The sequence below is a fragment of the Xyrauchen texanus genome, chromosome 40 (genome assembly GCF_025860055.1).
Source record: "Xyrauchen texanus isolate HMW12.3.18 chromosome 40, RBS_HiC_50CHRs, whole genome shotgun sequence".
Taxonomy (NCBI): Eukaryota; Metazoa; Chordata; class Actinopteri; order Cypriniformes; family Catostomidae; genus Xyrauchen; species Xyrauchen texanus.
In genome coordinates this window covers 14,255,815-14,399,549 of record NC_068315.1, presented here as the reverse complement: position 1 = coordinate 14,399,549, position 143,735 = coordinate 14,255,815, and the positions used below count along the sequence as shown (strand labels likewise).

Sequence of the window (143,735 nt, the reverse complement as noted above, 5' to 3'; positions counted from 1 at the left end):
TCAGTGTATTGCTGCATAATTCAGTTGCATTTGAACTCACGGAATGATGACTGGACGTTCTCCTTTAGGATTTTCTGGTAGAGAGCAGAAATCTTGTTTCCCTCAATTATTGAAAATCACCCTGGCCCTGAAGCAGCAAAGCATCCCCACACCATCACACTACCACCACCATGCTTGACCGTAGGTATGATGTTCTTTTGTGGAATACTGTGTTTGATTTACACCCAATGTTAAGGGACAACTATTTTCCAAACAGTTCCACTTTCGATTAATCAATACACAGAATATTCTCCCAAAAGGTTTGAGGATCATCAAGGTGTGTTTTGGCAAAATTCAAACAAGCCTTAATGTTCTTCTGGGTTAGCAGTGGTTTTCGCATCGCCACTCTTCCATATATGGCATTTTTGGCCAGTGTCTTTCTGATAGTGGAGTCATGAATGGTGATTAATGCGAAAGAGAAACCTGCAGTTCCTTGGTTGTTGTGCTTGGCTTTTTTGTGAATTCCTGAATGAGATGTTGCTTTGCTCTTGGAGAAATTTGAAGGTTGGCAACTTCTGGGAATGTTCAATACTGTGCCAAGTTTTCTCCATTTGGAGATAATGGCTTTCACTGTGGTTCTTTGGTGTCCCAGAGCCTTTGAAATAACCCTTCCCAGACTGATGTATTTCAATCACCATTTTACTCATAATTTCTGGAATTTCTTTTGACCTTGGCATAATGTGTTAATGGGTGAGACCTTTTACCCAACTTCATGCTGCTGAAAAAGTTATATTTAGGTGTTGATTTGATTGAACAGGGCTGGCAGTAATCCGGTCTGTGTAGGTCTAGTCCAGCTGAACCCTATTATGAATGCAGTTTCTTAGATTTGAGGATTTAGTAACTAAGGGGACAAACACTTTTTAAACACAGATGCAGTTGGTATTGGATAACATTTGTCCTTCAATAATTATCATTTAAAAACTTTATTTTGTGTTTACTCGGATTGCCTTTTGTTTTGTAGATTTTGTTTTTTTTTTAAACAATTTAGGATGAGAAAAACACAAAAACAGAAGAAATCAGGATGGGGGCAAATCTTTTTTTTTTTTCACAGCACTGTACTTCACATAGGAACGTGGCCCAGATGTGATGTCATAACTGAAAATGATTTAGGCCTACTCTGGTTTTGTTAAAGTACAACGTAATGTAACTTTATTGGTGTATACAGTCTATAGCTCTTGTAGTTTAAAAAAATATATTTATTTTTCTCTGTTTTGTCTGCGTAACTATCCAAAAACACTTTAAACTGCAGCACAGACCATTGAAGAGACTGTAGGCCTATATCCCTAACAGCGTCGTTGTTATTCCCATCAAAAAGATCAAATGTAATTAATTCACCTTTAAAGGAATAATCCAGGTTCAATGCAAATTCAGTTCAATTGACAGCATTTGTGGCATAATGCTGATTACCACAAAAATACATTTCATTTCCTTGAACATTTGTATGTAGTGCCTCACTGTATTCCAATACAGTGAGGCACTACATTGGAAGTGAATGGGGCCAATTTTTGCAAATGTTTGGAGGGTTTAAAGGCAGAAATGAGAATCTTTTAAAACCACTCAAATCATTTGAACTGACAAGTAAAAATCATAATTGGCCTTTCACTAAGCCCCGCTTAAAAGCGCTTCTGACGAATCCTGTCTTAGCAACGGTTGCCCTGCTGCCTTTACTCTGACACCGGTTTGCTAATTAGGCCTAGCTATGACAGCCTATGGAAGTAATGTTAAAGTAATTTTAAGTAGGATTTTATTCAAAATAATTCAAAAAAATGTAAAAGACATTGTTGCTGGGTCATTGGTAATAGTGACAGTAGTTCCCCAGAAATACACCTATTGTTTTTATTTTATTATTATCTTAAAATTAATCTGGAGAAGAGCATGTTATGGATTAAACTATCAGCTCTCATTATCAAATGTACATATACGATACCTACATAAGGTAAATTAAAGCTAACTGAACGTAAATTAATTCATATATTGATTAAAGTCATTGTAAAAACGATAGTAGGCTAAATAAATAAACTGTTCACAGCATCAAAATGAGAATGCTCCATACACCTCCATTAAGTTCATTACTGTAGGCCAGATATTTGCTTTATTTGTTTTTTAAGAAATAGAGACAAGTCTAAATTATTTTTTGTGGTAATCAATATTATGCCTCAAATGAGTTTAACTTGTATTGAACTCGGAATATTCCTTTAACAGTTAATCAGTTGCAAACCACGAATCGCACGCAGAACTGATTATACAAATAAAAACACTCCAGAGCCGGACCGAGAACCAATCAGAGATCACCAATGCGAGCGTGAATTGAGATTGGACAGGTTCCCTTGACCTCGTGCTCTCATCTCTGTGTTTCGAGAACACTTGGCAACATTGAGGCACGAGAAATCCGCTGACGTTTCCTTTTAAACAGCCATGAAAATCCGTGAACCTGCCCCCCGCTGACACCCGGCAGCCTTTGATAAATACAGCAACAGGTGCGTAACTTATTCCACTGGATTTAAGAGTGAGCTTAAATCAGTCTATTAACTGTAATTATTATTATTATTATTTGTAGGAATGTTAGCCGGTTAGCCAGCTTGCCAGTTTTTGAAAAGCGTCCCGTTGCCATGGCATTTGTAAAGAGAAAGTCGTGCGCTGACTTACAATGCAAGGAAATCAAGAACGCCATTATTTAAGTTCAGTAGGTCTTGTAAAATACTAGAGGTAGTTTAAAATATTTATTAAGGAATAATCTGTTAGTATGAATGTTGTCTAGGTAAAAAAAAAAAAAACTAAAAACAAAGTTGCATTAATACCTTCTGCTTTTAAAGTGGTTTAAATACTAATAAAAGTTACATTATTATTACAAATGGAGACTGCAAGTTATAGCCTACTATATTACTATAATCCAGGGTGTATTGGGGGAAAAAGGTAAAAAAAAAAAGTACATTACATTGTAAAAGTGTGTAATCAGAATAAAGGTGCTTTGTATGGATTATAATATAATTATGGATTACATTTTCATCAGTCATGACTTTAAAAGTGGCAAGGAGCATATTGCTATTTGCTTGTTTTTTTGAAGGGATTTTCTCTCCAATTTGGAATGCCCAATTCCCAATGCGCCCTAAATCCTCATGATGGTGTAGTGACTCGCTTCAATCCGGGTGGCAGAGGATGAATCTCAGTTGCCTCCATGTCTGAGACCGTCAATCCACGCGATTTATCTTGTGGCCTCGGAGACCTAGCGTACGGGGAGGCTTCACGCTATTCTCTGCAGTATCCATACACTCACTCCACATTAGAGAACCACATTATAGCGACCATGAGGTGGTTAACCCATGTGTCTCTATCCTTCCTAGCAACCGGGCCAATTTGGTTGCTTAGGAAGCCTGTCTGGATTCACTCAGCATGTCCTGGATTCAAACTCACGACTCCAGGTGTGGTAGTCAGCACCTTTATTTGCTGAGCTTGGGTAGAATGTAATGTACTTTTGAATGTTTTTCCCAATACACCCTGGATTATAGTAATATAGTAGGCTATAACTTGCATTCTCCATTTGTAATCATAGTGTAACTTTTATTAGTATTTAAACCACTTTAAAAGCAGAAGGTATTAATGCGCTTTATTTAATTTGTTTTACCTCGACAGCATTCAAACTAACAGATTATTCCTTAATAAATATTTTAAACTACCTCTAGCATGATTTCATGTTTAATCACATTTCATCATTAGTGCGAATTGGTACTTACATCTACAGGAATTGTTCACCCCAAAATTAAAATTCTCTCATCATTTACTCACCCTCATGCCATCACAGATGTGTATGACTTTATCTCTTCTGCTGAACAAAAAGTTTTTCAGGAGAATATTTCAGATACTGTATTAGATCCTCACAATGCAAGTGAATGGGTACCTACATTTTGAATCTCCAAAAGCAAATTAAGGCAGCATGAAATTAATCCATATGATTTCAGTGGCTAAATCTACATATTCAGAAGCGAAAAGATGGATGTGGGTGAGAAACAGATTAATATTTAAGCACTTTTTTACTATAAATTCTCCTCCCAATAGGTGGTGATATCCTTGAAGAATGTGAATTGCCAAAAACAAAAGAAGAAAGTGAAAGTGGAGATTGATAGTTAAAAAGGACTTAAATATTGATCTGTTTCTCAGCCACACTTATCATATCACTTCTGAAGACACAGATTTAACCACTGGAGTTTTATGGATTAATTTATGCTGACTTCATGTAATTTTTTGAGTTTCAAAGTTCTGGCCACCATTCACTTGGATTGTATGAACCTACAGAGCTTAATTTGTGTTCTGCAGAAGAAAGAAAGTCATACTTATCTGGCATGAGGGCAAGTAAATGATGAGAGCATTTTAAATTTGGAGGGAACTATCCTTTTAAAGAGAAAGTATTTATTTTTAGGATGTGTTCTACAAATCAATGTAAATGCTTGTAAATAGTATAAATTATACATTTAAACAAAAACAAAACTATATGTTCAAATATATATATTTGTTGATGGAATATATGAATTTTTACATTTTTTTTAATGTTACCATAATTATGAAAAACAATAATAATATACCTAGCAATATGTATTTTATAATTTGATTTTTAGAATACAATTTTCATAAAACAAATCAATAAATTATCTTAAAGTGATCTGATTAGATTTACTAAATATGTAATCTAAAGATTGTTATTTCTTTAAATTTTAGTTATGTGATTTGTAATCAGTACCAGATTACATTTCAGAAGTAATCTATACTGCTTATTTGTTTCAGCAGCCAGTCACTTTTCTAATCACTTTTGACAAGCATAGAGGATTATCTTTCTCCTCTGATTCGTACTCACCTCACGGCCTTCATTTTCATGTTCATGTATCAGGTTTAGGTCTCCTGTGTTTCTAATAGGTCACTTGATCTTAAGGTTTCAGTGTGTCAGTATGTAAGTATATCCAACTTGGGCCACACTGCACAGAAGAGGTGAATTTGTTCCTTTTTGTCAGGTATTACGTGGCAGTTCCCAGACAGACAGCTCGCATTGGGGAGGATGACAGCCTTCTGCTGGACAGACATTCTGAAGTGGTGTGGACAGAAGAATTTTCCATCTTAGAGGGTGGCGAGCAGCACTGCTGCCCTCTGTCTGCAGAGTATCAGGTTAGTGTGAAGTGCTCAATCAGTGAATAGAAAATGTAGATTTTATTGGATAAATGGATAGTTGGTTACATTTGTCCAATAGTGTCCTAAGGCCATTTATGTAATTCTTCTAACTAATTTCTTGCTATTCTTTGATGGATGATGTTGAAATTGCTCTCATTTAACATTTATTTATTATTTTATTCTTCTTCAAAATATATGGATCATTGATGAGGAAACCGATTAAAATCCAAATGACCATTTATGACCATTTTTGTAATATTCACAGTAGACTAAACTAAGCTTTTTTTTGTAATATTACCCACCAATAAGGTCTCAAGGTGGTTTCAATTGAGCTCAGGGCCAAGGGTTCATGGTCAGGATTATCCAGATCACTGGATCAGAATACAGTTACCCAGAGTCTGTTGGGATATCCCACTCCACCCTCTTTCTCTCTTCTAATTGAAACTTGCATTCAAATGTAACTTAATATGTTAATGAGATATTCTAAGTGATGTCATTTGGTGCTAGATGTGGTAGAAGGTTCTTAATACAAAATGGTCAATGTTGTAGGTTTTTAAATCAAATGTTTTTACCTACTGATATTGCCAAAATACTGAAAATGTGGTACAGTTTAAAGGAATATTGCGGGTTCAATACAAATTAAGCTCAATCGACAGCATTTGTGGCATTGTGTTGATTACCACAAAGATTCATTTAAACTCTCCTTATGTTTAAAAAAGCTAAATCATGGTTACTGTGTGAGGCACTTGCAGTGGAAGTGAATGGGGCCAATATTTTGAGGGTTTAAACACAGGAATGTGAAGTTTATAATTTTATAAAAGCACTTACATTAAATATGTATATATGTAAAACTTGTGTATTATTTGAGCTGTAAAGTTGTTTAAATTGTCGTTTTAGGGTTGGTTGACATTAAATCTTCATGGCAGCGAAGTTGTAAAATTAGCTATTACTTTACACAGAAAATGTTAGTAAGTGATTTTATTCAACTAAAATCATGTTAACACATATTGTCTTGTGGCTATACTTTTGAAACGTTCCATTTATTTTAACGTTTACTAATTGGCCACATTCACTTTTATTGTAAGTGCCTCATTGTAACCCAGATTTCTGTTTCTGACAAGTCTAAATAATTTTCTGTGGTAATCAACATTATGCCGCAAATGCAGTTGATTGAACTTAACCTGGAATATTCCTTTAACTATTAGGTGACAAACCCTTGTGATGTGGCATGATTCTTTGTTTTCTGCCACACTCTCCATTTGATTCACCTTGGTCTGTTTAGAATGGAATGTTGTTGACAGGAGAGGTACTCATCTGTGGAGGGAAATGAGGGCAGAAACATGATGCTTGGGCTTAGCATTTCGCCCTTCACAAGCGGCACTACTGAAATGGTTGATTGAGTTTCACAGTGGGGATGTGACATCACACAACAATATTAGATGTTTCAGGTCATACGTTTTTGAACAAAAGCATATTAATAAAACTGAAGTCTCTTTGCCTCGCTCTGTCTTCATCAAATATTTAAGCCTGTTCTCAAAATGGGGACACCAGCAGCGAACACAGATCCCATGGACTCAGCGAGTGAGGCATGCAGATGTGAGCCTGAGGCAGGCACAGAGGGAGAGGGCTGGGGAAGTGACACTCATGCAGAGCCCTGTAACACACCAATCCCTCAATCTGCAGTGACCAAGAAGAAAAAGAGAAGGAAGAAGTAAGACATTCCTATTTATTTACATAGCCTACATAATAATATATTACTGTTTGAGGTACAGGAGCTGCAGGATTAACTGTTGTTGTTATTAAATATGAAGTTTGGGAAGGTAAGGGGTGGTTCACAAAGGATACGTTCTTGCATTCATCTATGCTATATTTTAACTGTTTTTCTATATAAAGATAGACAACTATCTTGATGTCTATGTGCAAGATAATAACTTCAGTGTCTCGTATTGCACTTTTAAAACACTTTTAGTGAAATTATAGGGATAGATCACCTAAAATGAAAATTCTGCAATCATTTACTCACTCTTGTGTTGTTAGAAGCCTGTATGACTTTCGTTCTTCCATGAAACACAAAAGCAAATATTAGACAGAATATTAGGGGCTGACAACCTCAGTCACCATTCACTTTCACTTTTTGTCAAACTGGTTTGTAACAACATGAGGGTGAGTAAATGATGACAGAATTTTTCACTTCCGGTGAACAATTCCTTCAGCTGCAGTTCAACTTTTTAAAAAGTTTCTTGAGACACCTGCATTGTGTTCCAATCAATTGCGCTGTATCTAGCTGTTTGTAACTAAAGAACGTGTAATGGTTGCACAGCTCTTAAGTTCTAGATGTGAAGAGGATAACAAGGGAGTTTTTAAATTCCAGAATAATGCACAAGTCTGTCTGTTTGTCCTTTTTATCTCTTTCAGATGTCTGTGGATAAATCTCACCAACTGCAAATATGAGAGTGGTGAGTTTTTGGCTTATACTGAAATTTTCACTGTAAACACTGGTGGATATAGTTATCAAAATGACTAAACATGGGTGTCTATGCAGTCACATGCTCCGAGTGTCCTCTCCTCTTTTTAAGTGCACCGTGCTGCTCGCAGATATGGGTTACGAGAGGCTGCAGAGGGAGACGACTTTACCCTGTTTTGGACAGACTGCTCTGTCTCATTAGATAGGGTCATGGATATGAAGCGCTACCAGGTTTTCATCCTTCTCTTGTCGGAGTACCATTCAATTTCACTTATCCCCCTTTAAATTGTTTTACAAAATGTCACCGCTTCTATTGTCCCCACACAGAAAATCAACCACTTTCCTGGCATGAATGAAATCTGCCGGAAGGACTTGCTTGCACGAAACATGAACCGTATGTTGAAACTCTTTCCAAAGGAGTACAACATTTTTCCTCGCACATGGTGCCTCCCTGCAGAGTGAGTCTCTTCAAGGTTGACCATACAATTGAGCAAAACCCATTTTCGGAGGTGTCAAATAAAAATATATATTTTTTTTATTTCCCTCTCTCAATGTTCTTCAGTTACAGTGATTTCCAAGCTTATAACAGAGCCAAAAAGCACAAGACTTACATCTGCAAGCCAGACTCAGGTTGCCAAGGCCGTGGTATCTACCTAACCAAGTCAAGCAAGGACATTCAGCCAGGAGAAGACATGATCTGCCAGGTATATGTATCCAAGGTAAAACACTGTTCATGAGGTAACATCCACTAAATAAACTCTTTACTTTCCAGAAAACATTTTATGTTTATCATAATGCTCCAAAATTCCCTCAGAGAAATAAACACATGGAAAGACTTTGATTATATCTTATTGCCTTAATTTAAATAGCCTTTCATCATTGATGGATTCAAGTTTGACCTGCGCATATATGTGCTAGTAACCAGCTGTGACCCCTTCCGTGTCTTCATATACAATGATGGACTAGTCCGTTTCTGCACCACTCAATACAATGAGCCAACTGGCAGCAATTTGGTAAGAGGCACTAAAGATACTGAAATGTTGCTTGTATAAAAATACTGACTCTAAATTAAGTTTCCTTCATTCTTTTCACTTTTTTTTATACCTTTTTATGCAACTTGTCATCTCCAGGAGGATGTTTGCATGCACTTAACCAACTATGCCATCAATAAGCATAGCGAAAACTTTGTACGAGACGAAGACACAGGAAGCAAACGGTAATCTATATGTTCTCAGATTTTGTGTTCATCTGTTGTTCTTGGAAACTTTGTTGTTATTATAAATTTTTTTATTTTATTTCTTGCCATTTTGTCCTCATAGGAAACTCTCCAGCTTCAAGAAGCACATGGAAACCATGAGCTATGATGCAGAGAAGATGTGGGCAGACATCGAGGATGTCATTATTAAGACACTAATATCAGCTCACCCCATTCTCAAACACAATTACCACACCTGCTTCCCCAACCATGCATCTGGCAGCGCTTGCTTTGAGATCCTGGGCTTTGATGTGCTACTGGACCATCGGCTTAAACCTTGGCTTCTTGAGGTTTGAGCTCCTTTTGTGGCTTGTTTTGGTTTTTCTTCTCTTGATAGCATTTTCTTTGGTAACACTTAACAATAAGATTCTTTTTTTAAATATTAGTAAATTCATTATGTATCATGAACAATATTTTAACTGGATTTAATAATCTTGATACTTTTTTATGTAAAAAATACAATTGTTCATTGTTTATGTTAATGTTAATGTATACAACTTTTAATTAGGGGCCCAAGCAATGAAGGTGTTGGAACCCTATTTTATTTGTACTGTTTTCTTATTATTATTTAAAAAATTGTAATTGTGTGTTGAAATTAACATTTACCTAGATTAATAAATGCTGAATTGTTCCCTGATAGTTTATGATAACTAATGTATTTGTCTAATGTTACCTAACACAACCATTTTGTAAAGTGTTACTGTGTTTTTAACAGGCCACCCTAAATTCAGTGTAAATCCTTTTTATTCACATCCGACTTCCTGATAAAACTAAAGTTAAGTAATTGACTTTCACATACTAGCTATCTGCCATTGCTTTTGCACATTGCAGTTTTTAAAATTGTGTGTTTAGGTCAACCATTCCCCCAGCTTCACCACAGACTCCCGTTTGGACCGGGAGGTGAAGGATGGCCTGCTGTATGACACTTTAGTGTTGATTAACCTGGGGGCCTGTGACCGCAGAAAAATCACAGAGGAGGAGAAGCGTCGGGTAAAAGAGAGACTCCAGCAGAACCGCTCTAGAGAGGCCAGGTACCACACAGCACATAGACAGACCACATCCACACTTAAACATAGTACTGTGGTTTTATAATGACTGTTTATTAACCTACATCCTTCAAAAACAGGAATGAATAACTACTCTAAATCATGGCTGTGCTTTAAGCCGTGCATTAAAATTCTGTCATTATTTACTCACTCTAATGTATTCCGTGGAACACAAAAGGAGATGTTAGGCAGAATGTTAGCCTCAGTCACCATTCACTTTCATTGTATGGTCAATAAAATGGAATGGTGACTGAAGCTAACATTCTGCCTAACATCTCCTTTTCTGTTCCACAGTAGTAAAAGAAGTCATATGGGTTTTAAACAACATGAGGGGGTAGTTAATGATGACAGAATTTAAACTTTTGCTTGAACTCACTCTTTAATTGTGTAATTTACTCCATATATGTAAGCTCACATATTACTCCAGAGGCTTAGGAGAGTTACTGCCATGTGTGTTGTATGTTTTTAGGAGTGAGGAGCTTCGCCAGTCACAGGCTGCTAGTATGGAGCAGATGCAGAGATATGAGGCAAAACACATGGGTGGATTCCGACGGATCTTCCCTCGAGAGGGAGGCGAAAAATATGACAAGTATTTTCAACACAGCATCTCTCTCTTCCAGGAGACTGCAGCCTCCAAAGCCAGGGAGGAGTGTGCCAGGTATGCACAAATTGCCTATATTTTTGATGATTAATATAGTTACACTTAATACAAAATACACTTACAGTAACACAGCTACACTTAATTTTAAACAGCACCATTGTGAGGAAAATGTAATGCAAAATGTGTATGTCTGTAGGCAACAGCTGCAGGACTTGCGTTTGAAGCAGGAACAGAAAGAACGAGACAAGAAGGGATCACATAAACAGGATCTTCAAGGTGAATCTGCTGGAGAAAGATCAAAACCAAGAAGAATTCCAGTTCAGCCCACACACCTTAAGCCTAATCCTGTGAGTCTTTCTAATTCAGCCTGCATGATTTTGTATGCCTACAATAAAACTTGTTTCTCTTGAATTTAATCTCATTTTGTAATTGATGCTTATACAATTATTTTGAATAGATGCATAACTTCTTTCCTTGACTAACAAAACACAATTCTTTTGACCAACCAGCAGAGGGAGCCTGTTGTCTAAGTTTCATTATAACAACTCTCAAAAAACTTGTAACTTATGAGTTTAATTTGGTGCAATTCCTTTCCCTAGCTGCCAACTATGCTGGAGCATCTCCCCTTGAGGGATGGCACACCTGTTGCTCTTGACCTATTAGAGGAAGAGGAGGAGGCAAAGAGAGTCAGTGAGCTTCAACAAAGAGAGACTCTGCTGCTGAACATGGGTGTGGTTAACCAGGTGCACCAGCTACTGCAAAGTGCCAATTACCCTACTGAACCAATCAAGCACTCATATGAACAAGCCTGCTTTCCCCCGCACTGTAGACATGACCACAAGGTATGTAAAAACAAAACAAAAAAGGGCAAATAAATAAATAAAAAAAGAGTTAAAGCTATGCATTTTAAAACACACGAGAGGTGGAAAACATTAGGGAAATACTCTTTAGCAAATTGCTTGCAATGATACTTGAGTACAGGGACAAAACTGAACAGTTTGTTTAAAAGTTTAAATGTGTGTGTCAAGGAATTGTTTTGGATTTATATGTTTGGAGATTAACATGTTCAGAGGCAGAGGCGTAGAATCCAGGGGGGATGTTTTTATTATTGGGTGCCCCCCCCCCAATAAAAAAATAAGTACAACCCCATATGTTCAAGCAAAATCTACGTGGTATTCATCGATATTTGGGTGCAATTCCATCAGAATGTGAGTTTTAAATATAATAAAAAAATAATGGGTAAAATTTGTATTATTTCTATTGAGAGTATAGGATGTTTCAAACTGATTTACAGCTTCATCTACTAAATTGTCACCATGGTCAGACTGTTGGTTTTGACAAATGTAACCTATTTTTGCCTGTCCCACATGTACTAAACTCAGTAGCCTTTTTTATATAAAAAAAAAATTTAAATAAAAAAAATCTCAAACAATTTCTGTGTTGAAATTGAAATAGAGTATATACTTATACATTATATATATATATATGTGAGCTATAAACTCACACAGAGCAAAGTGTGGAAAGAGGACCTTCAGAATGAAGGCTAACTTTGATTAAAAAATAATTCATAAAAATCTGACAGTTTTGACATAAAGAGGTATATATTTTTTGGCAGATGCTTTTTTTTTTTACCCTGGTGCAAATAATGGTATATGCCATTTACTCCCCAGTGCAAATAGTGGCAGATATTATTTGCACCCATCCCTGTTGCAAATAGTGGCAGATATTATTTGCACCCATCCCTGTTGCAAATAGTGGCAGATATTATTTGCACCCATATTTAAATACTAACATGCAGTATATGACCCTAACCAACTGCAGTGTGTTTATTTAGAGTCCCACAGATGCACTACATTAACCCCTAAACCTAAACTTAACCTTCCCTTAAATAACCTGTTTTACTACAGTAACCATTTTCACTGCGGTATTTTGTTGTAATTTTACAGTAACTTCAAAATTAACATGGTTACTATATTAACAACATATTAATGTAGTATCACCATGGTTAATTGCGTTATAACTATGGTTTCTGCCAAAAAAAACATGGCTACTACAATATTACTACAGGAATACAGTGATGCAATCTACACACAAGCTATGCCGAGCCGTGTGATTGACAGACCCCGCCTCCAGATCAAACTGTTCTCAACACTCATCGACATTCATCGTGATAAATCACTGTGATGAAATCAACATTTATATATTTGGTTTATCTATTATTTGAAGTAGTGTTAAAGGTGATATTACATGTGGAAATTGGAGGGGGAAAACAGAGGATTCAGACCGCGGTCACTAGTACAACAGTACACATTCACACACCATCTTTACATGGCACACCACTGCAGCGACAGCTATTGTCTTGTTTGTCGTATATTCCTGGGGTTTCAGCAGACTTTAGGGGTGCAAATAGCTGCTATTTACACCGGGCAGCAATTTTTTTTTTTACATTAGCCTCTTCCTTCTCAGAATATAGCAATATGGTTTATTTATGATTCAAGATATACATCTTTATACTCTGTTTAATTAATTCTATATTTTCTGTTATTTTCTTTATGCATCTTTTACAATTTTTTTGCTTAATATATTTCAATCCTTATGAAGTATTGAGTTGTATAAGGACAGGTGGTTTCGTTAATAGTAAGTGATAATGTAATGTCATAATTTCCATATGAATAATAATAATAATAATAAAATAAAGATATAATAAAATGTGTAATTTTTGTTAAAACAATATAGGGATCATCTCTGATTTATTTTTGAAACAGTATTGATGTGATTTTAAAAACCTAAACTAAAAGTTGCAGGACTAAATGGTAAATGGTAAATGGTAAATGGTAAATGGTCTGCACTTATATAGCGCTTTTTTCTAACCTCAGAGGTTACCAAAGCACTTTACACTGTGTCCCAATCACCCATTCACACACACATTCATACACCAATGGTGGCAGAGCTGCCATGCAAGGCGCTAACCTACCATTGGGAGCAACTTGGGGTTCAGTGTCTTGCCCAAGGACACTTCGGCATGTGGAGTCGTGTGGGCCGGGATTAGCAGCCGACCCGCTCTACCACCTGAGCCACAGCCGCCCCATTTGTAAACTAAACTAAAGTTGTGGGACATGTTTTGAACGGACAATTTTGGACAGTTATCAAATGTTTGTGCCTTGAATGTCTGCTTAATGTTACTGTAGTGGTGTACTAATGGTGTACATCCATAGTTCTCTTGATACATTACTGTCTCTTCCCAGTTGGACTCCCTTGCAGAGATTTCATGGAGGCAGAAGAACCTTTGCACTATGATGCATCAGCAGGTGTCTACAAATGCCAAACCCTATCTGCAGTATGTGCATTCCCAGCCGCTGCAAAATAGAAAGCCCTGGCCCTCCCTGGAACAAGCGTTGCTCCAGCCGGTCCAGACTGAGCCAGGTGGTTTGAAACACTGTGCAGTGGAGGAAATGGCAGCATCAAATACAGAGCACCAGGCATCTTCTATTCTAACTAAGGGTGCAAGTGTTCAGCGGATACCTTGGACAAGTGAATAGCTTTTTGAGTCCTCTGTTTTTTGGTTATTTCATTCCATATCATAAAACTACAGAAGGAATTCTTCATAGGAAATAACACTTCTTTCCTTTTGTCCACTCTGCTTCACAGTAAATGGCTCTTTCACTTGGCGTCAGGGCAGTATGAGCTCCTCTTTGGCTGAGTCAAGAACAAGAGCATCAATGTTAGGAGTGCCTCCACTCATTCCAGGACGACTGCAGGCTGCCAAGATGTTCCATGACCCCAAAGCTCTGTACATAATTTCCACCCCTGCTCCCCTTGTACCGAGACCGCACCTCTCCCACACCCTTCGCAGGGTCCCTCGCAGAGTTGCCCCACATGAGCAAGGCCACTGACACAGGACTTGTCCTTGCTCAACATGACCAAGTGCTCAAAAGTGAAAAAGTGAAATCTGAACTTGTGCGTTCACTACCTGTCTTCCATACTTGAAATTTAAAATATCTCTTTTTCAGTTTAAATTAAAGCCATTTCTCAGTTTTTGTGAATTAATTTTTTCCTTCAATTTGGTTACAGTTACAAGGTCTTGAAAAATGATTTTGGGCAATGCAATGGACTTGTGCCTCCTGTAAGTAACCATATATGCTTTTTCCTAGTATGCATCCTTAGTTTAATACAAGCTATAAATCAATGACTTGAATACAAATGAATGTGAACATGCGTTCATCCTTTTTACTTTATACAGCATTTGTAAGCTGAAATGTTTTGTCTTGACTTAAAGTGTTGCACTGAGCCAATGTGAGCATTTAAAAAGCTCTCCTCCTGAAAATTGTGTTTTGTTTTTAATGCCTGAATTTTGCCTGATATTATTTACATCCCCATCTCCAAAAACGTTGGGACAGAATGAGAATTGCTAAAGTAGTGATTTGTAAATGATAATCACCCTTTGCTATGTTGAAATCACAACAACTACACATTATATGGTGTTTTACCTTGTGAATTTCGTTATTTTTGAAAATGTACAGTAATTTCAAATCAGATGATTGCAACATGTTACAAAAAAGTTGAGGCAGTTGAGTGTTTACCACAGTGAAACATCAACATTTCTTCTAAAAACACTTCAGCATTTGGGCATGAAGACACAAGTTTGTTAAGTTTAGAAAGTGGAATTTTCCCTATTCACATTTGTATGGGGTGCGTCATAATGCGCCACACATTCTCAGTTGGAGATGGTCAGGTCTGCAGGCAGGCCAATCCAGCACCCGCACTCTCTGTTAGCCTATTAATAATAATATCTAGGATTTAGATGTAGCTCATTTATTTTGTCTTCCTCTGACCTTTATTTAACACAGAAAAACTCCCATCTCTTGCTGTTTTAATTGCCTACCTTTTTTTCTTGAATGATTAAATGCTCTGTTCTGTCATCATTATTGCTAGTGTCCCATCTGCAGCTGTTGCTTAAAGTCCCTATTATTTTGTTTCCATTCCACATCTGTAAACTCCTTTAAGGACAACCTGTCTTTACTTCATAGTACTGGCATCCATGTGTCTGTCTAGATTTGAGGAGGAATGGGCATGAGGCAAATTCATAAATTCAGGCTATGCTTCTAATTATTTCTTTGCTGAGTAGTGTGCATAACACAAGAAGAAAGCTTTTCTGGTATATTTTCTTTTATATCTCAACAAAGCAAAAATGACAATTACATTTTTTGGTGCCATTCTCACTTTCTCAGTCTTTCTCCGCTTCTTCAGAACGCAACGACTGATGCTCTTTGCATGTGGAGTAGTTTTGTTTGGAATTCATGTAATGCACATGCAAACAAACATTGTATCGGATTGCAAAGTTTAGGAGACATACAAACGGTACATACGAAAATTAGGCCAGTGCATGTAAACAGTGACGTCTGAGGGATCTGAGATTACGCACATTTAGAAGTGGTTTTCGATTCCTTGAAACTTTTAACTATATTGTGCATCGTGCACACATAGACATCAAAGGTGGCTTGAGTACCTGTCCTTTTTCTTCCGAGAAAAAATATATTTGTTTAAATAATATATATATATATATATATATATATATATATATATATATATATATATATATATATATATATATATTCCTGTTTGTGCACAGCTTCCCTGTCAAACAACTATTTATTGAATAAATAATCAAAACATCAGGTCAGGACTTTGTTGAGTTCTGATGCCCTCCCTCCCCTTCTCCGTGCAGCACACATTGACACATTAGACACACACAGACAGGCAGACAGACAGGCAGCAGTCCCTCCCTGCTCATATACCAGTTGTGTTTTTGTTGGCTTGTGTGGCGGTGAGTGGTGATGAACAAAATACTAAGCTACCAGTGCCTCGACTTTACAGCTAATTAGCCAAAAGACAAATATTTAACTTGTGTCTTGTTATCATGCACGACTCATGAGCTACTAGCTAATATAATAAGTTAGCTAAAGTTTAGCTAAGGTAATATATCATGGCCAGCAGGCTAATGTACTGTACTTAATGACACTACAAGTGAATACAGTAAAATTTGTGTCTAATAATGTCATCACAATCACCACATTAATATGCAAATTAGGCATTAACTAATTAAAATGCGCTAATTTGCATACATTTGACAAGGCACTGCAAGTGAATAGGATAAACAAAATAACTAAACATATCACCCATAAAGCATGGTGTATTCTAATAACACCAAAATAAATAAAAGGATGCCTTGTGCAAAAGGATGTATTGCAATTTGTGTAAACAAATTATTTGTGAAACTATGTCCTTCTCCTTGCAGTCATTTATTCTAAATATATACTTGAAACTAGTAGCATTGAAAACATGCACATTGTGGCATAGTTTCCTTTGCTGTTGCCTGCTCTTGTGATAAACCCAGTGAATACAAAAGAAGACCATGTTCTCTGTGTGAACTGGTTATTTTGTAGAAATCTGTTGAGTATGAAACAATTGCGTTAGTGTGAGGGAATTAAAATAAATTGGTAAGAAAGTCAGAGATGCGTTAATATATTTAACGTTGTGTTTAAAAAATAATATACATTTTATAATTATGAGAAGTGCCATGTTTTTCCCACTTGAGCCCCTGCCCCCCAAAATGTCTGTGCACGTCCCTGTTGTGCACTGTACACACAAACCTTCCAATTTGTCTTTGGGGAACATTGTTCTCAAACTGCTGGATAATTTGCAGAAACATCTGTTGGGAAATTGACAAGTCTCGAATGTTCTTTGCTCTTGAAGGACAAGGCTGTTTTTGGAGGCTCCTTATATACTATGACATGATTGCCTCACCTGTTTAACATCTCCTGTTTCACATCGCCTTGTTATTCAACTTGTCAAATTGTTATTAGTCTTAAATTGCCCCTGTCTCAACGTTTTTGGAGCGTGTTGCAATCGACAGATTTAAACTTACTGTACATTAAAAAATTAAATTCACAGGGTAAAACATCATATATTGTGTATCTGTAGTGTTTTCAATTTAGCAAAGGGTGTATATAGGCTAATTTACAAATCACTACTTTTTGTTATTTGTTTTATTAGCATTTTTCATACTTTCCCAACGTTTTCGGAATTTTGGTTGTACATGGGATTTGCAAAATAAGTACATAAAGTGTATCCTAAGTTTGTCCATGTTTCCATAAAAAAGTAATTTAGACCGTGCTTTCAGAAATGCAAAGTATAAAACTCAACGGCACGTTTCCTCAGAACATTGTTATGTGGTAAACGTTCGTAGCTATAGTAACGAGAGACTCGGGCCACTTTAAGTCCATTTGTTTTCCTTTCTTCTTTTTTTAATCATTTTTTAGGATTTTGTATTTATTTTTTTAATCCTAGAGACGATATTAATGCAGTTAAAACAAAACAAAAATCTGATTAACTGTTCTGTACATTTCACAAAATGTCAAATATATAATGTTAATTTATACTAAGAATACTGCAATAATCCTCTCAATTCCTCTTTTTGTGCTTTTTCCTATGACATGCATCAGAATGGCAGTCTCCAAGTAATTGCATATTGCCTCAAAACAGACCTAAGGATTGACCAAGTGTCTCCATACAAGCCTATACAGAGTTATTTTCTAATCTAATGCTTTAATCTAGGCCTTTTTTATCGTATGAAACCCTGAAAAAGTCACACTGATTTCGTTTACTAAACTCCGTAACGTCTAATAACTTTTCAGCAGTCTTATATGGGAATAACGACATAACGTTGATTTTAAGAGCGCGGTAAGAAAGTTTACACCATTTTTTTCAATTGAATAAATCCCCAAAATTTCCACGTTTGTTGTAATCGAACAAAACACAAAACAATCTAATTAAAAACACATTTATGTAATAATTTCCCTAATTGCGCCCAAAATACAGTGAACGCAGTGTGTAATAAATGCACTCATTTGCAGCACTGTAACCTTATGTAACCTAATTTTACACTTTGTTTGGAAAACGCTTTAATTTGAGTTATTAATTTTATAATTTACTTTGTGTAATGAAGATGGAAATTATTTCAGATATAAACCGTTTCACTCATTTATTCCAAAAGAAAGAAAAAAGCTATATTGTTGAATCCAATGCTTCCAAATAAGTAGCACATTAAAGGCTTATTATATAGACGAGTATCATAATAACAATGCAATATTACCCTACATTGAGAACAAATTAACTAATAAATTAGTTCTCTGTAAACTGTAAAAAGCGAGCAGATGTTTTAAAACAATAAGCTAATAATTATAATGTCGCTTTTTGCAGGTAGGCTTATGTAGTGAAATAAAGGGAAAATAAACTGAAGTTGTCTTGACAGAGTAAGATGTAATAACGCATAACATGGAGGCAGTAAAATCTAAGTAGTTGTTATCTGGTCGTAATAACTGTTAAATTAAAGCAACTGTGGTATAAAAACATCTTGCATCTGTTCAGCTCTGCGATATTTGGTTTCTCATTTTCCCCAGAAAATTACTTTCCATGTTCTGCTCACCTTTTCTCCACAGTAAAAAAAATAATAAAATAAAATAATAATTATAATGAAAACTTATGTTCTAAATGTTTATATAATAATGTTTATATTAGATAATAAAAATACAAAGGTAAAATATATGTACATGAAATATGTTTATTTAATGTTATTCTGTGTGAATTAATGAATTAAGAGTAATAATACATTATTAATCAATCAGTCGGGGGAAATCAAGTTCCTTGTCGTCTAAATCGACCACACGATGGCAGTGTTACTCTGGAGGTCCACTCAGTCAAATCTGCAGAGATACGATCTGCTTTACAAAATAAATAAAAAATATCAATAATAAATTGATTAATTTAAACAATATTGACATTACATTTATTTATAATATCATTACACTTGTAATTCCCAAATAAAATGATTGCGAAACAATAATTTCCAAAATAGCCTATTAAAAAGACCATCTCTCTCACATTATCTCAAGATGCAAAGAGAGATATAAAGATTATAGGGTCTATGTTCTTAGCTTCTCTATAAATGGGTTATCGGATTAAAAACAGGGTGTAACATTCAATTATATGGCGAGGACACACATATAATCATCACACCATAAACATGTGTCTTTTAATCACATGATGTGCCTGAATAAATCTTTCGTAACTCGAAAAAACTACATTCTAAAGCTTTCGATATGTTTGCTCTTGGCTGGCACGGAAAAGGTTTACCCCCTCCCTCAAAATAACTCCCTTTCTCATCTCTCCTTCTCACTCTCTTCTGCTCTATCACAAGAACGCGCTTTGTCTGTTTGGGGATGGCGAGGCCATTCGTTGATATAAGGAATCAATAGCTTACGACTATGTAAGAAATGCAACTCATTATCAAAGAGAGTGAAAAAGAAATCTATTTATTGCTCGAGGACCCTCACTAAGGAGTCATGTGGGTGCCACTACGGATTAATTAGTTAAAAATCGGTTTGCCGTTAATATTTACGATTTTTTACGCATAGGCTACAGCAGTTTCCAACTGGATGAATTTATTTTTATTGCTGTAGTAAATCTGCATTGCTTAAACCAAATTGTTCAACCTTTTTATTTTTCATATGGAAGCAATGAGTTCTTACTTCGTCAATTCCCTCTTCACTAAATTTAAAGCGGGTGATTCTCTGCGCTCCAACTACTATGAGAGCTCAGGGTATGCGCAGGATCTTGGAGGCAGACCATCTGTGCTGTACGGTCACAATACAGGATCTTCTTTTCACCATACGGCTCAGTTCCCGGAACTCTACCACCACGGTACATCATCCTTCTCCCAGCAGAACCCGTGCGCAGGACCGTACCCTGGAGAAGCCACGGGAAACATCTCAGTGCAGGACACTTTACAGAGACAGTATTACTTTTGCGCAGCAGATGCGGATTTTGCGCAATTTGGGGATAGTAGTTTAAAGGTAAACAGTCTCAGGGATGACTTCGAAAGTGCGGAGCCGTGTACAGCGCAGCTCTACCCATGGATGAGACCACAAGGTAAGATGAGAGAAAAGAAACACCTCCAGCTACTATGTCCCCACATAAAACACTATAAACAATTGTAGGCCTACTTATTACCCCCCAATTAAACGCTTTATGGCACCTATAGATTACTGAGGAATTAACACCCCTTGAGAAACTCTGAACTGCTCCTTATACGACATTGTTTAATGGCAATGAATTGGACTGTGTGGGTTTTTAATACTTTATTTGCAAATATTTAACAGAGAGACAATATTTTTAAAGATCAAACTCTGATTGATTTAATCTGAAAAAGGCCCATCTTCTTTTTCCACAGCTACCGGCCGGAGAAGGGGACGACAGACCTACAGCCGCTACCAGACGCTGGAACTGGAGAAGGAGTTTCTGTTCAATCCCTACCTGACCCGCAAGCGGCGCGTCGAAGTGTCTCATGCGTTGGCCCTCACCGAGAGACAGGTGAAGATTTGGTTCCAGAACAGGCGCATGAAGTGGAAAAAAGAACACAACAAAGACAAGTTTCCAAGCTGCAAAGCGGAACAAGAGGAAATAGAGAGACAAGAGCAAGAGGACAGCCGGGTATCAGAGAAAAACACATCAGAAGAAGAGGACTCCTCCGAGAAAGCTTAAATAAGACTTTCAGCAAGTCTAAATTGTCAGTTGACTATAAAAGTGAGCATTGGATCAATCAACTGTAACTGAGATGTCGATACGCAAATGCAATTTTCAAGATTACTGCAGTCCAACACAAAGCCAATTAAATGGGCCTATTCCATCTCTGAATTACTTCAGTTTATGAGGCACTTTTGGTTCAGTGGATGTTGAGCCACGATGTTAAACGAAAAGAGTGATTATGTGTGTTTAGTGTCCTGTGTTTGAATGAAGCCATCTCAAATCTGTCCTCGAGCAGATTAACTACTGCTCTTGAGGTCACTGTTGAGGGCATTTGAGGCAATGCTGTATGTCTATATCACTTTCATTTCTTCAAATCAGTGGGAGTCATCCACGATATTCGTTCTCTTCAGTAACTCTGTAATCCTGTACAATAGGGTGACATCTGTGTTTAAGGAATCAGCGTTAGTGAGTGCATTGCTGTATATGAAAACGCACTTGTTTACTGCTCTTCAACCGAACTACCAAATCTCTGTTATTGCTTCAATCATTTGATGTATATCCATGTGCTATGCTTCCCCAAGAAGGGGATGGATAAAACGCACAATGTTATTTTGCAAAGTGTTTGTGTTCATATTTGATATTCCAGTTTGGTGGAAGGAAGCACTGTTCTGTTGTATTTTCCATTGTTATTAACTGGAAGTGGTTCCTGAAAGAAGCCACAATAAAATGTATGAAAAGAATCCGATTCGTCGTCTTTCCATTGGAGTGCCTCATTGAAAGGGTTTTCTGCAGGATGCAAGACATTATTGCTCACAGACCTAAAGGAATGTCACACTTTACAACTAAAGAAAAATCTGTTAAATCTCACATATTACATCTTGAGTAGACGTAGATAAGTAGAAGTTTCAAATGTGTTTTAAGCATCTGGATCAGAGGAACTAAACTTAGGACAATAAGACAAAAGTAACACAGAGCTGTTTACGCAATGGCATATTCATTTAAGCTGTAGGCCTAAACATTTTTCAGATTCAGGTATAGGACACCAAAGTGTGGACCAAAACAATCTGACCCCAAGACAAAGGTTTAATATCAGCACTTCGTTTCATGCAGGCAGTTTACAGGCTTCTATGACTCTGGTTGAATTACAAAGCAGTCTGGTCTCGATTCCAGTCTCAGATACCTTCAAATGGTTGTACCTTTCTTTTGGAGATGTGGCTGCCTATAGTGCAGTCTGTGGGAAATTCATTGTGTGAGATCAGATATTTGATGATGCTGAACTCCTTTTTCTCTGCTGTGTAAACTGTGTATACATGTAATGTATGTACTCTGGTGTTTATTATGATTTGAAGTGTATTTGAAAAATGAATTGTAAATGAATTTGTAATAGTTAATAAAGAGATACAATCAGGCTTTAAACTAGTAGTTGAAGAAACTATTCTTTAACCCAAAATAACAGTATTTGAAACATAATTTCAAATTATAAGATGCAAAAGGAAGTATATTTTGAGATGGCGAGTGAAACAGTACATGCACAGTTGATCTAGTCTGCTTATAAAGTAACATAAAACACACAAAGTCTTGCCCAACAGTCCTCGTATAGGATAATAAAGCAGAGAATACATGCCCCTCCAATAAAAAGAGAAAAAAAGTAAAACAGTTTGAAAATAAAATAGTTTTATTTGTACTGATAGTAAAATATTATAGCCAAGACAAAAAGTGTCAACTTGAGTTCAATTGAATTCAGATAAAATATGCACTTACAAAAAAAGCAGTGAAAAAATATTGCAGATCTTATAACGAACACTGCGTCAAAGTTTAACGCTGTCCTTTTCGATATGTTCGCAGGAAGCCCCCAATTCCGTTAGGCTATTCTTTACTTTAGCTGCATGTGTGTTAGTGTTCAAATGAACCAGCCACTACAGGCATTAAGCGTCTCAGAAAATCAACCAAAAGAATATTTAGTATTCCTGGAAAAGGGAGAGTGAAGTGTCTGCGTGGTTGTTTTAGTTGTGTTTTAAGTTATGCAAGAATATATATTTATATGTAGGCCTATGTGAATGTTGAATGGAGTCTGATCAAAACATCATCAAAAGCATATTCTCTTGACATTATAGCATGCTTTTGCAATGAGCTGAAAACTAACAGCAAACTATTTTTGTATGTGCCAAAAAGAGTTTTCCAGACTAAAGCTATAACAATAGCTATAATAAACATAATATATAATAATCGGATAACCCTCTGATGTTCCAAAAAGAACATTTTCTGCTTTAAAGATCCAAGAAATCAATATTTTCTGAAGAACCAATGAAACACCAAGAACATTTTCAATCTCAATATAGCCACCTCAATGGTTCTTGAAAGAAGAGTGAACCATTAGAGAACCTTTATATTTTAAGAATGTTTAAACCAAATAATGAAACTTCGTCTTGATGTGGGGCTACGAGTTCGGGACAAGAGCTCGTTTATTATTTATTTTTTGTCAAGCTAAATGTAAAAATATAAATACTATTAATTTTCTACTCGATGCCAGCGCATGATTACGTCAGTAGAATAGTGCTTTTGATCATGTTTTGATCACAGACCCCAAAGCAACAGCCATTGCCTAAATATGTGACTCATTCAAATGTGTGTATTCATTTCGTTAATAAGCAATGCAATGAAGATCTACCCTAGATATTAAGAGATTGTGGACACTTTTAAAGCCTTCTTTTAAAAACAAAAATACAATTGAGGATAAAATGTATTTTGAAAATGTAGAAGAACATTTTTAACTGATGTAAAAATAATAAAAAAGCTTCCAAAATAGCACACTTCTATCAGATAATATATAATATTATATATATATATATATATATATATATATATATATATATATATATATATATATATATATATATATATATATATATATATATTTCAGATGTTTACACTCTTTATGAGAAGCTGTATCCTTCACATTTCTTGCATCTCACATGATCTCACAATTTTTAATGAGCAACCAAATCAATCAATAATTACTTAAAACCTGAAAAACAAAATAAGACGCCACTAAAGTGCAATATCAGACTTTCATCTGATCTCAAATAGCAATAGTGCAAATAGCAGTGTCTAATTTAAGTATTTTACATTATTTAAATAATATAAATAATGAGAATACTTTGTGTATGTATATAATGTAAAGCAAAAACAGACTTGATAACATGACATTGATTATACATTGATTTAAACCATTATCTGTGAGATCGATGGAAAAAAAGTTGTTCAGTTCCAAAATTCCCGAAAATGTGCTGCCGAAAGAATAATGCAAAAAAGTGAAAAATAAGCTATTTAAAATGTGCTCTAATACAGGTAAAGAATACAAGAACATTTTGAAAAGTATATGCCAAGAATGCGCCCCTTTAAAGCTAAAATAAACCCTTCTCCGTGTAATTCCCAAGTTGTTACATTACATTTCCTCCAATTTCCAAGGAACTGTTTCAGATAAGAGACTCCATAATCATAATGGCTAATTTTCAATACACCAATGGAAATAGAAGTTCTCAGAAAGAATACAACAAACATTAAATACCATTTGTTTTTCGCAGCATTTATTACACGAACAATGATGCATCATTCGGAATAAAAAAGGACACATTTACATTTGTTATTTTGTGTAACAGTCTCTTAAACAAATCTGCAGCTACCTATAGTCATTCAGATGCATTCTCCGATAGATCTCAACGAATAAACAAAGTAAAAATGTAGATACACATTGAAAACAATATTGTATTACAAGTTATTTCCACTTACAGACACGCAACGAGTACAAAACCTACGAGAAATATCCAAGTAAATTGCTAGCTCAAGCACAAAGTTGTTACTAGGAAACATACTTTATTCTTAATGCATACCTCGCATTCTGTTCTGCCTTTGGGCCCTTTTTGGACAGCAGACACTGCTGAGCTTCAAGAGCATTGTCTTCTCGATGTTAACCTACAGCCTATGCTCGGTCACTTTTGGGTTATACTGTTTTATTGCCCCAATAAATGTCGGAAATTACTGTTTGTTCCCAGATACAGGAAGCAATTCTTTCCTCCACGCATGTTTAGTGCTGTAAAAAGATTACACGTTCCATTTGTCTATTCTTCTCTTAAAGTCACCTGACAAAAGAGCCGAACAGTCTCCTATTATTTTAGGGTACCTGGTCAATTCCAGTTTTAGTCCCTTGTGGTACATTTAGTTAGCGAGCTTCTTATTCTTTATTCTAAGCAAGTATATTTTGCTCGTTTATCAATATAATGTGGAACATCACCACACGCTTATTCATTAGGGCCTATGTTTGTTTGAAATATTGTGATACCTTGGTGCAACAGAACACGGTGTGTCTCTTAAATTACGAATAAATTCACGAATTATTGAGAGAAAAAAGAATGCAATACATTTATCAATGGTTCTTAATGAAGTGAGGTCGTGCATTTTCGCTTTTAACGAATAAAGATGGCGGCGACCGACTAGCTGTTGGAGCAAAGCAATAAACTCACAGCTGTTTATGAAAATTTACAACTTTGTGATGGAACTTTATGTGTGGTTCGGCCAGTGGATTGGCTCACAGGGGTCACGTGAACAGCTCTCTGTGAACATGAACTTTTTATGATTTCCCAAGTGGCTATAATGCAGCATTCTTTTGGTCAGGGCGCAGTCAGTAGCAGCTCTGTCCTTTGTGTATTCTTACGTTTGGTTGAAGTAGAAGAATAGGACAAATCTTGCGAATTGTGTGCGTTAATATGGACGAAAAGCACGACGTCACGCTAGTACGAAGCGTCTTCGGATTTTCAAATCAGCTCAAAGTGCATGGGTCAAGATTCACGGAGGACCTTAGTTCATTCTCCCCTAATTTGTCAAGTTGCACCTCCGTCTTGTACACGAGATCCTGGGTCATCGACGAATATGCGTGATTATTTTGGATCATTCCAGTGAAGCGACGATGAACAGGAAAGCAAAGGTAGGACTAGACCTATAGTCTTTTGCACTCCACTTTTTCCAGCAATATCATGATGCAAATGCGTACACAGATTAGTATCCTCTGAAGTATGCCTTTAGTACAACAACAGAAACAGACACAGTTAGAATATTCAAGTTTATAATAACTGGTATATGTAAGATCTCAGACATCCCATGATGGTTTGATGCACTGACAATGCGTTTGGCAAATATTTGTGGCTTTGTTTTTAAAATACAGTCTGATTTATTTGCTAGATAAGGATATGCTTATAATAATTATTATTTTACAGTGTTACAAGATGGCCGCTGTATTCAAATGATTATATGAGAATTACAAAGAGTTGAAGTTTAAAATCAGTATTGTTGAGTTTCTGAATATAATAGCGAAACCCCATTATAGGCAAACATATTTTTACATTTTCTGATAAATGCTGAAAAATGTTAGATGCTGCTTCAGTCATTGTTTTTTTATTGTATTTTTGTATTGTTTTAGTTGGAAAGTGTTTCTCAGAATGTATTTAAATCGATGGGACATTTCTCAATCATTGGTTCATGTTTTTAGTTCTAGCTACTAAACTATTACTAACAGAGAAGATGAAAGGTTCAGTCTCAAAAGCTTTAAGAGCTTTCTTATTTATCTTGAGAATCTTTATGTTGGAAAAATAAAGATTGAAGTCAATGGAATAAACAATATAGTAATTTGTTTGCTGTTTTAGATAGTTTGCTAATCCTGCATCCAAATATAAATAGGGAAAGAAATACGATTTTTAAATATACAATAACATGAGAAATTGTTCTAACCATAAAAGGGCACACCTTATCTCAATTCTTGCTCTGTGATGTCATCTAGTGACGAGATCTGGTAACTGGTGAAATGTCTGTTTAGGAAGGTGGTGTCTCTCAGTGCACGTGAACTCAAAGAGTGACGCAAAGACCTCTAGCATCCCTTAAAACAGGGCTACAATGAGCAAGTAATAGCCATATGCAGTTTGTGAGTCGTAATGTCTTAAATGTAGCTTGTCTGATCTTTACGTTTTATACATTTTTTTTAGTTAGCTATTCAGTTGTAGCGTATTTCTCTGCTCATAGAAACGGACCTTCTTTCTTTCTTTCTTTCTTTCTTTCTTTCTTTCTTTCTTTCTTTCTTTCTTTCTTTCTTTCTTTCTTTCTTTCTTTCTTATTTATTATAAACGAGTGAGCTCTTTTGTATCCAATCATTGGGTGAGAAAAAATCAAATCAAATTTCAACCTAAATCAAATTTCATATTTTTCTAATGATAACAAGAAAAGAACGTCTGCAGTCTCAACCATGTGAGAATATCACAGAACTTCAAGGGATTAACTCACAACAACAACGTCATTGTGTAGGCCTACATAGCTGCAGCCTATCGATATTCAATAATACCTCTCAAGATCAATTATTACTAATTTACAGAAATGAATAGTGCCTCATGTATAGTATTGTTTTTGGAGAGGTTTCCTTTCGCCATAGCTTAATCATAGCCTTATACTGTGATATCCTACTGAAATATTTATATAAATATTGCAAATAAATGCAAAGTGTTTAATTTATGATTTTGTTTTTATTAATTTGGTATTTCTTGGATACTAGACGTCACTTTTCAATACAACCGCACAATAAAAAAACGAAGCCTGCTGTACCTCCTGTCATACGACACATTTGTTGTCGATTAAAAAAACAAAAAAACAACACAAAATTTAAAATCGAAATGATGGTTAATGTGTTTGATTTATCTTAAACCTATTTTAAATGTCATTAAATGTATAGTTTTTAATGCATTTCGTTTTTTTTAATGAACAAAACTTGCCAAATTATGTATAATATTTACACAATTACGGTGTTTAAATATTCTGTGCTTGCTGCGCATCTGGAGGAAAAATAAAAGACATAATATTTTGATATAGTAATTGAAATAAATAAATAAATAAAGGGCTCATATGCATTAAAATGGGGGTTATTTTGTTAAATTATTTATATGATTCACTCTTATTTGTAATTCCGGTGTGCCCGAGGGATACAGTATTCTTTAAACAAGGATAATTACCTTTCGGCAATTATCCTATCGGCTTATGTCTGCGGAATATTATCGTTTTCTATTAAGAGAACGCGTTTTATGTGTGAACAGGGATGTTGTAAGAGCTTTAACAGATCAACGTGTTAAAAGTGGTTTTGTGTAATTCCCTTGTGCACACCTAAATGTAATATTTGCATTTAAATTGCCAAAAAGTTTGAGCAATGCACATTTGAATTACCAGAAAGTCACAATTATATTAACATGTATCTACCATTTTACACATTTAGCTGGACAATATGTAAGTTCTGAAAAAGTGAACTATTAAACGCACACTTCTTAAAGCACAATTATATATTAGACATCGCATCTAGATTGTTTTTGCGCTAAACAGGTAAAAACACTCGCGTCCTAGTGATTTTATGTGCCCTAGGGATTCCATTCTGCGCAACAAGAGGGCCCCCACCTTAAATGTTATCCTGACGCCAGAGGTGCTCATGATTGGTCAGACACTGATCAGCTGGTCCCTTTCCCCGCGATCTCAGATTGGCACCTCGCCACCCCCCTTCGGCTAAAACCAAATCTCAGATAAAGTAATGGCAAAAACCACTTGGACTATAAAACACAACAAATCATAACACCCGGACAATAACACTGGCCACCCCATGAGTTCCTATTTCGTCAACTCAACTTTCCCCGTCTCTCTACCCGGGGGACAGGAGTCTTTCTTGGGTCAGATACCGCTATATTCCACTGGATATACAGACCCTTTAAGACACTATCCAAGCGCTACGTTCGGAGCGACCAATGTCCAGGACAAGGTTTATACCTCCTCGTACTACCAGCAAGCTGGAGGCGTTTTTGGGAGAAGCGGATCCACCAGTGCTTGTGACTATACAGCATCCAATATTTACCGAACCGCTGACCGTTCCTGCGCTCTCGGAGGTCTGGAAGACTCGCTGGTTCTCACCCAGGACCAGTGCAAGACGGACTGCACTGAACAGGGCACAGAGAGATATTTTAACAGTGAAGACAAACCGTGCACCACAGTTTACCCATGGATGCAGAGGATGAACTCGTGTAACGGTAAGATACTAGTTTGAGAATGTGACGTTTTGCATGTCTTAGAAATAGAGGCGTAATTCACATTACTTTCCAGTTCTTTCCAGTAGACAAGAGTCTGTATCTTTATGAAAAGTTATACCCAAATGAAATACACGGATGCAATACATCCTGAATACTGCGCTTTTCAGCAATACAATGATTAGACCTAATCATTTTCATCCCAAATCATTCACATTTCCAAATATTGGAGCAAGTCGTTATAACACATGCATGCCTTTCAGCAGGCTATAATTTCATACAATTGGTCTAGTCATACAGATCAAGCAACTCACACGCAAATGCGATGCAGTTGTCAAATCTGATGTCACTCAAGTAATAATCAGCATGATAATGATAACGGTGACACGTGAAACAGTGCTTTTATCCTCTATGTTGACCAGTCAATTGTTGTTTTTGCTGGATGTTGATGTAGCATGTCTATTTTTTTTTTTTTTTACAGGAATGCCTGGCAGCACTGGCCGCAGGGGTCGTCAAACCTACACTCGGTTTCAGACTCTTGAACTGGAAAAGGAATTCCATTTTAACAGATATTTGACCAGGAGGCGAAGAATTGAGATATCACACGCACTGTGTTTGACGGAGCGACAGATCAAGATTTGGTTCCAAAACCGTAGAATGAAATGGAAAAAGGAGAATAAAGTTATGAACTCTAAGGTCAGCGAGGAGGAGGAGGATGGTGGAAAGGCGGGATAGCCCAAATTATAAAAAACATTCTCCTATAAGCACTGTACATAACATGTAGCCTGTAGTTTTAATTAATATTTTCTTGTGGTCTGCCTATGGAAAAAACATACCTATTGTATTTTATGTTGACATAAACGTCAAGGGAGTCCTTTTTATAAGTCACGGTTTTGTGGTGGTATGAAACCAGGCGTCTTCAGTAATGACGGTAAAAGAGATCCCATCCTACCACTACTGTATATTTGAAGGCATTTGGCCATAATTAACTAATATGACAAGTATTGTCTCTCTGTTTAACTATTTAAACATTGTAATGTCTATTATTTTAAGGAACTCGAGTTTATGTTTAACATGTTTACATTTTCAAATGAAATGCTTCACACTGAATATGTATTTCGGTCCATGTTTTGTGCTAGAAAAATAAGAAAATGGGACATTTTGATGCTTAATTTATTGGGTCGTCACATTGTGTACTTGAACATGTGAATGCACTACGGATAATACGTTAGCTCACTTCATTAAAATGTCATTTTATCAATAAAATGATTGTTTAACAACGATTGTGTTTAAATGCTCTGTATTTTGTACGGACGTCTGCTCTGGTTTTATAATGTGCGGCATTAGCCAGACATAGGCAATAATCAGTTATCATCTTATTTTATGCGTTTGTGTAGAGCACTCTACAGGACATAAGAATATTATTTGATAAACATCTGCTTCATTTTTATTTTTTATTTTAATTATAATTAAAATAATAATCGTTTCACTGCATTGTAAGTTGTAATTAAGCAGTCTGATTGAAAATCCAGCCAGTCGTGTCTATTTTTGGTTGATTTAGGGCTTAGCTTGACGATCAAAATGAAGGTTGACTAACTTATTTTAAGGAGCCACAATGCTTAATACTACCATCATTTTTGAATGGAAAAACTGAAGCACTAGGGATTGTTTAGCATAAAACAAATGCCTTTATACACCATTATAAATTCACAATCTGCCTTAAATTTGCGTACATTTATTTGTAAATACGACAGCTTATTCTATGCAGTGAAAACAATGTTAGAAACTGATGCTGAAGGCTCCCCGAATGTGCAGGTTTTTGGGCATTTTACAGTTTCCCCCAGTAGGTGACGCCCTTTGCTAACGTGGGACGAGGCGCACGATGGGGAGGCACCATTGAGTTAAACCTAACGATCATCATTTCGTCATCATTTGTAACCATAGAGCATGAATTACCTCTTGAAGTCATCAGAGAGAATTTACGACTGGTCAACAAAGGCACGTGATGCCCTAACGCTCTCCCATATTTGGCCGCATACATGGCAAAAACGAAGTACAGTGCATTTCTATAATTCATTATTACATCATAAATTGTGCGGCGCTGGATTTTAACGACCAAGATCTACAAATCAAGACATTTTAAAACATCCAAATGAGCTCTTATTTTCTAAACTCGTTCTCAGGGCGCTATCCTAATGGGTCTGACTATCAGTTACTAAATTATGGTTCTAACGGCGCTATGAACGCTTCTTACAGGGACTCAAGCAATATGCATTCCGGCGCTTACGGTTACAACTACAATGGAATAGACCTTAGTGTAAATCGTCCCAACAATAGCCATTTCGGAGCAGTTGGAGATAATTCTCGTGCGTTCCAAAACCCGGGTCAGGAGACCCGGTATAGACAGTCGAGTTGCTCGCTCTCGTCTCCAGACCTCTTGTCTTGTGGCACCAGCGAGACTCTGGAATTGAAAGGTTCCTCTCCACCTTCCGATCAAAGCACACCAGTGGGCAACAACAGACTCGCCAACAGCAGCAGTCTCACCAGCAGCAATAGCACACATTTTGCAGACACAGATGACACCAATGTCTCGTCCGAGACCGAGGAAGGAGCACAGACAATCACCACAACACGCATGCAGAAGCAAGAATCTGTCGCGTCCTCGACTACAACACCTAACGACGGTCAAACTCCACAGATATTTCCATGGATGAGGAAACTGCACATTAACCATGGTACATCTCTCTTATTTTGATTTAGAGATCATGAAGTGACCTTAGTAAACTGTTATTTTCATAATAGCCTAGTCGAAATGACAGAATGTGCTTCACCATGGATCAGCCTATAATTGTCATATTTGTGAATTAGAAAAAATGCATGTAATGGTCTTCAGATTCATACAACCGTCTTATTAATTTGTGTTAATATTTCTATTACAAATAGTAATGTTTAGAGAGACCGCTGACTTAGCCTTATTCTATAGTTGATATATATATATAGAATAAACATTATTCTAACATATATCTAAGGTGACTGTAGAATTATTGCGCATGAGAGAAGCCATAAAAATGGAACAGTTGTTAGGCTAGTAAATAGGCTAAACATCGCCTTGAATATGCATAGAATCAGTCAACATGACCCAAAATGTAACAGACAACTAAGACCCATTCCGTCTGATAGCTTTGTAATGTTTGCTGATTGTCTCTGTGCCCTTGCTTATGCCAGATATGACTGGACCTGATGGAAAACGGGCTCGAACCGCCTACACACGCTACCAGACGCTCGAGCTGGAGAAAGAGTTCCATTTCAATAGATATCTCACGCGCAGGAGGAGAATAGAGATAGCTCACGCGCTCTGCCTCTCAGAGAGGCAAATCAAAATCTGGTTCCAAAATCGCAGGATGAAATGGAAGAAGGACAATAAACTGAAAAGTATGAGTCTCGCTACAGCGGGGAGCGCATTTCAAAATTGATCAAATTACGTCCACCGCTGGAAAAATTCGACTACTGTTACAGCGCTGCACCTTTCAGCTTGTTGATTTCACCTGCCAACGTGTAATTTTCCCGTGCAACTCCAATTACCTGTTGAATATTGTTATTATCACTTATGCTAAACTAGTTACAATTGCCATAAAATGAGTGTGAAAGTCAAGTGTGTTTCAAGTTTATACATTCGTGGAAGAAAGCATGTTCCATGTGAGCTATTCGTGCAACGTAGACCTGTTACTAGAATTATGTACAGTACAACTCGCACTACCTAACTATCGTAAGTGATAGTAAAAGAAAAAGAAAACTTTTGTTGTATCCTTGAACTTGTATTGAAACGTCATGTATTATTCAAGCAACATGCTATATTCTTATTATGTGCCGGGCTTATTAATTTCTCGTAGATGATACGTGCATCGCGAGAAAAAAAAAAAAAACTCTTTCGCACTTACATTTCTGTACTTATGTTGCAGCACAAGATTATTTTGGGCTCATAAGATGCCCCATGGAGAATGTCTTTATACAGCAGTGACCAATATGTTATTTGTAGTACACAACGTGAGTTATGAACGTTCTGTGTTAAAAGTTGGAGATAAAATGTTTTGTCATTAACATGTTGATGCAATCTCTGCCATTTTTGTATTTGTGTCTAAAATGAAAATGAGTTAAACCAAAAAGAAAAATAAAGTTTTCTCTGTATATGATGTCTCTGCTTCTCTGTAGGTCTGTTTGGATAGTTGACTGAACCACACTATGGCTATAATGCTCATGTTTACTCACCAGTTTATTGCCTGATATTTTACACTGTAAATCATTAAATGAAGCTAGATGCAAACACGTTCTATTATAAACAACCTTGACTTATAAACTAAGAAAGAATACTCTATATGCATTGCTGTGCGACGACATTTTGGATTTTAGTGCAGAAAATTATCTTATAACTCAACAATAACTTGTGTGAAACAATAACTTAACCACTTAACTTACCTTGCAATGCTCAAACCGGATGAACATGTTATTTTACTATCTGCATTATTTGTATGAAACAACAAACATAAATTCTACCCCGAGTATTTCTTCTGAAGTCCCGTCCATAACACCAACATGTAGCTCTTGGTAGTTCTAACAAAGTCACGTGAGGTCCATAAAGTTAGTTTTATGGTTTTAAGGGGGTTGACAATGTGCTACATAATTCACATTCTTGAATGCAACTGACTGTTTAACTGCTTCAGCGGGATTCTAAAGGTTGTGGGCAACATGCGGAGGATTCTCAGTAAACTGGCAGTCGTAATATCCATGCTGACTTGGCTGTCAGCAATCATTTATATATATATATATATATATATATATATATATATATATATATATATATATATATGCCCCATGCAATATATATGTAATATTTAATTTATTTATTTATTTTTGCTGGATGTGAAACGATAAGCAGACTGTCTTCTCTGGCGTTATCAAGTAAGTCTTAATCTTGTCTTAGATGATCATTTCATTTAATTGTTTTCAAAAGGATCGGGCTGTTTAGCTAATTGCTATTGCTGAAAGGTTTAATGCAAAGATATAAAAAATTACCTATGAAATTAGGTTTACGTTATTGATTAAAAACAATGGGTCATAAAATTCTAATAATGGTGCTTGCACATTTTGTACCATGTACGTGACTGAAGCGTCTGGATTGTGCAATGGCAAATATTTTCTTTATGGAAAATATTTGCTTTCATGAATACTTGCTGAAATAAATCTGAACCCTCCTCCACTTTTATGAAAAAAAAAATAAAAATAAATAAATAAATAATAAACAAATAATAAAAAAATCTTCTTGGCTACAAATGTCCAAAAATATTTGGAATTGTGAAATCACCTCTGGTTATCCCTTAACACAGCCAGAGAGGGGTTGCATGGTAAATGTATCAATAAGCAAATTGAAACATTACAGGGAAAATAAATGTTTTGTCCATTATGCTGTATCTGACTTTGAAAAATATGTGCAACAATTCGGAGACGCCAAAAGAATAGAGAATGTTGTGTCTTATTTTTGTTTTGGTTAGGGGAAAAAAACAAGAGATACAAGTGGTCTGAGAACAGGATGTTGCTAACTGTACAATTTGCTCGTGATTGAAACGGTTCCTCGATTCATAACTATTAAAGTCACATTGTACTCGTGTTTTGCATATTGATAGGGGTAATCTGGGCGCTGTTCTCATCAATTATTCATTGGGAAGGGATCACTCCGAGGTCAGGAGACGAGAGAGCAAAAGCAAAAGCAAAAAAAAAAGTGCAGTTTTGGTGTGATTCAGACTGATGCAACGCTGCTTCATCACCAGCAGGGCCCGCCTCACACCGGGCTCCTGATCTCCGGCTGTTAGTCCTTGTGCACACCTTGTAATTCTGATGCTTCAGGTTTGTCATGAAGGCAAAATTAAGTTTAGAATAAAATAAAAAAATTAAACAGACCTCATGCGTGAAAAATGGGAAGGGTTTTCCTTTGGGCAGTTCAAATGGTATTTGTTTGTTTTGGTGTTATTCTCACACAGAACAATTGGCAGAATTCTCAAAACTATATGACTAATGGTAGGCTATAATCATAAAGATATGGGGCCTACAACGAGAAAAAAAATTATATTGCAATTTCATATTTCCAAATATCAATGCTATTATTCAAATATTGAGAAGAAATAAAGCATTAGTCTCTTCTGTGACAGCGCGTGGCATGGTTAGGATCAGAGTTCATGTTGAGGTCACTCATCTGTAATTGTTGACATCATTCTCAGCTGTGGTGGCAATGACAGAATACTTAAAAAAAAAAAAAAAAGAGAGAGAGAGATTTGAAAGCAGCTATTAAGCATATTCTGACAAAGGCACATAGCCTAAGCTATAGCCATTTAGGCACGTTTTTGATGATGCTAATAATAATAATAAATTAACATATTGCTAATTTGAATTAGGCTATATTGATGCCTATATTTAGGTGTACCTTCTATATTCATCAAGTGCTATTGTTTGTCGTAAAAATACATCTGGATGAGAAATGTATCACAAATATGCTCTTGTTTAAAAAAAACACAAAAAAAAAACACATGGCAGCTGTGGTTGCCAGAATAATTATATAACAAAATACAGTAAAAATGTAAACAACTTTACTGAACAACCTGTACATTTTACAGTTTAAAACGGTTGTGATTTACATGACAACGATGTCACTGTAAAAAATAATAATAATAATAATTCTGTTAAATTTACATTAAAAAACGTCATAAACTTGATATTAGACTTCTGAAACTGTAAAAATCTGCTTTTACCTCACAATGTTATATGTATATGTTAATCACTGTAGTAACTACAGAAGGGCACATATTGACACGAAGTTCACCAAAAGTGGCTCTTCCAGGAGCAATGAACAATAAACATGTAGTGCTCAGTGTCAAACACACACACACACACACACACACACACACACACACACACACACACACACACACACACACACACACACACACACACACACACACACACGAAATGTAGATATTGCAGTAAACATTAACTTAACTACATTAAATATAACACAGAACACCCAAATGTACATAACTGATATTAAAAACATAACTATTCCCATAAAATATAATGAAATGTTATGGGTCATTCAGGGAATTCTGGGAACGTCAGATGACGTTTTTTTTTTTACTGTAATTTTAACAATAATTTACTGTAAAAAATACACGTACTCTCTTGTTACTTTTAACAATGTTCTTTTTACAAGTCAAAAATTTCATTTTACAACATTTTATTGTAAAAACTACTGTATTGTCTTTTAAAATACATTACATGTTTTGACTATATTTTACAGGTAATACTCGTTTGTCAATTTACTTTTTTTTTTTCTGTATCGTTTTTTTACTGTTACAGACATTTATTTACAGTGCAGGGTCAATTACAATAATTCTTGATGCATTTAATTAGTGGCCTTTTATATTTCTATTTTACTTGATCGTAGTGAGAACACATTCAGGAACGAACTCGAAATGTGCAGCAGCCGGACGTCTATTGAAGTAGAGCAATGATATTTCGCTTAAGGTCATCTTGCATTTTTCATAGTTGATCATTATGAGCCCAAAAGGTTCTGTGATGTCTCAAACGATGCTGTTGGAACACTTGTCCAGCACAAACATAGACGAAATGAAAGTCTGACACAAAACATGCTTAATACATAAAATTTAACAAATGGAAATGAAAATGCAGGCAATGAAACAAGATTGGGGACCACACAGGTACATTTACCCATCTCTTTACATGGTCTGAAGATTTCAGACTGTAAGCAATGGATTCGACTTGTGATCGTGTATTTTCTTTTGTGTTTTTGACTGTTGTTATATGAATCGTTTATAGAGAAATGTTTTTCCATTCCTGAACTGAGATCTTATATTATTTAGTCTAATGTTGCAGAGATAATGAAAGTAAATAGCAAATAACAACTAATAACGAGATGCACACTTGACGGATTTTGGTTTCATTGACTGGATGGAAATGTAAATGTTAACTGTGTGTGATGATGAAAGAATCAACTGCTGTTAGAAAAGTTTATCATCTAGCGGTGATGTCTGTCATCTATATATACCCTGTAGATCCGAATTTGTGTGAATAGATTGTCGCAAATTCGTGTCTTGGGGGATATGTTGTTGACACAAACACAACGTCATATTGGAAATGTGGTGATACATTTTCTGTCCCTCGCAGGCATTATGTCAGTTTCTTTTTGTATTTTTATTAATGGAGACCTAGTGCTTCTTTAGACTTGGTTTAGATCTTGATAATTAGACAATACATGATAATACATTTCATTACATGGTAACAATTGCTGGCCAAACACAATGTGACAAAAAATCAACCAGCGACTGACTCACATTTTTATTTTTCCTGCATGATCATTCACGTTGAGAATAGGCTATTCTCAATTTATATATATATATAAACTAAATAGACAAATAATCAGCTAAATATCTTTCCATGTCCTCAGGAACTTTTCTAAATTTGGTTAATACGTATGATTTCGTGCGACCGCACTCATATGAAGTACTGTGACTTTTACTAGAGCAAATGACATCAATGGACATCAATACACCACAATTACTTGCTTCTGTCATGCAACAGCTTGCTCTCATGTTTACACACTCTACTGATTGGTTGAGTTTAGATAAGGGATTTGGGCAAGGGCATAATATCAATAAGTATGTCCTGCATGTTTACATGGACGATCATACGCCAATTATGCTAAGAAGCCGATAAGGTGTAAGGTCATGTAAACAGCTAACACGGTTTCCTTTATCGGTGTAAGGCCATAAATGGCTTAAGAATAAACCAATCAAATCAGATTTTTGCCAATTACCCCGATTTATTTGACCAGCGTTCTTACCGGCTACCCAATGTGCGAAAGTGTGAAGACTGTTTACACTGTTGTCTAAAGCAGAGGTTGACCAGAGGATGTCAAATCTCGTGCAAAAGCGGTTTTTTTTTTATACATTAAAATATTTACGCAATTCAAGCATTTTTCATGACAAATTAGATCAAATTGAATTGTGTAATCTTTAACAAAATTTTAATTTAAACATCAAATCTGTTATTTAATTTTCTTAAAGATTACTTAACTCGATATACATTTTTTATAACATCTTCAAAATATAATATTTTAATTTATGATTAGCCTATACATAAGTAAAATCATATTAGGCTATGATTATACAATAATCGACAATATAAGAAAACTTGAGAATGTGGCGCTTATTGCATTTCAGAAGAAAAAAAAAAACCTAATGACTTGTCACTAACTGTTTTGTAGTTTAAGTCAACAATGTTTTACTATATAAACGTGGCTTTCTCATTCATTTTCAGCAACAAGTGTATCCCAATGAGTCTGTAACCCCAGGGGGACTTCAAATGTCTCATTGTGTTAATCATCAATCCTTTGGACAGACTGCACACAATCGGGAAGAAGGAACATGACAAGAGAAAGGTATTACTATTATTTTCCAGATATTCAGGATGTGGAAATACTGCCAAATGTCAACTGAGTGAATAGCTTTGTGACAATTTACTAAATTTATATTAGCTTTTAGCTGATATGTATGAATAATTGTATTGTTTTTAAGTGGGACAATGCATACTATTTTATTGTTAGGTCTACTAATTTTTTGCTAGATTTGTACATGTATGCGTGATTTAATTCATTTAATATTTAACGCATGTGCATATTTGTGTTATTCTGCCGTTAATATAAAAATAGCTAATTCAATGAGAATGGTAAAGAGGCAAAGGGTTACGCATCCCTAATTTGCTGTCACGTGACTAATTAAATAATTGATGGAGAGGCTGCAGAGCAGAAAGGCAATGTAGCCAAGTCGTCAAGACTGTAGGCTATAATTTTGGGAGAAAATTCTCCGGAGCTTTTCCTTATCAAGAAACTACTTTATGCACTTTGTTGTGAACAAGAATAGAAGGTTGCACAGATACAGCAAACCATCACATATTGTGAATATGTCTATATCAAAGCATTTAGATATCTGTTAAATTGAAACGGACTAATCATCTGACTGTTAGAGGCCAATGTTGAGAAGTAGGCCTACATCAACACATTGTTGCCGCTGCTGGCTCTCACCATCTTATTCATCAGCTCATTTCAATGATATTGTGTGAATATACTGAACTTTTCTGCTGCCGTGACAAATAAACTAGACTACAGCAAAACACAACACAAGTCACAGGCGTGCTGTTATTTTACTATAATATATCTGTAATCTGTTATTATGTTATTATGGATTCTTATAACATAATGTCTACATTTTTAGCAGGCTTATGCTCTCACTTATAAAGCTGTCAGTAGCCCACTGTTAAAAACTACACCAATGTAAATATTTTGCCTCTAGTTAGTAGGCTACATCTCGATGATTCATTTCGTCGTCAAATTATCAGTGAAGGCTATACATGTCAAGGTGAAGGGGTCAATAAGAAGGTTAAAGGATATCTGTAAAGGCCTAGGCTGGTACATCTGTGTGTGGTGACTGTTGTTATGCCTAGTCCGCAATGCTATGACGAATCCACTCCTGTATGAGCACGTGCGCAAAGTAATGGAACGATCAACTTGAGAGATCAAAAGGCCTCGGACCTTTAGGAAATTGATCGCTGGACCATCCCAAGACAGCGGCACTATCTAATCTTCAACATCAGTAATCACAATATCATGCACGAATAATTCGAAACAGATGTCCCAGCATTTGCTAGAGTTTACTGCCATTTTATTATAAAGATGGCATGGAGCACCAAACATCTTGCTCTGAAGCGCACCAGATGTCTTTATGTTTCAGGCAATAAAACTATAATTCCGAGTTCAAAGCTCGTTTTCGACATTTGTGGCATGAAGTTTACATGATGTAGTTTCGACATTTCCCACTTTTTCTTAAAAAAAAGCAAACCTTGATTACAGTGAGGCAACAATGGAAATTAATGTGTCCGATTTAAACAATAGAATACTCACTGTTTCAAATAACGACAAGACGTAAACACTACGCGTGTTAACATGATGTTAGTGTGATAAAATAGCTTACTAATCTTTTCTGTGTAATTATAGCAAATTGTACAGACTTCGTTGCCATGACAACGGAACGCATAAACCTATAGTATTTCCGCAAAAACGACTTCGCAGCTCAAATAATACACACGTTTAAAAAGAAGTAGCCAAGTGTTTTTATAAAATGATAAGCTTCACATTTCTACCTTCATGCCCTCCAAAAATTGGCCCCATTCACTTGAGTTGTAAGTGCCTCACACAGTAACCTCGATGTTTGCTTTCTCTAATAAAAGGAGGGACGAATCTGAGTTATTGTTGTGGCAATGAACAATATGCGACAAAGGCTGTCGAATGAGTTTACCTTGTAATGAACTCGGAATATTCCTTTATAACAGTTATAGAAATTTGGTATCAATATATAAAAAAATGTTTTATCCGTATGGCTACCCTAGACACATTTGCAGAAAAAAGGTCGTTTCAGCTGTCATCATTATTTTAATATGAGATGTACTAATGCATCTGAATCAACACTGTATTACAATTAAGCTCTGCTATTAAGTGCAAGTGACATTTAACTTAAAATAACTTTTTGTCATGGTTTATGTGAACCTTGATAAACGCTCTCTGATCTTTGGCATGGACCACGTAAATACTGCTTTAGAGCAACATCCTGATCTTGCTTAATTTTTGTTTGTTTCCCAGTTCAATTTATATCGATTGCTAACACTGAGATAGGCTACATCCTTCTTTGACTCCATCAGCTTACCTTTAACACTCAAGACATCTGCAATTCTCTCAGAAGAGGCAGTTTTCTTACCGTCTGATATTTTAACAGAAGTGCAGGCCTATTTATTTTAGGCAATTATTTTTGTTCTTTTATCACGTAATGACCTAAACTATGTCTTGGTTAGTCTTATAACGAACTGATTGGTCTTATTATGTTATAATTGCACCAGTCTGTCGCTGAGTTTAGCCATATTTGTCACACGGGATCCTTTGGCTTTTATCACACGGGGTAAGCATTTATTGTATTTTATCGTCAATTCATGGTGAGCAAACTCATCTGTGACAACTATTCAACGACACTTACAGCAGAGCTGCGGACTGGTGCTGAATACATACAGCTATCTATGTAGTATATGTTATATGCTAAAGGGGATATATGTTTTCAGCGAGGATTCTTTAGGCTATTGGTGATGTGAGAGAATTACACGTACCCTGTGCAATTACATAATATGTATTAATAACCAAATGCCCCTCTAATTTGTGACTTGTTTTGACGTATTTAAAGTGTAGGCTAACTACAACTCTTCACCAAGTCAAGCTTTGTGAATGGAGGATGTGTCAGAATGATTAATCACCTAGTACTCTGACTAAAGTTCAAGAGGAGTTCATAGAGCTTTGTGCTTTCTTCTGTAACATTGCACACTCCTTTTCCCGTTAAATTATGGTATCATAGGCACTGTTAAATAGGCTTCATTAAATAGATTTGTCAGTTCAAGAAAACACCAGCATCATATTTTGAATAATTATTTAGAACCCGTCACATTGTTAAAACCATTTTAAACACGTTGAGAATTAGTTACTGTAGGCCTACAGGTCGTTCGAAATAATTAATTCAAGAGTATTATTTTTTTTGCACCCGATTCATAGTTAAAGTTCTTCTTTGCAGTTCATACATGTTCGTGGACAAATGTCTGTTCTCAAATGTGAAAACGTTATTGACGTATTTGTGTTGCCTCTCGTTCCAAAATGCAACTACATAAGAAGGTTAATATGTTTTATTTGCAAGAGAATATTTAGTCGAAGGCTACACTTAAACCCTACACTTGCCCTGAGGGTTTAATATCTTAAGTGGGATATCCGCGTTACATCGTTTCTCTAAGGGTATGTTTGTGCAATTGTTCGTATACAGTTAAGAGTCTGTTGTCAACATAAAAATGTCTCATATCCTGTTTTACATTGTGCACATGGACGTGTAAAAGAAATGCACGGTCTAAAAAGGAATGAATTTCATTCATTTTCTTCTGATTTACTTTGCTTGCATTGGATGGCGTTGCGCATGTTTTCTTCATGCATCTTATCAAATGCTGCTTATAAATTATCATAAAGAAAAAAAAAAACATTGCATATTTTTTCAGAGGTATAGTGGTTGAACATTTTTGATTTCTGGCAGTGGGGTCCACAAGACAGACAGTATTCATATATTTCCCCCCTTCATTAGCGAAGATTGATTTATGTCCCCTGACTCACACCATGTTGCTCTGACCCTTAGGTCATCTTCCAGCGGGCTTCCGGAACCATACTGCCACATGACACGAGAGGCCAGAGTTTTGCTAAAAACTTCAGGAAGGACCCATTTAACTGATGAAATCTGTCCAGAAAATGCAGATAACGAGCAACAACGGTTGTCCCACGCCGTCGCAGTATTACTCGCAACAAAGTCGTAATGCATTCGAGCATTATAAAACAGTAAAAACTTCATCATCCCAGGCGCATTGGGACAGCGACCGCCAAGGACCAACTTACTCTGCTTCCCCATAGAAGTGGGATACAGAACGAGGTACAGAGGACGTTAATAAACAAAGGGGATTGTGCAGATGATAGATTTGCTTATTTGGATAAACTCTATCAAAGTTTTAGATCCTCAATCAAGCTGCCAAGTCGTCAGTGTTCAGCCCTTAAAACTGCTGGAGATGTAACTCGAAGAATCAACTCTTTAGTCTGTTTTACCAATCGCATGTTTCCTTGGATTGCAAAATTCAAGAAAAACCCTACAAAGAAGATTCACAGCGCTTAGTCTATTGATGGTAAGTGGTAAGTAAATAGCCATGCAAGTGTAATAGGGCAAACCAAAGCAAATTATTTACCAGTAAGAATAATAATTAAAAAAAAAATGTAATCAGTTTTGGTCAAGCAACAGTAGGACCTAGGCTACAGTCTGTGTTGGCAGTTGTAAATTCAGAGATTGCTGATTACATCTGAATTAAATGTATTTTAACAAATGTAATTGTGTTAAAATTCATATCTTTAACAGAGTGCAGAAGCGACAAGAAGACCCCACTGGGATTCATTGCCTCCAAAAGTTCACGTACTGCATAAGTGCCCACTGCCCCGTAGAGCTTGAGGAGTTCTACTTCAATCGTTTGTGCAGACGGGGACGTGTGGAAATTATCAGTTTGCTCAAACCCAATAAGAGGCAGATAACGTTCTGAACTGCAGGTCAAAAATGATGCCACATTTGCTGGACAATCTCTAACCAAAAGCCAACAATCGCCTTTGCAAATAGACAGATTCTATCAGTGACCGAACCTTTGCAGTCCTGCAAACTTCAGAGGAACTGCTCTGACCAGGTTTATCAAAGCCCTTCCTGTTCTTTTGTACCGAATCTTGCACCAGTTGAATGTCCTCGATTTGTGAACGATTTCGCTTCTCTTGAGTATTCCGAATACGAGTGGAAGATTTGTGTATGGTATCCACTTTGCCTCATGTGCAAAGTCCACCCTCGTATGTTATTCCCCGAAGTATGTATGACCTTACTGTTCATCCGGCAGTTCAACCGCTTTTCTCCAGAAACATCCCATCGGCGGGGCATTCGACCTTTCAGCACTTCTCATTAAAGTAAAGCTCCGTAGGCATATTATTTAATTCCAGATGTATGGAATAGGCTATTTACAAAATTAAGTCAATGGCAAATAATTGTCAATTATTGGTATTATTAAATGCATTTAAATGACAATGTGCAAACATTTAGGCCAATTAATTTGCGGTTTTAGTTCGTGAGATTTAGCTCCTTTTTAATGGCTTCTAAGTCAAGGTATTTCTCGCAATGTTTGGGCAAATTAAACGTCTTTGCTGAAAATACCTTCTTTGTCCCAATGGAATGACGAATGCTTCCCTTATGTTACAGGCATGTAGTAGCCTAATAATAAAAATGGACGAAAAATTAACTTGGACGTTTTTATGTTTGAACTATAAAATGTCGATTTACATCAACATCTAACTCAGTGGCGGTTCTTGGTGCCCTAAGCGAGATCCGACGTTGCGGCCCCTTAACTTCCCAACCCAAAAGAAAGAAATCCATGCTTCTGGAATGGCATGAGGGTGAGTAAATGATGAGAGAATTTTCATTTTTTGGGTATAACTAATGAATAGAAATGAAGTAACTACATAGGTGTATGTATGTATATATATATATATATATATATATATATATATATATATATATATATATATATATATATATATATATATATATATATATTTGGCAAATTATATTAACATGTACATATATATATATATATATATATATATATATATATATATATATATATATATATATATATATATATATATATAGACTATATATATATATATATATATATATATATATATATATATATATATATATATATATATATATATATATATATATAAAACCTAAATTGCACAATTCAATTATATTCAATAAATAAAGAACATGGCAGAATACTTACAGATTGCTGCTTGTGCTACACATAATTCCTAATTTCAAAATTTAACCCTATCCTCCCAGTTTTCGTTGATGCAAAATCATAAATTACTGTCAAATCTGCCCAGCAATCACAAGGTTGATATACTTATTTTCTCAACACCACTGAGTCGAACCTGTGTCGATGTGTACCTATACTGTTGATTATAGTTATTTTATGCTTGTTCAGAATGTAAAAATGCATCTTGCCAGCTCTGTGCAGGGTGGCATGATTTGGGGAACCTCTCTCCCATGGGACTCTTGCTAGCGCAGGGTGGGGGCAGGGCAGCATAATTTGGGGCACGTTTCACCCATCGCGAGCCAGGGGCGGGATGGCACATTTCGGGGCGCCTTTCTCTCATCGCGTTCTTGCGAGCTCTGTGCAGGGGAGTTGCATCAGGTACCCTGTCATGCCGCCCTAGGCGCCTGCCAATATCGCCTAGGATCCGCTACTGATCTAACTTATGGCTACTAGTACTAGGAAACACACCTATTCTCTTTGTAGAGAGGAGAAAAAAAATCACGATTTCTATGATAGTCATATTTAAGGGAAAAAAAATAATGTATTATGTGGGTCCTAATGTGTTGGAACATAAATGAAAAGATTTCTAGAGGTATCTTAAAAAAAGAAACTACCTCAGAAAAAATAGAGTTGTTTTAAGGTTTAAAATCTTTATCTGAGCAGTGCAGCTATAAATAATGTTTTGGAGTCCTAATTTCCCCCCCAAGTTTACAGTAACCTACATTAGTCACAGTCACAAACACAGTGTAAATTATTTTTTTATAATTGCTGTAGTCACTTTAATCCACATTAGGCCTACCGTGCGATTTACACATTGCGAGTTTATCAGACTGATGGGTGGATTCGATTGATGCGTTTGTCATGTAAATGTGAATCGTTTGATGGACACCTGCAACGCCCAGAGTGCTACTGCAGGTCGCTCACTATTGGTGCAAATTAGTCACATGATCTGTCACTTCACTGATATGAGCTCGGATAGAACTTTGTGTGGTTTGACATACTGCTTAGAGGTTGTAGGGTCACTGAGACGCACATCAGCGCATATTGACCCTGCTTAATCATTTTTGCTTGGTCAGTCAACAATGAATTCCTACTTAGATTATACGATTTATAACCGTGGTGCTAACACGTACAGTACGAAGGTTGGGTGTTTTCCAGTGGAGCAAGAATACTTGCCAAGTGCTTGTGCAAATACAAATAGTTGCATTCCCGAGGGACGATCAGTCGGAGGGAACACTTTCACACCGACTCCGCACGAAACTCATGGCGCAATTTATGCGCAACTTCAGACGCAGCCATACCACATCAACATGGACATGGGAAAAACTGGACCAAGCCATTTTTGCAAGCAAACCCGACCTCACTCGGATTTTGGACATCAACACGTTCTCACTCAAGCAGATGACCACATGAGTCTTCAGTCCCCAGCGTTTTCTCTCGTTAACATGGGATCAAACATTGGAACATACAATGAATCTAACTGCAGGCCAGGATCAGTCTCTGCAAGCCATTATCAGTCCTATACCTATGGAGAACAAGACGCTCAGGGTTATGGCTCATTCAACAAGTACCAAGCCACTGCTGACAGTGACAGCGACTCCAAGACAAACATTAAACAAGCGCCAACGTTTGACTGGATGAAAGTCAAGAGGAACCCCCCTAAAACAGGTAACGGCTTATGAACTGATTTTATGACAGAGTAGGCCTCTGTAATGTAATCTCTCTTTTTCATTCATCCATATTTGTCTCTCTTCCAGTGAAGGTCGCTGAATTTGGGATGCACGGCCAGCAGAATATCATTCGCACCAATTTTACCACCAAGCAGCTCACCGAACTTGAGAAGGAGTTCCACTTCAACAAGTACCTCACCAGGACCCGCAGAGTGGAGGTGGCCGCCACCCTCGAACTAAACGAAACGCAGGTTAAAATATGGTTTCAAAATCGCAGAATGAAGCAGAAGAAGCGCGAGAAGGAGGGAACATCCCCGGTCATTAAACGAGCGACTCTTTGTTCTTCTGGTCAAAGCGCAGAAAACTCAAACTCTTCATCCCCTGGAGCTTCGCCTACCTCAGAATCTTTCGCTGCTATTTGACATTTTTGTGACTATATGTGGCAAACGAACTGTATAGGCTACTGTTTTAAGATGTTTCATAATCGTGCTGTGGAAAACTATTTAACTTATTTTGATGTCATAGACTAAAGCATTAAATACATGCCAGTGTGTGCATGTTTGTTTGTTTGTTTATATATATATATATATAAATAAATAAACGTAAGCCTAATAAATTTAACTGCATCAGAGCCACATAAATCATGGTTCAAATGCTTAACATACAAAACAGGGTGCAGGCTTATTAGTTAAAAGCAATATTATTATTCATAAACAATTTTTGTCCAGGTCATCATGGTGATGTCTTATTTTGCACTACAGATTCATGGCTCTGTTAAAAGAGAGTTTACAATAAGAATGTAGAAATGGTTGACACAATGTTTTTGGAAACCACCTGGCTCATGAAGTTCTGATAAATAAATATTTTATTTTTCCTGAAATACATTTGTGGGATTCAGTCTGACAAAAACACTTTAGATTAAGGAACGTGTCAATGTATTGATTCTCTTTTAATCAAAAGGCCCTTCATGATGTTTTTGGGACTGTGTCCTTTGTCATAGGATGTCGCAATACAATGGAGCTCATTTAAATCAGTGTTGCTCTAATCTGTATATTTGAGAAGAGGAATGTTGCATTACACACCAGGTGGCTTCCTATAACCTTTTCACCTTTTTGTGCCTCTAGGCTCTCTAAACATGTAAACACTCCTTGGTGCTCAGTATCACACTCACTGACTAGATTTGAGGTTTCATTCCAACTTGGCAAAACACATACTGGCCGTTATGAAAGTATAGGAGTTTTAGCTGAGTAAGGGCCTTTCCAAGTCCAAATGTCATTATTGGGACTTTTTCTACCTATTAAACAAAAAATATATATTTTTTAGAAGAAGAGGCCAATAAGAGGAATAATACACACAATAAAAAAATAATGCACATAAAATATAAATAATATAATAAGAAAAAAAAAAAAATTGTATTTTTTTATTCATGAACTTTCTCTTCAACAGTGGGCAACAAATCTATGCTCCTTTATCAGAATAAATGTTTGTCAAAAACTTTATGCCTACATTTGCATAAACATGTTCCTGCAAATCCGTGTCATTATATTTAAAATGATTTTTTGCACACCAGATTTATAATCTAACGAAGAGATCCGCTATTACAGATAACTTTTAAGAAAAAAAAACAAAAAAAAAACTTTTAAACACTAGATACAATCTCAATAAGCCTCACTTCTTCTAAAAAGTTTGCAAGGACTTGACAACCCAGTTTCAGTCCCCTGATCATCTGAGGGTCTGCTCCAATATTTACTCAGGGTGTTGGGTTTGCACAGTTCTTGCCCTAGCAGCAATGCACTGTCAGCACCCTCTCCACTGACCAGGTTCACCTAAAGTTCAGGCCTAAATTAATTCACAAATGCCAAAGGCCAGGAGGAGATGAGAAGGGTCAATCAGAGTGTTATCTCACTTCAAAATTAATTATTCACTCATAACTGAACTACAGACAGAAAAAAATGGCCATTGATATTTGCATATAGGTTCAATTGAGAATCTTCACAAATGCTCACAAAGGTAATTAAGAGCAATTTTGCATAAACACAATTTTAAAATCATAATAAAATGGAAAGCTACAAGGTGTTTAATGTGACCAATTTCTCTTTCTGTGAGGTATCTAATAATTGCAAATGACAAAATCTGTTGGTAAGCATATAATGGCCATTAAAACATCTGTTTTTTTTTTTACAATTTATAACGGTACATCAATATGCCATTTTGGGACAAACATATGTACCATGTAAAAGAAAAATGTATTCATTTAGAAAGAGAGGTCTAAATATACCACATTTGTTAGTCAGCCAGAATGAAAACAGCTACAAAGTAATGTTTTTATTTAAAGTTAATAAGTATAGTGTATGTTGCTTGCCCTTTAGAGTTGTGTACCTCTGGGCCCCTACTGGGTCTCCCATTTGTGGGCGTCAGTGGAAGGGCCACAGTGCAACAGAGACAGATGTTCAGTCAGCCAAGAGGAGGAGGCTGTTTTTCACCATCTTGTCAGCATGCAGATAAGCCTCAAACTGCAGAATGAGGGGCAAGTAGATCAGTCCACAGATACTAGGCATAATTAGGTGAAGACAAAAACAGCATCCTTTTACATCGATAAGTAGGCCTATGAGAGAATTATGTCAGAGAGAGAAATCAATGTGTATCTAGGAGAGCAAAAGTAATTTTGTGAACAGTGGAGTTAAAAAAACTTAGCAGGTAAGCTTGGCATATACTTCAAAAGGAAGACCCTCTACACACCAATATATGATGGAACAGTATTGCGACAGTACTAAGACCTTGTTGGCAAAAGAGATTTCTTGGCACATTGTGAACCCTTTTTATCATTAAAACATTTTGATTAGCAACTTCTGAATAAAAGCATGAGAATTTATGCTCTGCTATTCCTTTGATACTATCTGACTTCACAAGGGGAATATATCAGCCCTGATGCCCTCTAATACCTTAAGAGCAGAAACAAGTCAAAGATCCATGCAATGGCCAAGAAAGAAAAATATTGCATTAAATATTCAATGTCTTAAAATCATATTGACAGGTACACCGCCTTTGCTGTCAGGTCACTTTTATGGTGACGTCTACAGCAGATCTGAAGCTTGCAGTGTATACTCTCCCTGCTGGGTGTGCTTGTCAGAGGGTCTTTTACAAATCAAATGCCTGGCTTGACTTCCTGAGTCTTGTTCAAGTCCCTCTGAAGCATGTCACTCTGCTGGGGTGCATGACCTCAAAGAGATAAAAAGAATACTGTATACACTATTCATTGCATTAAAACAAGGGTCAGAGGGTCATTTTATATGTGTTCTTGTCTTTCACAGACATACAGTCAACGGCAAACAGTGGCCACATACAGATAGCCTCCTCCTCTTGGTGAAAACAGGAAGAACAGGAAGCCTTTCTCTTGCACTCTCCACAAAGACCCATATGACCATCCCCCCCTTGCTCAATCGTATCCATGTCCTCACGAGACACGATCAGTCCATATTAGCTAAATAACCGAGGGACAAGGATGGGACAAGGATGCTAGGTTTGCCTCCAGGACCCTGCAGCACAAGGGCTGGGCTGTTGCATGTGAGCAACCAACTGATACTGGCTTAGGCAGTGTAAAAACACACATAGGCAGGATGCAAGTTTTTTTTTGCATACAATAACACTGATTAGATTATGAGCTCAAGATAAGTAAAAGTATTGCCTTGTAAGAGTGATTTGGAATGTCACCAGTTGCTCTTGTAAAATCAGCACTAGTGTTTTTTTAGTTTTTTTGGGGGTGGGGGACATAATTCAATTGAGAAATTCCATGCATGTGGTTTTGTTTGTAGAAATATTAAAGCTTGCCAAAGTGTAACTGGTAATCTGTCAGTCACATGATTTAGAGGGGCAAGTAGTGTGCGCCAGAGGGAGACAAATGAAAGCTGACAGTTCATTTTATCAGTGACAGATTGCTGATCTCACGTACTGCCTCCCTGGTCTCTTTTAGAAGGCTGCGAAGGCTGAATAGTGGATACTGATATGACCAACCGCTCCTCTCTGAATCCCAAAGGCTTTATTTTCCAACCAACACAATATTTACATTTTACATTTATTCATTTAGCAGATGGTTTTATCCAAAGCGATTTACAAATGAGGAGAACAAAAATAAGCCATCCAACATTCATTCATCCAACAAAAATGGCAACAAAATAATAAGTGCTGTAATACAGTCTCACATAGCTTAGAGCAGTATGCAGTTTTTTTTAAAGAACATAAAAGGTAGTGCATTAGTATGAATGGATTAGGTGTTCACGAAAAGATGTGACTTTAGCTGTTTTTGAAAGAGGCCTTTATGAGATGGCACTACGAGGTACCATCACCCGGAGAAAGCAGACTTCTGGAGGGCACGCAAGTCTGAAGTAGTGAGTTTAGATTGTGGGGTGCGGAGCTAGTGGTTGCTCTGTAAGTAAACATCAATGCCTTGATTTTAATGCGAGCAACCATATGCAGCCAGTGCAATTTGATGAAGAGAGGTGTGACCGCATGCTCTCTTGGGCTCGTTGAAGACCACTCTCGCTTCTGCATACTGGATCAATTGCAGAGGTTTGACAGAACATGCTGGAAGGCCAGCCAAATGAACATTGCAATAGTCCAGCCTAGATAGAACAAGAGCTTGGAAGAGGAGATGTGTTGCATGTTCCAATAGGAAGGGCCTAATCTTTGTAATGTTGTACAAGGCAAATCTGCTTGATTGGGCAATCCTTGCCATGTGGTCTGTGAAGTTCAACTGATCGGTAAACAACTCCACAATTTCTGGCTGTCCTGGATGGTGTAATCATTGATGATTCTAGCTAAATGGTGAAGATGTGATGAATTGCTGGGCTTGCTGGAAGCACGAGCAGCTCTGTCCTGTTGAGCTGGAGGTGGTGATCTTTCATCCAACATGAAATATCAGATCCTGGCTGCTACTGTCGGATCATCAGGTTGGAATGAGAGGTAGAGTTGTCAGTCATCAGCATAGCAGTGATAGGAAAAGCCATGTGCCTGAATGATAGATCCTAGTGATGACATGTATATGGAGAAGAGGAGTGATACAAGCACTGAAACATGAGGCACCATGGTAGCTAGTTGGTGAGACTTAGACACCTCTCCCCTCCAAGATACCCTGAAAGACCTACCTGTAATGTAAGGCTTGAACCAGTGGAGCATGGTTCCTTTGATGCCCTTTGTCATGAGGGTTGACAGGAGAATCTGGTGGTTTACTGTGTCGAAAGCAGCAGACAGATGCATTAAGATTAGTTGGGATGATTTGGATGCCAATATGAGGTACAATATGTCTTCTTGTCTTTAACAGACATACTGTCAATGGCAAAGACAGTGGCCAATTGAGGTACAGTATCACACATTGAAGGCTACAAAACCAAAGCAGTATCAGAAACACATTTAACATTATATATTTTATGATTTTCCCTTTCCAGATTTCAATTTCCAAGAAGTCTTTATAAATTATGCTTATTATCAAATAAAGCTAAAACAGAGAAAGAACTATAATTATTTTTGTTTATGGCATTGTGGGTAAAAAAATAACTAAATTCCCATTCAAGCATATGCACATGCATAGATCTTGAAGAATTGCTATGAGACATTATCTGCACATCAGTGACGTGCGGTGATGTCTTAAAGAGGCTAGGCACTGAGTTATGAAAGCCAGATTACCTGATTTATTGTTTAAGCTAATAATACGTAATAACAGTGAACGTTACACACAAGCGCAGCATATCAAGAAATGTACAAATCAAGATGTATATCGTGTACTCTCTCTCTCTCTCACGCACACACACACACAAGTGCGTAAACAGTGAACGTTATATGCATTTATCAGATCCTTCAAAACCTCTCGGTTTTCCTTTACCTTTTCATTGTGGTAGGTTATATTCAGCTTCCTTTGCTCGTCAAGTGCAAGGTCGATCCGAGATTTTCCAAAGGTTTTCAGTGTAATTTGACACTGGATGTGAGCTGACGACTTTTCATGCTTGGTTAAAGCTGCGGGCAGGTTGTTCAAATCACAATATCTCGCTGAAGTCCAAACAGTCTGACTGGTTGAAAAAAGCATGCAGGGATAGAATAGCCGCTGATTGTTAGCGCAGCCACATAGCCAATCTTTTCTTACATACCAATCAGTTTGAAATGATCGGATACTTTTTGGGCCCTTTTGCTGTACTAGTCCATCTAAGGCTGGCGTAGACCTCCCTCTTGCAATTAACTCCTATTTGGAATTAAAATCGAGCTTGGAAAAATTTCTTAATTCCGTGATTACGGCTGGTGCTGTCATTTTGAATTTTGCGGGGATTAGGCATGTACGCTAGCTGTGGTGTAATGACGTTAGCTACGCAAATGTCCAGGAATATCTCGATTTTAATTGGTCCATGTCTGATACGTAACGGAGATGATTACGGGCATAACATATTTACGTCAAAAGGCACAGCAGATTTGTGCTTTTTGCCGTACATGTTAAAGAATACAGGATCGAAGTGCGCATGCGCAACATGGGTTTTCCGCTTGTCGTCTGCAATGAATGGACCGTAAAAGCACTGCTTATTCTACCATTTGTTTTTAGTTGATTATGCGTAACTGCTACATTTGTCATCATAACGTCTAAACAATTAGAATAACACACATATTGCATGTATAAATCAAAAGAATAAAAAGTAAAAATCCAAATACAAGTTTATTATTTAATAAACATTTTATTTTTGAATTTTGGCAGGGTAGGCAGTGCCTAGTTTGCCTACCCAGACCGCACGTCAGTGCTGCACATATCCAATTAGGTGCCCAGAACTATCAATTTCCACACTGATGTTTCTAATATCCAATTTGTGTATAAGAATATAAAGAAGGACAGAATTCTACTGAAGATCTGTAGTAAAAACAGATCCTCTCAGTTTATCTGGCTTGATATTTGGGTGGCGACATACACAGATACCTTGGAAATCCTTTTGACAAACCATCATCCTTTTCCCCCTTTGGCAATATTTACCACACAGCCTCTTAAGCACTCACACAAACATCTTTTAAGTACCACAATGGTCTCATGTATGTGTGAGGAGGTTAATTAATAGCAAGGAGCTGATCAGAGTTCAAGGGGTCAAACCAGCAACAGAAATGAGCCTAAGGCTTTGCGCTGGCCACAGTGTTTTCATACCGTTTAAAGCAATACCCACCCAATAATCAAAATTCTGTCTTCATTTTTCTCACTCTCATGTATGACTTTCATCTGTGGAACACAATGGGAGGAATTTTAAAAGAGATTCAGTTCCCTAATTTTATACAATGACCCTGTTTACATGCCCTTAAGAAAACTATTCCAGGGTTTTTGCTAAAAGTGGTGATCTGAAAGATCATGTAAATGCAAACACCATTTTTCCTTATGCCATAGAAGGGATTAAATTCCAAAATATTTTCATGTGATTCTGAACCACATTTTAATTGCTATTCTGTTATTATATAAAACTGTTATTCTACCTAAACAATGCATAAGTGATAAAAAAGAGAGTAACCTCAAATTGTAGGTGTGACTGTATGGTCTAGTGGCAGCATTTTCATTCAGTGTACCAAAGACCCAGGTTTAATTCTTGACATGATTTTTTTCTTCCTCTTTTTGGTTAACAAACAAAACCATAACTCAAAAATATGGCAACGAAATGAAGAAAGAGAAAGATGTCACCGTAGACTCTTGACAGATGTTCAGAATCAGAACTAGAGATGTATGATTCATTAGAATCACTCATTTAAGTAGATTCTAATGATTCGTACGTCTCCAGTTCTGATTCATTAGAATCACTTATTTGAGTTGATTCTAATGAATTGTACATCTCTAGTTCTGATTCATTAGAATCACTAATTTGAGTCGAATGAGTTAGCAAAATGACCTGAATGGTTTGGTTTAAGTTTTAAACTTTTGGACAGTTGACTCTCATGCTGAATCATAGGCATTTGGAGCAATTTCTCAGTGATGGTAATGGGATGATGGTACTTTAGAGAACAAAAATAGCACTGGAAGTGAAATATTTACCAACGCAACTTTTCGTTGTCATTGAAGAAGAAAGTCTATATGAAACTCGACCGTTTTCTGCAGGTAAAGACATTTCCACCCTGAAGAGTATCAAAACAGTACACGAAAAACATGAAAATAACGTGGTTTACTATGGTATTCTTTGTACCTTGGAGTACAATAAAACTATAGTATATGAATATAATAATAATTTACTACCAATGTGTTTATCAAATTACCATGATATTACCATCCGATTCCACAACATTGTGACTTTTTTATCTTTTAGGTGTTTCAATTTTATAATTAATAAGGATTAGATCAAATTGCAGCTAATTATTTTATAAATAATATGTAAAAAGTAACTTAAATCAAGTAAGCTAATTTAGTCATGTAGCTTGCAGTGGAATTTGTTTTTCTGTATTAGCTTACAGCATGTCAGTTTTGGTTTAGCTATTTCTTTCCTTATACTGAATAGATCCTAGTAGGCCCTATTTTCTTTGATCTGTAAAATGTAAAACATGAACAGTGAAGTGATATAAAAGACAGGACAGTTTTCCTTAAAGTCCCTCTCCAGTCACTGGTTTAACCCCTAAAAAAACCCATCTTTGTTAATCAAAATTACATATTTCAAAGTTTTTTTTCCATGAAAATAATCCCTTCATGCCTTAAAATGGCTTAGATATAACTCTACACCTTTGCCTCATTTAGTATGCATGGGTATTCAGGCCTGTCTGAATCCGTGTTTTTGATACACTGCAGTTCCAAGGTGAAAATGCTCAGCCATGGCATTGACTGCTGATTTCACTCATGGTATGTCTTCTAGCATATACAAAACACCATATGGACACATGTAAACAAGGTTAAAACTTGATTCTCACTGGAGGGGGTCTGTTTTTACTTTACATTCTAATTATCATTATTCTGTATGGTTTAGTATTTAAACTTTCAAAACGTTTTATAGTTGGACCTACTGACCGAGCCGCATGCATACAGGGTTAAAGAGAAAGCCGCAAACACAGTGCAGAGGCTCAGGCCAGAGTGAGGTTTACACACACTGCACAGCTTTCATGTACCAACTGACTCCAGTTACACTCACCCCCCCAGACCTCACTCCCATCTGGGTCACTGCACCACTGTAACTGGTCTTGCTCGACCCGCTCCGAGCGGGATTCAAACCAGTGTCAGCTGGAATAGGAGGCGGGCTCACTAACGAGGATACAAGCAGCTAAAGGCTGCATCCCTTAGTGTCAGTCTTGAGGCCAGAGGAGTTAGGTTTACCAGCACTGCACAGCTTTCACGTACAGCTGGCTCCCGTTACACTCATCCATGTGTTTACATGAGAACTTGTATTCTTGTCTTGGTTTTCACTCATGGGTGTGCAAATGGCAGCCCTAGCGGAAGTCAACATTTTCACAGTAAAATAAATGTAATTGCCTCTTGTTGCTCAGAACACTGGGAATATGATGCATGAAGCTAAGGCCACACTAAACGTCTCAAGCTCATCTCCTTTGATGTTTTAAACTGGCGACTAGTCATCGACTGGTCTGCGACTAGAATCCTCAGATGGCACAACTATGGTTGGGTTGTGTGCACATTCCTGTGATTCGCTACAATGGATTGAAAACCTGTTTAAAATCTGGCCAATGAGTCATCAGGTGCATACTGTCCCTGACACTTTTGGGTCCTTTTTAAGCTTTAAAGTGAGTGTCTATCAACTGCCATTGTAGTGAACTCAGCGAATGGGACATCCTTTAAAATTCCTCTTTTTGTCATAAGTCATACAGGTTTGCAATGATGTGAGAGAAAATAATGACAGAATTTGTGGATGAACAAAATTATTTTTAGAAAAGTATAAGCTGGTTGATATTAATTGAATGTCATAATGGAAACATGCTAAACTCTGAAACTATTCTGGTGCCTTCACGTTGACCCCTGGTCTCTTGAGGGGTGTGTGACCATGATGGGAGTGTGATTTCTGTCAGGTTGGGGAAGGCGGGGGACTCTCAGATGACAGAGTTCTCCCCCTCCCCCAAGTGAAACGCAAATGAAAAGGAATGCAGAGATAAAAAAGACAGTGTTCCCTGATAAGGGGACAGAAGAAAGGAGCAGGCGAATGCTAAAAGAGCTCTCTTGGGGAGATGAGAGGAGCTGATGGCAGTGTTGGTGGTAGGAGATCATAGCAGGTTCCTCTCATCATCCCAGGCCTGTGTTTGATATTGGGTCTTTGTCGCTCTTTCAGCTGTGCATTGTTGGGAGGTGTAATCCCTGGCAGATTACAAAGGCAAGATCCTTTCATATGGCTTTCCCAGCAGGCAGAAGGCAGTGCTCATGCTGGAGTGGTGGGCCATGCTCATTCCTCTATCTACCTTCACAGGGCCATAGCTGCAGGGAAAGTGATGCAGGGGTCATTCGGTCATGTCCTCTCCTTGGAATTCTACTCCCCCTTCTCCATTCAGATGTTTTTATTTCTCATGATCTCCTTCTACCCTGTACCTGTGCAGAATAATTAGACCTAACTAAGAAATACAGTATTACATAACACACAACATAACCTCAAAAATGTGTCTGAATTAAATGTTATACAACTTTTCAACTGTGGAATATCAGAGCTGTAGTACAGTACACTGTCCTTTCAAGCTTGCCTAGTCAGTCTACTGTTGCTCCTGTATTCCAAACATAAACATAGGACAAACATTTTGAATTTTGTAATTAAAGAATAAAAGGCCAAAAAAAAATAAATAAAAAAATTAAGGGATGAACTGTTTTTTTTTTTCCTTCTAAGAATTTGTTCCTTTTCATATTCTAGAGTTACAGTTAACACACTTTTTCCATCTTAATATGTAATTAGTGGTGTCTGCTAAGGCAAGCATTACAACAGTTATTTTGAATGCAACCACTCTGACCTCCCTATCAACCACCTATCAATGCCCTAACCAACCAGGACTGTGTTTTTCAGAAGCATTGTAAGCCTAAGTAGATTGTAGAAACTTTTGGTGCCAATAGTCTCTACGATCAATTTAAGCATGCAATGCTTTTGGGAAACGCAGCCCTGTACACCTTTGCAACCTCATAGCAATGCCCTGGCAACCACCCACAACACCCTTGGATCGTGGCAGCAACATTTGCACTGGAAAGCAGCTCTCACGTTTTCTTCAGAAAATATATAAATCTAGTATTACATATTATGGCATTTGGTCTGCAAAGCATGACTTAGATTGGTTATGTAGCTATAAAATTGTCAAAAAATAATAGTCCCACACCTAATGAGAATAGATTAATTATAACATTTCCCAAACATACATGATCAAAATGAATAGTCCTTGGTCTGAATAAATGAATTAATATAATAACTTTGAAAGTTTGTGCCAGTAATATGTGATTTAGGCACTTGATCATTTGTATAAGTGCGATGTCATATTCTGGTAAGTATATTCAACAAAAATGTTTGGGAGGTGCATGTTCCTGTCAATCACAATGAAAGGGTACTTAAACCATCGCTTACCTCACTGCTGTAACAATTATTGGCATTGCTCCATCTTTATTTCTATCCTTCTATTGTATGGTTCATTAAATTGTAGAAATGGGGTATTTAGAGCACATGTTGAGTCTCCTGCTTGAGCCCTCCATCATGAACAGCATGTCAAATATGTTTACCTTATTTCACTCAGGGATTACATTTAACTCGTGTAACGCAATACATTGCTAATATCTCACCAGACTCGAACTAAAATTGCATTTCACTATGATAGGAAAACTTATTGAGACACAGTTACACAAACTGACAACAGGCATAGGAGTACAGCGCATTTAAGGCTGTGTCTCGTTTGGAATTCTGCGTCCTCCGGATGTCGCATTTGTCGGCCGCATACGTCATCGAGGCAGTCTCGTTTTAGAAAAGCGAGTAGTATACTTCGAATGAGGCCATCTTTCACGGGAATTCGGAGGATGCATGAGGTGTATCCTTCGTGGGCACTCACAACCCACAATTATTTGCTTCAACGGAAAAATGTAAAATAAAAAAATAACGTTTGCCAGTAAATATGACGTTCAAACGCAAGTAATGTTAATTCCTAAGTTGAAATACCTCAGTAGACGGGTGCAGAGAATATAATAGGCTATGTATAATTATATAAATATATAATTAAAATAAAGTATTATAATAAAAGTACACCTGTAAAATCAATGTTCTTTTCTCCTTACATCATTATAACTTAAAATGTACCTCATACATTCCCTTACAAAGGGAATTTGTTCACTTCTCACTCTTGGCGCTCGCGCTTGTTAAAGAGTGGCGTGCTGTCATAGCAACGAACCAAGTAACGTTCTGTTTCCGTTTGTACTGCAAAGGCCGTCTAGTTATCGAGAGTTGTTTAAAGGAGGACGCTCGGTATTTTGCAGCCTTCAAAGGACGCGTTCTACCTAGCACGCAGCCTTCGAAACGAGACACAGCCAAAGTTAGTTTTGCGTTCGATCGAACCTAATATAAACGTATGGAGTTTTCAAAGTGGAGGAACCATTATGAGAGCATACTTACATATTTAGACCGGTGTTGTTATAATGATGTTACATATGGTCATGATATAGCCTTAATAGTAGTAAAATAGTTGGGGAAACCTCTGATATTTGCTGAAATGTGGATGTTTGAGCTAATAGACAGCTGTGCAGTAAACTAGCACGGCTGGTTGTTGAAATAAAAAACGAAAACACAAAACTATTTAAATAAAAAAATTATAAAAAATTGTGGATGGTCAAAAAATAAATATGGAGCAAAACAAAGGCAATTTCAGAAGTATTTTGTAGTATTTCAAATTAATTTCAGACTGTGTCTGAAAGTGTCATCAATATTGGTTGTAATGTAAATCGGTTACATATCTTCAATGTGCTTTGCACTTCCTCTTCTACCCTCCGTGACCTTGTTCATGGTGTGTATGTGTGTGGATATCGCTAGCTCTTTCTTTTTCTTTCGATTCTTTTTTATTAGGCTAAATACACTAAACGCATTTTGTGATGGACAAGTGATCATCAAATAAATCTATGACCTTTAATCGTTAACATCACATTTCATTAGCTTTCATTTTTGTTGAAGTTTTAGCTACTCAGAAGATATGGGGACGGCAGCTGATGATATCAGACAACTATTAAAAGGTATTTTCCATTGATTCATCATTAATTAAAAGGGATTCTAATTTATGTGATAAAAACCTTTCTATGTATATCTGTCTACCACTTGTTGTTTTATTGTGTCTTCATTAAGAGGGATTTTGGCATTTGAAAAATGTGTCAAATTAGGACTTGAAAATAAATTAGACAATGGCTTATGTAATTACAAATATAATATTTTTATGAGGATTATAAAATATCTTCAGAGCATTTATCTTGTCGTGATTTATACATTTTCACGCTTAAACAGTTACATTTCTCCTTTCAATCTGTCATTTTCATAAAATTTTGTAGCTTCTGTCTTTAAACTGTGACTACAGACCAATTTATGATTTCATTACCTTACTGTTTTTCCTGACTATTCTGCATTGCTGTGATTACCCCAGAGGAAATCAGTTTTTACAGAATGGTGATGCCATCAGATTGGCATCTTTGTCCTAACACACAGACAGGATGACTATTGTAATCTGAACATTATGCCGTCTATGTAATTTGCAAGAAGAGAACACTCCTTTTACGATTATTTGCATGTTTCATAACATGCTCTCTGGCATACACACTTAGAATAAAAAAAAAGTTGAAATAATTGTATTATTTTATATCTTGAGCAAATTTAAATTGAGAATGTCAGACATTTTGTTGTGATTTGTATTTGCTTATATATGTATGTTGTAAATACACTTTAACATAACACCTATCTTTTTCAGACTGTGAGCTGTTTGTATTTGAGATACTTCAGGATGAGAATCTCAGTGAAGCTGCTCTGGAATCAAGAGAAATTCTCATACGAAATTTCCGTGTGATCCAAAAGAGGTGAGAGATGTCATAGTAAGTTTTTTCATGTAATCATGAGAATTTTCATTGCTGACACACACATATAATCTTGCATGCTCTTCTAGTGTGTACTACAAAATAAAGACAACAAAAAGTGAATTAAGTATAGAAGCAAATTATATCCATGAGGCTCTGAGCTCCGATTACAACTACAAATGAAATACAAAAGTTAAACAGACAGGAAGTGAATTGCAGTTCTTCTATTGTTCTCATTTTGGCAAAGATTACAATTATGGTGCTTTACCCACTGGAGTGGTTTTGTGGTTTACTGTGCTGAAACGAGGTGCATGTTTGCAAGGAGAACCAGCATACATTTTCTAGCACCAGGTCACATAACAATTTAGTTGCTAAGGCAATACTTGCAAAGTCTGCAGAGCACTGCTCTACACATATATTCAACCTGCCACTTGATCTAACGGATGTTTGATTCTTTTAGAATCTGTAGTACTTTCATTACAAATCTTAAAAGTTAATCTAGACTGAAAAGATAACCATTACGAGAGTTTCAGTTGTAGCTGAATATAAACATAACATACAAATATTATATAAAAAAAAATTGATTATTGCAAAATCATTAGTTTTGTATGTTTATAGGGTTTATTCTTTTCTGAAACTATTTTTTGAGAACAAATCACATTCAAAACACATCCTCTCTTGTTTTGCAGGCATCCACATGAATTTCCCCACAGATGTAAGTGAACAGTTGTTGCATAATTCTAATCCATTAAATGCAGTATGGATGAATATCTCACTGACATTTCCGTTCAGATTCTGTCTTTCTAAGAACAAAAGTCAGTTTCACGAAAACAATTACATTTCCGCCCACAGCATTTTCAGCAAGTACTGAATGATTTACTGCTGTATTCACTCATCTGTTTCAACAAAGTTTCTACTTATATGATGCTCTTTGCTTTTTTAATCCTAGTTGAATCCAGTCTTGAGGATAGTTCAGATGACAACCAGAGCTCCAGTGTGGGACGCTCTGCCCCCTCAGATGACATGTCAGTGGCCTCTGACTACCAGGAGGAAAGTGCCCAAGAGCGTGAGTACAGACCACTCTGTGTGCATGTGTGTGGGCATGAGCATGTTTATTCACATGTCTAAGGCATGTAAGCTGTGATGAGGTGAGACAGGAAACTCGTCTACAGCATCTTGAGCACATTTCTTAGAGCTACCTACTTGGGGTGTGGGGATTTCATTGGTGATGATGAAATACCCCAGTGGACGTGTTTGGTAACAGATCACCCTCTAGTGGATTCCCACAGCCCTGCTCCTTGCAATGGGAGATGTGTGAAGGGGGAATGGGAAGGTGAGCTTTTACCTCATTAGAAAGGGCATGAAGAGCTCCCTCTAGTGGGAGGAGTGCCAGATGGAAGTGAAGTGATTTTTTGGGCATGTATGCTGAGGCATTGTGGGTCCTTGAGGTTAAGCTGTGGTATGTTTGCACTGTTTGCCTATGTGTAACAATGGTTTTGAAATGTTGTCTTTCTTGTCCTTCTGACACAAAGTAAATGTATGCTTAAGTATACTAGAATATTAAAAACATGAACTGCAATGAAATTAAAAGTTTAAAGGGGAGTGTGTGTGTGTGTGTGTGTGTGTGTGTGTGTGTGTGTGTGTGTGTGTGTGTGTGTGTGAGAGAGAGAGAGAGAGACAGAGAGAGAGTGAGACAGGATGAAGACTGAAAATAGCCAGTCAAATTCTGTGTATGGTGTTTGCTTTCTGGTGTGCTGTGCTGATTGTTTTTACTAATGTGGGCAGTTTGTTGTTGCTTCAGGCCAGATCTGTGACTGATCATCCATTGCTACTCCGTAACCAGCTGGTCTTGAAACTCAAAACTGTACCTGAGGGGCATTTTATCAATTTTTAATCAATCATCATACATCTGACAATTTGCAAAGAAGGATCAAAAGCCTGCTTTGCAGAAAAGAGTCAAAAGAAAAGAAACGAAGGGACATTCAATTCAATAGCATTGATCTAGTGACCAACTCTGAGATTCCACTGTAATCCGCTAAAAGTCACAGACGACTTAGGATCCATTTGTGGACATACATATCCAAAGTTTTCTTCTTTTAACAGTTTTGAATATATATCAGAAAAAAGATAAGATATATAGATTGAGATAAAGTGCTACACATTTATTAAAGAAAACCAGTGATGTGATTGAAAAAATGCAAAAGAATACTTTTAATGTCCACTTATACAAAACTGCTTACCACCAGGTAAAATTAATTCTCTATCATCTGATTTATTTTCTGTTTGTAATTTTGGAACAAAAGGGGTCAAACCTGTATGTGTTCCTTTGATTTGGTTCTTTGCCGGAAAAGGCATATAAGTCAAAGAGGAGTAACTCGAAGAAGATTCGCATCATGTCACTCTTTCAATAAAGATAATGACCCGCAAGGGCAAGTGCAGTTCAGGGTTCATGTTTAGTTCACCAATTGGGAATCTCACATCAAACCCTATGAGAGGACATTTGGAAACTGAACGGGTGAGCATTTGAGAGCACATGAAATTAGAACAAAACAGATGAATGTGTTTATGAAGATTAAGGTCCAAATGTGTTCCTTTTTCTGCAATTCATAATTCAGATGTACTTTATTTTCTCATTTGCTGTTTATTCAATAAGGTCGCTCCATGCTGGGAGCCCTTTGGATTTTTTTTCTTTTTTCTTTTCGTTTTCAGTTCAATTGAATGACATATAGCAAATGCACATTTGATGTGAATGAGATGGTGTCTTTGCATGCTGATATTTTCAAATTTACTCCATCGTAGTGGAGGGTAAATATATCAGGCATTCTTCCTCTTTTACTCACTCTGTGATGTCACATGCTTGCTTGTGTGAGGGAGGGAAATTGACTGTGTCTGCTTGTGCTCTAACCTGAGTGGAGGACTTGGGAGCTGTTGACTCGTTGGTGGGAGGAGTCAGTGTTATTTCATTTAGCCAGGGCTGCCTCCCCGTCTCCAGAGGGAGGTTTGACACTAGATTTGTTATAGCCGACAGGAACAGATGGGTGCTCTATTGTCAGGGCCCTGTCTGTATGGTAATGTGAACTGAGTTTCACCCGCAGACCGCACGGTTGACCCCACCGTGCCTGCAGCCTTCTCTGGGTGACAGCAGCCCTGCAGCCGAGGATGGGAAGCCCAGGGCAGGAGGAGCCTCACAGTTGGGTGGATATTTTGCCAGGTCAAGTTTAGGAAATGCAAAAGATAGAAAAAACAAAACAACATAAAAAAAATTCTCATTGCTTTGAATTGCCTAAGTAGTAGTAGATGTTTATGCCTGTGGTACTTATAGAAATTATAAAAAGAGAATATTAAATTGCAGTGATTTACAGAAGCAAGACCTCAGATCTACCAATCATTACAACAATAACACATATAGCAGAAAAGTTATATGGTTTGCCAGTCTGACATGAGTTTGTATGTTTAAAAGGCGACATGAATGTATGGGCTATCAAAGGCTGCACATGCTCTGGGTTCTTTGTGTTCCCTGAGGTGATTTATGTTCAGAAACAAAAGCCCCTCTCGCTCCTGTTATCTTACCCCACCACAGCTCTACAGACAAGGCTTGATCAAAGCCAATCAGAATGAAGACAAGGATTCTGGGTTAAGTTGTTTCTTTATCGCAAATTAGATCATCAAGATGTAAATTTGATTTCTCCCAGATCTTACAGGCTATAAATTAATGGTTGTGTTGGTTAGGTAATGGATTGGCGTAATTAATCTCTGGAGAGTCCAAAAAGATCTTGCATCAATAAAGAAGACATTTTAACCTGGCAATTATGTGACCACTCAAAAAACTAAAGTGATCAGCCTAACATACAAATCTATTGTGTCATCTTCATCATCATCATGCTTACTGTCAATAATTTCAACAGTGCTCTGTCCGGCAGCCTCAATCTCTTCTTACTTCTTTTTGATCCCTTCTGTTCCTTCTAGACCCAATGCTTGATAATGCAATATAAAACATGCAAAGGCATGTGGACAAACAGAGGATGATCATATGACCGCAGTATGTACTAATAATCACCACTATAACACAGGTGGTGAAAAAGAAGGCAAAATGATCACTTGAAGTTCATCAAAAGTGGTCATTTCAAAAGCCTTGGCTATGTGTAGACAGGGCACAGTACCCATACTAACACAATTAGGGTTACACACAAATAAGAAGAAACATAGCTATTTAAATAAAATATAATTAAATGTTATGGGTAACGTAGGCAAATGGGAAAACTTGATTATTGATTTTCACTGTAATTTTAACAGTAGTTTGCCTTAAAAGTACATGTGTTGTCTTGTTAAACGTAACATACATTAAGGTAACGTCTACATTTTTATTTTAAAAAAAAATCTCTCTCTTATTATTCTTTTTTTTTTTTTTTACATTATTTTACAGTAAAATTACATGTTACAGATATATGGTATTTACCTTAAAGTTATTATTATTATTATTATTATTATTTTTCAGCTTTTTAATTTGTTTCATTTAAAATGACAAAAATATATAAATATATTTTCACAGTGAATGTGGGAACGGTTGTCAGCTAGTAGCCTCTTAACCTCATCACTTAAACATAAGGTTGCTGCCCTTTGCCGTGAGTGCCCAAGTTTTGAGTGCTTCTTCCTCCCTACAGTAAACTTTTGACCCCCAGGTCTTGTTCTGGCCATTTTGTGACCTGTCTGAACTCTGTCTAGGGCAACTGTGTCTACATTATTGACCTTAAATAAAGTTCAAATAAAGTTTCCCTGGCTGGGACTTGATTATCATTTTCTAAAAACAAAATTTCCAGATCTAATACATTAATGAGTCAATGTTTTTATTTTTTATTTTTTTATCCAACCATCCAGAATGCATCCATCCATTCTGGTAATCATCCATTAATTTCTTCCAACCACAATTAATATTCCTATGTGCTTTTTGCAGTTAATAAAAGTCAAGTATGAGGCATTGGCAGGCTTCACAGGGCATGTTAAATTACTTTAGCAAAGATGACACCATCTTTTTCCTCTCTTCCTCTGCACTGTCGTTTTCCCACCCTCTGTTCCCCTCCGCATTAATTAATTGAAATAGACACATTATTAGACTTGAGCATCCTTAGTGCATCACTGCTTCTGCAATAGGGGTTCAAAAGTTCACTCCAGACTCAGAATGCTACGATGCTGCGGCAGATGCTGATATTTGCTCTCTCACTGCCTCTTCTCCCTCACTGTCCATTTGTAATTTCACAGTTTTCCCCAAACATGCTCTCACATTCCTTCTGCCCGGTGAACTGACAATTAAGTAATATCAGTGTCAGTCACCCTATTCGTTGTGCAATGATAAGTCAACACAGTATTCATCACACATTTTCTCTCTTATTTTACATATTTAATTGTTTAAGAAAATATTGCATCTTTGTTCAATATAATATTTAGAAGCATTGTAAAAGTTTCTTTGGGTGAGAATAGGAAGTCATTCATGATATGTAATATATAAAACAAGCAGAATAGGAAGTCACAACCTTGAGTGTCTAATCTTCTTTGCAGCCTGTCAGTATCTCAGACAAATGGCAAAACTATTCAATGCTGTGAGTTCAGCTAGAGGTTAGCCTTCCCAGGTACCTCCAGTACTCTCTCTCTCTCTCTCTCTCTCTCTCTCTCTCTCTCTCTCTCTCTCTCTCCCGCTTACCCATCTTGCAAATGAGAATTTGATTTTTCTCTCCACTGGATTCCATTTCTTGAGATTGATGAAGTTTTGATGCAAGGCCCAGGTGGGCTGATGCTTTCATTGGGAAACAAATGAAAATGTGTGTAGGTGTGCTATCTTGTACACGCACACGGAGGGAGTGCTGTTCAAATGTGTGTCTGTTTTTAGTTTTAGCTGAATGAAGATTTGCTTTTGGCAAATATTGTTGCATTGCATTCTTAATATTTATTAGTTCTATAAGGGTGTTTTGGAGAATGTGAATGAGTAGTTTATGCAAGAAATAAATTCACTAATTGAGGACAATTAGTGAATTTATTTTTTTAATTTCTTTATTTACTGATATAATCTGATTTAGGTTCTGTAGTCTTACAGCAGTTTTTGAACGTTTTCACATATTTAAAATGATCAGAGGAGTTATTTTTCCATGAAATGTCTTTCAACCAGCTGATTTGTCAGCCTGTGTAGGTATCATTTATCTGTCCAAAAATGGAAAATATTATGTAAATTGTGCAATTTGCCAAATGTTTTCCACTGAGTGTTGAGACATGTAATAATAATCATAAAAGGGTTTTGACTTAGTCTTGGATATGAGTAAGGATCTTAATGAGTGAAGGACTATATTTAAGTGTGGGAGGTTAAGGCTGGCCTGGTAATGCATATTCCTGCATTTTGTGATAAAACACAACCATTGGTATCCACTGAACCAAATCATTATCATGATGACTGACAGGACCATGGTATGAATGACTCCAAAGTACAAAAGCAAAAACCCTCCTGATGTTGTCACAAGATGAGGATTTTTGGTGGAGGAATTGTTTTTGTTACAACAATGCTCTGTTCTCCAAAAGCATCTTCAGCCAATACAAACACTTATCCTGCTTTCTTGGATTGTTATAGATAGCTTTTTGGTACATGGAATAGGCTAAAAAAAATGACAGATAGATAAAAAAAAAGAACTTCACTCACATGTGGCTGGATGAAGATTACAGATGTGTAACTGTTGGCGATTGCAATGCAGTCCTACAATTTAACAAGGCTTTGAACTTCCTATTTATTTACTCTATGTATTTACTCAAGGACAGTAGGCGTACACGCGCGGTTTCTTTAAATCCTGCATTGCATAACTTGTGGGTCAATTTACAATCAACATCCAGACGCATTAGGCTACTTTAAAAGTATGTAAAGTATTTAGTTGTTGATCAAACGTTTTGATTCATATGAATGATTTTAATAATAGTGTGATTAATAAATTAATTCAGGCTGAGACCAATGAAAAGCGCAAACGTAAGAGCGACGACGAATTTCTACAGAAAAAAAATCTCTAAACAAACAAAAAAATTATAATATGTAAATGTATCTTCACATGCAAACGAAATATGATAATGCACAGAACAATATTTACTATTAGGCTAGAATAATTAATGCATGTTAACATGTCAATAATGGTATTTTATAGCTTTTAAAAGTATAACTCTGATACTGGTCGATTTATACGAAAAATATATATGCCTATAACCGATCGAATTTGTTTCGAAAAGTTCAAACAAAGCCCGTCCTTGTGTTGATTTCTGGTATAATCACCTGGTACCTATATCACCGTCCACATTTAAGACTTTTTGTTATTTAATTACGTATTTATTCTTAAGTTTTTTTTATTTATTTTTTTATTTGTAACTATTAGTATTAGGCTAAGTAACGTTAGAATTAACTAGCCTATGCTATTTCAACATAATCAGCCAGCTTTATTAACTCAAGTGCTCTATTTTGTCATTTTTTTGTCATCAATTAGGCCTATTTGTTAAGTCATCAAGGGGAAGGTTTCGCGCCTATGGTAACTAATAATATGATTTTATCCACAAATAATAATAATAATAATAAAAAGGATAAAATGATCTGTCTGTGTAAAAGACGAATAGACTTGAACCAACTAATCAAAATCATTCGGTTTTGTCCATAGGCCTATAGCCAACAACACGCACAATTAAGAACAGAGATAAATGCCATTATTTTATTATTCTGTAATTTGGTTATTATTATGCTAATATTCGTTTTCATATTAGGCTACATTAGAATTTTAAGAATTAGAATGCTATATATATTACATTGAATTACTTTACTACAGTGTCCTAAAAGTTCAGTCCTTTTCTAAAACCAGGCTACATCGTTCACCTTCCCTTAACACGGCGCCCTCTGGTGGGCTTTTAGCGTTACCAATTTCTTAAAAAATAAAATAGGCCTAAACATTACGCAATAAAGATAGGGCCTACGTTCTTTTTGTTTTTCTCTTCTTTCTTTTTTGTTTTTTGTTTTGTTTTGTTAATAAGCTAAATGATAATAAAAAAATCACTTAATACTAGGCTATAGAATTTCATTTTTAAATCCAATATCTGATCATTTTTATGCACTCATTCCCGGTTAAATAAAACAGACGCACAAATAACAGCTTTGCTGGAGTTCATCAGGCAGTCATAAATACCTGTTTGGCACACATGCATGTGGAACGTTAACAAACACGTCAAACTTTACGACCCGTGCTGCGTTCCTGATGTGATTGATGCTCGATTTCATGAATCTTGATTTGTCATATTGCGACAGTAGACACGTGCTGCTGGCATATTTCATAGGTCTTATATCAATTGAATTGGGAATTGTGTTGATTTTTTAAAAGTTATATTATTGCTTAATTGTTGTGAAAAGTTATTTTATTATTGTCATTTGTTTGATCAAACGCATTTGTTTGATCAAACGCATTTAAAGCCGTTAAATCTATATATTCCTGCATTGACCTGCTTTGTTTTTTGTCTTCTGTTAAAGGAACGTCTCAATTTCTCCCCTCAAAGTGTTTGCTCGTCATTCGTATCTTGCAAATGGATCCATAAATATATTGAACACTTGAAAGTAACAACAACAGCAATGCATATTTAAAATACATAACTCAATATATAAAAAGGAATTGAAATGTGTGGCATACACACTTGAACACTTCATTCAAAGTCACGTTAATATAATATAAATATGTCCATCCATCCATCCATCGTCAACCGCTTATCCTGTAATATAAATATGTAATTTAAATATAAAATAGACATTTATTTTATAAAGTAAAAGAAATAAGTAGAATGTAATTTCTAATCTTAATTTTCTTAAATACAAAACTAAATTGAGGTAAAATATATATATTTACAGTCGCTGAGTTTCTTATGCTAAATAAAGTAACTGTTTTAATGTCCTCCTTTTTGCAGAATTTATTTCAAATAGGAAGTTGATCATATTTCTTGCTGAAATAACACTCACTTATTTTAAAAGATATATTCATGTTCGGTTGATTCATTTTGCTTGCACTGGCCATAACCAACAGGCAACATTTACCTGAATTCCAAGCTTTCTCATGCCTCAGCTCCATTGGTTTAAGTACATTTCCACATCTCTCTGAAATCATTTTTCTTTTTCAGTAGTGTGTGATGATGACACTGCTTTTGAGTCATATCTCCTCTCCCTGTTGCACTCCAATCCACCTCTCTGCCATCTCAGGATTATGGTATTTGCAGTTAAACTTTTGAAAGGATGTCATAATGTATGGGGGTAAAATTTATAGGGCTCTGGGCTCTCTACGGTGGGCCCCCTTTGCTTTCCCTACTCATTGCTGGACTATAAATTCTCTTGTACAGAGCGGTTTGTCAGTAGAGGAACAATGTTGTGGCACTAAAGAATGCTATAAATGGTTTCCCACATAATGTGTGAAGACCACAATTGCATCTTTAAACAGAGGCTGACTATAGGTCCATCCTTAAATCTTGTAAATAATAAGTAATACTGCAAAACTGTTCAGGGGCTGCATGAATTCAGGTCTCATGTTGTGAGTAACAGATCCTTTTCATTGAAATCAAATCAGTTCTTGTTAAGGACAATTTAGAGAGGTGATGTTCAATTGAGCCATCCACCTAGGGATCGTTCTCACTCAGTCTTTCTCACCCCTCCCTCTTGCCTTTTCCTTTTTTTTTTTTTCACACCCTACCGATGTTTGCTATGTGCAGGCATTGCACAGAGGCCACTGCTTTTGCCCTTAATGAGGAAAAATGTGTCAATTTACTGTTCTCTGTGTGCAGTTTGCCTTTTGGTGTGTGTGGGTTGGGGGTTCTCTGAGTGCTCTTTTTTCAATTCAAGTGCTGTACAGGAGAGCACAGTAATCCCACTTTCTCCATCTCTCCCTGATCAGCATTCCTCCCTTACCTCTCCCATTGGACCCCCAGGGACCCCCATGCTCTCTGTTTCACCTCATCTCTGAGGTTCACGCCGAGGTCATCCGCAGGTTTGTGCGTCCCATGCACACAGCAGTTTTGCTGCTGAAAGACATGGATAGAGCCACTGATCTGATGTCACCGATTTTTTGCATGGTTTAGAATATGGAATACCCTTATTGTCTTATAAACCCCTTGCAGAATAAAAAAAAAAAAATGAGAGAAAAAGATTATATTTTTTTATTTAGGATTGCCATATGTAACATATATTTACATATTTCACACAACAAAATCAGAACAATTTATACATTATCCTGCTCAAAGGTTTACATACCCTTGAATCTTCTTTTAGTGTGTTGCCTTCATGAGCATTAGTGAGTGTTTGTATATGGAAAGCCAAATTATCTTTTAATGTTCCCAGCGCTACTCATCATAATTGCATTTTTTCTAGTAAGAATTCCAGTTACAGAGCTCTCTATCTAAATGCTTACTTGTCGTAAGTTTCCATTGACTCCAATTCATTTTTAATTACAGAGCTCTGAAAACATTTTTTTACTAATAAGAATTCCAATTAGAGAGCTCTCTAATTGAATTTTTACTAGTAAAAAATCACATTAAAGATATGCTTAATTGCAGAGCTCTGCAATAACTTCTTAATAGTCAGAATGTAATTGTAGAGCTCTGCAATTGCAATTCATACTAGTAAAAATCAATTGTAACACTCTCTAATTCAGTTACAGGGATCTGCAATTAATTTCTTACAAGTAAGTACTGGCACATGCACACATAGACATCAAAGGGGGCTTGAGCACCAGCCTTTTTTCTTCCTCAAGAGAAAGTGCCCTTTTTCTGGGGTGCTTTTTTCTTTTTTTAATAAATGAATATATATATATATATATATATATATATATATATATATATATATATATATATATATATATATATATATATATATATATATACAGCTTCCTTGTCAAACAAATATAGCTATTGAATAAAAAATCTAAATATCAGGTCGGGAGATGAGACTTTGTCAAATTCCGATGCCCTTCCTCCACTTCTCCGTGCAGCACACATCGGCACATCAGACACACAGACAGGCAGACAGACAGGCAGCACCCCCTCCTAGCTCACATATATATATATAGTTGTGTTTTTCTTGGCTTGTGTGGAGGTGAATGGTGATGAACAAAATACTAAGCTACCAGTGCCTTGACTTTACAGCTAATTAGCCGAAAGACAAATATTTAACTTGTGTCTTGCTAATATGCATGACTCATGAGCTACTAGCTAATGTAATAAGTTGGCTAAAGTTTAGCTAAGGCAATATATGTATCATGGCCATCAGGCTAATGTACTGTACTTAATGGAGACTCTACAGGTGAATACAGTAAAATTTGTGTCTAATAACGTCACCTCAATCGGCACATTGATATGCAAATTAGGCGTTAACAAATTAAAATGCACTAATTTGCATACATTTGACAAATATATATATATATAAAAAAATAATAATAATGAGAAGTGCCCTTTATACCCACTTGAGCCCATGCCCCTCAAAATGTCTGTGCACGTCCCTGTTAATTGCAATTCTTTCTAGAAAGAATGTAATTGCAGAGCTCTGTAATTCAACTATAGAGCTCTGCAATTACATCCTTTCTAGTAAGAATTGCAATTAAAGAGCTCTACAATTACATTATTACTAGTAGAAATTCCAATTACAGAGCTCAGCAATTGCATTCTTACAAGTATAAATGTATTTTTTTTTAGAGCTCTACAATAGTGATTCTTACTAGGTATAATTGCAGTGTAGAACTCTCTATTCAATTCCATCTCATTATATTAATGGAGCCTCATGCATATTCATATTTATCTGGCTTGTATAAAAGTGGGAAGGTGTATATAAATATGTATGGGAATACAATACAATACAATATGTATCATGAATATACAGTATATTATTATATATGATATTACATCAAATGTTATTATACATTTATTAAAAAGATTACAATCATTACAAATTCTGTTATGAAAAATATTTTTTGTTCGGTATTTCGTACATTTTAGGCCCAACTTCTGAATGTAGGAAAAACAATGCCAGGGTAAATGAATAAATAATATGCAGAAAAACATTTTATTCAATTTTCAAAAGAAAAAAATTGCTATCCTCCTTTATGATTCCTTAAAAAAACATTAAAACTACTTGTCTTTCTGCTGTTTTGCATGTACACCTCTGTACTCTTTGCAAACTTTCACACAGTCTACACATTTACATTCAAAATATTTAGATAAAATGGTTTTTCTTTTTTTTAAAATAATTTCTGGACAAAATTGTCAAGTGTCTGACTGGCAGGTTTCTAAAAACTATACTGTAGATGCTGCAGACCGCAGTGGGCCGTATGAGTTTCTGACATGGGAATTTTTTTTTTTAAGGATTATACAAAGGTGAATTAATATATTTAATTCATATAAAATATTAACCATCATATTTGCATGGTTGCATATAGCATATTTGTGTTTTTATCTCAATATTCTCTATAATCTTGACACTATGTGAATGCAATCAATATGTTTGCTAAATAAGCTTGTAAAAAAAGTTATGCTAATATCTTACCATGTCGCACATGGCCTTTATTTTTAAACGTAGCCTACCTCAGGCGGTATTTGGAAAGTGACATGGGTGTAATTGCCTCTATTTTGCATCTAATGAATACAAGTTTTCACTAGTAAGAATGCAATTGTAGAGCTCTGTAATTGAAATTCTTACTAGTGAAAATTGAATGAGAGAGCTTTGAAATAATATTTTTACTAGTAAGAATCAGATTGCAGAGCTCTTTAATTGAAATTGTTATCAGTAAAAAGGCAAATGAAGAGCTCTGTAATTCAATTGTAGATCTCTGCAACTGCATTCTTACTAGTAACAATATCATTACAGAGCTCTGTAATGATAGTTCTTACTAGTAAAAAATTAATTGTAGATCTCTTTAATTGGAGGTTTTAGAGAAATGTAAACAGAGAACTCTGCAATTGCATTCTTACTAGTAACAATGTCATTACAAAGCGCTGTAATTGGAATTCTTACTAGTTGAAAATATATTGTAGAGCTCTTTAATTTAAATATTACTAGTACAAATACAATTACAACAGGTAACGCTGGATGCATTCAAAGCAAAATTTGCTTGCCATATTTGTAGCCTTTTTTTTAATAGTTATGTATTTAATAGTAATGACTCCCTCAGTTGTCCAAAGTGTCAAAGCTGAATGTCGACATCATATAGCCACATTGTGAATAACCCAAACGTGCAGAAAATTCTGGGAAACCAAAGAATTTTCAGTACTTGGAAATCTTTTCTGAATAACATTGGGCAGCTTCACTGCTTAGTACAAAGCAGGGACAACTCATGCACAACTATCTCAAAAGATACAAATAGTCATTGATCATGGAGAAAGAGCATTTCAATTTGAGAACCAAGGTGTATGTAAATTTGTGTTTGTGTTTGTGTATTTTATATATACATCATATATACATACATACATACTGTGCATCCATATAATATACAAATATATGCCATCCTCTGATTTCTGGGCGGCCATCTCTTAGTTCTCTGGTATCACGCTGAGCTCCTTTCGTGGTATCAGTCCCTGTTCTCCTTCTGCCATGGCACTGATGAAAATCCCCCTGCCTGGCGCGCTCAATGCCTTACTCCACCAATCTCGGCCTGACACTTTGCAGTGGCTGTGCTATGCATCACCACAGAGCTTCTAGCAGCTGCAGAGAGCGCCTGGGGGAAAGTCATTTGCTTTGTGTCCCTCCTTCCTCTTCCCACATCGCCTCCTTTCTGTGTGGCTCATGTTATGATTTACAGAGCGAACAACATTAAAGGAATATTCTGGATTCAGTACAAGTTAAGCTCAGTCAACATCATTTGTGGTATAATGTTGATAAAAATCGAGGTTACAGTGGGATACTTACAATGGAAGCGAATGGGGCCAATTATTGGGGGGTTTGAAGGGGTTTTATAAAAGCACTTAGAATAATTCTACTGTTAAAACTTGTGTATTATTTGAGCTGTAAAGTTGTTTTAGGGTTTACAGCATTACACAGTCATGGCAACAAATTTTATCACATTTTGTTTACATCTCGTGGCTGTACATTTGAACCAGTGAGTATTTCAGTGTTTATGGTTGGCCCTATTCACTTCCATTAAGTGCCTCACTGTAACTCAGATTTTTGCTTTAAAAAAATATATATATAAAAAGAAGGATGAGCAATCAACATTATGCCACAAATGCTGTTGATAGAGCTTAACTTTTATTGAACCAGGAATGTTCTTTTAAGGCCAGAACTAGATGTCTGCGGAACGAAAACCAAATATATAAGTACTCAGATTTATATCTGTTTTGCAAGCTTTGATAAAAGATTCTTACCCATATTCCCTTTATATTCAAATTGCAATTCTTCTCTGAACATTTCGTATGAATGTATTTTCAAACAAATGAAATTACAAACAACATGGGAAAACAAAATAAATTAAGTTAATAAAGGCATAACAGCACAAAGCCTCTGAGAATGATGGTAATGTAACACTCTGAAATATTCATAAACATCCATAGCACATTAAAAGGAAATGATTGGCCTTTATGCTAATTAAGGAGGTACAATGCAAGGAGTGAGAGTCAAGAAACCTAACTGTTCTGAATAATTAAAAATGCAATTTATAGCCAAAATGAAAATCCTCAAGACTGCTGCCATGTGTATTTTTTATGATTACTCAATAATTTATATTTATGATGGTCTTGATCTTATGTGCATTTTTATACAAATATACAGAATTTATGGCATCATAAAATATAAGAAACAGGCATTTCTGCCTGGTTCTAAATTGAAAAACATAATATGGATAGGGCTTTCATGTTTTTCCTGTCTATTTGGCCACTTTTTGTCGTTTTGAACATGTCAAGCTCTTTTTCTTTCCTAGCGTTTGTCCCACCTTTGGTGCATGGCCTGCTTCATGATAGTTTGCATATATACATTTGATTTGGCACAAGTTTTATGCCGGATGCCCTTCCTGACGCAACACCCAGTGGCTGGGGGACTCTCACTCACACACATACGGGGCAATTTAGAGTCTCCAATTCACTTAACCTGCGTGTTTTTGGACCTGTGGGGGAAACCGGAGCACTTGGAGAAACCCACAAACATGGGGAGAACATGCAAACTCGACACAGAAAGGCCCTAGTTGAGCCGGGACTTGAACCCAGGACCTTCTTTCTGTAAGGCGAAAGTGCTAACCACTGAGTGGGTCTTGGGTTTCCTTGTAGAGGGTTGGGATTCAGAATTTTAAAAAGAAAAAACAAATTCTGAAGGTGAAATGTTTGGTTACACTGCTACCTTGTGGAAATATCATGAATCAAGTGACTGACCAAAACACACCTACTGTCTTTTTCCTTTGAAAAGCAGTTGAAGATTGTGAAGAATGACTGAAAGCATATTCCTCTTTCACCATTCATTTGCTGCAGCTTAAGTCTCTGACTGCATCATGGGGTCAGACACCAAGGCCTGAGGAAGAACGTTGTCAGTAGGTGTGTGAAGATTAAAGAGACTGTTAATTGTACGCCATTCTACCGTTTCTTCTGTTTATTCTGTTTCTTCTGAACTATTACCAGGGATTGACCTTTTAGTTAAATGAAGAGAGGGGGATGTGGATGGATGAGGGGAGTAAAAGGTGTCGGGACGAAAGTGCGGAGGGAGAAAAATGAACAGAGAAGTGGCTGGATGGAGGCCTCCTATTTTAGATGATACATCAACTTAACTTTGACAAACAGTGTAGTTCAGTTGTATTTATGACGATGTAGATGTGACCGTGTGTACAGGGAATGCCTATGTGTGTTGGTTTGTGGCTGTTCTAGGGGTGTGTGTGAATGTGAGTGAGAGTCACAGGGCTCCTCTTTAAGATGGTCATCTGTCTGATAAACTGGGCTGATAACATGGCAGGTTGCAATGGTCTGTGGTGATGTCACATAGAATGGGGTTGGAGTGGCAAGCTCAGTGTGTTGTTTGATGAGCTGAGTATTATTTATAGGGGCAATAGATTCTCCATCTGTTAAATCCACTGCTCACATCACAGTTGTGCTCATCTAGTTGATCAATGGTAGTTGTGGCTGTGTTACACTCCAAAAATCCTTTCCTGGCATAAATAATATTTAAAAAAATAGTTTTAGATTTACAGGTGAAACTCGAAAAATTAGAATATCGTGCAAAAGTTCATTAATTTCAGTAATTCAACTTAAAAGGTGAAACTAATATATTATATAGACTCATTACAAGCAAAGTAAGATATTTCAAGCCTTTATTTGATATAATTTTGATGATTATGGCTTACAGTTTATGAAAACTCCAAATTCAGAATCTCAGAAAATTAGAATATTGTGAAAAGGTTCAGTATTGTAGGCTCAAAGTGTCACACTCTAATCAGCTAAACACCTGCAAAGGGTTCCTGAGCCTTTAAATGGTCTCTCAGTCTGGTTCAGTTGAATTCACAATCATGGGGAAGACTGCTGACCTGACAGTTGTGCAGAAAACCATCATTGACACCCTCCACAAGGAGGGAAAGCCTCAAAAGGTAACTGCAAAAGAAGTTGGATGTTCTCAAAGTGCTGTATCAAAGCACATTAATAGAAAGTTAAGTGGAAGGGAAAAGTGTGGAAGAAAAAGGTGCACAAGCAGCAGGGATGACCGTAGCCTGGAGAGGATTGTCAGGAAAAGGCCATTCAAATGTGTGGGGAGCTTCACAAGGAGTGGACTGAGGCTGGAGTTACTGCATCAAGAGCCACCACACACAGACGGGTCCTGGACATGGGCTTCAAATGTCAAACGTCTTACCTGGGCTAAAGAAAAAAGAACTGGTCTGTTGCTCAGTGGTCCAAAGTCCTCTTTTCTGATGAGAGCAAATTTTGCATCTCATTTGGAAACCAAGGTCCCAGAGTCTGGAGGAAGAATGGAGAGGCACACAATCCAAGATGCTTGAAGTCCAGTGTGAAGTTTCCACAATCTGTGTTGGTTTGGGGAGCCATGTCATTGGCTGGTGGTTGGTCCACTGTGCTTTATTAAGTCCAGAGTCAACGCAGCCGTCTACCGGGACATTTTAGAGCACTTCATGCTTCCTTCAGCAGACAAGCTTTATGGAGATGCTGACCTCATTTTCCAGCAGGACTTGGCACCTGCCCACACTGCCAAAAGTACCAAAACCTGGTTCAATAACCATGGTATTACTGTGCTTGATTGGCCAGCAAACTCGCCTGACCTGAACCCCATAGAGAATCTATGGGGCATTGCCAAGAGAAAGATGAGAGACATGAGACCAAACAATGCAGAAGAGCTGAAGGCCGCAATTGAAGCATCTTGGTCTTCCATAACACCTCAGCAGTGCCACAGGCTGATAGCATCCATGCCACGCCACACTGAGGCAGTAATTAATGCAAAAGGGGCCCAAACCAAGTACTGAGTACATATGCATGATTATACTTTTCAGAAGCCCGACATTTCTGTATTTAAAATCCTTTTTTTTATTGATTTCATGTAATATTCTAATTTTCTGAGATTCTGAATTTGGGGTTTTCATAAGCTGTAAGCCATAATCATCAAAATTATATCAAATAAAGGCTTGAAATATCTTACTTTGCTTGTAATGAGTCTATATAATATATTAGTTTCACCTTTTAAGTTGAATTACTGAAATTAATGAACTTTTGCACGATATTCTAATTTTTCGAGTTTCACCTGTAGTTAAATATGCTAAAATGTCCCAAGTATAGAATCTGTTCAGCAAATGTGCTTGCTTTGCCATTTACCAAAATGTATTGTTTTAAACTTTTGAATTCATAATTGATGAACTGATACTCAGTTTGTTTTAAAGGAAATTTGATTGAAATGCAAAAATCCTAAAAAAATCAAAAACTTTTTGAGGGTAAGTTACAGTCACTGTAATGTTTTTAAACGACAAGTTGAAGACACCTCTCAGCTTTTAAGTTGACTGCATAAGTTTGTCTGTTTTATGCATTGGATGGAAGCCTTAGTTCAAAAAGAAGAGATGCCATGCCGTTTACTTTATCATCAGTGGGGAAAGAGGAGGATGCATCTGCTCATGTCTAAATTATATTTTAAATAAGTCTGGTACCATGCCCAGAGACCCACCTGTCTCTTGTACTCGCTTTTAACTTTGAAGTTTCAAGTTGATGAAAGATTGTTCGAGAGCTTGAGGATTTGTGTCTCGTTTCCTGGTTTACTGCTAACTCGTGGGCGGTGCCACTGTCATATGACCTTTAAACACACTCAAAATTGATGTGTTGGTGCAAGAACAGCAAGCTCTGCATCAGATTTCAATGAATCCTGTTATACCTGTCATCTTATCAGTACAATGTTATTATGGATAACTGGAACAGAATACGAGAATCTTACCATAGGAATATCAATAAGCGTAAATACTTTTAAGTTAGATTCTAAAATGCTTTTCACAAATTCAAAATAAATAATAAAAAACAAATTCTATATATCCTGCTTGTGCTAAGTTGCAGGCAAGTCAGACACTCAGCACTGCACATTTCTCCCTACCATGACTTATTAGGGGGCGTATGCCCTTTCTGTCACTAAAGGAAAAAACATGAACATAATTAATGTTTTAAATTCTATATAAATAAAACTATTTAAAAAATTTACAACTCAAGTTTTGTACTTGGAAGAAGTTAACTTTATTGAATTCAGTACTACCATGATTACTAGAATTGAAAAGTAAATTCATTACAATACTTTTGACTAAAAAGTAATTTGATTACTGTAACTAATTACTTTGTAATCGGATTCAGAATCAGATTGCTTACCCTGCTGGATGATGTGTTCACAGCATTTGATCTCAGCACTATATACAGTAGCTCTGCACTATTTAGTAATTACTGTGGATTTCTGTTTTCAAAACCCACTCTGATATATTAAATGTGCACTCAGTAACTTATTTCTCTTGTCATCTTGGACTTACAGTGACACCTAGTGGTGTGGATGCAGAATCATTCAAAATTAATAGTTTTCATTTACTTATGCCATTGTAGAAAATCACTATTCACAATCAGTCATGATTAATTTAATCCAAGACTGAAAGTGTCCAATAACAATACGGTTACTGAGATTAAGCAAGGCGTATTCAGCTGGTCATGTGATTGAAAAATGGCAGTGCCCAGGAGGGCGACCCTGCCCCATGTAGAATAAAACTGCTTTTATAAGGTTACTGATATTACTACAGACCTCATCTCATGTTAGTGGTGGTGATTTTATACATAAGTTTCAAAATTACAGTTAATTTCTTTAAGAGTAAAACCTTTTAATTACTGAGTGCGGCTGTAACAATGGGATCAATGTCTTGTATATCATTGTAACTGTGTTAAGTGTGATTTAAATTTTTTTTTTAATTGTATACACAATAAATATTTTACTTTTTCTTACATGCTTGATTACCTCATTGTATATTGATTATGTATTAGTAACATTGCCTTAATGTTATGACAGTTTTTGAAGAGATCCCTATGGTGGCTGCACAGGACCTGAGTAACATTCTAAAGCAAGGTTACCTGGAGAAGAAAAGACGGGGTAGGAATCACATGCATCATATTTTCATATTGAGAAATCACATGATATGCACAAGCATTTATAATCTTTTTTCCCTTTAGATCATAGTTTCTTCAGCATGGAATGGCAAAAGCGATGGTGCGTTCTGAACAACACCATATTTTATTATTTTGGGAGTGAGAAAGGTGTGTACTGTATTCCTGATGAGGTTTAAAGTAATATTCCGGGTTCATTATAAGTTTAGCACAGTCAACAGCATTTGTGGAATTATTTTGCTTACCACAAAAATGTATTTCGACTCATCCCTGATTTTCTTTAAAAAAAATCCACAAACATTAAAATACTCACTGTTTCAAAATTATAGCCACAAGATGTAAACAAAATGTGTATTATCTTGATTTTAGTGTTATAAAATTTATTTTATTTTCTCTGTGAAGTTATATCCAATTTTAAAGCTTTGTTGTCATGACAATGTAACACTGAAAACCCTGGAATTCCTCAAAAACAACAGCTTTGTAAACAGCTTTACAGATCAAATTAGTTTTAACAGAAGATTTAATGTAATTTATATTTTAGCCTTAAAACCCTCTAAAATTGCCCCCTTTACTTTCATTGTAAGTGTCTCACTGCAACCTCAATTTTTATTTATTTTTTAAAGAAAAGGAGGGATGAGTCTAACTGAATTTTTGTAGTAGGCTAATCAAAATTATGCCAAAAATGCTTTAGATTGAGCTAAATTTTTATTGCACCCAGAATTTTTCTTTAAATGTCTTTTCATCAATATGAAAAACACAGGGTATTGAGAAACCTTGAATTTTGTCTTCTAAATTCAGATAAGCAGCAGAAGGGCTCATTTTATATCAATGGCTACAGTGCAGAGCTGGTGCCCAGCTTACGTAAAGACTCCAAGAAGAATTCATGCTTTGAAATGAGTGCTCCTGGAAGACGTTCTTACCAGGTTCAACACACAAACACACTCACATTGTTTATTGCTGTGTTCAGTCATCAATCTATCATTAAATGAAGAATGCTCATTCTCTGTGAGAATAGCCCCCAACTCAAAAGTGATGGCTTTTCTCTACAGTTTACCGCCAGCAGTCCCCGTGAGGCCAGGGAATGGGTGGACCAGATCAATTTTGTTCTAAAGGGTATGTTAGATATGGAATGCATTTTTACATATTACGCTTAATGAATCTGACTTGAGCAGAGCAGTACGATCATCATCTTGTGGTGAACAGGGCAGTTTTATATAAAGGGGTATACAAATAATTTTCTCTCTGGCTCAGCCAATAAGATAGGCTCTAGACCTCCTCATGCAGCATGTCACAGAGTCCAACGCGCCTCAGGCTGCCTCCTGTTCCCCGTAGCGCAGCGCTCTTTACAGGAAATTGATTGGGATTTGCCTGGTCATCCTTTAGGTGCATCGATCTGGCCCTGCTTGGCATCCAGGCAGTGAGGATACAGTGGCCTATGTTACAGAGCTCAGTCACCTGCAATCAAGCCCTCACTTCATCTGAGACAGATCTAAGGCACCCTCGCCACTCTAAAATGGGCTCAATGCGGCCCTCTGATTTGCGGGAAGTAATGGACACTCCTGAGATAGTTTTCTCCCTCCCCATCCCCCTTCGCACATGTAGATACAGCCAAATGGCACAAGCATCATTCAGTATTAGCACTGTAATAAATGTCAACTTAAACACTCATCTCATTTTCCCCCCAGCTCTCTGTGCAATATGTTACATATCTGACATCAATGTTTTTTTAAACATTTTTAAGAGATATGCAAATTGGATCTGCAACCTCCATCTTTATTTGCCTTCATTTTCATGATATTAAAGGTGTTAATGTTTGCTTTTATGGCCTCTCTCCAAGATCTGAGCTCTAACTTAATCCCCTTTGATGATGAAGAGGAAGAGGATGTTGAAGAAGAGGAAGAAACATATGATGACATTGAACGAGCAACCACTCCACCACCACTACGTCCTGGGCCAGCGCCTGCACCTATTCCAACACCAAGTCTGACACAAACCCCCCAAAGCACCCGTGAGGAATGGAAGGAACAAGCAGGGACTCAAGAAAAAGGAGAAGAAGAAGAAGAGGAGGAGGATGAGGAGGACATTTATGAGGTGCTTCCAGGTACAAAGTAACCCCAACATATTTAGTTTTTATAGAATTGCCCCTTTTAAACAAAATAAGGTTATTGGTATATCCTGATTGTAAACTGTGAATAAGATTTCCCTGATCACTAGCTTAAAAACTTTGCTATCTTATAAAATAAAATGTTTTTTCCTGGTTTATTGCAGAAGATTATCAGCATGATAGTTACTAAACTATCATTCATGCATTAGATTATGATGGGATTTGTGTTTAGCAAGACTGATCAGGCATCTGAGGTTGTAACCTTCAAGTCTACAGTGTTGAACACCAATAAGAGTATATAAATCAAGATCTGGTCACCCAAAGTGATGGCAGGACCCTCCGAGGACCTAATAAGGCCTCTGAGGAGAGATACATCACTCTGTTTGCTGTCATTTTCACCTTACTTTGCCATGTGTGCTAGGCAGCTGAGCTGGCCACAGATGGTGGATCGAGTGACCACCTCTCTCACTTTTCTGCTCTTCATTCATCTCTCTCTCTCATCTTCTTGTGCCTCTCGGATTTTCAGTTTAGAAAAACGCTGAGCGGGTCTTCTACGACATTGTCTAAAAAGTGCTTATGTGAAGTGCTAAGTGTGCTCAAATGGTTACTCAATTATTTTAGAACTCTTTTAATATAAAGTTCTCAGAACCTATGACATTAAGCATGATTGCACCTGAAAATGCATTGATTTCCCTCCATATACAGTAGCCTATATTAAAAAAAAATCTGTAAAACTGTAGAGCAATTTTAGGGAGGTAGATCTACTGTACCTAAGATCCAGTTGTAAAAAATAAAAACTTTTTTATTAAGGACCAATATTTTCCCCCCTGAATTTTCATTTTGATTTTCGGCTGCACTTTTTACCTTTATATAAAAAAAAAATTATACAGATATCTGACAGCTAATTATCTCCTGTGTCTGCAGAGGCATTGAACCCATAATTATATAGATTATCATGAACAAATTAAAATAAAATTTCTCCCCACATTTTCAATATCTGGGAGATTTTTGTCACGTTCCATGGCATTTCTGATGAGTCCTGGTTAATTGAAACCTTGTTCAGCTCTGATTTTTTATTTACTAAGAGGAAAATTTGTTGATTTACCTTGCTTATAATAAAACGTGATACCATTGCACTTATAGCCCATTTACTCCTTTCCTACTCTCCGGAACTAACTCTTAACATTATCCTGAAAATGTATCAGAAATTTGGTATTCACTGGAAAGTCTAAATTTTAAAATTTAGTTCATGAAAATGTTTAATTTAAAAAGGTAGATAACATATAACATATATTTTAAACATGTATGATTGGGGGGCACTTTAGGGTTACAGGTTTTTTCCCCTGTGCTGTTCCTGGAATCTCAGGGCAAGCTCATGCTGTGGAAAGTATAAGGTTGCTGGACGGTGGTTTTATCGGCAGCCTGACAGCATGAGGATGGATGTGGGAGACAGAAAGCTGGGCTATCACTGTCACCTCATAGACCCAGAGGTGCCACGCCCAGAATCAATGCCTGTCTTCCTGTAACACACTAGCCATCTAACCCAGTCTGGCACCTCCCCTATACATCAAATGAGAGCTAGCTATTCTGCCAGAACTGCTGATATTGTCTAATGTTAATGTAATAGAGTTTAAAATGAGGTACTCAAAGTTGATTCAAATTAGAGCATTTGAAATTGTATGGAACAACTAGCATTCATTTTTAGAAGAATGTATTAGCTGCATTACAATGGTGCCAAATTATCAATTTACATTTAAAGCAAAGCAATAGCACTTGTTCTAGACTTCTATAACAATTGACTCTCTGTATTTTTCAGATGATGAAAACTCTGACAATGATGAAGAGGGCAGTGAAAATGCCGGTGAGTAGTGTGTGTGTGTGTGTGTGTGTGTGTGCGTACATAATGGTGGATGAATGCTTATAAAATAAAATGTTATAAATAAATATGATTTGAATAAATATGAATTATATATATATATAAATATATATTCATTTATAATTTGAAATGAAATAAAATTACTTTACAGGCTGTAAGAATGTCTGTATTTTAAACAAAGGGTCTTCAGATTACGCAAATTATTACCAGTGCTTGTGGGACTGTGAAGCAGATGGACCAGATGAGCTGGCCTTCCAAAGAGGAGACATCGTCTACATCCTCAGCAAGGTCTGTGTTTTCTCTCTCTCCATTGCATCTCTCATATTAAATGATAGTTCATCCAAAAAATGTCATATGTCATCATTTACTCACCCTCATGCTGTTCCAAACTCCTGAGTGTCTGTCTTCATTGGAACACAAAAAGAATACGCCACAATTCACTTTAATTTCAAGGAGAAAAGATTCAGTAAATTGAGTCTAACATTCTGCCGAACATCTCGCTTTGTGTTCCAGGGAAGAAAGTCATACAGGTTTGGAACAACAAAGGGATTTTCATATTTGGATGAAATATTCCTTTAACAATCACCTATACATAAATGCACACACACAAGGTCAGCCATTTAGTTCAGCGCGATTGTGTCCTTGACTGATTTGTTAGTTGAAGAGCTCTGCGTGTATTTTGATTTTGTTTTCCTTGTCTTTCTCTCTCTCTCCACCCCTTAACTAATGATGAATAATATGCAGCTAGCCATAAGATGAGTCATATCGGTCAATACTCACTGACTTTCTCTTAGCAACTATTCATTTACTGTATTCTAAATGACAAAGCTGGGATGGTCTGCACTCAGTCAGTGCATTCTTATTGCAACATATTGCCTCAGACAATAATGAATCAGGGTTTTTTGACTTCCTTTCTTTCTGTTGATTATTCTATATTTCATATTCAATCTTGCAGTTTTAAAAAGGAACAGCAAATCAGCAACACATTTCAAACACAGCAGTTGCATTTGTAAAGATTATTCTTGTAGATAGCCAAGAAAATTGAGTTTGTTTGGTAGTATGGCATATTCATGTAACAGAAAAATCCTTGCAGTATAGTGGTCACACAGGCACACACAACAATAGGCTGTTGATTAATCGCTGTAGTTGTGTCACGAAAAATTGAGCGTTCAGCCATGCAAGCCACTTTATTTGATACATCCACTTTAATCTATATATACTCCTGTTTAACAAATGGGATGTTAGCAGGAACACATAGTGTAGTCGTTTCTGAAAGATGCCCTACTGAAAGAATCAATGTGTTTTAATTTAGCTTTTATCTCTCTATTGAGTTCAATGTTATCTTGAAAAGTTAAAGAAAGAAGGCTAAAATGTTGTAACTTATAACACTAAGAGAATGTATAAATGTGACAGATAGTGAGCCCTAAAAGGAATAACAAGACAGCCATTAAAGCAATACGTAATTTTTTTCCATATGTAAAGGGTGTTCTTATAGGCACGATGCAAAGCTGAGCACTATGATACAAGACTGTTATATTTATAATAATAAAATTATTGCAATAAACAACTCTTCTGCCAAGTCAAATAGTTAATTATCCCAACTGATACGGTTGCCGAGCAACGTAGCAATTGGGCACATTAATATAGAATGTCCAGTCACAGGTGTATTTTACAATGGCTTCGAACACAGCTCATCCAATTAGAATTAAGAGTCAGAAGTATACATTTTATAAAGTAGATTTGATTCTGTTATTCTGAGTAGGGGTAAAAACATTTACATTTGAAATTATGAGTTAAAGTACACAAAGGCACATAGAAAACTTTGTTTTATCATAGACCATATATCTAAAATTAGTGTAACCATCCCAGATAGCTGGAGTATGTATATGATTTTATCATCATGCTGTTATTATTGTATTCAGAGTAGATTTATCATCCCTTTCTTTTAATCTCTCTGTGCCTGACATGTAATTGAAACAGCTTTTATTAATGGCAATCTTTTCTAAATTGCAGCAGTTGTATCGTTATTATCTCGTAGAACTCTTCAGATTTGCGTCCTCCAAATCATCTCACACAATGTGGCGCTGCTCCTCTTATTTTAGGGGGGCTTTCCAGGAAGGTTGACCTTACAGAGTGAAATATAGGCCATTGGCTGGAACTCAAGCCTAACTCGAGCGGTCCCACTCATAAAGCAGCAGTCATAAAACTTGAGTGCATAAATTCTGCTGCACAGAGGCATGGAGGGGATGCCGAGTATATTTGTGTCAACACCGAGCATAATTACAAGGTGATAAAGATGTTGAAAGTGCTAAATCAATTCGGCTAACCAACAGGTTTTGAGGCAGTTCTATGATTGACCGCTGTGAAGTCGCAAATCAAAGAGGTCGACAGCGTTGTCACAGCATTGGTGTAAGCAGAGCATACAGATTAAAAAAAGCTCTCTCATCAGTCTTTATTGATCCACCACTTACAGTGAATAAACTGCTATTCGGCTCATCTACTCAAATCACTACACATATCTATAATATGTGTATGCATTTTTAAAGTGTGTGGATGTATTTTAAAATAATGGCAAAATATTTGTTTCATTAATTAATCATCTTATTAATTATTATTTATTATTATATAATATAATTGTATATATATATCAAAATCCACAGTTTGAAATGGCATGATGCTTCTGATCTTAATAAGTATGATGATGATAATAATAATAATAAGAACATGATAAAATTATATATATATATATATATATATATATATATATATATATATATATATATATATATATATATATATATATAATTTTATCATGTTCTTATTATTATTATTAATTATTATTATAATTGTATATATATATACTGTTTATATATATATATATATATATATATATATATATATATATATATATATATATATATATATATATATATATATATATATATATATATAATTTTATCATGTTCTTATTATTATTATTATCATCATCATACTTATTAAGATCAGAAGCATCATGCCATTTCAAACTGTGGATTTTGAATGCAACTTAAAAAATGCATTTGTATCTTTGATCAATAAGTCACAGAATTATTGTAGGTAAACATTTTTGTCTTAAAACATTGTGGCGATGGTGTGACTCACACACCTTAGTCACATGTTCTGCAGAACATTTCCTGTTTAATTAAAAATTCTGTCATCAATAAAACATCATCATTTCATGTCATTTTTCTTTTTTTTTTTCGTGGAACACAATAGCAATTAAGAAAATGTTCAAGATCCTGTTTTCCATACAATGAAAATACATGGTAAACAATGTTCAAGTTCAGTTGCAATATTGCTTGTTTTATTTAAAAAAAGATTATAAATGGTCGGTATCATCTTTAGCACTAAACAAAAACACTTTTTTTTATATGTTTTTTAAAAGGATAGTTCACACAAAAATAAAATTCTGTCATCATTTACTCACCCTCTTGTTGTTCCAAAAATTCATCACTGTCTTCCGTGGAACACATAAGTAAATGTAAGTCAAACTATTGGGGACTGACAGCCTCTCTTTCATTATTTGGAAAAAAAAGATGCAATGAATGTGAATGGTGACTGAATAACATCTCTCTTTGTGTTCCACGAAAGAAAAGTCATAAGTCATGATGGTATAATGATGTAATTGATGACAGATTTTTCAATTTTGGATAAACTGTCCCTTTAATTTCTTTAGTTGTATCTTATCTTGCCTAAGACACCAAGTGAGCCTGGACTGCCAGTGTCTGCCCTCCAAAAACCTTACTCAGCTGCTATTGAATCTGAGCATATAAATAAAATGAAATCAAAGAAATGTTCTAAACTGCAGTATGTACTACTTATTCATCTAAATTTATTTATTTGTTATTTATGTGCAACCTGTGCATAAAACCGTAACAATAGCCTTCCCCACTCCCATTCACTTTTCATCCCGGCTCCTCGGTTCAGAACACTTAAACATGAAATAGTGGCAAACACTTACATCCATCTGCCAGTTTTGTAAAGCCTACTCAATCCTCAGGTCTGAAAAACACAACAACAGAAGAGCAGGACATTTGTCGATGCTTTTTTTTCACATTGAATGCACATCTAACAAACATAATTTAATTTGTCTTACTGTTGTTGGAGAGACTTGAGAAATTCTCACTTTTTGCACTATAGCTGGTAAGCAAGGCATGCCATGTTCGGCTTTCCCCTACTTATGTAGCAGGAGGGGCCCACAGATATTTTTTCTAAACTGATCTTTTATCACTTCAACCGTGCCATCGTCTTACATTCCTGATTCTTAATTTATGCTCCTAGATTCAAAGTACATGACTCCCAAAGGTCAGACGCAACACATGCCAGTATTCCCAATGGAATTCCCCTAAAATCCTGGAATGAAACACGAAGAGATTTATTACTCTGAAGATGTGAGGCAAACTTCTCTAAGACCCTTTTAACATGCAGGCCCACCGACATCCCTTTCTTTCAGTTCATCTCGACCTTTCTAGAGTATGTGCTTTACACACACCAATACATTAGGGGCTGTAAAACAGAAATCTGGGATGCCAGTCTACACAAGGGCCAACCAGATGCTGCATCAGTGTGTCTCTGGACACTACTGCCACCTTCTGGCTGAAGGTTGTGAAGTTCTTCAAGCCAAGGTGCCCAAATAGCAGTTTTTAAAACAAATACTAGTTGGTTTGTGCCAAACAGAAATATTATTAAGATACACAGCTCATTTAGTATTATGTAGGAGACTTTTTTAAATGATACTTATCAGGCCGTACAGTGGCAAAAAGTATTTGATCACATTACTAATCACATTAAAAAAACAAATTATCAAAAACAAGTGATAAAAAGAAAGCAAAACATTCCACTTTTATTAGGTTTTAAATTGTAATGTCAGTAACAATATATGTACTATTCAAAATGAAGACATTTTCTGGTTGTTACAGGTAGTGGAACATAGTTAATGTGATAAACTACACTCCTGTGTAAACATGATGACAACTGACTCCATACTTTCACAAATAATTACCTTGCCAACAATTGATTTATAGTAATTGAAAAAATGACTAAGAAAAGTGAAATTGGTTTTAGCATTATTTGTTTGCAGATGCCACTTGCTTTAATATTTTGCTATGTAATGCAATGAAATTCATACATTTGCTAAGTGCATCTTAAGTGTCTGAATACTTTTAATGGCCACTGTATAAATGAAACCATTCAAACAGCTATTAGACTTCCATTTAATCAGAGAAGCATGTCTGCTTATAGGTAATTTTTGCATAGGAGCAGTCAGATCTCACAGACAAGAGAGATCTGACTCTCGGATAGATCCTTGTAAACTTCAGACATATTACAGCTCCAGTTGGCCTCCTGCCCAGGGGGTCAGTCTCCTACAAAATTCCTAAAGAAAAGGAAAAGGTGCCATAAAAGAAAAGGAAAATCCAGTGGAAATAGACCCTCCTTTTTACTCATTCTCTCACACTCATCTGAGGACCTGCCTTCTTTGTGGCTGTATAGACATATTGAGCTTTCTATTTACCAGCAGAGGCATTGGGGGTGAGTCTGGGGTTCTGGGGTCGTGTAGAAGGCAACGGTCATCTCCCGGTCAACTACAGTAGGTCATTATTCAGCCTAAGCCAATAGTCCAGAACAACACCCCCACACACACACACACACTCTGCATAATTATTATAAATGGGAGGCCACATAAACAGCCATCATTACAGACTCTCAGCAGCATACACAATCCACTTTAAATGCCTATTAAGTTAAAGTGCCTTCAGGAATCCCCAAGTGTACTTTTACAATGCCAGATTATTTGGTCTTTCACATTTTCTGCCTAGAGTCACACCTTTGAATATCTGTTTTGGATTTTGGACTTTTTGGACTTTTAGTTTATTTGAGAAATGTCTACACCAAACAAATATTGACATTAAGAGTTGTTAATGGCTAGCAAAGATGAAAACGACATGCAAAATCAAATGCACTGATGGAGATAAATTGAATGATGGCTGTCTTTACTCAAGCGGAAGATCAATACCTGTTCGCTACCTGTCGTGTCTGGTACTTAGGAGTAGCAAACAATGTGACATATTGCAGTTTGTCTTCTAAAATGGCTGGATGAGAAAGACCATGCAGCACCAGTGTTTTTGTGGTTAACAAAACCTAACATTAACTGTGCGACTTCAAAACTAACTAAATAAAATCAAATAAAAACCCCCATAAATGACTGTATATTTTTGATGCAGAGTACAATATACAATTCTGAATCCTTTAAAACCCACCTTTATTAAACTTGAAAATGACATTAGATGGCGATAACTCTGATAACATTTTACACATAAAAACATCTGTATTTTTGTCTTGTTTTCAGGTAAAATTATATAAACATCCTTCAATCAAGACACATTTACCTGAGAAGCAAAACTACATTTCATATTTGGTCTTTTCCTCTTAGAAAAATAACAAAATTTTGTTAGATTTATGCTTAAAACATGAAAAAACTATTTGCCAAAGGGATAAGAAAAATTACCTAATTTCAAAGGGAAAACAAGTTCACTGTTCTCAGAACATTGTTCTTACCCTCATTAACAAATCAAGTTTGTTGCTTGTTTTAAGTGTAAGTCTGACTAAATTGTGTTAGAAAAAATATGTTTATTTCTCAGATAAATTTGCATCTAAAGTCAATGTATCTTGCTTTAGGGATGTTTAGATATTTTAAATGGAAAATTAGAAAGAAAGATATACTTGAAAAAAATTCAGAAAACCATTGTTTGCAGTATATTTAAATTATATGAATTAACATTAACTTTGGCAACCCTACAAGTTATATCATACTAAATTAAAATGAAAACTAAATACTGTATACTGTAAAACTAAATTGAAACTAGAAATCATTGGGGGAAAAAAGAGCAACACTTTACAATAAGGTTGCATTTGTTAACAGAAGTAAACTACATTAGTTGAAATGAACAAAAATGAACAGTAGACCTACTTTTACAGCACTTATTAATCTTAGTTAATGTGAAGTTCAACATTTACTAAAACATTTTTCACATTAAAACTTTGTTTGTTTACATTAGTTAATGCATTATGAACTAACATACAGTAAACTACAACGAACAATTGTACTTTCATAAATGAACATTAACGAAGTTGAATAAATTCAGAAAAAATACATGTCTCATTGTTCAATGAGACATTCAATGTCATAGAGTGCAAACTAATGAAAAAGTATGTATGAAAGTACAAATTGTAAATAAAATCGAAATAATACTACATTAAAAATTCAAAACTGTAATAATCCTGTGCAGCATCAGCTCTCTGTGCATGTGAAGAAAAATGTTAAAGATAAGAAGCAAGAGTGAGATGGAGGGAGGGAGAGGCATCGTAGCACCCGAGTGCTGGGTTCAGCAGCAGGGCAATGAGAGACTTCCTGCACTCCATCACTCCCAAGGCCTACCTCAGTCAGCTGGTGGCCAGGAGCAGAGGCCTCATGTCTCATTCTTATTACCGTGTCTCCTGCCTCCAGTGTGTGTGTTTTTGGGGGATGGGGGTTTGGGGGTATGTGTAAGTGAAAGTGATTCAATTCACAACAGAAAATTTTTTATGTATGCAGGGTCTGAGACAGAGTTTGCAAATAAGGAAAATGATTAAAACTTGATTGAGGATGGAGGCACGTATACATGCAAAATGTGCAAAATGTGTAGACCTGCACAGAAATTAATACAGAGGAGAGAAAGAAAAAAGAGAAGGAAAGTAGTCAATGCTCAGGCAGTATTCAGGCATGGATGCTGCAGTGTGTAAAGAGATAGTTCAGTTTGCTTGGTACCTGTATGACTTTCTTTCTTTCAGGGAACTCAAAAGGAGGTGTTAGACACAATGTTAGCTTCAGTCCACAATGTTAGCCTTCCCGTTCACATTCATTGCATATTTTTTTCCATACAATGAAAGTGAATGGTGACTGAGGCTAACATTCATTTAACATCTCCTTTTGTGTTTCACTGAATAAAGTCAAAGGGGTTTGGAACATGTAAATTATGTCAGAATTGTAATTTTTGGGTGAACTATCCCTTAATACTGACAGTAGTCACTTCTCAGCCTGTCAAACACCATATGACATTGTTCAAGTTAAGCCACTCCTACTGAAGGCATCATTTGCTGTCAATCTGTCACCTGGTCGCAAGAGAGCAATGAGCCCATCTGAATACCACTGTTAGCCACCCCCCTGAGTGAAAAATAAATGATATCAGTGGCACACTGCAGGTGTTGTCATGGCAACACATACTCTCGATAGATCCCTGTGCCAACTCCGCCTTCCTCTGGAGAAGGTCATACGGAGGTCAGCGACATCACAGCAACGCACTTCACTTGCACTGCTCGCAAACAGCAGCTGCACAAAGCCTCCGTCCAGACCTAGACCAAACTGAGACACATCTGACCTGACCCTGTTACTCTCAGTGACAGCAGAGCATTTCCAAAAATGGCACCCATTATCTCAGTCCTATACTGTTCTTTTGGGTAAATCTCTATAACAACCCTCTCTGCATTCAGGCAAAGATTGGATGTCTCCCAAATGCCTCTAACTGGCAGACGCACTGCCAAAAAACAGATTGCTAATACTGAGAGGCAGGAAAAATTAGGCAGGAATGAGAAGGACACGAGTCATCGAAATGGGATGGACTGCACTGGAATGTATTGACTCTCTTTCTTGTGCTGCATTTGCGTACTCTGTTTGAACCCATGGCTACAGCATTTTGGGGAGGGGTGAGGAAGGCGGGGCAGAGGAGGCGTGTTGGAAGGGGAAAGATGTAGCGTCTTCCAAAAGGTTGATCAGCCATGCACACACCTGTGATTTGAAGGAGTATTAAAACTCCATATATGATAATCAGGAAAAGCCTTTTATGGGAAAATGAAGAAACGCACAGATGTTTCCCCTCAATTACTCACTCCAAACACAGATTCAGATCACACCTCCTGCAAACCTCTTTTGTCCACATTGGCTTCATACGGCTGTGTAAAGGCAGAGAGCAATAATTTACCATTGCGTCAAAATTGTGGTTTTACCGTAACTGGGTCTCTTAGAATTTGATATGTCCTGTGACAGACAGGTTTGGCACATCAGTGCTCAGACTGAGAGAAAATGGAATGTGAAAATGGCAGCAACTACAAAGCCCACTCTAAAAGCAACTTTGAAGCCAATTTTCTCACTTTCAGCGTTGGCGGAGTTACCGTGTTTTGCATTAGGGAAGCATAGCATAATGACTCTGAAACAAAGAACTCAAGTTCTCAATGTACTTTATGCTATGAGGCATTGATGCCTGCAACAGCTCACTGTCCAGATGGATTTTATTCAGTTTACCATCATTACAACATCTCATCTGCATGGGCTGAAGAATACATTAGGCTCACAGCACTGTGGGTGTGCTTAAAGAGAGGATGGTTATTAGTTCCTACTCTCCTCAGCAGGCAGTGGATGAATGACATGCTCATCATGTCTAAATGTACAGTGTGTGCATCTAGAATGCTAAAACACTTAAAACCCTTCAGTCTTCCGCTATCACTTCATCTCCATGTTCTTTAATACCCTCATTTAAAACCCCCTGACTGTCCAGGGCAATCTGGTCTGTCATGGAATCTGTCCTCATCCATTAAAGGCCAGCTCTGGGGTGGGGGCTCTCTCCACCAATTACTCATAGGATCAGAACTTTGGCCTGGAATATCTCTTGAAGCTCTTGATTTTATTTAGAGGAGTGAATAGAGAAACTACTCGACTGGGAAAGCAAGGAGCTTCATGACAAGAATAATCAGGGTTTGTTTTGCTTTCATCAAGCAATGAGATGTTTCCACCATTGGAAAAAATTGACAGATTTATCAAATAATTTATAGGGTATCTGTGAAACATGTATGCAGAAAATATTCAAGAGATCAGCATTGATGTTTACAATTTTAATTTGGTGTTAAAATTCACATTTATATCCACATTTAAATGGCTTTGTGCAGGTGTAGTGTTGTTGTTCTACACACTTGGGTTCTGATCTTTGTTGTTGTTTAAATCTCTGACATAATGCCACAGCCCTTCCTTTTTAATTATAATTCAGTACATTTCAGATAAGCAGAAAATTCTCAGTACCACACATTCATCAATTTCAGAATTGGCTGTTTCTTATACAAAAGCCTGAACTTTTAATATTGTTTACAGCCCCTAAATGTGTATTTGTAAAGTTAAGACACATTTAACACTTGCACAGTTAAAGGGATAGTTCACCCCAAAATGACAATTCTCATCATTAACTCGACCTCATGCTATTCCAGATGTGAATGACTTACTCTCTTCAGCAGAACACAAATTAAAATATTTAGAAGCATATCTCAGCTCTATTTCTAAACAAAACAATGTTCTTCTGCAAGACACATGCAGTTTTATTTTTTAACTGCAAGAGGACCAAAAGTTACATAGTGTAGCTTATAACCACTGCAGTCATATGAGTAACTTTTATGTTTCCTTTGTGATTTTTGGAGCTACAAATGTCTGATCACCATTCACTTGCATTGTATGAACTTACAGAAATGAGATACTCTTCTAAAAATCTTTGTTTGTGTTCTGCTGAAGAAAGTCATACACATTTTGGAATGGCATGAGGGTGAGCAAATGATGAGAGAATTACATTTTTTGGGGTGAACTATCCCTTTAATATATCATGAAATTATTCAATTCAAAGCAAGTGGAAGTGAAATGTATCTCACGCATGCACACGCACACACACGCACACACACACACACACACACACACACACACACACACGCATGGTGTGTTTCCATGTTTTATGGGGACTTTCCATAGACATAATGATTTTTATACTGTACAAACTTCATATTCTATCCCCTAACCCTACCCCTAAACCTAACCCTCACAGAAAAATGTCTGCATTTTTACATTTTCAAATAACATCATTTAGTAGATTTAGAAGCTCTTTTCCTCATGTGGACCAACAAACTGTCCCCACTAGGTCAGAAATTTTGGGTTATACTACCTTATGGGGACATTTGGTCATCACAAAGTGATAAATACACACACACACACACACACACACACACACACACACACACACACACACACACACACACACACACACTCACATGTTGTGTTTCCATGTTTTATGGGGACTTTCCATAGACATAATGGTTTTTATACTGTATAAACGTTATATTCTATCCCCTAAACCTAACCCTACCCCTAAACCTAACCCTCACAGAAAACTTTCTGCATTTTTACATTTTCAAAAAACATAATTTAGTATGATTTATAAGCTGTTTTCCTCATGGGGACCGACAAAATGTCCCCACAAGGTCAAAAATTTCGGGTTTTACTATCCTTATGGGGACATTTGGTCCCCACAAAGTGATAAATACACGCTCACACACACACACACACACACACACACACACACACACACACACACACACACACACACACACACACACACACACACACACACACACACAGAGAGAGAGAGAGAGAAATTGAAATTAAATTGAGAGAGAGAGTTTGGATAAAAAGGCTCTTTGTGGGATCAGTTTTTTAAAAGTGATTGTAAAAATTATTTTAAAAGCATAATTTGTAATCGAAAGAATTGAAATGTACATATTTAACTATGACTAGAATTAAAATACTCTTTTTGGCCACTGAATTGCCTTCCAACACACTGCACTAAATCAGCATAACAATTGTTTTAAGAGGTTATCTAATACACTGGAGTGCCATTAATGATCACTGACTAGCGGATATCCTCAGACAGACACTGTATTTCTATCTTTCTTAACTAGGAATATAACATCCATGGATGGTGGGTTGGGGAGCTGGATGGTTCTATTGGCATTGTCCCAAAGGAATTTTTACATCCTGCCTATATTCTATAAGGTACTCAATATTCACAGAATCATTAAACATATTAGGCTACTTGCATTAGGACTGAAACGTCTTAACTGTGGAAGTGTGGAAATGAATTGTTACAGTGAAGACTATATTGTTGTTACTTGTAATTGTTCATGTTGTATACTTTAAAATGTATTGACTTTTACCACTGTTTAAAACAAAATTTAATGACCAGCCTGATTTAAAACGTTTTCAAATGGCTTCAGTTTCTGCGTGCTGACACCTGCTGGAAATAATTGCAACTACAAAGATATTATGGCAACACAAATAGGGTGTATTGTTTTAACTGCTGTTATATGATTTTCCCTTCCAGGTCTGCTTTTTACTGAAGATATACGGAATCAGTTCTTTGCCAGCTGATCTAATGTTTGTCATTCATTGGAGAAACAATTGTAAATTGCATTTTAGTACATTTTTAGAAACAGCTTACCTAAAAAAAAACTACCCATCTATGACCAAATCATTTCCTTCCTTGACATTGTTTGTTTTATATAGGTCTATATTATTTTATATATTTTGTATAACGTACACTAAGAGGATTATATAAAAGTGATATCGGTTGTCTATGCTCATTCTTTTGAATTTTTTTTAAAAAACATTAGCCAATTTGCAGCATAATTTGGGCACATGAAAAACATTTGAAATACAAGTATTTTGATGTTTCTCTCATACTCTTAATAATCTAGTGTCTTGGTAATTTGGTAAAAGTAGGGTACAATGGGGCTAAAGGCACACCTTAAGGAATTTGTTTGTTTTTTTCTGGTCAAAAAGTGCCTCAAGATTGAAGAAATGCATTTGTTTTTATAGAATATTGATGGAGCAACATCATTTTTGTGAAAAATAAATAACACAAGGCTGTTTTGAGTAAAATGCATTTTTACCCAACACTGTGGGGGGCAGGGGGTGTTATGTTGATATAGATGTAGATCAGTGTTTCCCAACCTTTTTTCTGCCACGCTACACTTTTTACGACTAAAATAAAAGGTCACATAGGTAGGCTGTGTGAGGTCACAGGTGGCAAGAGCACTAAATGGGTAATGAAAAAACAACTAATTTGCTTCTTTTCTAATTTGTAGATTTGTTCTGGCAATGCTACAACAAATTACAGGGATACAAACTCATGAGGGGTGAAAAAGGTAGACGATCATTGATCCACAAAAAATTGTGCAGAATTAGCTGCAAAATAAAGAGTATTTTGGGGAGGCTTGCTTCTGTTTAACAAATTTGTTCAATAACCCTTTAGCTTAATACCATCTTTTCACTTACTGAATTCTTTTTTATATAATCACCTTGATTATAGCCACATTGTACACTATGTGCTGTATTTCAGCCAGCTCAAATTATTGTATTAAGTTCTCATGCACAGTAGAGAAAATGGAAACGTCTTAAAGAGCCATCTACTGGTTGTTATTTAGTATGTTGAGAGGCATTTTCCTCTTGACTCTGCATTTGAGTGTACTTCTAGCCAATTCAGCACTCTATTGAGGTAAACCAGTTTGCAGTATGCTATAATAAAATGACATGTTGAAACAGTCCACTTCTAATTTAAGTATTTTTCTGTTGGGTCAAATTTCACCTTGTATACATGGGCAATATTTGAATGGGTATATTTTCAAAGCATTGGAAAATAAAAAGCAAGGACATCAGTTAAAGAAGTGCCTTAAATGTATTGTAAAAACAATAGTTTATTCCGCAAAATGTATCGCTCTTAAAACTGGACAAAAAGAACCAGAAAAAGCTCTCAGAATTTAATGAATCTGTAATTAAGGAAAATACCATATGTATTCCAACACGTAACAACTGTCAGCTCACATTCCAAATAAAATCTTGCACATAAACTGCCTTCCTTCCACTTTAGCCTACACGCACATTTCAGATGAACAATGTAAACTGCTTGAGTGAAATACAGCATCAATAAAAGCTTCTCGATTGGAGAAACTGACATCACTTTACCATAGAGGCTCAGAAAAAAAAAAGTACAGGATTTCTTCAAAAACAGAATGACATGGAATTTGGCTTTGCAAAGAAAATAAATGATACCCACTTTTGAAATTTTTCTTTAAATTAAGAAAAATACATTTGAGACAGTTTCCTTGGGATGCAAGTTCAGGCTCTGCCTTAATACATTAAAACTGTCTGCTAAGAAAAAAAAAATAAATCATCAAAAAGGGCTTAATTTTAAAGGGTTTAAAATAAGTGACCATATTTTTCCAGTACTAGCTTCAGTGGCATATTCTATCAGGCCTGTTTGAGCAGGACTCTCTTGGCCTGGTTTTAATGGATGACAGGACTGCTTTAGAACCAGCTGAAGGCTCCAGAGGGTGGAATAAGGGGCCAAGAATGAAAGGAGAAGTTTGTCTCAGTACAGAGCATCTGTATTGCTGCTCCTCGGCCTCTTTATCTTCTCAATGTTCTTCAGGATCATGTCATGTAATGTTACCTGCAGGGAAATTTATTTTTAATTTTATCATTTATATCAACTCAAAGACTAGCATATACACTGCAACTCGTGGATTTACTATTTTCACTGCCAAACTATCTGCACAATATAAGAGGACATTTATTTTCAACATTTGCATATTTAAAATATTTTGTTTTGCCATTACTTACATATTGATTTCTGAGTTCTGACACTATAATCTTGAGACTGATGTATTCTTTTTCATCAATTTCTGTCACTGTGCGACGATAATCCTCCTATAAAAGAAAATTAGAATCAGAGATCAGTCAGTCTATTAAATAAAACAGAGCTTGAGAAAACAGAATAATTAAGTATTCTTGACTAAATCACTGTGTGTAATGCATTATGAAGATACAACTTACAACATGAGGGTATTTTGCTATTTTGGAAACCAGCTTTGCCCTCGTGATGTAGTATCTGCAAAAAATATAAAACCAACTGAATGTGAATCTTTCTGTCTGATATCATCGACTCAAGGTGACATACCTGGATATCTGGTCCAAGTAAGATGCTGCTTCACCTTCCACTGTTCTGAGTTCAGCAACGGTCTCCTCCTGTGGATAAAGATGATAGGCTGCAAGTCACAATAATGCATGAAAACTTCATTTAAGAAGTTAACTGGCGGACAATTTCTGCATGTGACATTCTCTGACAGTAGAATTTATGAATCGTTTGTCTTTAAACCTTAAAGATCAAATAGCAAAATGTGAGGGATCACTACCTACAAAAAATCCAGTTCCTGCAACACCATGTGCAATAGGGCTGGGAACAAATTTGTTTTTGCCGATTGACCCAAACAATTCTAAAAAAGTCTCCCTGATGAAAAATCAAAAAAACTTTATCTTAATGCAACAGTGTTTAATAGAGAAATATAGGAAGCATTTCTGCAGAGTTCCACACTAACAGGTTTTCCATCTGAGAACTTTTGACTATTTAATTCTTTACATTTAATCCTTTAATGCAAATGCTGCTACAGCCATCAAAGCACTGTTTGTTCATTGTCGGACATCAAAATCCTCTGCTGTGATCAATGTTCCTGTTATTACGATAATCCAGACATTCATTTGAGAGGTGTTGTGGAGAGTATTTGTCACAATTCTGCAGATTTTGTCTGGCACCTCTTTAAAAAATAGTTTAGTTGTAAAAAAGGCTTATTAAACTGTTAATAACTGGATACCGTAAAATAGGCAACATGTCGCACCCCCACAATATTTCGAATGTAACAGCCAGAGTGTTCATGCACAGTGGCGGGTAATTTTGCACATTTACCCGCCACTATCAACAAGAAATGCCAGTAGACACAAAGACGTGTGCTTGAGGAAACACACCTGATTATATTTTGAAGAACAGACTGATAATGCCAGTCTGATAATGATAATTGATAATTGCCAGCAAAAATTAGCTTTTTTGTTCATAAGTTAATTTGCGCTTTGGCACTCACACGTGCAGTGCGACCGTGTATTGCGGAACACAAGCAAATTGTGAGATCACTATTTTTTTCTCTGTCTGTCAGTCATCTGGGAGCGGTTTGTAAGAATAGAGTTGTCTATGAGAATGCTGTATATGCTCTCAGACCATCTCAGGATACATATGCAAATAACATGCAACGACATTGGGACTACAGTTGAATTGTCCTGTACAGCCCCAGAAATGGTTCTTAAACAAGTTTACTCTTTAACCTCCATTTGTATGGTGCAAAATTATCATTAGGACTATGGTAATATGTCACATTTTATATTCTAAAATAACCAAGTTAGTTTGATAAGTTAAAATGATATATAGCACATATTTATTTGTTGAATACAAATGGACATAATGCAGCCTTGCATAGGTTCCTTAGCACTAACTAGCGACCTAGCTCAGATAACACACTGACTGGTTAATTGATAGTTTTGCACATTCCTACATTTTAAATTATACAGTGGGTACGGAAAGTATTCAGACCCCCTTAAATTTTTCACTCTTTGTTATATTGCAGCCATTTGCTAAAATCATTTAAGTTCATTTTTTTTCCTCATTATTGTACACACAGCACCCCATATTGACAGAAAAACACAGAATTGTTGACATTTTTGCACATTTATTAAAAAAGAAAAACTGAAATATCACATGGTCCTAAGTATTCAGACTCTTTGCTGTGACACTCATATATTTAACTCAGGTGCTGTCCATTTCTTCTGATCATCCTTGAGATGGTTCTACACCTTCAACTGAGTCCAGCTGTGTTTGATTATACTGATTGGACTTGATTAGGAAAGCCACACACCTGTCTATATAAGACCTTACAGCTCACAGTGCATGTCAGAGCAAATGAGAATCATGAGGTCAAAGGAACTGCCTGAAGAGCTCAGAGACAGAATTGTGGCAAGGCACAGATCTGGCCAAGGTTACAAAAAAAATGTCTGCTGCCCTTAAGGCTCATAAGAGCACAGTGGCCTCCATAATCCTTAAATGGAAGACGTTTGGGATGACCAGAACCCTTCCTAGAGCTGGCCGTCCGGCCAAACTGAGCTATCGGGGGAGAAGATTCTTGGTGAGAGAGGTAAAGAAGAACCCAAAGATCACTGTGGCTGAGCTCCAGAGATGCAGTCAGGAGATGGGAGAAAGTTGTAGTAAGTCAACCATCACTGCAGCCATCCACCAGTCGGGGCTTTATGGCAGAGTGGCCCGACGGAAGCCTCTCCTCATTGCAAGACACATGAAAGCCTGCATGGAGTTTGCTAAAAAACACCTGAAGGACTCCAAGATGGTGATAAATAAGATTCTCTGGTCTGATGAGACCAAGATAGAACTTTTTGGCCTTAATTCTAAGCGGTATGTGTGGAGAAAACCAGGCACTGCTCATCACCTGTCCAATACAGTCTCAACAGTAAAGCATGGTGGTGACAGCATCATGCTGTGGGGGTGTTTTTCAGCTGCAGGGACAGGACGACTGGTTGCAATCGAGGGAAAGATGAATGCGGCCAAGTACAGGGATATCCTGGACTAAAACCTTCTCCAGAGTGCTCTGGGCGAAGGTTCACCTTCCAACAAGACAATGACCCTAAGCACACCGCTAAAATAACGAAGGAGTGGCTTCACAACAACTCCGTGACTGTTCTTGAATGGCCCAGCCAGAGCCCTGACTTAAACCCAATTGAGCATCTCTGGAGAGACCTGAAAATGGCTGTCCACCAATGTTTACCATCCAACCTGACAGAACTGGAGAGGATCTGCAAGGAGGAATGGCAGAGGATACCCAAATCCAGATGTGAAAAACTTGTTGCATCTTTCCCAAAAAGACTCATGGCTGTATTAGATCAAAAGGGTGCTTCTACTAAATACTGAACAAAGGGTCTGAATACTTAGGACCATGTGATATTTCAGTTTTTCTTTTTTAATAAATGTGCAAAAATGTCAACAATTCTGTGTTTTTCTGTCAATATGGGGTGCTGTGTGTACAATAATGAGGAAAAAAAATGAACTTAAATGATTTTAGCAAATGGCTGTAATATAACAGAGTCTGAATACTTTCCATACCTACTGTATATTACAGAGTGAAACAATTGTCATTTCAGACACAACTATTCTTCGAAATACATTTCTTTCTGAGAAAAAGTAGTTAAAAATATTAGTAAGAAATATTTATATCAAAACATAAAACTCCAATACTAAAACAGAAAAATTAATCGGCAATGAAATATCATTGTAATATCAAATAGGAAAGTCTGTAGCAATTCCCAGCCCTAATATGTAACACGCAAATAAACAACAACAACAAAAAAAAAAAAGGTATCACCGTACCTGAATTGAGACACCAAAATTGTTGCCATCTTCTATTCTTGGGATTAACAACTGAACCCACATCTTGACCTAGGAAGCAAAGAAAATGACATTTCTTATACGACATGATTTTAATGAGCGATAAGGTGTCTGAGATAATATAAATATAGACATACTGTGTTGCACTTTTCTATGAGAGTTCTGATTTCAGGCTTCACTTTTTCAATTAGGTCTACCAGCTTGCCATTGCTTTTCATCATTCCACCAGGCATGACAAAGACCTTGGTCCCGCCAACTACAAAGAGAAATCAAAGTTTGTATTTTCAAATCTACTTTAGACACCTGCCTAATTAAAGATATCATTATCTGGACAGTAAAACTCACCTTTGTCTTCTCCTGCACCATCTTCAAGTTTCCTCTTTTTGGTATTTTGCTATTGAGGAAATACAGTATATGTCAAGGTTACTAGCTGATCTTACAGTCTCAAAACAAACATGTGATTTTAAATCACAATACAGCTGAAAAAAAAACAAAACTTTGCAAATGTCCTATGAGATTTTATAACTTTTTTAGAATCAAATAAAAATTCTCTCATCATTCACTTAACGCCATGCCAGATGTGTATTGTTCTGTATTATTCTTCTGGCAGAACACAAAGATTTTAAAAATAATATTTAAGCTCTGTAGGTCAATACAATTTAAGTGAATGGTGACCAAAACTTTGAAGTTCCAAAAAGCACAATAGGTAGCACATAAGTCATTCATATGACTCCAGTGGTTACTCCATGTCTTTAGAAGTGATCCAATCGATTTTAGATGGGAACAGACCAAAATGGATCTCCTTTTTACACTATAAATCTTGACATCAGAAGTCTCCTTGGCAATCATGTTTTTCAAACTTGGTTGCCATCTAGCGCTCTGGGCATGCATCCAGCACTAGGAAGTGTAATCATGCTTGAAATCATGATCATGCCAAGAGACTGCAATCGCAAGATGTGCAGTGAAAAAGGAATAGCATTTTGGTCTGTTCTCACCCCAAACCGATAAGATCAATTTAGAAGACATAGATTAAACCACTTGAGTCATATGGATAGTGCTTCAAAGTTTTGGTCACAATTCTCTTGCAATGAATGAACCTACAGAGCTGAGATATTCTCCAACACATTTTTGTGTTCTGCAGAAGTCTCATATCTGGGATGGCATGAGGGAATTTTCATTTTTGGGGGGACTATCCCTTTAAGAGTGACTTCTTACCCCCTCAAGCCCGTCATGGATGTCTGTAAGAAGAATTGGGTCTGGCACCGTTAAGTTGATATCTGAATGAATTTCTTTCAGCTCACGGATATTAATTGTGGGATCCTGAAAAAGACAATAAATAATTAGCACACTAATTGTATTTTATATAGTGAGTAAAGGAAGTCTTGCTTCAATTCCTAGAATGCATCATGATCTACAACTAAACTCTTACCTTCAAAAACTGATCCAGCTCTAACAACTTTTTAGGGAAAAAGTTTGCCACAAGGTCTTCAGCCTAAATTCAGTTAAAGAAACTGTCAGCTGTCACCACAGCAATATTGAAATACATTCTTAAATAAACCGTGTAGGAACTCACCTCTGCCGTTATTCGTTCCCTGAAAGCATCAACCTAACAAGACAAGAAAAACAACAACTATTAATTAACTTTTAAACAACAAAAGCAGAAAATCAAACAGATAACTAATCAACGATCTCGGTTTTACAGTCATGTGATATCAAATCAAAATATAATGCAGTTTAAGAAACAAATAACCGTCGGCCCATCTGTATTAGGATGTTGAATGTTGTCAACATGCACTATGTATTTGAACTGATTCCCATTCCCGAAGACCAGTTAGTCTCACAATCCTCAGTGCAATCTCTTACGAACATAAGTCACTCTTAATGTATGTTTGATAGAGCTAATGTCAAAATCAATGATGAAACGAGCACGAGCTTCTCCCGCTGCTAACTGCCGCAGCCATATGTTGCTGTGCAACAAACACGCTTCATCCACGCTCCCGCCACGTTATGTGAGAGCTTTGGTTTTATACTGAAGACTTCGTGTGTGTATAATCATCAGATACTTTATTCAAATATATATATATATATACACATTATCAACAGGGTTGATTTTAAAAGCAATTACGCGCGTGGAAGTTGGCTAACGCGCTCGCATGGTGTCTCGTGCAAGCCGGCTTGCCCGTTATAACATGCTAGATGGCAAGCTAACATTTTAATGTTGAGTCTTTCATATTTAAAGAAAGAAAGAGAGTGGATATTTACCTTTGTTTTGATCTCATTGTCCACCTTAAGAAGCGAAGACATCGTATAAATTCAATAAATGAGAAAGGGATTGTCCTAAATGCATTCACTAACCGTGTGGCTCACTAACTGCTGTCAGCCACAAGGCACTGGCGCGCTTCTAGATGACGTCGAACTTAGAGACGGAAATTTTTCGGGTCAAAATATTGAAGATTTACTTTTGAATAGAGAATGGGTATTTTATTATAATCATTACTGATGCACTTGCACTGTCGTTTTACATTATTTATTTATTTTTTCTTTCTATTGCATTTATTTTAATTCATTTTAAATATTATTTATTATTCATAGGCCTACTTATTTTTATTCCTTGTTCTTAAATTATTACAAATTGAGTTGTTTGCGTCTTTTCTTTTCTTTTTTTTATTATATCTGTATAAAGCACTTTAAGTTACCATTGTATATTAAATGTATTTATACATATTTATTAATTATTTTTTTAATTTAGGGTGATGTCAGCTGAACTGAGACACTTATATGTAAATCCTCTAGAAAATAATTAAAATGTCTATGCTTATTTTCTACACTGCTCCTTGTTTGTTAATTCGGGGCTCTTCTGACATTTTATGGTGAAAAAAACCCCAAAAAACTGTATAAGCCTAAGATCTATTTAAATGTCAGAAGTCCACCTCTGTGTCATTATTGTTGTGTTCAGGTAAAATGGGCCACTGAATCTATAAAGAAAGCCATCATTGTGAACAAAGTAATGTACACTTTAAATTTGTTTACAATTATTTTTGATTAGCATTGCATTGCTAGAAATGTATTATGGCTTTACGAAATAAATGTATTGAAATGTGTATTGTGGGGAAGGTTGAATTGAGAGACATTGAGGTGGAACTGTAGGTGTTAGAATAAGTTTAAACGGCTTCTCTTACTAAAACTTAATAAAACTTGTCATTCCAGGCCATTATTCATATGTTTTTCCCATTGATCCTGTGTAAAATGTTTGCTTGCCTGCCTGCCTTAACAAACTCAGACCAATGGCTTCAAGTTTGTAGAAGTTCCATCCTTCCTTCTGTCTGCCCAGGCGCAGGACACATGTGGCCTTTACGAGGAATGCGTGCAGAACACTGCTTGCTGTATAATGTCCCATAACAGATTAAAACGTTTTTAATGAGGAAAAAAATTACTGAGTGCACCTTTAAAGAGCTGACAACCTTATCTGGCCAAATTGTACCTGATGTCCCACTTTAGTTGACATCACCCTATTTATTTAATTTAATTAAACCAAGCAGTAGTCCAAAATATGTATCACTTCAAAATAAAATACAAAATAATAAAAAGCTGTCAAGACTGCCTGTACTTCCTTTTATAATTATTTTAATAACGTGCAGACGCCATTTTAAATATTTTTATTAAATATTATAACTATTGTATTCCCATTTCCCCCTCAATTTACATTACAATACATTCAATGCATTTATACATATCTGTTCTTGTCTGACTGTACTGTGTGAGTATTATTTCCCTTCTGGAAATATTATTTCGTGGAATCACGATATAAGTACTTGCAAGAACACATAAAATACTTTCAGCATCTGTGAACCCTTTTAATATTTTTAACGCCAAAATGTGATCAAACGAAAACCTGACACACTTCCTGTCACATGGGTTGGGGGCGTGTACGAATCCAGCGATGTAAACAAGAACGCGAAAGACAAGTCTCGGTTACCTCTTGGTACCGTTGACACCAGCACGGGTATTTAGAGCGTCACATTCCCGCATCAAACGGCTCGACCGACTCTGGATCACGGTCATGAACCTCCCCGTCACTGTCAAAGTGAACTTCAGGGGCAACGTGAAGAAATTTCCCGTCTTGGACACGAACAAAGCACAGTGGGAGACTGTGGAGGCCTGGGTAAGGAGTCATTAAGCCTTGCTGGGTGGCGTTTATGTGGGACGTTTACATTTCTTGGTCCTGGAAGGCCGTAACTGAGGCCTACATAAACAAACATTAAAGCAGGGGATATGAGACGTTTAACCTTCAATCAAAACACACGATCCTTTTATAGAAGATACGTCTTAACATGTATGTCAATTAGATCGTTTATCTAGATCCCAGTGGTATATAAATGTCAACAAAAAATGTGATCTTTCTGTTCGGCCATAAATCAGATGACAGTTTGTAAATAAAGCGTAGCGTCTGGAAATATAAATATATATTTATATATTTATTTAACTCTACTGTATCTACTGTATAGTCTGTAACGTTCTGGTGTCTTTATTGTAAGTATTCTTCGTAAAGTGCAGTTAAAAATGGTGTTTGTTTACATGGTTAGCTGACATTAGTGTTTTCTTTATAACCTTTAGATTAAAACTACATTCGGGTTGTGTCATTTTCAAGTGAAATATTTTGACGAGGACAACGAGGAGGTAAACAATGTGAATTTAACAATGAGTTCATATAATTTGATTATATCATTATCACAAATAATGTATGAGAATGGAGACTGTTATGGTCTAAGATACTTCTATTTATATTGTCTTCTTGCTTTTACAGGTGTGCATAAATATTCAAGGTTTGTTTTAAATTAAATTTACAGTTTTATTGATTTTATATATGTATTATATATATATATATATATATATATAACACCCACAAACACACACAACATTTTAGAATAATGTACAGATTTAGATGTTTTGGAAGGAAATTGGTACTTTAATTCACCAAAGTGGCATTCAACTGATCACAAAGGATAGTCAGGACATTACTGATGTAAAAAAAAAAAAAAAAAAGCACCATTACTATTTAAAAAAATAAATAAATAATTTTTGATAAAATCTAGACAGGCCCCATTTCCAGCAGCCATCACTCCAACACCTTATCCTTGAATAATCATGCTAATTTGGTACTAGAAAATAATTTGCCATTATACCAAACACAGTTGAAAGCTGTTTGGTTCATTAAATGCAGCTTAACATTGGCTTTGTGTTTGTTTTTGAGTTGCCACAGTATGCAATAGACTGGCATGTCTTAAGGTCAATATTAGGTCAAAAATTGCAAAAAAGAAACCGCTTTCTCTAGAAACTTGTCAGTCAATCATTGTTTTGAGGAATGAAGGCTATACAATGCTTGAAATTGCCAAAAATCTGAAGATTTGATACAACGGTGTACACTACAGTCTTCAAAGACAAAGGACAACTGGCTCTAACAAGTACAGAAAGAGATGTGGAAGGCCAGATGTACAAATAAACAAGAGGATAAGTACATCAGAGTCTCTAGTTTGAGAAATATATGCCTCACATGTCCTCAGTAAAGAGAAGACTCAGGGGTGCAGGACTTATGGGAAGTTTAGAAAATCTAAAAGAAAAGGTTGGAATGGTCAAAGAAACACAGACATTGGACAACAGATAATTGGAAAAGAGTGTTATGGATCTTAACCCCACTGAGCTTTTGTGGGATCAGCTAGACTGTAAGGTGCATGAGAAGTGCTCAACAAGACAGACACATCTATCGCAAGTGCTACAGGAAGTGGGTGAAATGTCACTTGAGTATCTGGACAAACTGAACTCTTTGAAGTAATTTAAGAATTTAAGTGTCCTGACTACACATTGTGATCAGTTGAATGCCACTCTGGTGAATACATGTACCAATTTATTTCTATAAAAGCAAAATCTCTACATTATTCCAAACTTTTGGCTGCCTATGTATGTATATACACTACCAGTCAACAATGTTGAAACACTTACTCATTCTTTATTATAATGATTTCCCCCTCATTTTTTAATACCGTAATAGTGAAGTCATCAAAACTATGGAAGAACAGAAATGGAAATATGGGATTTATGTTGTGACTAAACAAAATCCCAAATAAATCAGAACTGTGTTATATTTTAGCATCTTCAAAGTAGTCACCCTTTGCCTAGATTTTGCAGACATGTAGGCCTACCCTTCCCATTTTCTCAACCAACTTCTTGAGGTATCATTCTGGGATGCATTTAAACAGTATTGAAGGAGTTCCCATCTATGCTGGGCACTTATTGGCTGCTTTTCTTTATTATTTGGTCCAAGTCATCAATTAAATATATGTTTTTTTTTTTTTAAATTACATTTTAGTTTTATAATGAAATAAAGTAATATGGTGGCACAATTATGTTTTTGTCTACAAAACTAATTTCAAACATTTAAGCATATGCCTTCAGATCAAAAGATTTTTAAGATCATGAGAAGCATTTCTGTCAAGTGTTTGAAAACTTTTGACCGGTAGAGTGTTTGTGTGTGTTTGTGTGTGTGTGTGTGTGTGTATATGTGTGTGTGTGTGTGTATATATATATATATATATATATATATATATATATATATATATATATAATATTAAACATTATTATAATATTTTTTTTTCTTATGTTAACATCACAGATGAATACACAGAAGCTCTGAAGGTAAGGATATTCGTACAATCTTTTAGATGATTCATAAGCTAGTGTACTTGAATAAAGCCCGTTGCTGTTTTCAGTCTGTGCTTTTGTTTGTTGTCATCATCATCATTACATTGTCCAGGCTTTAAACAAGATGTTGTCATTCTTTAATCTTCTAATTTAGAGTGCATTTAAGCAAGCCAATCAGCTACACATGAATGTCTATAAGATGAAGGGTCAGGCAGAAGGTGGTGCAGTGAAGGCAGAGCTGAAGGATCTAAAGATAGATCCTAGACCTGCTCCTCCGTATCGAGCAAGAGTTAAGATGACAGACAAGGAGACCCAGGTGACTCCTGAGCGGGACTCGGTAAGCAGTTTACAATCTTAAATATGTAACAGAAAAATCTAGTTGTCTGAAAGTGAACATGGACTATTCTTAAAGGAATTGTTCACCCAAAGATGAAAATTCTCTAATCACTTATTCACACTCAGGCCATCCCAGATGTGTATGTCTTCCTTTCTGCAGAACAAAAATAAAGATTTTTAGAAGAATATCTCTGCTCTGTTGGTCTATACAATGCAAGTGAATGGTGGCCAGAACTTTGAAGCACCAATAAGCACATAAAGGCAGCATAAAACTCTGTCACCTAGACAAAATCCTTGTATGTGTAAGCATACTTGGCAATAAAGCTGATTCTGATTCTGAATACGACTCCAGTAGTTAAATCCATGGGTGCATCTCAGTCAGGGCAGTAGTCAGGGCACTGATTAGGTAGTTGGCCATTTCTAGGGCTGTCTCAATTGCAAAATCGTTCCGGTGCACTGAAACGTTTGCTCCCAAAAACCAGGGAGCATCGTTGCTCACTATGTTCCCTTACCGGAAATGTCATAATTTCTTCTGAAGTCTCACAAGTCGTTAGATGATGAGCACAAGTGTAAAACAATGAATTCCAAGCCTTATTTCCTCTTTAAAAAGATGTTGTTTGTAATTCCTTTCATTCATAATTGCCATGAAAGTGAAACAATCTTTTAAATATTCGAGTTGTTAAAACAAGTTTTAAAATACACTCCTATATATTTTTATTTATCTGTTATATAACACTGTACATTTGAATATACTTGAATATTGATTTGTTTTTCACCTACACTTATCCTATTGCTTCTGAAAATATGGAATGAACCACTGGAGTCTTATGGATTACTTTAATGCTGCCTTTATGTGCTTATTGGAGCTTCAAAGTTCTGGCCATCATTTACTTGCATTGTTCTGACCTACAGAGCTGAAATATTTTGTTTATGTTCTGTCGATGAAAGTAAATACATCTGGGATGGCATGAATGTGAGTAAATGGTGAGAGATTTTTATTTTTGGATGAACCATTCCTTTAAGCTTAGTCCATGTTCACTTTCTGGCAACTAGATTTTTCTGTTACATTTTAAATATTTTAACTGATTTAACAATATAAGTGAAACCCCAGTCATCCTACAAGTGCAAGTTATTTATTATTTTAAGTATATTGTAATCTAACATTTTGTTAATAATTTTGGGCTGGGCCTGTTGTAGAGTGGGACAGTATAAGACTGAAAAAACAGTTTCTGTTGTCCGTTATAAGCAGGTTGTGGCCAAGGACAACAAAGGGATGAAAACAGAGGAGGAAGCAGTGCCAACATGGTTCAAATCCTACATGGACAGGGTACTGTACTTTAAAAATGAGGACTTTTTCTTTGATAACTTTTTGTGTTTTACATTGTTTTGTGAAAAGAATGTAATTAATCTGATATCACTTATTAAAAACCAGAGTCTTATTTAAAAAAAAAAACATACTTGAATTTGGTCCAAATTGTTGTTGTTTAAAAATTGTTCTCAACCAACTTTGCAGTTCAAAGACCAAGTGGTTCGGGAGGTAGTGGACAGAATGTGTAGTGAGTTTTCCGGCCAGTGTTGCACACACAGGACCTCAGATCCTCCAGCAGAGGAGCCAAGCACCTCTGGCACTCAGAAACCTTCTAGCTCCACTACACAAAGGGCCTCTAGCTCAACTCCAAATTGCAGTAGCTGTAAAGGACCAGCCACTGGGGGAGGATATCAGTGCAGGTGAGAATGCCCTGAAGCTTAGGCCCTGTTTTAGAAATCTTGCTGATACATTAGCCGCTTTTCCTCTATCGGGCCTGTGCGAGCTAAGGCCATAAACTGGTCAGCTGGAGCCAGTAGCCTCGGACTTCAAGCCACAAGACCAAAATCGTTCTGCATTTCCACCATCGGACCAAAAGCCAAACAGCATTGCCCTAAAACCTGCCCTTAATATGCCACCCTGGTTCAAATGTCACGCACCCCACCCATTTGACAAGCCAAACCAATTATGCATGTTATCTAGTTATCTAGAATATCAAGTTTATATTTGTATGTACACGTTAGCTAGCTAGCAAGATAAGAGACCGTTGACAACTCACCGACTTTAACTGCCATGGTTTCCCGAGTGTTCTCTCCACTAACAGCAGAACGATGTCCCAGCACACCGTCCATGATCTCAAGCCATGGAGAGTTGTTCCTTTGTGAACCGCTTTTGTCCATTGTGCATCTTAATGGATTTGTAATGTGTCCGCAATTTATTTCGCCGAGATGCATGTGCGTGACCTCACTCAAACATGTCGGCACCCAGAGATGTTCAAAGATAGTCATAAACATTCACTTTTATTAAATTATATCTATCAGTGAGTCAAAATTCCTGCATTACAAGATATTAAAAGCATGTTTAACAATTGTTTGCAGACACTGGTAAAACACCATTTTGAAACACCATTTTGATGATTGCACACCTGTAGTACAAATGCTAGCATAGCAGCATTGTTTATCAGTTGTGTTGCTAGTAGATGTCTCTGGTGACAGTCAAACACCTATTAAGCTAACAGGAGTGCTGCAGTTTTGGTTGTTTAAACCTGATTTCACAAGCATCTGGCAATGGAATTTCTTTATGAAAGGAGATCTGAGATATCAAGTAGGAATATCCCATATCCAACTTGTATGAAATGTAGCATGAGTATCTCTGACTGAGTAAATACCAACTTTGACAATGACCCCTGCCGCACTAGCATGCCCTCATTTGGACCGGCAGTGGAAATGTGGCTACGGTTTAGTGTGTCAGCACTCCTCAAGGATGTTTAATAAACACACACGGAGGTAATCTCCTTAATGAACGGAATCACAAGACAAAAAATGTACATACTTGAAATAAAACATTTCTCCCTCCTATGTGCAGTGTTTGTCCATCTTGCATCTTATGTGAGCCATGTAGTCATAAACATGATCCCAGCCATAACTTAAAGAGAACAAGGACTCCTTTGTCGGTTCCTGAACGTGGAGTTACTCCAGAACCCAGGTAAGCCAAAAAAAACAGTTTGTGCTCAAAGATTCTCTGAACTGAATGCTTACTGTTGGCACTTCTTCAGTAGTCAGAAGTTTGTCTTCTACATCATTGGTTCTCAACTGGTTTTGTTTCAGGAACCAGATGTTTTACATTGGACATCAAGTGGCGACCCAACTCAGTACCAATATTGTTTATCATAAAAAAGTAAACAAAAATGCCCTTAAAATCAAACATTGTGATTTTATTAATATTACCATGAGCTGTATAGGCACAACAATATGCAAACGTATTAACAGACCTGCAACCTACAGTATATTTGAATTGTGACCCACTAGTTGAGGACCATTGTTGTACCTAAAGTGAATGGTTGATCTTGAATGTATCTTTGATTTCTTAATGAAGTGGAATAATTACACTTGCCATATTACTTTTTATTAATTTTGGTTCATTCTCATTCAGGTTTCTGAGACGGGGTGACAGGACAGTGCGAAAGGCAGAGAGACAGCGGCTGAAGGCTGAGAGGAGGCAGTTGAAGGCAGAGGTGAAGGAGATCAAGAAGAAGCTGAGGTTGGAGAAGCGAGGTCTGCTGTGGAGTGGAGCCTCCAATGGGACCGGCAGCTCAGGCCTTGCCCCCGCTCCTGCCCTGTCTCTAGGCCCAGGACCAGCTCCGGCCCTGTGCCCAGACCCTCAAACGTCCAGTCCAGAGTAAGGGCCACACTGAGAGGGGTCAGGGCTGGGTGACCTACCTGCCCAGCCCAGAACAATCATTATCAAGATTATCACATTGTTTGTTATAGTTGAGTTATCGCTGGCAAGTGGATGGAACTACCTCAAAATACACCCGCTGCCTTTATGTATTACGTCCTTTTTGTACTTTTTTGATATGAGCTTCAAGGAAAAGACAGGCGCTGAAACAAAGCTGTTCTGATGATCCTCTGTACACTCAAACCAGGGGTCCCAAGGTCTCCTGCTCCACCTTGGTGCCCACAATGACTGCCTTGTTTCTGGATGAGAATCTACCAGATGGCACTTGTCTGGAGCCGGGCACCAAGTTCATCAAATACTGGAAGATGAGGAACACTGGCAACATCAGCTGGACTTCTGATACCAAGGTACTTATGACAAACAGATATATATATATATATATATATATATATATATATATATATATATATATATATATTGTAACTCACTAGAGGTTTGGTCATCATTGGAATTTTCACATATGTTGTGGGATTAATGTTGTTATGTTTGCATCTGTGCTTGTGTGTTTGTCTTTGCAGTTGAAGTTTATGTGGGGCAACCTGACCCTGGGATCACGGGAGCAAAAAGAGGTTGCAGTGCCCTTTCTGCAACCGGGTCAGGTTGGTGTGGTGAGTGTGGCATTTGTGGCACCCCTGCTGGAGGGCACCTACACTTCTCACTGGCGCCTGGCACACTGTGGGGTGCAGTTTGGGCCCAGAGTGTGGTGTAGCATTGTAGTCGTGCCAAGCTTAGGGAAGAAACTCAACTCCCAATCCAGCAAAACATTGGTGAGTGAAGAGTAACTTTTAACTACCAGCAAAACGGAATCGCATTTGTACCTTAATGATTACAAATGTTCCAATTCCAAAGCATTTTTTAAGGGATAGTTCACGCCAAAATGCAATTTCTCTCATCATTTACTCACTCTCATGCCATCCCAAATGTGTATGACTTTCTTTCTTCTGCAGAACACAAATTAAGCTTTTTAGAATAATATCAGCTCTTTAGGTCCATACAATGCAAGTAAATGGTGACCAGAACTCCGAAATCCAAAAAGGACATAATGGCAGCATTAAAGTAATCTATACAACTGGGATTTAATCCATGTCTTCAGAAGCAAATCAACAGATCAATATTTATGTCCTTTTTTACTATCAACCTCCACCTTTGACGAGCCCTAACCAGTAGTTGGCTGAATATGAAAGTGAAAGTTTTGATTTGATTTCAGAAAAAGGACTTCAATATTGATCTGTTTCTCACTCGCACCTATTATATATCTTATGAAAACACTGGAGTCTTCTGGATTACTTTTATGCTGCCATTATGTCCTTTTTAGACCTTCAAATTCACCATTCACTTGCAGTGTTTTGCAGAAGAGCATACAAATCTGGGGTGGCACGAGGGTGAGTAAATGATGACAATTTTATTTATTTATTTTTCTGTGAACTATCACTTTAATGGTTAAAAAACAATTTAATCAACAGAATGTTTAAACGGTTTGTAGTTCATGAGGTAGTCACCAATAGCTTCAACTTCTTTTGTAGAGTACTGATCTCTGTTTAATGGCGAAAGAGGGGATATTCTGTTCAGGCACCAGGGACTGTAATGCTCAAGTGTCTACCAGCTCCAGGAGAGAGTACTACATACCCTCTGTTGACTTACTAACAGCACAGGTACTTACATTGGCCAGGCACAACAAGACTTCCTTACATTAGTTGGGCACACATCACATGAACTAATGTCCATATTCTTGTTTTTCAGGATCTGTTGTCATTTGAGTTGTTGGATAAAAACATTGTGGAAGAATTGGTGAAAGTACCAGCCAACACTCCAGCTGGTAAGGCCTCATTCTATGCACAATTATGTAGTGTACTGTATCCTCAGGGACTGTTCTGTGTTAGATGAATATTTAGTTTGTCCATTTTTTTTGAGTAATTGTGTAATCGCTTCAGATATGACCCACTGTATTTCTCCACCTCCTCATCATGGATCCTTGTTTGGAAAGCATGGAAGGGGACTAAACAAAGCCAAGGCTGGATGTTCAAGTGGGAAAGGTTTGTGGACCTAAGCAATCTTGAATTGTCACAGAAAATCACCAAGACATGGGACCTAATGATTTGAAGTAATTACATATAAAAGCCACTAGAGATTATTTCTGTTATTCTAAATAGCGTTCCTATGTAGTTGCTTTTAAGCAGAGCTTGCTAGCTAGCAGAGAGGGACCATGTATAACGTTTCTCAGCTATTTTCTCAATTACTTTTATCTAGCTGGTCAACAAAATGTTTTGTCTTAATTTTGGCATAACATACTTCTTTTTATGAAATGTTTTGCTTGCCAAGTCAAAGTGTGCTTGTGCAAACTTTCTTTGATTTCTGAAATCTAAGGAAATCCCACTTGGTTTGAGATTTTGTTATCTATTGCAATGCCATTCATCCATTTTGAGGGTGATGTAAGTGCCTGAATACTTTTAGCCCACTGTAGATATTCTATGTGAATAAAGTTTCTTTAGAACTTCACATCACTGAACAGTAATGGATGGAAGAAAATTAAACCGTGACTAAAGCCTGAATAATTCTTGCTGCATTTGCACTGACACAAGGGTGTGTGCATCAAAGATGTAATTAATAATTTACATAATTGCATAATAATTAATAAATTGCAAATATTATGCTGATGTCTGTCTGGAATAAATATACCATACATTCATAACTACAGGCCACAAAAAAGGCTGATGGGCTGGATGCCACCTGTGGGTTGCCTGTTGAGTGCCTTGACTCTAAAGAAGTCACTTCTTTATTTTTGGTTTTCTCTCATACTTCTGAAACTTCATAGAATAACATAAACCATGTACTTGGAGTAATAATGACTTTTGTTTTGTTTTACAACCATATGTTCAGATTTTGTGAATGATAGACGAAACAGTGGAGCATGGACAGCGTTTTAATGAAGTTGTATATTGATGCGGCTTGCTCTGTGTTAGTGTTGCAGCCTCAGAGACAGAATGAGCCCCTGGACATTCTAGCCAATGAGGAAGGAGATGAAGACATCAGCGGGACGCAGTTTGTATGTGAGACTGTGATCCGTTCTCTCACCCTGGAGGAGGAACCAGAATGCAAGCCTAAACGCAGGGTTCGGTCCAAACTAAGCAGGCTTGATGGTGTGTTTCCATTCACTGTATTAGTGCTCATAGAGTATAGTGGTGATGTGTGTAATTTTTTTTAATGTTGTTTTGTCCAAGTGTAATTTGCAGAGGCCGCTATAAATAAGTATGCCTTGAAAAGTGTAAACACTGGCTCTGTTTGTTTTGAATATCCTGGCATGGCAACATTGACTCAACCAATGGCGTGTGTTTGGGGTGGGACTTTCTGTTTGCCCAAACGTATGGCAGATGTGGGCAGTGTTCAGGAAACCTGTCTGAAAACTGTCATGACTTTTTCCATTCTGTTTGGTGATGCTAGTGGCACAGGAATTACACACTTCACCAATAACTTTCTTTTTTACATGACACTAAGATCTAATTGTTATCTGTGAATGTCTTGAAATAGTGACCAATGGCTCTAATTATTTTGCAGTTCACGACCCTGCACGCTTTCAAGAGAGATCTTTACAGGCAAAGAATAACAGACCTTTGCCAATCACTAACAGGCCTGAGGCTCCAGCTTCTCTACCAAAACTAGTCATAACAGAGGAACCAGTCATGCCAGGTGATGTACCACTACAGCAATTGTTTTTTTATTTTACATCACATTTCTTGTGCATCTTATACCTTAGTTTTTTCACATTGCTATTGGGTGAACAGATTCTGCTGAAGTCACTGTAAATTCAGTGTACCATTGTACTCTAGCTTTATAAAAAAAATAACAGCTTTCCCTGCATTTAAGCTGTATCTTTCAGTTCACACATGGGTTTTTCCCCCACAGTCTTTTTGGAGGCACTGATTGGCTCAAATGAAAACCTCTACACCGACCCAGCTGTGCAGGAAGAGAATGAAGAGGAAGTGGAGAATAAGGGACATGAAAAAGAGGAAGAGGCAGGAGAGTGGGATGAGGTGAGCAGCCAGGTGTCCTCTGCCTCCTCAGAGGACTACATTGTCATCCTGCCTGACTGCTTCGATACTTCCAGGCCCCTGGGAGAATCGATGTATAGCTCAGCAATGTCCCAGCCTGCAGTCCCTCTCACCAACGAGCCAGAGGCACCGCAGATCCAGGGCACTGCTGAAGGAGAGGTCGAGGAACCCACCCCTGTTCCAGTTCTTCAAAGTAGCCTGAACAGGATGCTCTGCACCTCACAGATACTGGATACTCCCCCACTATTTCCAGAGATGGTTCCTCCACCCATACATTTTCCACCTCCCCCATCTCTTCAAACACACAGGTAAAAAAAAAGAACAGAGTACTTGCTAATCATTTACTGTTTGTGTAATTTATTGTTACATAAAATATTATGCATGGACTGGCATTTTTTTGTAATCATCTAATGATTATTTTGCAGATCAGTGAGACCACATGATCTTGAGTTAGGACCAGAGGCCTCTGAGGAGAACACATCATGCCAACCTTTGGATGACTTGAGTGGTGAGTATTCTGCTAGACTCAGTTGTGCCATTTGTGGAAAAAATATGTAAGAATCTTTTGAAATTGCTCATAACCATTGCTGTGTCATAATAAATATGACAGGCAAAATGATTAATTTAGGTGATTAGTAAGACTGTATTTGATATTTTAACCCATGATTACATGCATTATGAAGGCAATGTATAAAATAACAAAACAAGCAAGTAAACACTTGATAGATATTTAGTAATGGATATCACAAAAACAACATATGATAAAAATGTATGAAAACCAGTTGTCCAGTTTTATATATAGTGGCTGCATTCATTGCATCAGTATACCCTACATCCACATGCAAGTTTACGTGCTAACAAATGTGAATCATATTTTCAGTGGGTGAAAGAAACATTTCTTTTCTGAGGGCAAATGTGCATCCTCTATACAATGTACATGCCTGAAAAAGAAATTTAAATAACCACCAGGTTGTAGTGTTACCAAGAATAATTTTATTAGCATCTTATATGCATCATGTGCTTGCAAGGTTAATAAAATGGGTATGTTTTTCTAAGACAAATGTCAAATGTGTAGTGGCAAATGTGAGATGTAGAAGCATTTGTGTAGTTTTAAGCCATCTTAAATGTTTTTTGTTTTTTTTGCTTCATCCCAGGGTGCAGATCAGCTCATTTAGAGGCCCCAGTTAGTGCCTTTGAGACCTGCAGCTCCCAGGATCTCAGGTAAAGCCACACAGTGAGGTTATTATCTCTCTGAGCTCCTTTACTACTCACACGTGTTCACATCAAAATGTTTCAGAAAAGTGAAAGAGATCAGGTTTTGAAGACATCTACATAATTCAACTTTCATTAAAGTTGTGTGCAACTGGAGAGGAAATGGCTTTTCAGACAAAGACAATGCTTTTCTGTGGTCGACACATGTTTTTTTTCTGTCTTAATTTGGCAATAAAACCATACTTTTAAATGACACACGCCAATCTTTACCAATTGGGAAGTGAAGCAAATTAAGTTCTAGCTATCTTCCTCATAGTCTTGTTTCATAACGGATCTTTCCAGTCATCCTGATTTGCAGCCACACGAGCACTCTTTTGACACGAGCTTCTGTTTTTATACTTCTGCAGTGTGCATCATGGTGGTCTGACAGAGGGGCTGGTGAAGGGAGCACTCTCTGTGGCTGCCTCTGCTTATAAAGCACTCTTCACAGGCCAAAGCACAGCTTCACAGGTGTTACTTTTTTCTCATCGGTGCATGACACTCCTGGTAGAATTAGATTGTAGACTTAAAGGAATATTTCACCCAAAAATAATTTACTGATCCTCATGGAATCCCAGATATGTTTGACTTTCTTCTGCAGAACACACACAGAGATTTTTAAAAGAACATCTCAGCTCTGTAGGTCCACACAATAAATGAATGGTGACCAAAACTTTGAAGCTTTAAAAAGCACAAAGATATTGCAAATGACTCCAGTGGTTTAATCCATGTCTTCTGAAGCAATCAATTCAATTTTTGGATGAGAACAGACCAAAATATAACTTCTTTTTCACTGTATCTTGCCATTGCAGTCTCTAGGCACCATCATTATTTCAAGCTCGATTACACTTTCTAGTGCTTGACACATGCACAGAGCACTAGATGTCACTAGGAAGAGTAATCAGGCTTGAAATCATGTTTGCCAAGGGACTGCTGATGTCAAGATCTATAGTGAAAAAGGAAATATATTTTCATCCGTTCTCACCCGATATCGATTTAATCGCTTCAGAAGACATGGATTAAAGCACTGGAGTCTTTTGGATTTCCTTTATGCAGCCTTTATGTGTTTTTTTGGAGCTTCAAAGTTTTGGTCCCCACCACCAGGTATTCTTCTAAAAATCTTTGTTTGTGTGCTGCAGAAGAAAGAAAGCCACACACATCTGGGATGGAATTAATGTGAGTTACTGATGAGAGAATTTAAATATTTGCATGAACTTTTACTTAAATCTTTTCCCATGTTCACAGAACTATACAGTATTTACAAACAATGCTTTCACATAAGTGTACCAGTGTTCTAATGAGGGAAAGATTACTGTGTTTATTTTTAACAAGAAAGTAAACAGCCTACATTACAGTGACTACTATGCAGAAAGCAACTGCATGCTAATTGTTTTTCTATTAGATATTGCAGCATGATTGTTGCACAATGTATGGTGTAGTCTGGATTTTCAGCATTCTTTGTTATGCAAATACTGATTTTGGTTTGGTTCTCTCTCAGCGGCCTGCTGTTGATCCAGCCTGTGATGATGCCTCCATGATGGCTGTTTTGCAGGAGATGGGTTTTAGTAACCAGCCACTTAATCAGAAGTTGTTAAGGAAGCATCATTACAATTTGCTTGATGTGGTCAATGAGCTAGTGCAGTTAACTGACAGTGAATGGCACATCTCAAGACATTAGGAAGCACTGTGGCAACCTTAATGTCTACAACATGAAATGTAAGAATTTTTAATGATTTTATCATGTTGCAGCATTCTCTTCAAAAGAGGAGTGGGGTGCTGTCAAATGACCCTGATGTACTTTGTTAGAGACTCTCGAATAAGAGAACTATATCGCTCAACTGAAAATAGCTGCAATGATGCAATTTCTTGATTGTATAATTTTAGTTTAATGTTTATAGGACATTATTAATGGGGAAACAGCATATGTTTTATTTAGCAGTCTTCATGTTATCTGTGTATGTGCCCTACTAACACATATAGACTTCTGTTAGGGAGGCTTCAGGTATCTTTTTTTTTTTTTATTGCTTGATAAGTCTAATTTGAGACAATGTCCCGAGGGTTGCAGTTTGTTTGAACACATTTGCCTCGGAGGAAAGATGGAAAAAGTAATGCTTATGTTGATTTGTTATTTGTCACAGTGACCTCTTTATTTATATACTGTATACATTTTCAATCACGCTAATTCATATAATGTTACGTTAAGGTGTCGGGCTACCAAACTTAAAGGAATGTGCAATTAGTTTTTTCTGTCATGCTTGACACAACCAGTGGTCAAAGTTTTTGCTAGTCACCAACTTTGGTCATTTTTAAGTACCACCAATGTATTACTATGAGCTGAAGGCTTCTCAACATGGCTTTTGGTGTCAAACGCAGTGAATAAACATTCCATATGAATAGTTGTTGAAATGCATTGTGTGTTCAGTGACTTATTTCATTTGACTAGATGTGTTCAAGTGTGCTAGTGCAATTTGCTCCAAATCATCGGCTTTTGTTCAGATTGCCCCAATCAGCAGAACTGCTTTTGGTTAATGTTCACACATCTGTATTGCTGTAATGGTGGAATGTTCTATAGGTTAAAATAGTTATCATTTTAGTCAGCTTCCTCTTAAAAGAAAGGAACTGAGCACAGATTCCCCAACCCCAATGTTTTTCATAGTTTCTGATTTTTGCTTTTAAATGTGCAATTTTTGAAAACCGGTTTTGGATGATCAATAAATGATGTGTTTTGAAAAAGTACATGGAAACCACAAAATACAATTTAGTTTTCAGATTCAACCCCAATATTCTGAGTTCAACAAAAGTTAAGCTCAGTCAACAGCATTTGTGGCATAATGTTGATTACCACAAAAATTTATTCCAACTGGTCCCATCTTTTCTTAAAAAATAAATAAATAAAAAGGCTAAAATCGAGCTTACAGTGAGGCACTTACAATGGAAGTGAATGAGGCCAATTTTTGGAGGGTTTAAAGGCAGAAATGGGAGGCTTATACTTTTTTTTTTTAACCGTTTACATGAGTTTTAACATTACAATTTATGTATTATTGAGCTGTAATGTTGTTTAAATTGACAATTTACAGTCATTTTAAGGTTTGTTGAAATTACATAATCACGGCAAGGAAGATGTAAAATTAGCTAAACTTTTCACAGGAAATGTTAGTGAGAGATTTTTATCGCGCTAAAATCATGTTAACATGCATATTGTTTATGTCTTGTGGCTATATCTATTAGTTATTTTACGTAAAAATGGCCCCAATTCACTACCATCACAAGTGACTCACTGTAACCTTAATTTTTGTTTTTACACAAAAGGAGGGGCAAGTCAAAAGAATTTTGGTAATCCATATTTTTCAACAAATGTTGTCGATCGAGTTTAACTGGTTTGTTTAACCCGGAAGCACGCATCGCTTATGACCACAAGGAGGCGACAGAACCTCAGACAGCTGAGGATCAATGCGGGACGTAGTTGTGCACTCGAAAGATCACATTAGAGTCTTCAAGAAGTGACATGTATAGTGTTTTCAATAACGCGTGCAACAGATGGCATTAATCTGCGGCGGAAAGTGAAGATATTGAGCCAGAATGTCTCCATGAATTCACGGTAGGTGGAAAAGTGTTGACACAAACGTATTTTGTTATGACGCGAGTTTATGAAGATGACTTGATAAAGGAAGCTGGAGTAATTTTGTTGGTTTAAACGGCCAGTCCTCTCCGGCATGGCATTGTGAGGTTATAGTTCTTAAAAAGGTGTTCGCTGCTTTAAACATTATGGGTGTCATAATTTCTAGTTAGCTGCCTTCCTATATACCATTTTCCACACCCTTGGAGTCCGCTTATCCGCCTGTGACACCTACAAATGTTGTCTAGGTAGGCAGCGCTAGGTTCCGAACCACAACCTTTCGCACTTTCTGTGGCGCATATTTATAGCTTACCACATTAAAGCCCCATACACACATGCAGCGACTTCCAGTAGGGCTGTAGCAAAGTAATCTGCCCCCCTGATTGTATCTTGCTCTGGGCTCCTTTGCTAATAAAAAATATGTTTTAGAATTTGTTGGGAACCCCTAAAATTGTTACAGACCTGACTTCCAACAACAAAGCGACCTTATCTCATTGCCAATGAGAGCTGGTGACTATATGTGGGCGTGGCAAGCGACAGCGTGGAAAAAAGTCGCTGCATGTTTGTATGGGGCTTAACAACGTTGCCTTTCACCACGTTTACCGCATAAAACTACTAGTTTTGTCAGTTTAGTTAGTTTTGCTTTCCTTTTTCTTAACTCAACCTGTCAACAGAGGAATTACACATCAATATTTTAAATTATAGTAGTGCCATGACCTTGTCTGAAACGGTTTCTAATGTAGTTAGGATTATTAGTTTTACTAGACACACTTCATGGCACTTTAAATAAGTAGCCTACATTAAAATAAATTAATGAGGATAAAGCTAATGAGACACCAATAACAGTGTAAACTACATTCACTACATAAACTAGGTTCTTAATGAAAACTTAAGCATGAATTCCACTTTTAGACTATGGCTGCACGATTTGGGGAAAATGTCATATTGCGATTATTGAGGTTAATATTGCGATATAATAAACAAATAGTATCATGAGTCAACTTGCTTGGTTATCAAGGGAAATGCACAAATAGATTACTGATAATGCTGAAATGTGTATTTTGCAACAAAACTAGAAATGCACAGTGTTTTCAAATTAAAATTATATTTTTACAAATTAAATAATATGTTTGCATTACTGCAAACTTGTCATTTTCTCAATATTACACCTAAATAAAATAGAACAATAAATAAGAACATACACATTTTCACGAAAATAAGATTGTCCATACAAACAGGGACATTTAAGCAGGATGTAACATGTACTTTGTATAAACTCTTTTGAAAAGGAAACTGGTTACAAAAGTGTGTTTCACTCAAACCACTAAAACTGTTGTTGTTGTTGTTGTTGTGTGTGTGTATATATATATATATATATATATACACACATTTTATTGCTGTTGTAATTTTAATGTTATTTTTCACATGAGATTGATCTTATCATGATGATCTCATCAATGATGCAACACGTTGCAAGCTGCAGACAGCGGGGGTGAGAGACGATGCGTCTCCATGTTAGAGTTCGCATCAGCCGGCGGAACTTTAAATCTGTCCGGGTTTCGACTCCCGCTCAGATTGGGTCACTTCCGCGACTGGTTGAAGCGGCTCTGACTGCACAGAGAATGACATTTTTGGAGTTTATGTATATTTACATGGCACGCTCCCATATTATGTGAACTTTAATTAAGGATAAAATAAAGACATATCGCCAAGCTGTGCCTGTGATCTGTGATCTGTGTTATTTTTTCTGACCACCAGTTCAGTGTCGGTCTGCTCGGCGTGCGTCTTCACCTGATTTCCAGCTGCACACCGGAAAATCGCATGATTCCATGTGCCACTCCCTAAACTAGAATGACTGGTTATCTTTTTATTAACGGTATAGAAAATGGGCAAACATCTCTCAGAGAGAATGGGTTACGTCCACACATGCACTTATTTTATAAAATCGCAGCATTTGCCATCATATACGTAATCGCACAGGCTGACATCGCGATTGCGATATGATTAATCATCCAGCACTATTTTAGACATAGTTCAAAGTGATAAATACGCCATTTTGGGGTTTTCATCAAACTGAACATAACTGTGTGTTTCACAATGAGTCTCCAAACATCTTCAGAGTTTTATTGTTTTACTGTTCTTTAGGGCCATTTGACTGTTTTACTGTAGTTTTATAGTGAGAGCAAGATGCTTTTGAGACTGTCTGTTTTTTTTTTTTTACTGTAAATATATATATATATATATATACACACACAGGTGCTGGTCATATAATTAGAATATCATAAAAAAGTTGATTTATTTCAGTAATTCCATTCAAAAAGTGAAACTTGGATATTATATTAATTCATTACACACAGACTGATATATTTCAAATGTTTATTTCTTTTAATTGTGATGATTAAAACTGACAACTAATGAAAATCCAAAATTCAGTATCTCTGAAAATTAGAATATTACTTAAGACCAATACAAAAAAAGGATTTTTAGAAATGTTGGCCAACAGAAAAGTATGAGCATGTACAGCACTCAATACTTAGTTGGGGCTCCTTTTGCCTGAATTACTGCAGCAATGCGGTGTGGCATGGAGTCGATCAGTCTGTGGCACTGCTCGGGTGTTATGAGAGCACAGGTTGCTCTGAGGTTATGGCGTATCGCATCTTCCTCTTCACAATACCCTATAGATTTTCTATAGGGTTAAGGTCAGGCGAGTTTGCTGGCCAACTAAGTACAGGGATACCATGGTCCTTAAACCAGGTACTGGTAGCTTTGCCACTGTGTGCAGGTGCCAAGTCCTGTTGGAAAATGAAATCGGTATCTCCATAAAGTTGGTCAGCAGCAGGAATCATGAAGTGCTCTAAAACATCCTGGTAGACGGCTGTGTTGACCTTGGACCTCAGAAAACACAGTGGACCAACACCAGCAGATGACATGGCACCCCAAACCATCACTGACTGTGGAAACTTTACACTGGACTTCAAGCAACGTGGATTCTATGCCTCTCCTCTCTTCCTCCAGACTCTGGAACCTTGATTTCCAAAGGAAATGCTAAATTTATTTTCATCAGAGAACATAACTTTGGACCACTCAGCTGCAGTCCAGTCCTTTTTGTGTTCTGACGCTGTGTCTTGTTCAAGAGTGGCTTGACACAAGGAATGCGACAGCTGAAACCCATGTCTTGCATACGTCTGTGCGTGGTGGTTCTTGAAGCACTGACTCCAGCTGCAGTCCACTCTTTGTGAATCTTTGTGAGGTTTTGTTTCACAATCCTCTCCAGGTTGCGGTTATCCCTATTGCTTGTACACTTTTTTCTACCACATCTTTTCCTTCTCTTCGCCTCTCTATTAATGTGCTTGGACACAGAGCTCTGTGAACAGCCAGCCTCTTAGCAATGACATTTTGTGTCTTGCCCTCCTTGTGCAAGGTGTCAATGGTTGTCTTTTGGACAGCTGTCAAGTCAGCAGTCTTCCCTATGCTTGTGTAGCCTACAGAACTAGACTGAGAGACCATTTAAATGCCTTTGCATGTGTTTTGAGTTAATTAGCTGATTAGAGTGTGGCACCCGGTGTCTTCAATATTGAACCTTTTCACAATATTCTAATTTTCTGAGATACTGATTTGAGGGTTTTTCACTGTCGGCACGTCCATTCCATTGAAGACAGCATCAATGATTATAATGGGTTCTGTGGCTTTTGATGTGATGCATTACTAATGTTCGGTGTAGACAGGGTGTTAGGATTTGCTTCTGTAATATGAATTTGTGAAAAATCGTAACATAACTGATCAGATCTTAATTTAAGACTTTAAATGGGAAGCTTTCTATAACATATCCCCAGATAAATTTGTAAGTGCTTTTTACTATAAAGCCTCCACTTTCACTTCAACACTATTCTTATGTTTTTTTGGAGATTCGCATTCTTGGTGCGTATCACCACTATTGGTTGGGGCTGGTCAAAGGTGGAGATTTATAGTAAAACAGGACTTAAATATTGATCTGTTTCTCACTCATCATATCACTTCTGGGGCCAGTTGCTTAAACATAGCCATTAACTTAACAATTAGTCTAACTTGCTAAAGATGCTATAGAAAGCCAGTTGGATAAACTCAACTCACAGATGTCTTTAGTAAGAGTCTAACTCATATTGGATTGTGGAAAAGACACTGAACACCTTAAAAAATAAATGTCCGACTGTGGACGCTCAATACAGATTTCATTCTGTGAAAATATTTGCTTATTAGAGGAATACAGTGCTTCAAATTTTATTCTAATGAACAAATTTAGTGATTTTGACCCAATTAATAAAAAAAAAAAACATTTGTTTTTGTTACCATTGTAGAAGTCAAAGTCTTTACAAAGTCTCAACTCAAGCCCCTTTCTGCCTCAACTGAAGCCCCAACTGGCTCAGCTGACAGTTATTTTCCATGGCAACATGGAATGTAAACCAAAGTTAGCCTAGGGGTCAAGGGGCAGATTACAGAAAGATCCTAACATAAGAATCCTATCTAATATGTTTAGTAACCATGGCAATATCAGTTAGGATCTTATTTAGGACAAAAGCTAATGCAGAATAACATTTTCCTAAATGCATGATCCAATCTTAACTACAGTTAGGATTTGCTTCTGTAATATTAATTTGTGAAAAATCTTAATTTAAGTTTTGTTCTAGAATCTGGAATGATCTTAAGTTTTGATAGTAGATACAAGACTAAAATGTCATACAACTAACTAGTAAGTCTAGTCTAAAAAAGTTTTATGCAACTGGCCCCTGAAGACATGGATTTAACCACTGGAGTTGTATGGATTACTTTTATGCTGTCTTATAATAATAATAATTCCTTACATTTATATAGCGCTTTTCTTGGCACTCAAAGCGCTTTACATAGCATAGGGATGATGATGATGCGACAGCAGCCATAGTGCGCCAGAACGCCCACCACACACCAGCTATTGGTGATCTTAATTTAGCTTCAAAGTTCAGGCTACCATACACTTGCATTGAATGGAGATATTCTTCTTAAAATCTGCATTTTTGTTCTGCAGAATAAAGAAAGTCTTACACATCTAGGATGGGCATGAGTGTGAGTAAATGATGAGAGAATTTTCATTTTTGGGTGAACTATCCCTTTAACCATGAGTAATGATTCAGAGAGTTCCAAGTACTGTTTGTATGTTGGTTTATTTTCTCCTCAATTATGTATCCAAAATAGATATGGTCTCTTATTGTGTTCATAGTGGAGGACTTTGATTTTGGTCACATTAGATCCTGCACTGTGGAAATACACCATCATGACCCAAAACAATTACGGAGAGACACGGAGGCTTTCCAAATGGATGGACTATGGCAGTATCAGTGGGGAAGGACAGTGGGATCCATGCCCTACCTGCCAGGGCACAGGACGCATACCAAGAGGTCAGAGGCTCTGTTAACACACACTATCTGTGTATCCAACTGTACTTATTATTTTCATATTATTAGGAAAAATAAAGTTTAATTGGCAGTTTTGGCTCTAGATACACTGACCATGTTTACATGCACTTAACAAATGGTTTATTCCAGGGTTTTACCAGAAAGCAGCACTCTGAAACATCACGTAAACAAGTACAATGATTTCCTTACGCCGTTTAAGGGATTAAGAGAAAGCAGTTTAATACATCTATGTTTCTCTCTGAGAACGTTGCTTAATGTGGCCACATAAACACATACGTGGCATTCTGATGAGTGTTTGAAGAGTGTGTGTGCCCGGAACAGACCAGGAAAACAAACATCAAAGGATGGAGCCCAACAACATGTCAACACAATGGAAAGAGTTCAACATTTCGGGAGTACAGTGGGAAAATCACATATACTATTAACTATACTATGTACACACAGATATAAAATATTGACTGTCCCTAACGTCCACATATATGCGTACATTAGGGGAATCCCCCAGGGGAAACCCCCATTACTGTGTCGTAATTCAGCTGCAGTTCAACAAACACAGCAACAACTCTGGTATATCTGGAAATAAAGCGAATCAACAGAGTAAAATAGTTAAGTCATCCTCAGATGCCGTGTGTTTACACAAGCATCACTGGAAAATGATATTGCTGTTGAGAAAGCTGCTTGCTGACAGAGCCACATGTATATATGGTAGTAAAGAGTACGATGCTTAAACTATAGAAGGGATAATGGGAAAGCTGTTTTCTTGCAATTAGCCGTTTTCTGGTGTCCATGTAACCATAGTCACTGTTCCTCTTATTCTCCCTTATCATAACCCTTGCCCTTTCTAGGTCAGAAGAACCAACTTGTGGCAGTCATTCCTTGTAGTGACCAAAGACTGAAACCTCACCACACGTGAGTATCACTAAGACATGCGCTGTATATTTCTGCAATTCCTTCTGTCACTGAGATCAATAAAGTTTTTTTACTCTACTATACATTATAGATCTGTTGTATAACATGTTTAATGTGCCACAGGAAACTGTATGTGTGCATGTCAGTGGGACTATGCCTCCTGACATGCTCACTGATCCTGTTTTTCCTCTTCCCTCGGAGTATGGATATGTCAGCTATGGACCTAAAGTCGTCTATGGTCTATTTCACTCCCAATACAGTTAAAATGGTAGTCACAGTAAGTGATCCTAAGTATTAATCACACCCCTAAAATGTGCCTTTTTTATTGCATACATTTCTTAACTTATAATCCTCTATACATATTATCCATTCTTTAGAATGAACTGAACATCACCAATCAAAACTTTGTGAGTATCCAAATGGAAGACATTGATGTACAAGCCCTGATTTTAGAGACTGTGGTTGGGAAGACCAAGTACTCAAATGTCACCACACTGCCTGCTCGATCTGAGAAAAAGGTAAAACTTCATTAAAGGCCTCAGTTAATTTTACCATTACCCAAAAACTAAAATAAATAGGTCACTCATCCTTTTTTCTCCTGGTCACAGATCACGGTTGTATCCGATATTGTTATTGATGACCCAGGTCTCAAGTAAGTAATACATCAATCAGTACTTCAGTCATTATCTATATCTTATCATTAATTTCTTAAAATTATTACATATTGTGTCCCAACATGTGATACCAATGTATCATTTTTCTAACACAAAATGTACATGGAAACCTTCTATAATGTAATTAAAAAGTCTTCTTATTTTACAGTAACTACTGCAAATCACGTGCCATTCAGATTCACACTTTATTCTTGCATTTGCAGTAAGTATTGACCTTTATCTCATCAAAGTATGCTGCACCATCCCACTATTTGTACAAACTTATTTTAAAATAACTATTAGAATTATATTTGGCTGACTTCTTGAATAGTTCTTGTCAATTTAATTGATGTTGAATGCTGTACTTTGAAAGGTATTCATCTTCATGCCTGGTATACCTTGCAAATGTATTCATTGAAATATCTACATTTTCAGCTCCAATTCAATGAAGTACTTTTATTTTACACCACAAAGTGACACTAGTATGAATGGTAAATCATATTAGGAAAAAGCATTTTTTCCTCATAGGCCATTAAATGGCAGTCAGTCAATTTTTTTTATGAAAAACATCACACATTCTTTTCAATCTCAAAGTCTGATTTTTAAGTATTGTTTACTTTATGGACTCTGACCCATCTACCTCTAAATCAATAAGTTACAAGGTATATTGCCAAAACTGAAGCCTGAACTGAATCAATAAAAGGATAATCATTTTAAATTTCATACATTCTAAATGATGTGCTCTAAATTTTCTAAATACATTTCTGTTATACATACGTTACTGGGTTGTAATACTAATGTTTCAATGCTTAGTGATACAGACATTATACACAACAATACATATTTAAAATATGTAATGTGAATACCTTTTTGTTTTTCTACAGATTGACTATCAGAGTCTCCTATTTGTCCCATTCAGAGCAGATGTCAACAGATACCTATGAGTATATTGACTGTGGAGTGAATTCTACTGTACCACATAACTTTCCTCTGCTCTGAGACAAGACGATTGCCAACGTCCATGAATGTTGATGTCTTTGAAATCCAAATGCTGTCATTTACTGTTTTCATAAATTTAAATAAGGTGTTGACTATATTGACAGTAACATATTAGATGCAATATAAATGTCACTGGAATAATTAATGTTTACAGTTAATTTACATCACTTGTTTGTGTTTTCTTAATTTGTCTTTACATTATACTTGTTTTAAAATGTGCACATCACATTACATTGCACATTAAGTTGTCTTTGCATTTTATTTGTTGAGAATTCTTGAGCAAAAATCCAATCAGAACTCAATTCTCCAATTCTGTTTTAATTAAAATATAATTAGTGAAACGGAACAATAGATTGTGTTTACAATTAAAATCCAGATCGTGATTTGTACAGCTTCATTTGCGGCGCTGCCCGATGTTTTTCCTCACCATTGCTGGGAGTACTGTAAATACTGGTGCAAATGAAGCACACATGTTTTTAAGATGCTGCTTTTTCTCGATCAGCTTCCCTTTATATGCTCTTTAAGTCAATGTGATATTATGCATTGGTATATACAGAATTTGGACAAAGTAATAAAACATTGTGAAGTGTTGAAGTCAAATAATATCTGCCCATATTGCAAGCACATTGATTACAACTGGTGAATAATCTAATGTGGCAACATTCAACGTATCATTTACTGATACTGATCTTATTTTTTTGCTAAAAGATTGGAGAAAGCCGGATTGTTACTTTTACCTACAATTTCTTTTTCCAACTGTTCACATAGCATGTCCTAAAATCCACTAACATAATTTTCCTGTAAAGATTTAACAAATTCAGTTGTTTCAAGACAGAATATGATGCATGTATTCAAATGAAAAGTGTTCCAATGTTACTGTTGGGATTACAAGAGAACGTGTAATTACACTGTGTAAATAGATTACTTTGTCCATCCACTGTGTCTACTGAATCTTGTTGGAACTACTGAAACATTCTAGGAACAAATTAAACCAGTTTAAATTTCACAGATACTCACTGTGTATCTTTTGTTAATCTTTGTTTCCTTGCTGGAAAGGTGACACTTGCAAATGCATTTCTTTTCAGTCTCCAAGGGAAAGCAAGTAATCTGTTTAGATTTACAGATTGTTTTTATTTTGTTTACTGAAGATTCCATGTATCATATTCCTTTTTAATATTGTTTTTAAAGATGCAATTTCCTGTGTTTAATAACATGCTGTAATGAACAATTTGAACACTATATATCAATGTGTCACCTTCTAATTTGTGCAATTTTAATGGAATAGTTCACCAAAAATGAAACATTTCTTATCATTTACTCACCTTCATGCAATCTCAAATGTGTATGTCATCTGTCTTCTGCAGAACACAAAGATTTTTAGAAGAATATTTCAGCTTTGAAGGCCCACACAATGCAAGTGAATGATAACCAAAACTTTGAAGCTCAAAAAAGCACAAAGGTAGCATAAAAGTAATCCATATTACTTCAGTAATTTAATCCATGTCTTCTGAAGTGATCCAGCTAGTTTTGGATGAGAATAGACCATAATATAACTAATTGACGCACATGATTTCAAGCTCAGTAACACTTCTTAGAGCCATCTAGCGCTCTGCGCATGCATCAATTAGTTGAAAGTGTAATTGAGCTTAAAATCATGATCATGCCAAGAGACTGCAATGGCAATGTAAATAGTGAAAAAGGAGTAATATTTTGGTCTGGTCTCACCCAAAATCGATTAGATAGCTTAAAACAGATTAAACCACTAGAGTCTTCTAGATTACTTTTATGCTGCTTTTATATGCTTTTTGTAGCTTCAAAGTTCTGGTCAAAACTCACTTGCATTGCATGAACCTACAGAACTTAAATATTCTTATAAAAATCTTTGTTTTGTATTCTGCAGAAGAAAGCCATACACATCTCATATGGGATGGCATGAGGATGAGAAAATAAGTGATTTTTCACTTTTGTGTGAACTATTCCTTTAATGTAAGCAATATCGTCTTGGTGTTAATAGACCTTAAACCAGAGACTCACTGGACACTGCAGGTGCTTCAGATTGCTCTTCCTTTTTGCCTTGCTTGTTTTCCAACAGAAGAAAAACAGAAATGACCAAGTCCAGTATGTTTATATTTTGCTTAACAGGGTTTCATCTATATATTTCCCACAAAATGTAAGCCTACATGAATTATGTTTTTAATGAACAATGTGCAAAGAACATGTGGAATTTCGAAATAAATGTGGGCATTAGACAAACAAACAGCAGACTGTGTTAGCTTTATGTGTGTTCAAGTCTGTTAACAATCGCACCTGGCTCTGGCAGATAATCTGCGATCCAGTACTTGCTGACGGGCCTCCCAGTGCATCACTGACATTACACCACCCGTTGGCCTGTAAAAGAGACGGAATTAGTGACCTAGCCATTTTACATGCACATGTTACCAAGCACGATAATATTTTTAATCAAGAAAATTCACGTTGGATCATAATTTCTTTTTTTCTAGAAAGACCTTTGATACTAGGGCAAAAATAATATTCTTGATAATATTTTTTTGTAGGCTATTGTTTTCCTGTAACATATCTAAAAATCCTTAAAACAAGTTCCCTTTCGAGAGGTCTCTCCTATTGCGTAAGTAGCTTACGCTATGGGAAAACTCAGTTTCTCGAGAAATATTGAAGTCTTTATGTAAAACGCATTGCAGCTGCACAGCAGACAGCAATGAGCGAGGCAGCTCGGTCATTGGCTGTGCTGCGGCAACTTGCTCGAACCAATGACGGGGCGACTCTGAACGCACAACCAATGAGCGCGCTCGTGCCGCGCTCAGAGCCCGCCAAGATGGGCGTGGCTAAGGCTATATATTAGGCGCCCCGTCATGAGAGTTCTTTAGATTTAATCTCCTTCAGCAAAGACCTTCTCTTCGCTGGATCCTCCGGATTATTGGAGTCTTTTCGCCCGCCGTCGACAAGCCTACAGCAGGACTGCTACGAGGACGCCGGCGCCTTCAGCCGCCTTCAAAGCCTTCTGCTATGCCATCCGGCGCGCATCACCTTGATATCCTTTTACTAAAAGCTACTTTGCAAGTGTTCGCCTCTGCAACGCTTTTTGTCCTTTAGTGAAAGAGCAAATTCGAGGCGTTGTTTCAAATGCCTTCGACCTGCGCCTCGTGCAGAGGCCCTCTTCCTGACGGGGACCGTCACATTTTCTGCGCTCGCTGCCTGGGACCTGACCACGCAGAAGCTGCTCTCACTCGAGGCGGATGCCCCGAATGTGACTCCCTGGGCCTCACCGAGCTGGCGCTCGCTTTGCCGCCTTCGCGCGAACGAGCCTGCTACCACCGTGCTGCCATCCCCTCTGTTCGAGCCGCGCAAGAAAAAGCGCCGCTCACGGAGGCCGCCAGAGCACGCGGACTTCAGTGACGTCACGCCGGGCCAGTCCCCGCGTGCTTCACCACCACCCGAGGACTCCCTGCCGCCAGTTCAATTCACGCAGGCAGACCAGCACCCCTCCAGAGCGGTGGGTCTCGTCTCGTTCGGCGTGTCAGGGGACGACGGTGAAAAGGATGACAGCCTTTCCATTGACGCTGCATCCGACGACTGGCCGGGCTCGGCCTTCGACCCCGCGCCGTCGACATTAGCGGACACGAGCCGGGGCACCAGCATGGACTCAGAGATCGTCCGCATCCTGTCTAAAGCCGTGGAAGACCTCGGGCTCGACTGGTCTTCTCCGGAAGAACCTGCCCGCAGCCGGTTGGACGAGTGGTTCCTGCAAGGGCGCCGGCAGGCCCCTCGACAGAGACCCTCCCCTTTCTTCCCCGAAGTTCACGACAAACTCACAAAGTCATGGAAAGCCCCGCACTCTGCTCGCCTGAAGCCTTCTTTCTCTTCCTCGCTCTCCTCGGTGGACGGCGCGAGAGAAAGAGGCTACGAGGGAACCCCGCCCCTCGAGGAGGCTATGGCCAACCATCTGTGCCCACCCTCCACCGCTGGATGGAAAGCCAAAGCTTCTCATCCCTCGAAGCCCTGCCGATCTACCTCAGCTCTCGCCGGTCGCGCATACGCCGCCGCCGGCCAAGCTGCGTCGACCATTTTAACTGTATTGGGAGTGAAATAGACCATAGACGACTTTAGGTCCATAGCTGACATATCCATACTCCGAGGGAAGAGGAAAAACAGGATCAGAGAGTTCGCTGAACGCTTCACTGAAGCCCGGAAGAATTCGCAGGCTATGCGTCACTTCCTGCCCAAGCGCTCCAGCTCGTCACAGAGCCGCCAGAGACCGCCTCAGCTGCCAGGGCGGCGCCTCCCGTCTCCCAGCCCAGACCTGAAATGGACGCTCGACGCCGCTCGCGTTCCGCTAACCGAAAGCAGCCGCCTGAGCGACGGGGACCTCGGCCCAAGATCGTGCTGAACCCGGAGCCTCATAAGTCTTCCTAGCCATAGGAAGAAAAAGAGAGAGTGCGTGTCTCGCAAAAGCCGGACCACTCTCTCCAAAACGTGTAAAACATTACCCAGTCCCCTTACAGGCGGCTGGAAATGTCTGTACAGCAGTCAGTCGTGCCGGTAATCTCACACGCACCCCTGCACTCGGCACTCAACAAAGCTGCTCAGCGCGCTCCCGTGCCTCTGAGAGCTGTAAACTCAGTGTTAGCACAAGGCAATTCGCCGGCAGGGCCCATACGTCACTGCGACATGCCCCCAGCCAGCATTCAGCCCATATCTGTGCGAGCAAAAGCCTGGGAAAAAATCCCTGACATGCCGAAATGGGTTTTGAACATAATAAAACATGGTTACTCGCTTCAATTCGCTTGCAGACCACCCGGCTTTTCAGCGGTGGTCGAGACGAAAGTGAGGAAAGATGTTTCACATGTTCTACGCACCGAGGTGCTCAAACTGATAGAGAAGGGCGCTAAAGAAACTGTTCCTCCCTCTATGAGCGAGGCGGGTTTTTACAGCCGCTACTTTCTGCCTCGAAAAGGACGGTGGCCTACGCCCCATCCTAGATCTCAGACATCTGAACAAAGCTTTAATGATTCAGCTCGTTCAGAATGTTAACGACCAAACATATCCTCGCGCAAGTTCGCCCGGGATTGGTTTCTATCAGTGGATTTGAAAGACGCTTACTTTCACATTCGATAGCGCCTCATCACAGGCCATTTCTGAGATTCAGCTTTGAGGGACAGTCATACCAGTACACAGTACTACCATTCGGCCTATCATTGGCCCTCCGTACATTCACGAAATGTATGGACGCAGAACTTTCCCCCCTGAGACAGCGGGGAGTGCGAATACTGAATTACCTCGACGATTGGCTAATCCTAGCACAATCAGAGAGTCAGTTAATGACGCACAGATCTTGGATTATCAGCCATCTAGAATACCTGGGTCTGAGAATCAATTTTGCAAAGAGCGTGCTATCCCCCAGCCAGAATATCTCTTTTCTGGGAATAGTGCTAGACTCAGTGCAGATGACGGCGTGCCTTGCTATTCGGCGCCTTGCAACATCATTCAGAGCGGGCGCGCGTGCCCCCGTCAAACGATTTCAAAGGATGCTCGGTCTCATGGCCTCGGCATCAGCTGTACTCCAGCTAGGATTGTTGCACATGCGTCCTCTCCAATGCTGGCTCAAGAGCCGTGTCCCCACTCACGCGTGGCAATCTGGCCACTTTTTAATCAGAGCGAATCACGGCTGTATAAAAGCCCTGACGCCCTGGAAGGCCGTCGACTGGTATCAAACTGACGTGAGTCTGGGCGTGAACACACGGAGAAAAATGATCATGACAGATGCCTCCAAAATATGGGGGGCCCTTTACGAGGGCAGGCCTGTCTCCGGTTTTTGGTCAAGCCCGGAAAAGCGCCTACATATAAACTGTCTGGAAATGAAAGCGGTCGCCTTGGCTCTCAGAGCCCTGCTTCTGTACCTGAAAAACGAACACGTCCTGGTCTGAACGGACAACATGACGGTAGTATCGTATATAAATCGCCAGGGTGGACTCAGGTCGAGCTCCCTGCACTCTATGGCCAGGGAGCTCATCTTATGGTCACAGCACAACCTGCGCTCGTTGAGAGAAGCGCATGTGCCAGGCGTCCTGAACCAGGGAGCGGACATGCTGTCCAGAGACAAAGTTCTCCCAGGAGAATGGTCTCTCCACCCCCTGATGGTTCAGTGGTTATGGCAAACCTTTGGCGAGGCAGAGATCGACCTCTTAGCCTCCAGGGAAAATGCGCACTGCCCTCTTTTCTTCTCAAAGAGCACGGACGCTTCGCCCAAGTCTGGCCGAGCCACCCCTTGTATGCTTTTCCCCCGATCGCGATGCTACCTCAGGTCATCAGTCGGATCAGGGAGGTGAAATGTGCAGTGCTCCTGGTAGCCCCACTCTGGAAGAACCAGATGTGGTTTCCAGAACTGATGCAGATGATGCAATCTGCCCCATGGCCGATTCCGTTGAGGCTGGACCTCCTCTGGCAGGCCAGCGGGATGATTCTTCATCCCGCCCGATCTGTGGGCCCTTCATGCATGGCCCCTCAGCGGGTTCCAGAGAACCTCCCCAGCCGAGTGTTGAGAACCATCACTGGTGGCGGCGCCTCTACGAGGCGCTTATATGCCCAAAAGTGGAAAGTGTTCGGTGACTGGTGTGATACCAAGAGCTTGAACCCCAAATTGTGCGAGATACCAAGTGTACTCGCCTTTTTGCAAGAGCTGCTGGAGGCAGGCCGCACACCCTCCACGCTCAAAGTCTATGTGGCTGCCATAGCGGCATCACACAATCCTGATAAAGGACGCTCATTAGGGAAAAACGACCTAATCATTCGTTTCCTAAGAGGCGCAAGGAGGATGAACCCTCCTCGCCCCCCCTCGGTACCGATCTGGGACCTGGCCACGGTCCTGGACGCACTCAAGAGTGCCCCGTTCGAACCTCTCCGAACCATGCACCTTAAACAGCTCTCGCTCAAAACTGCGCTCTTGCTGGCACTCGCCTCAATCAAGAGAGTTGGCGACCTGCACGCGCTGTCATCAAGCGCTGCTTGATTGGAATTTGGACCTAACGACTGCAGAGTTGTCCTTAGGCCAAAGCACGGGTATATTCCTAAAGTGCTCTCCACATCCTTCAGAGTACAGGTGATATCTCTGGCAGCGCTATCGTCTCCAGCAGACGAAAGTGACGCTAATTTACTCTGCCCGGTCAGGGCGCGCAGAGTATACTTGGAACGTTCTACCCCGTTCAGACAGACGGAACAATTATCCGTATGCTTTGGAGGCTGCACTAAAGGTCTCGCAGTTTCAAAGCAAAGAATATCGCGCTGGATAGTAGATGCTATAGCGCTGGCTTATGAAGCCAAGGGCCTTCAATGCCCCTTAGGCGTCAGAGCTCACTCTACGAGGAGCATGGCCTCCTCGTGGGCGTGGTCAAGTGGGATACCCATTGAGGATATTTGTGCGGCGGCAGGCTGGGCCTCGCCTTCGACATTTATCAGGTTTTATAACCTACAGGTCCCCTCATTGCATTCCAACATTCTATCAGCCTGACTGTAGTATGGACTGGAGTACGTATATGCTGAGCATTATCTCCTCCCTTATAAGGTCAGTCTCTGACTGACTTAGAGAGTTTTTTTATGCATATCAGTAAATAGAAAAATCAGTACATAAGATATGTATTTGTGTTTTTACAATGAGCGCCCCACCATGGGCCACCTTGGGGCAAAGGCGCTCTGTATTATCCCATTATATAGCTCGCCGTTGGCCGGCTCGTTGAATAATCACTTTGCTTTAAGGCTCAGGCATCTGCCTCTGGCTTTATAGAGCGAAGTCAGCACGCACAGCGTTTTGCATGGTGTTCCCATAGCGTAAGCTACTTGCGCAATAGGAGAGACCTCTCGAAAGGGAACGACTCTGTTACTAACGTAACCTCGGTTCCCTGAGAGGAGGGAACGAGTATTGCGTAAGCTGGCGTGCTTGTGCTTGGTCAGTCACTTCAGTCGACTGAACCTAAAGAACTCTCATGACGGGGCGCCTAATATATAGCCTTAGCCACGCCCATCTTGGCGGGCTCTGAGCGCGCGGGCACGAAGCGCGCTTATTGGTCGCGCGTTCAGAGTCGCCCCGTCATTGGTTCGAGCAAGTTGCCGCAGCACAGCCAATGACCGAGCTGCCTCGCTCATTGCTGTCTGCTGTGCAGCTGCAATGCGTTTTACATAAAGCCTTCAATATTTCTCGAGAAACGGAGTTTTCCCATAGCGTAAGCTACTTACGCAATACTCGTTCCCTCCTCTCAGGGAACCGAGGTTACGTTAGCAACCGAGTCGATACATTTGATTGATCTTGTTTTAGAAGCAACACTGAATAAGATATTTAGGTTTTTCAGAGAATGTATTTTTAACATGTCTATATATATTTTGTCTTACTGTTCTGGCAGAGTTTTTATAGTCAAAACAAGTGAAAAAAATCTACCAGTGCTGAAGAAGTAATCCAAAGTATTTAGAATACGTTACTGACCTTGAGTAATATAACGGAATACGTTACAAATGACATTTTACAGCATGTATTCTGTAATCTGTAGTGGAATACATTTCAAAAGTAACCCTCCCAACCCTGCGTATTCCTCATGTGCAAACCTGCTACAGTTACATCACAATTATGCAGATCAAAAACTACAAAAGTATGTCCTAGTTTGAGATAAACTATAAAGAATAAGGATATTAACATTCAATCGGATGTGTGAGAAATTTGCAAAGCGATATACATGATTTACCAAATTCAGTCCAGCAGAAATTTTGCATCCACCTCGCAGAACACTGATAACAATATTGCCCTTGTGACGTGTTGTTGGACGTCTTGGGAGCTCCTTGCTTGATGGTTTCCTAGCAATGTTCAACACTTGCTTAAAACCAAAAAAATAAAAAATAAATTATATATATATATATATTGCGACTTTTCCTACTTTAGTGCAGTGGTGGTCTGAAAAGTCCACATACTGTGCTACAACTGGGTTTAATATAAATATTCAATTAGATGTATAAAATTACACATATCCAACAATGTATGAATACAATCACTTAGCCATAAATACAAGAAGTATGCCTACAGGTGAAGGAAAAATAAAGTAAATAAAGAAAAAAGATGTATACATAAACAAGATAAATAATAGAAGAAAATATTTTGCATAAATCATGGGTCAGAAAAGTTCTCTGCATACAATAAAAGATGTACACTTTTTTATTATTAATAACTCAAAAATCGTTTATTGCTAAACCTGTGAAGGATGTGGTAAGGGACCATCTGAATACATGGTCAATTTCTTGGTATTATTCATCTTTAATGTAGTATTACCAACTGGTACTGGTGCACCTACTACTGGGGGGGTACCATCTTACCCTAGAGGGGCACCAAAAACCCCACCGGCTGCTGCACAGCCAAAACTAGACACAGGATCTACTGCTTGCCAGTTTCGATGCCCCATGGTCGCCACAGAGAGGTGCTGTTTGGGCACGAACAAACACGACTTGACATTCGGCGTCTCACCGTACAAAACAGCGAACAATCAAACGCTAGAGGGAGTAACGAGAGAAGCATGCAAGTGACGTCACATGCGGGATTGTTGTTCTAGAGAATCTAGATGTTGCACGCTCAGCTCCACGTTCATTTCTCTGAGCTCACTGCTGTCGGACGGAAGAGAGACTCTGGAAAATGATCATTGCTTTGAGTCGCACGGATAACTGTCCGCCTATCTTTTTCAGGTGAGAAATTGCCCTGTACGAGATAAACACCTATTAGGTAAGTAGTGTAAATGTGCAAAAAGAAGCACTGCGGTGTTTCGTTCTCAGGTATTTGCAAAAATGTTCGACAAAGCTGTTTTGGGTCATAGTATACTCTGCAACCTTTTTCGAGCTGATTACTTTATACATCCACTGTTGTCTTTAATAGGGGTTTAAAACTTTAAATGGTCTTAGGTACCAGTTTTCACAGCTTTGATTGCCATGCTAATGTTTCTTAGACGTTGATATATCCAAAACTTACATTTAAACAATATTTGTGTACGTTTTATAGCAAATCACCGTTGTTTACAGGACATTATAGCATGTTAAAACGTGTTTTGCTGAGTTTTGTTACAGAAAATTATGATTGAAATCTCTTATAAAGAAAATGAATTAATGATATCTTCCTTAACAAAAGAGATCAAATAAAGATACTATAGAGAAAAAAAGCAATTTTTCCAGAAAGCTATTTAGAATCCATAAGAGGATTAGGTGCAGCATAGAGAGCAACCTCTATACACCCAATTACAGGCAGACAGCTAAATCTTTTCCTACAAATTTAATTATAGTGTTCTTTTTTTGTTGATGTATAATTTATCCTTCATGCTTAGCGGGTACTACTTTCCTATTCATCATTCAGTTAACACTAACCCTCATTCAGTTATTGATTTGTCTCATTAACTGTCATTAACTGTTATTTACAGCCTTCCCCCTGTAAATAACAAATCAAAACCATATTTTATTTCTGATTTATTTGTATGTTTCATAGTTGTTGCTTAAACAAAAACTTTGCATGGTCTGTTTACAGTTTATTACATGTCTGTCTTCACTTTCTGCAGTGATCACAGAGAAAGCTGTAAATAGTTGTAAATAGCTCCCATATCTGTGATGATAATCAGCTTTTTTCCCCTTTCTTTATGTTCAGCACGGTGTCTCCAACCTTACAGCACCTCTGTCTGCCTGCTGTACCTTTGAAGTAGGAGCAAATGCCAAACACTTAAAACGACGTAGACAAATCTACTGCTCTTACAAGAGGGTGAGAAAACCAAGTTGCCATGGGAAACCAGTTGACAGAGATTGCCCCCAACACACCATTCCTGCCTAACTTCCAGTCTGTGCATGTTGTGGTCATTGGTCTGGACTCTGCTGGCAAAACCTCACTTCTCTATAGACTGAAGCTTAAGGAATTTGTGGAAACCATCCCAACCAAGGGATTTAACACGGAGAAGATAAAGGTTCCTGTCGGAAACGGCCGTGCCATGACCTTCCAGGTGTGGGACGTGGGTGGTCAGGAGAAACTCCGGCCACTGTGGAAGTCCTACACGCGGCGCACAGATGGCATGGTCTTTGTGGTGGACTCCACAGAGGTAGAGCGCATGGAGGAGGCTAAGGTGGAACTGCACAAGATCACACGCACGTCAGAGAACCAAGGAGTGCCGGTGCTTGTGTTGGCTAACAAACAGGACCTTCCAGTCGCGCTGGCTGTTTCTGACGTGGAGAAGGTTTTGGCTGTACACGAACTTAGTGCCTCCACCTTAAACCATGTGCAAGGATGCAGTGCAGTTGATGGGCAGGGGTTACATCTTGGCTTGGAAAAACTATATGAGATGATCCTCAAAAGAAAGAAAATTGTGAAGCACAGCAAGAAAAAAAGATGAGCAGTACGGGACAGTATTAAGACACGGTTATTGTGAAGCTCCTCAGTGGACTCTGTATTATCATAGGATTTTGCAGTGAATCCCTGAATGAAGACAATGCTCCAGGTTGCCCAGTGTGCAGGAGAAAACAGATTTGACCTTTATGTGTCACACAGTATTGAACTGCTTCCCTCCATGCCTAGTATTTGCTGTACAGCTCCCCTTTGTAATCAAGGAAAATGTGATAGCATTTATAGGCTGTAGTATCAACAGAATTGTCCTTGCCTTTTTTCATTGTGTCTTCAAGCAAGAAAGAAACTGAATCATATTGCTTGGCAACTTATTGAATTTCTTTCAGAGGAACCTCACAGAGTCACCATTTTCTTACATATGCTAGGTTGATTGCCAGTGCCGATATAATAAAGGGCCATTTAAACGTTCACGCTATGGCTGTGGAACTGAAGTCTTACGCCAATCACTAAGATTCACTATTCACACTTGTGTGATTTAAGTTTTAGTTGGAACACTTGTTTGTTTTTACATGCTGTAAATAGTTTTTGTAATGCTGCAGAATTAATAAATTATTAATGGCTTTGACAAAATCAGTGCTTCAGAATATCCATGTTTTATTCCTGAGGCAGAAGTCTTTGTTTGCATGAACTAGAGGTTACCTGATCGTGCTCCTTATGTGCTGTTAGCTATAAGACCAGTAAAAGCCTTAGGTAATCAGTTTTATTAAAAGAATCTGAGCTATTCCCAGTGATGACACCGAAACCAGTCCCTATTAGACTATTTATTGAACAGGCACTTATGATGATGTCATTGGTGTTCAGGGAGAGCAACCCACAGGAAATGCATTGATGCTGAAAAACATTGTTTGATATAACCTTGGTGTTGTAATTCATTCTGAAACTGCACTCAGAAATGGGTGCAAGCACATCAAGCAACATTGTTATATCAAATTTGCTGACACAATATACAAGATACCAATTTATTAAACAGCCAAGGCATTAACTAAAGAGATCATATTGATACACAGATATACAAACTGCAGAGTGGCTGATGTTTTTTTACACTGATAAAGTTGTACTGCAGTAACGTCTTTAAAGTCTTTAGTTAAAAATCTAGTCTTCAGATGGGGTCTGCATTCTTTTTTGAAGAGATCAAATGGCTCAAGCTGTTTCAACCCCCACCATTGCACAGACTGACAAATCTATTTACTAGTTAAGCAGCTACTTTGCTTTGATTGGATTCATTTGTACTCTAGTTTTAGGGTGAGTTAAATTGCATAGGAAGAATGAAATAGAGCTGATTTGTGATATGGGCTGGGAGATCATTGAATGTGGTAACAACATAAGAATTCTAAGCCTGTAACAGGATGATAAATTAATATATCTTGCCATATTGATTTGCTTTGGATTAGAATAATTTATTTAGGGGTACTCATACTATCATTTGTGTATTTTGCAATCAAATATACGGTGGGACCCATAAATCTGAGACCAAATTTGGATTACAAATCTCATTTGTAAAAAAATAAAGTTTTAGGTATGCAAAGAAAAGTCATGATTTGAAATGAAAAAGGAAAATGTAAGATTCTGCACTATTTCCAAGTCAACCAAATGAGTACACAAGATGCTCTTTGGAATATTCTCAAATCATACAGGGATAACTGGGATCATCAGGTTCTCTATTGATTCAGTTCACTCGACATTGCCGAAAGCACTATGGGGAGTGTCCTTACCCAACCTTGTTGAAATCCTTATATAATCACACCAATCCTCTAATTGGTAACAGTGTCTGAACCCCGTCACTTTAGCGTGTATTAGGCCTATATTAGCAGGCACTCAGTCACCATTTCTTCAGAATTTTATTCCTTCAAGACTGTAAACCGTCGATATACCCTTACAACAGACGGAACTCCTCAGTGAGATGCGGACAGGATGACTCATGTCATGGCAGATTCTCCATAACAGTAATCGAAGCAAAGACAAGTCAAATATTTCTCTGAGGCCCAAAGTTCTGATTCCAAAAATAGACTTTTATTACAAAGTAACAAAGCTTAGATGGTCCATGGAGCATCTAATATTACACTCCAGAATCATGCATTTTTTATACATTTTCTGTTCTCATCTCTTTGAGCAATGGCTTCTTCATCCAATGAAATCATCTTATGCCTCCCTAGTTTCATCACCGTCTCCCTTCTACCCCCAACTTTGCTTCAATGTTGGCAAAAGCATGACTTTTTAATTTTACATATTTTATATTGACTAACAATCATTACTTTCTGCATTAATTTGATTAGTATATTAAATAATATCCCTTATTACAGTCGTTGGTTACACACATTCATGTAAGATGGGAAATGTATGTCCACCCAC

General features: G+C 37.4%; 10 protein-coding genes and 1 long non-coding RNA gene across 15 annotated transcripts; 10 read left to right on the top strand and 1 right to left on the bottom strand.

The window, feature by feature from the left end:
* Positions 1-2,406: 2,406 nt before the first annotated feature.
* Positions 2,407-15,047, top strand: ttll6 (tubulin tyrosine ligase-like family, member 6). The gene is made up of 16 exons (XM_052112508.1): positions 2,407-2,516; positions 5,040-5,190; positions 6,720-6,904; positions 7,609-7,649; positions 7,770-7,888; positions 7,985-8,115; positions 8,220-8,376; positions 8,527-8,670; positions 8,788-8,873; positions 8,977-9,202; positions 9,765-9,943; positions 10,428-10,616; positions 10,756-10,906; positions 11,159-11,401; positions 13,805-14,090; positions 14,208-15,047. Exons 3-16 carry the CDS (start codon positions 6,732-6,734, stop codon positions 14,450-14,452), a joined length of 2,370 nt encoding a protein of 789 aa, XP_051968468.1. The 5' UTR covers positions 2,407-2,516; positions 5,040-5,190; positions 6,720-6,731; the 3' UTR covers positions 14,453-15,047.
* A 5,087-nt stretch (positions 15,048-20,134) lies between these two features.
* On the top strand, positions 20,135-21,158 carry hoxb8b (homeobox B8b). Its single transcript, XM_052112047.1, has 2 exons — positions 20,135-20,546; positions 20,848-21,158. The coding sequence occupies exons 1-2, from the start codon at positions 20,135-20,137 to the stop codon at positions 21,156-21,158; spliced, it is 723 nt and encodes a 240-aa protein (XP_051968007.1).
* A 4,651-nt stretch (positions 21,159-25,809) lies between these two features.
* On the top strand, positions 25,810-44,431 carry LOC127633884 (uncharacterized). Its single transcript, XR_007969270.1, has 4 exons — positions 25,810-26,124; positions 38,621-38,741; positions 42,568-43,102; positions 43,330-44,431. It is a non-coding gene; the product is annotated as an uncharacterized LOC127633884 (long non-coding RNA).
* On the top strand, positions 28,822-30,093 carry LOC127633883 (homeobox protein Hox-B6b-like). Its single transcript, XM_052113258.1, has 2 exons — positions 28,822-29,242; positions 29,721-30,093. Exons 1-2 carry the CDS (start codon positions 28,822-28,824, stop codon positions 29,972-29,974), a joined length of 675 nt encoding a protein of 224 aa, XP_051969218.1. The 3' UTR covers positions 29,975-30,093.
* LOC127633881 (homeobox protein Hox-B5b-like) lies at positions 31,342-33,388 on the top strand. The gene is made up of 2 exons (XM_052113257.1): positions 31,342-31,974; positions 32,465-33,388. The coding sequence occupies exons 1-2, from the start codon at positions 31,392-31,394 to the stop codon at positions 32,710-32,712; spliced, it is 831 nt and encodes a 276-aa protein (XP_051969217.1). The 5' UTR covers positions 31,342-31,391; the 3' UTR covers positions 32,713-33,388.
* A 383-nt stretch (positions 44,432-44,814) lies between the features above and the next one.
* Positions 44,815-47,363, top strand: hoxb1b (homeobox B1b). The gene is made up of 2 exons (XM_052113116.1): positions 44,815-46,492; positions 46,582-47,363. The coding sequence occupies exons 1-2, from the start codon at positions 45,907-45,909 to the stop codon at positions 46,914-46,916; spliced, it is 921 nt and encodes a 306-aa protein (XP_051969076.1). The 5' UTR covers positions 44,815-45,906; the 3' UTR covers positions 46,917-47,363.
* An 11,541-nt stretch (positions 47,364-58,904) lies between these two features.
* On the top strand, positions 58,905-96,901 carry skap1 (src kinase associated phosphoprotein 1). Of its 2 annotated transcripts, none has more exons than XM_052113200.1 (14): positions 58,905-58,965; positions 59,598-59,656; positions 60,379-60,484; positions 61,171-61,196; positions 61,431-61,547; positions 79,992-80,072; positions 80,153-80,236; positions 80,885-81,009; positions 81,136-81,199; positions 81,924-82,187; positions 84,007-84,051; positions 84,248-84,354; positions 95,905-95,998; positions 96,327-96,901. In XM_052113200.1, the coding sequence occupies exons 2-13, from the start codon at positions 59,617-59,619 to the stop codon at positions 95,995-95,997; spliced, it is 1,152 nt and encodes a 383-aa protein (XP_051969160.1). In that variant the 5' UTR covers positions 58,905-58,965; positions 59,598-59,616; the 3' UTR covers position 95,998; positions 96,327-96,901. The 2 variants fall into 2 exon arrangements, with proteins under 2 accessions (XP_051969160.1, XP_051969159.1); XM_052113199.1 differs by lacking the exon at positions 58,905-58,965 and adding an exon at positions 59,414-59,433.
* Positions 96,902-96,928: 27 nt separating this feature from the next.
* Positions 96,929-104,680, bottom strand: psme3 (proteasome activator subunit 3). The gene is made up of 11 exons (XM_052113198.1): positions 104,538-104,680; positions 103,849-103,881; positions 103,705-103,767; positions 103,491-103,595; positions 102,621-102,669; positions 102,413-102,531; positions 102,258-102,326; positions 98,961-99,028; positions 98,837-98,891; positions 98,624-98,710; positions 96,929-98,453 (listed from the first exon to the last, which is right to left on the bottom strand). The coding sequence occupies exons 1-11, from the start codon at positions 104,577-104,579 to the stop codon at positions 98,373-98,375; spliced, it is 771 nt and encodes a 256-aa protein (XP_051969158.1). The 5' UTR covers positions 104,580-104,680; the 3' UTR covers positions 96,929-98,372.
* Positions 104,681-106,208: 1,528 nt separating this feature from the next.
* Positions 106,209-120,773, top strand: nbr1a (NBR1 autophagy cargo receptor a). 2 transcript variants are annotated; one of them, XM_052112529.1, is made up of 21 exons: positions 106,209-106,437; positions 106,890-106,952; positions 107,080-107,098; positions 108,943-108,965; positions 109,126-109,308; positions 110,557-110,634; positions 110,821-111,035; positions 112,198-112,317; positions 112,765-113,010; positions 113,258-113,417; positions 113,589-113,837; positions 114,594-114,722; positions 114,811-114,886; positions 115,002-115,103; positions 116,031-116,207; positions 116,623-116,754; positions 116,971-117,424; positions 117,542-117,624; positions 118,271-118,337; positions 118,736-118,838; positions 119,866-120,773. In XM_052112529.1, the coding sequence occupies exons 1-21, from the start codon at positions 106,336-106,338 to the stop codon at positions 120,043-120,045; spliced, it is 2,961 nt and encodes a 986-aa protein (XP_051968489.1). In that variant the 5' UTR covers positions 106,209-106,335; the 3' UTR covers positions 120,046-120,773. The 2 variants fall into 2 exon arrangements, with proteins under 2 accessions (XP_051968489.1, XP_051968488.1); XM_052112528.1 differs by having other exon boundaries at positions 110,554-110,634.
* A 1,042-nt stretch (positions 120,774-121,815) lies between these two features.
* On the top strand, positions 121,816-132,217 carry LOC127633491 (transmembrane protein 106B-like). 2 transcript variants are annotated; one of them, XM_052112641.1, is made up of 8 exons: positions 121,816-121,965; positions 127,242-127,391; positions 128,255-128,318; positions 128,442-128,595; positions 128,696-128,836; positions 128,927-128,970; positions 129,141-129,194; positions 129,856-132,217. In XM_052112641.1, the coding sequence occupies exons 2-8, from the start codon at positions 127,268-127,270 to the stop codon at positions 129,968-129,970; spliced, it is 696 nt and encodes a 231-aa protein (XP_051968601.1). In that variant the 5' UTR covers positions 121,816-121,965; positions 127,242-127,267; the 3' UTR covers positions 129,971-132,217. The 2 variants fall into 2 exon arrangements, with proteins under 2 accessions (XP_051968601.1, XP_051968600.1); XM_052112640.1 differs by having other exon boundaries at positions 127,214-127,391.
* A 7,350-nt stretch (positions 132,218-139,567) lies between these two features.
* On the top strand, positions 139,568-141,950 carry LOC127633599 (ADP-ribosylation factor-like protein 4D). 2 transcript variants are annotated; one of them, XM_052112816.1, is made up of 2 exons: positions 139,568-139,699; positions 140,643-141,950. In XM_052112816.1, the coding sequence occupies exon 2, from the start codon at positions 140,773-140,775 to the stop codon at positions 141,373-141,375; it is 603 nt and encodes a 200-aa protein (XP_051968776.1). In that variant the 5' UTR covers positions 139,568-139,699; positions 140,643-140,772; the 3' UTR covers positions 141,376-141,950. The 2 variants fall into 2 exon arrangements, with proteins under 2 accessions (XP_051968776.1, XP_051968777.1); XM_052112817.1 differs by having other exon boundaries at positions 139,617-139,736.
* Positions 141,951-143,735: the final 1,785 nt, after the last annotated feature.

Coding starts and splice junctions, on each gene's coding strand:
- LOC127633491 (XM_052112641.1), top strand. CDS start 127,268: ATGACCCAAAACAATTACGGAGAGACACGGAGGCTTTCCAAATGGATG. Junction 127,392..128,254: donor CACAGGACGCATACCAAGAG/GTCAGAGGCTCT, acceptor TGCCCTTTCTAG/GTCAGAAGAACCAACTTGTG. Junction 128,971..129,140: donor ATTGATGACCCAGGTCTCAA/GTAAGTAATACA, acceptor CTTATTTTACAG/TAACTACTGCAAATCACGTG.
- psme3 (XM_052113198.1), bottom strand. CDS start 104,579: ATGTCTTCGCTTCTTAAGGTGGACAATGAGATCAAAACAAAG. Junction 103,596..103,704: donor AGCTGGATCAGTTTTTGAAG/GTAAGAGTTTAG, acceptor TGTCTTTTTCAG/GATCCCACAATTAATATCCG. Junction 99,029..102,257: donor ATTTTGGTGTCTCAATTCAG/GTACGGTGATAC, acceptor CTTTATCCACAG/GAGGAGACCGTTGCTGAACT.
- ttll6 (XM_052112508.1), top strand. CDS start 6,732: ATGGGGACACCAGCAGCGAACACAGATCCCATGGACTCAGCGAGTGAG. Junction 8,116..8,219: donor ACATGGTGCCTCCCTGCAGA/GTGAGTCTCTTC, acceptor AATGTTCTTCAG/TTACAGTGATTTCCAAGCTT. Junction 10,617..10,755: donor GCCAGGGAGGAGTGTGCCAG/GTATGCACAAAT, acceptor GTATGTCTGTAG/GCAACAGCTGCAGGACTTGC.
- LOC127633881 (XM_052113257.1), top strand. CDS start 31,392: ATGAGCTCTTATTTTCTAAACTCGTTCTCAGGGCGCTATCCTAATGGG. Junction 31,975..32,464: donor GAAACTGCACATTAACCATG/GTACATCTCTCT, acceptor TGCTTATGCCAG/ATATGACTGGACCTGATGGA.
- LOC127633883 (XM_052113258.1), top strand. CDS start 28,822: ATGAGTTCCTATTTCGTCAACTCAACTTTCCCCGTCTCTCTACCCGGG. Junction 29,243..29,720: donor GAGGATGAACTCGTGTAACG/GTAAGATACTAG, acceptor TTTTTTTTACAG/GAATGCCTGGCAGCACTGGC.
- LOC127633599 (XM_052112816.1), top strand. CDS start 140,773: ATGGGAAACCAGTTGACAGAGATTGCCCCCAACACACCATTCCTGCCT.
- skap1 (XM_052113200.1), top strand. CDS start 59,617: ATGGGGACGGCAGCTGATGATATCAGACAACTATTAAAAG. Junction 82,188..84,006: donor CATTTATGAGGTGCTTCCAG/GTACAAAGTAAC, acceptor TGTATTTTTCAG/ATGATGAAAACTCTGACAAT. Junction 84,052..84,247: donor AGAGGGCAGTGAAAATGCCG/GTGAGTAGTGTG, acceptor TTTTAAACAAAG/GGTCTTCAGATTACGCAAAT.
- hoxb1b (XM_052113116.1), top strand. CDS start 45,907: ATGAATTCCTACTTAGATTATACGATTTATAACCGTGGTGCTAACACG. Junction 46,493..46,581: donor GAGGAACCCCCCTAAAACAG/GTAACGGCTTAT, acceptor TCTCTCTTCCAG/TGAAGGTCGCTGAATTTGGG.
- nbr1a (XM_052112528.1), top strand. CDS start 106,336: ATGAACCTCCCCGTCACTGTCAAAGTGAACTTCAGGGGCAACGTGAAG. Junction 113,838..114,593: donor CCCAATCCAGCAAAACATTG/GTGAGTGAAGAG, acceptor CTTCTTTTGTAG/AGTACTGATCTCTGTTTAAT. Junction 117,625..118,270: donor ACCTTTGGATGACTTGAGTG/GTGAGTATTCTG, acceptor GCTTCATCCCAG/GGTGCAGATCAGCTCATTTA.
- hoxb8b (XM_052112047.1), top strand. CDS start 20,135: ATGAGTTCTTACTTCGTCAATTCCCTCTTCACTAAATTTAAAGCGGGT. Junction 20,547..20,847: donor CCCATGGATGAGACCACAAG/GTAAGATGAGAG, acceptor CTTTTTCCACAG/CTACCGGCCGGAGAAGGGGA.